The sequence below is a fragment of the Eublepharis macularius genome, chromosome 9 (genome assembly GCF_028583425.1).
Source record: "Eublepharis macularius isolate TG4126 chromosome 9, MPM_Emac_v1.0, whole genome shotgun sequence".
Classification (NCBI taxonomy): Eukaryota; Metazoa; Chordata; class Lepidosauria; order Squamata; family Eublepharidae; genus Eublepharis; species Eublepharis macularius.
The window spans coordinates 13331728-13454920 of record NC_072798.1 but is presented as its reverse complement, the minus strand read 5'-3'; the positions used below and the strand labels follow the sequence as shown (position 1 = coordinate 13454920).

The 123193-nt window shown below is 42.5% G+C and overlaps 1 protein-coding gene across 9 annotated transcripts; it reads left to right on the top strand.

Annotated features, from left to right (window-relative positions):
* The first annotated feature begins 14890 nt into the window (after positions 1-14890).
* C2CD5 (C2 calcium dependent domain containing 5) lies at positions 14891-122690 on the top strand. 9 transcript variants are annotated; one of them, XM_054988051.1, is made up of 27 exons: positions 14891-15144; positions 26255-26341; positions 28100-28271; positions 30031-30126; positions 31623-31778; positions 35101-35299; positions 38936-39087; positions 42270-42446; positions 45998-46083; positions 51483-51591; positions 71640-71754; positions 73422-73517; positions 75716-75907; positions 77004-77190; positions 78672-78836; positions 79587-79727; positions 80526-80589; positions 86250-86311; positions 87898-87996; positions 88871-88960; positions 90970-91057; positions 94485-94571; positions 113885-113935; positions 115819-115920; positions 116818-117008; positions 119891-120037; positions 121241-122690. In XM_054988051.1, the coding sequence occupies exons 1-27, from the start codon at positions 15055-15057 to the stop codon at positions 121367-121369; spliced, it is 3330 nt and encodes a 1109-aa protein (XP_054844026.1). In that variant the 5' UTR covers positions 14891-15054; the 3' UTR covers positions 121370-122690. The 9 variants fall into 9 exon arrangements, with proteins under 9 accessions (XP_054844026.1, XP_054844025.1, XP_054844028.1 ...); XM_054988050.1 differs by having other exon boundaries at positions 73422-73610; XM_054988053.1 differs by lacking the exon at positions 42270-42446.
* Positions 122691-123193: the final 503 nt, after the last annotated feature.

Sequence of the window (123193 nt, the reverse complement as noted above, 5' to 3'; positions counted from 1 at the left end):
TGAGTGACGGGGAGGCAGGCATTGCTACCTGCTCTGTGCCTGATTCCAGCGGGTTGAAGAGGGAGTGGGCATTGCCACCTGCTTCTCTCCTGATCCAGGCTGGGTGCTTCGCACCTGCTTCGCACCTGATCCCAGTCAGGTGAAGGTGGAGGTTGGGGGGTGGGCATTGACACCTGCTCAGCTCCTGATTCCAGTTGGGTGAAGGTGGGAGGCGGGCAATGTCACCTGCTCCACTCCTGATCCCAGCTGGGTAAAGGCGGGGGGCAGGCATTGTCACCTGTTCTGCTCCTGATCACAATTGGGTGAAGGAGGCTGGCATTACTGGTTGCTCCGCACCTGATCCCAGTCGGGTGAAGGTAGGGGGTGGGCATTGCCACCTGCTCCACTCCTGATCCCAGCTGTATGAAGGCAGGGGGCAGTCATTGCCAACTGCTCCGTGCCTGATCCCAGCCTGGGCTTTCCGCCATGGCGCTCTCTCTGGAGGGACAGGCTGCCTCTTCTGGTTTTCCCTCCCTGGCAGCACCCTCTGGTGGTGCACCAGGGCAGGAAGTGAGTTGTCTGGAACACACTTAGCCTTTTATATAGTAGGATTGGTATATTAAGTTCCTAGAGGAAGTTGCAAAAAAATGTATAATTTGATATAGAGTATATAGAGTGCCCTGACCTGGATAGCCAAGGTGAGCCTGATCTCATCAGATCTCAGAAGATTAGAAGGGTTGGCCTTGGTTAGTAACTGGTTGGGAGACCTCCAATGAAGACAAGGGTTGCAGAGGCAGGCAATAGCAAACCACCTTTGTTAGTCTCTTGCCTTGAAAACCCAAGCAGAGATCACCACAAGTCAGTTATTACATGATGGCAGTTTCTACCACCAACTATACAGATTACTAGACAATGGATCCAAAGGAGTTAGCCGTATTAGTCTGTAGTAGCAAAATAAAAAAGAGTCCAGTAGCACCTTAAAGATTAACCAACTTTACTGTAGCATAAGCTTTCGAGAATCACAGTTCTCTTCTTCAGATTTGTCTTTTCTAGACAACGGACATACCTTTAAAGATGTACATGTTAACGACATGAGATATAAATTGTGTATTAACAAGTGCTGTACATGGAGTCTTCCTTCAGTCCCCGTGGCTAGGAGCCACCGATGGGCCTCTCCTCCATGAATCTGTCCCAAACCCTTTTAAAACCCTCCATAGAATCATAGGGTTGGAAGGTACCTCTAGGGTCATCTCGTCCAACCCCCATGTTCATGACCATTGCTACCCCAACCGGCAGCGAATTCCACATTTTAATTATTCATTGAGTAAAGAAGTATTTTCTTTCGTCTGTCCTCTTTCTCACAAATAAAGTATAATCCATTCACAAAGGTGGTCAAGCCAGCTCCTCATCGGGCCAAGTTGTGGTTTTCATCTCCTCCACCACCTGCAATGAAATAATCAACACTTCAGTCACTTTATTAAATTTTGCCCCCAATGGACTGCTCTCAGGTCCCACTGGATATTTCCCATTTTATCAAAATACCGTCTTCCACTGGAGATGGGGACAATTTCTTATTTATTGGCGGATACTATTCCGGAAATAACAGTCTCAGGGGTAAAATTTCTGGCAATAATAGTTTCACTGAAACACAAAGCCAGTTTTAAATTAATCTTAGGTAAAACTTAGCACTCTCATCTGCATTTAGGTATAGCCAACTTATTTTTTCTTTTTTATATTTAAATGCTGGATTTCAATGATATGCTCTGTTTTTATCTATTTTGTGAAATATTCTATTTGTCATATATTTTTTATCTTATAGATCTTGTACTTTTAACCCATTGTTATTTAATAATTGCATAGCTGTACCTGATTTAACTGTATCAAATTATGCTCAAGGCCTATGGCCATATAAGCAGAATAAATGATGATGAATTAATGGACTCTTAATGGACTATCCTTGTGTTACAGGTTTTGTGAATTGATTATACTTTATTTGTGAATTATTGGTGAATTGCTGATCTGTGTAACCTTTTTGATATAAATGAAGATATAAGTCTATTATACATAGTTGGAATACAACACGCGTTTCAATAATAATAGTTGTTAGTTACGGTTCCTTTTTGTCTGCTGCAGACACCGTAAGTCTCTCCTTTGCTTTTTGCTGAACCTCTTTCTCAGCAACTTCATAGCTGTAGAATATGCGAGAACTGTAGAATATGTGAGAGGAAAAAGCTCCCTCTAGCCACTTTCTCCAGCTCGTGCATAACACTCATATGCATAGGGGAGAGCAATTTCTTCTCCAAAGACACCGAACAGAGAAATAAAGAGCAGGAATAAGGGATTTCTTTGTACATATCAATCCTATTTCGTTTTGAAAGTTCAGATGTGTACATACACCGAGAGTGTACTCCAAAATAGGTGTGCATAGGACCAGGGCTTTTTTTCAGCTGGAACGTGGTGGAACGGAGTTCCGGAACCTCTTGAAAATGGTCACATGGATGGTGGCCCCGCCCCCCTGATCTCCAGACAGAGCGAGTTTAAACTCCCCTCTGTCTGGAGATCAGGGGGTGCGGCTATCAGCCATGTGACCATTTTCTCCGACGGCAACCCACTGAGTTCCACCACCTCTTTTCCCAGAAAAAAAGCCCTGCATAGGACTGAAGTCCTAGTATGATAATGAGTCAGACAAACGTAGGAGCTGCACACCAGGGTGTGTGCGTGCACATGCTATGCACTGCCAAAGACTATTAACATCAAACATTGTACAATCTCACCCACCCACAATACTCTATTCAAGGCTGCAAACCTTGGTGGTTTTACTTATTTATAGAAAATATTTATATGCTGCTTTTCAGGCAGGCAGCAGGCCTCCTAAGCAGAGAAGCTTTAGGATTACATCGTAATTCTATGTCTGTTAACATCTACCTAAAAATACGAATAGTGCATTCCTTAGCAGAGTTACACCTTTCTAAGCTTATTGATCTCAGTAGACGTGGAAGGGCGTGGACTCTGTACTGTCAAATGCTTTCAATTGAAAAATTCAGCATACTCATAAATGAAGCTTAAGAGCAAGAGAGGTGTAGTGGTTAGAGTGTCAGACTACGATCTGGGAGTCCCGGGTTCGAATCCCACTCAGCATGACTTTGGGCCAGTCGCACACACTCCGCCCAATCTACAATGGAGGAGAGGAAAATTATGCAAGCCGCTAGTTGGAGAGATGTGGTATAAATGAAGCATAAAAATAAATCAGGGCTCCCCAATGTGGTGCTCGTGGCCACCACGAATGGAATCCACCAACACCTTTCATGGTACCTGCCAAGTGTTTCTTGAAAGTAGATGACGCTGAGTCTTTTGGCCAGCAAGGGTTCTCGTTGGCCTTTGGAGATCTGATTGTCTGTGTAGATGTTTTTTTAAAAAATGGTTTGGCAGCTGCTGCCACCACAGCACAAGAATCTTCACTGTGTGACTGAAGTTAAGCTGTGTGGAAGCTTACCTGGCTGGGGGGGGGGACGCACCTCCCAGGTGTGTTCCTGGGCTGTGCAGCATGCTCCTGTGCCATACGGCACGCTCCCAAGCTGCTCGGCATGTTCCTGGGTGCGGATCAGGGCTGAATTATCCCAGATCAGGCCGTGCTCTGCAGTGGACCAATCTAGGCCAAATCTGCTCAAATCGGGCCCGATTCGGCCCAGATCGGGCCAATGCAGAGCGCTGCAGCACTCCATTTCTCCACAGCAGCCCGATCCATCCTGAAACGGCCCAATTCAGGCCCCTGAGGATTGCAGGAGCTCCCAGGGTGGCCCATAGCCACCCTGGAGACAGTTTGTTGTTGGTCCCATGTCATGTGGCAGCCATTTTGTGGTTGGCTCCATCTCCTGTGGCAACCATGTTGTGGTCACGCCCACCATCCTGCGTCAGTACTCCAAAGGTGCCCAGAGGTTCAAAAAGGTTAGGGAACCCCTGAAATAAATAAATACATAGTCTATTCATTTTCCTCTATACTTGTTTAACAGAAATACACATAAATGAAGGTGTTCTAACTCTAACAGGAAGGGCTTGAAGCAGTTTCAGGTGCTGGTTGCTGGGTCCATTCTCACAGGTTGTAAGGAAGCAAGCTAACCGTACAAACCGGTTAAATCAGCAAGGCTCTCTGCTTAGCCCAAGGCTTAAGTACGGGGTTGCCAGATCCCTCTAGCCTCCTGCCAGGAGGGTTCGGAACTGGAACTTACCTTTCTCTGCCCTGGTTTAAATCTGGGCAATCGGTGGACAAGGGGACAAATCCCCAGGAGTCTGCCTGCCACCATCTGGCCAGGGCTTGACTGAGCCCTGATCTTGTGAAACCCTATGTGCACTTATGCAGTGCTCTGGGTCAGTCAGGGTTGCCAGCAACAGGTTAGGAAATTCCTGTAGAGTCTGGGGGTGGAGCTAGGGTTGCCAGTCCAACTACATGGTGTGGGGGATCCCCCACTCTCAGCCTCCGCCCCTGTCATGACTCACCTGGCCAGTGGGGGTGGGGAAAGGTGGGGGAATGGGCCTCCCAGGTAGGGTTGCCAGGTCCACGTTGGGAAATTCCTGGAAGTTTGGGGGTGGAGCCTGTGGAGAGCGGAGTTTGATGAAGGAAGGGGCCACAGTGAGTTATAACGCCATAGAGTTCACCCTTCAGAGCAGCCATTTTCTCCAGAGGAACCGATCTCTGTTGCCTGAAGATAAGTTGTAATTCCTGGAGATCTCCAGCTACCACCTGGATGCTGGCAACCATACTCCCAGGCCACACTTCCGATTCAGCATAGGAGTGACATCATTGCGCAGGCCGCAGGAGCACTCTTGCCCTTTGCACCTTAGAGGAGGGAAGGGACCTGTTTCTGTTGGCATCGGAGGATAGGACTCGAAACAATGGACTTAAAATACAGCAGGGAAGGTTCCATCTGGATATTAGGAAAAACTTCTTCATGTTGTTAGCCCAAAAGGCTAGCCCACCCACTCCTGGCCCAATTAAGGAGAAGGCAGGTGGAGTAGAAGGAGTACAGAAAGTCTTTATTGCAATAAAGGGAGGAACACGTTCTTAACGCAAAGAAAGTTACCTCAGATTCCTCACAGAAAACAAAGCCGCTGCCCCTTTTATACTAAGGGCAGTGTATTTCATATATTGTAATCCAAGCTAATTGGCCTATTTCAGTGGTGCAGTATGAAGTTCAAGGCACAAGTGTGTCTAAAGAGTTAAACAAGTTAAGTTGATGACATGACCTCTAGTGCCGCCTGTGATCAGTATATTCCTTTAGGAGCACTAGGCCAGACTAGGCCCAACATCAGGTATGTGCCATCAATGTTAAAAGTAATTCAGCAGTGGAATTGGCTGCTTAGGGATGTGGTGGGTTCCCCCTCATTGGCAGTCTTCAAGGAGTGGCTGCACGAATCCTTGTCGGGGATGCTTTAGGCTGTTCCTACAAGGCTCCTTTGATCTCTAGGATTCTAGGATTCTATGAAAATAATAAATGATTCTGGAACTCTGTCCCCAGGGAGATTTGCCTGCCTCCTGCTGCTGTCCTCTGCCAGCAAGCGAAGATGATTCAACTCAGTGATCCCTCCTCCGCCTTCAATGTTTTGTTTTCATCTTCTGTGTTTATTTTAAGCTCTAATTTTAATTTCTTTGAACAATGCTTTTGTGTGCTGCTTTTAATGTTTTTAATAATGAAATGTTAATATGTATATTTTAATTTGTTAGTCACCTCGGTGACCCTATTGGGGCAGAAAGGTGGGGTAAAAATCTGAACAACAACAATAATAAAAATAACATTCGATTTATATACCGCCTTTCAGGACAACTTAATGCCCACTCAGAGTGGTTTATAAAGTGTGTTGTTATTAGCCTCACGACAATTACCCTGTGAGGTGGGGGGGGGGGCTGAGTGAGCTCCAGGCAGCTGTGATTGACCCATGGTCACCCATCTGGCTCCAAGCAGAGGACTGGGGAATTTAACCTGGCTGTCCAGATTAGAGTCCTGCCGCTCTTAACCACTGCACTACTGCCTACCGTAGTAATTTGCATCCTAATTGGGAAAAATGGCTGCAGTCGCAAGAACACTTTCCAAAGAGTAAGCCTCCTTGAATACTTCTAAGCAGACCCGCTTCAGCTTGCACTCTATGTTCCACTGTATTCCACGGGACTTATCAGATCTCAGAAGCTAAGCACAGACAGCCCTGATTAGTACTTGGACGGGAGACCACCAGACTGCTACACAGACGCAGGCAATGGCAAACCACCTCTGAAGTCTCTTGCCGTGGAAACCCTACAGGGATCACCACAAGTCATCTGTGACTTGATGGCACTGTCCTCTCCTCCTACTTCTGAGTAAATGAGCACAGGCTTGCCCTACAGGGTTCCTGCTTTTCTTCTGCACTTCCAACTACCTTCCCTCTCTTCAGCAGTTTTGACAATACTGTTCAGTCTCTCTGCCACTGGATTCTATTTTGATCTTTGCTGTTGAGCTGGAGCAAAAGAAAAAACAAGAAAAAAGAAAAGAAAAAAGAGGGACCCAAGGGAATGATTAATGAAAGCAGATCATTATCTGGTGGAAAAAATGTGCCATTCAAATGCAAAAGATTAACCCTGCAGCATAACTCATGTAAACTCTCGTCAATTCATAGTTCAGCTGTTACTGGTTTCAAAGTAATTTACAACCATTGATGCACCTTCCTTTAATGTCAGACTTCATGCTTAGCATTAATGCGTTCTTATGTCAGTTTGGCTCCTTTTCATATCTTTCCAATGCTACACAATTATCTGCTAATGTACCATCTTTCGCACAGGGCCGGATCAACTGGGGGGGGGGGTACAGGGGGGTAGTCTGCCCCCAGTGCCGCCAAAGAGGGGCGCCGGGCACAGCTGCCAGCCCCGGGAGCATGCTGCCAGCCCCGGGAGCATGCCTGGGGAAAGGCGAACGGCGCAGGTGGCCTCCCAGCCACCCGCACTGCCTTTTTCCTTTCCCGCAGGACAAGGGGCAGCCGGCTTGCTGCACGCCCCTTGTTCTGGGGAAAGGTGAACGGCGTGGGCGGCCTCCCAGCCACCCGTACCGTTCGCCTTCCCCCCTGCCCCTGTGGCAAGCCGGCTGTCCCGGCGCGCTGTGGAGCTGGCGGTGGCAGCATGAGTGGCTGGGAGGCTGCTCCCACCGTTTGCCTTTCCCAAGGACAAGGGGCACGCGGCAAGCCGGCCGCCCCTTGTCCTGCGAGGCAGGTGAACGGCACGGGCAGCCTCCGAGCCACATGGGCTGCCACCGCTGCCAGCTCCACAGCGCGCCGGGACAGCCGGCTTGCCGCGGGGGTGGGGGGGCACCCCAGCGTGATGATGTCATGGGAGTGATGTCTTCATGCAGCACCAGGCGAGCGCACTATGTGTGCGCGACTAGCCTGACTACAGTTGCCCTGGGCACTGGCAACCGTAGATCCGGCCCTGCTTTTGCAATCTTATGAAGTTACTCCAGTCCAAGTCCACTGATTTCAGTGGAGTAACTCTGGCATAGGATTGCTCCGATAGGGGGCAATCCAAAGAAGGTCTATGCAGACCTAAGTCCCATGTTATCCAGTGGGGCTAACTTCTAGGAAATTGCCCTTATGATCGTAGCCTTAGTCTAGCAACTTTTCCTTCTACCACACTGATCTGTACCAGCCGCCCACTGCTGTAATTCTTTTAGTTTGCCGTTGTTTCCCTTATTCTGCTTTGGGTATGTTGCTTATGATTTTAGGGAGTTACAAAGCTGTTCTTTGGATTGTGTTAGGGGTTTGTTTTAATGGGAGTAGTCAGGGGTCATTTCGTAGAAAAAGAGCCGGAGGAACTCATTAGCATAACTCATTAGCATATGCCACATCCCTTGCCATCACTGGACGTGTGTCATTAGCATAACTGATCTGCATATGCCACACCCCCTGACATCACCTATCCTGGTTGTTTTGGACACAATCCTGGCCATTCAGGGCTGAAATTGGGCCCAAAATGGCAAAAAGGGGCTGAAAACGGCTGAAAAGGGGCCCAAAATGGTCAGGATCAGGCCGCTGCTGAGCAGGAGAGTAATCCACCACCCGTCACAGGCCCAATCCAGGCCGTTTCAGCCCCAATCCAGGCCGAAATGGGCCCAAAATGGCTGAGAGTCAGGTGGGTGGGGCCACCTGTCATGTGGCCTCTTTGGGGAACTGCTGGAACTGCGTTCCTGCGCATTCCCCCTCGAAATGAGCCCTGGGAGTAGTACACATTAGGTAGTTCTGGGTATTTACAGATACATTTGGGGCCCAATTTCGGCCCAATTGGGTCCAAAACAGCCAGTATAGGTGATTTCAGGGGTGTGTGGCATATGCAAATCAGTTATACTAATGACACACCTGGTGATGGCAAGAGGCGTGGCATAAGCTAATGAGTTATGCTAATGAGTCCCTCCAGCTCTTTTTCTACGAAATGACCCCTGCTATAGCCTCTTGACTGCCTAGTTCTCTCCTTACAGCCTCTTCTCAGTGATCCACCTCTGTTCCTGAGTCCATTACCAGCTAGCACCGGCCGTTGCTTCCAGCCTTCCTTCCTCTTGTTTCTAGCCAGCTCTCAGAGGACTTCACCCAGCACTAATGGGGCCTGACCCACCAGAATGGGATATGCGTTGCTATGCAATCACTATTACCTTGTTTCTGGAATTTCTAACCACGTAATAACTTGATGTTAATTAGGGCAATAAAAGACTTCACTTCTCTAGGATTTGCATTGCCTTGTTGGTCTTTAAGTTGCTGCTCTTGTGCTTTGCTTTCCCTCTTGAGGAAAAGAAAGGTAGCCACTACAGCACAACTCCTTGCATAAAGAAGCATGAAAGATACGTCATTGTAAGCGCTGAAGCTATGGGGGGAAGCATTGCAGAATCAAAAATAAGGAGAAACAGGCTTAAACTGAGAGTGGTGGGTGGGGGCAAGGCAAGGAAAAGACTGGGTGGGAGAATGAGGGCAGGGCTGGCAAAAGAACCTGAAAGGTTTTAGGCAAAGATAAGGAGTTCTAACCAGGAGCTTACCGAGCTCGATTTGTCAAATTTTTCCTGCTTCTCTTTATCGAAGGCAAACCTTGTGACTCATCAAGCCAAAAGCAGTCTAAAGTAGGGTGGCTCACCCGCGGATTGATAGACTTCATTTTTGCTCTCAACATGAGCCTGTGAAAGCGCGACGTCTGTCAAACACCTGGCAGGCTGCCATTTGTGGTTGGGAAGTTCTGTTCGGTTCAAATTGTGCCGGTCTGTTGCACTCTCCATATGAAATTGCTCCAGCTAAGGAGATCTTTGGGTGACCGTCACCTTTATTTATTCATTTAGAATCTTTAAATGCCACCTTTCCAAGAACCTGCCCCAGGCGGCTTACAAAATAAAAGCCCCTTCTTGATTCGTTGAGGCTGAACACAGCCATTTAAAAACCTAATAACTGGAGACAGCCAAGAGGATTTCAGCATAAATCCCAGGAAAGATAACCAGCTGCGACATCGACCAGCAAAAAAAGCTTTATGTATGTACATCATTCACTACCTGCCTTTCCCACAGAGAGGCAAGGCGGCTCACACAGTTAAAGCCAATGTATTCAAACAATGCAATAAAACAAGATTACTAAATTAAGAGAGCAGCAAAGACGATATACTACATATAATAAAACCGGATAATAATTCAACAAAACAAAACTGGATTACAAACTTAAAGAAACAGTGCAACAGTATAAGGTATACAATGACTAAAGCAACAAGAACTACCTAAAATTTAACAGCCATTATGTAAGTAGATGCTCCAAAGCCAGCAACCTGTTGTTACATAAGCTACTGTTTGCTTTGGGATAGAGTTGGAGGGACCAAAGCTGGACCAACCTACAAACCCAGCAGCCAAATTAAATAACATACTATGTAATTGCCAGCTAGCTTTGTTAGAGGAGACAATGCGGGGCCAAATTCCTTTCTAACCCCTTCGGTCTGAAAAGAAGGAACTGTAAACAGAAGAAACAATTCATTGGCAACAGCTCTGCATAGGGTTGTCAACTCTGGGTTGGAAAATTCCTGGAGGTTAGGAGGTGGAGCTTGAGGTGGGTGGGGTTTAGGGAGGGGAGGGACCTAAGCACCTTACAGTGCCCCACCCCCCAAGCAGCAGTTTTCTCTAGGGCAACTGACCTCTGCTGCCTGGAGATCAGTTGTAATTTCTGGGAGATTTCCAGGTGCTATCAGGAGGTTGGCAACCTTAGATCTATGGCAGCTTCTATTCTAGGGGGACTCGTTTTTGGTAGCAAGTCAGATGGTGGCAGTCTCTCCAGCCCATTGTGTTTTCTTTCTTCCTATTTCCTGGTGGGCTGGCTGGCTCCTCTGCATGAGGCTGGATTTGCCCTCGTAGGTGGTATCTTAGGCAATGTTCTGTGGCAGTTAGGATATTGGACTAGAATTTGGGAGAACTTGGTTCGAATCCTTGCTCTGCCAGGGTAACTCAATGGGGGACTTTGGGCCAATCAGTTTCACCTGGTGGTTGTGAGAATAAAACGGAGATCAGTGTTGTAAGCTGCTGAGGATCTCCACTGGGGAGAAAAGCAGGGCATGAATAAATCAAACCTTACTGCATTCCTACAAACCAGGGCTTTTATTCAGCTGGAACACGGTGGAACGGAGTTCCGGCACCTCTTGAAAATGGTCACATGGCCAGTGGCCCCACCCCCTGATCTCCAGGGGCCAGTGGTGCGGAGGGTGATCTAAACTCCCCTCTGGAGATCAGGGGGTGGAGCCACCAGCCATGTGACCATTTTTGCAGAGGTCGATTTAAACTTTAACTCTCCCCTTGTTCCAGCTGACCCAAAGTGACGTCATTGTGTGTTCCTGAGTTCGACCACTGAGTTCCACCATCTCTTTTCCCAGAAAAAATGCCCTGCTACAAACTAATCTTGTTCTCATCTTAAAGTGCATGCAACCAGGCCACAGATGCTTGCAAGGATTTGGCATTCCCGCCTGCCTTATCCAGGGTAACAAGGAAAAAATGGCCTCAGTAGAGAGTGCTGAAGTTGCCTCCTGTGGCCCATATAGCCGGAACTTTCCCTGCTGTGGGACAAAGACTGATACTTATATATCCTCTGTTCAGAGTCCTGATTTAAAATGAGAGGCTGGAGAAGAGGCCCAGTGAAGCAAAGAATGACCTTGACCCCTCTCTGAACGAGCAAGCTTAAAAACAAAAACACGGTGTTTGCCAGAAGCAGTTTGGCTTGTTTGGGAATCGCTAGCACAGTGTCATCACATGCGATTTAAGAGCTGCATTTGCTCAAGTTTTAGGAATACAAAAGCTTATTGTTCAGTGCGCTTGCTAGCTTAATCTCTTTAAACGCACTAAGAAATACCTGGCACAACTCTGCAAAAGGTCACATAGATAAATGCCGTACATCTCATCCCTCTGCTGAAAATATCCTCCTCGGTTAAAAAAGAAACGAGGATTGGAAGGGGGAGATGTGCAATGACAATTTTTGTATACCTCCTGCTCATGTTGTGCTTTGCCATGGTGTTTGGAGCAGGACCTCAGCATTGCAGCGTCCGCCTGAAAACTAGTGCCTGCATTTCATCATATTTGAAAAGTATTAGTAGCTAATATTGGTGGATCAAAGAGAAGCAATTCAAGAACCTCTGATCTTTCCCTACGGCTTCGTTCCCCTTTTGGTTTACTTTGATTTCTTATTCAAATTTCAAGACCAAAATAAATCAGACCTTGGAGTTGCAATGCTTATCGCCCAAAGATTATTCAGTAAATACCAACTACACACTTCTTTAGTCTAGTTGTAAATTTCATCGTTTCAACGGGCAACACAGTAAAGCTACACAGTAATGTTCAAGAGAGCTTTTTAAAAGAGACTAAACTGTACTGGAATGGAACAAACCAGAAGGGCACCTTTATGACGGAACAAGACGATAGTTTATGGCAATGATTACTGTAGATATCACCTGTTTTTACTGTATTATCTTTACCTTGTGATTCGCTCTTTGTTTTGCTTAAACTTTATAGTATACCTCTCCTTTGATAGCTTGTGGTTTATATTGTTCTCTACTTCTGTAATTCCTAGTCCTATTGCATTGTTCATTGGTTATCTTATGCTGTCTGATTGCACTGTTTTATCCTATAATCTGCTTTGAGTCTTTACGAGAAAGGCAGACTAAAAATAAATTATAACTCACCCAAGACATTTTTCAGTATTAAATTCTAGAAAGTAAAAGTAAAAAAAAAAATCTTCAAAATGCAGGTTAAAGACAAAAGATTCGTAGTGGCATGTTTTTGTGAAAAATCCAGTTCATCAAAGGCAATACATCTATTTAACAGTTAAATATGTGAAAATGGGGGCGGGGGGAATCTCTAAAAATTAGTGCTGATGATATTTTTCTTCCTGTAAAGCACTTCACTACAGAAGTATAGATCTATGAGCCAATGCTGTTTGCAGTGTCTGGAATGCTGGATTTGAAGCTGTAAATAAGCATAGAGTTGCCATCTTTTAAACTGGTTTCTTTGCATATAAAATGTTGTCAAGTCGCAGCCAATTTATAGGGCTCCACAGGATTTTCAAGGCAAGAGACGACCACGGGTGGTTTGCCATTGCCTGCATCTGCAGAGCACCCTGGTCTTCCTTGGTGGTCTCTAGAGATGGGCACAAACCAGGAAAATGGTGGTTTGTTATAGTTCATGGTTTGTCATATTTCATGAACCACGAGCAGTCATAAAATTGCCTGGTTCGTGAACCAATTCATTTAGTTCGTGAATATGTCACTTCCAGGGCAGCATCAGGTCTGCAGAACGCCCATCTCCCACCCCGCTGTCCTCACCCTCATTGCCTAGAATTGGCACTAGGCTGTCTGCAGTGACGAACCAAATAATGAACCAAACAAACCACTCTAAAAATCGTCACGGTTCATCAAAAATGCCTTCTGATAAAACACTGTTTTGCGAACCACAAATCAGCTTGGTTCGTGACGAACTCTGGTTCTTATTCCAGTTCGTGCCCACCTCTAGTGGTCTCCCATCCAAGTACAAACCATGGCTGATTCAGATTAACTTCCAAGAGCTGACTAGACAGGGCTAGTATGGTTCCTTTAACTCTCTCTTTAATATCAGTTTGATCTGCAGCAGAGGTGACATTATTTAGCTGCACTCCGTGAAAAGTTTAGCAGCCCATTTCTGCAGATTAAACCTTACTAAAGTGAGTGACAGGACATTTTTTCGCCGGGCCAGTTGTTGTTAGGGAAATTCCCTCTGTAAAGCCAATGGCAGAGGGAGCCCTCCCCCTTAGGGTTCAGATCACATAGTGCAAAGAAACCCTCAAGGCAAAGCAATTGTCAAAGTAGAACAAGGTTTATTAGGATGGCCGCCTCCTACAAACCCGACAGGCTAGAATGCTATATAAGTGATGCCATTTCATCTTCAGTTTTTATGCAGCACATGTCACAATGTCGTAAGTCTGAGGTCACTAAAGATATCAGGCCTAACAATGTTACAGCTGCAGGTTACCTAATACATATCAACTTTGGTCAAGCAAAAGAACAGAACATGTGTAGGCAACTTAGATAAGAGATACGGTACGGCTAGATAAGTCCAGGGATGAACTGTCCCTTCTAAGAAGAGACTATCTGGTATTGTACTAGTTATCGCACCCTAAACAGAAGTTTGGTCAGAAGCACGTAGCAAGGGACAAAACATGGGCAGTGAGTTTCCACGGGGCAATAATAAATATCATAAAGGGGATATTTAATATTCTCTAACAGCTACTCTGGTATTTCTGACTCTATGCTCATTCCCACATTCTGCATTCAAACCCTGTCTGGAATCTCAAAGAAGCGAGTTATCAGGGACAATGGACACCAATACCTCTTCTTGAGGACCCCCAACCACATTTTTTTTGCTCCTGAGACATAATGCAGCAAAAAGCATTTTGGTGCACCAAAACTGTTTTATTTTCTGAAAGATAACGATCATAAGAGATTGGCAGTAGCAAAATGTGTCTTAGTCCTTCTACCCTCTACATCTAAAAAATGATGAAAAAGAACTTTTTGCTGCTCGAGACTTGTTAATCGATGCGCTTCTAAGGAAATAAAAGGAAGGCTTTGGGCCCACCAAAGCAGTTATGCCACGCCCAGTGAAAGTCTCTTAACAGCTACTCTGGTAGCTCAGACTCAGCTTAATGTACCTTGCAGGACTGTTGTAAGGCTAAAATGGGTGAATGGGGAAAAGCCTGAACTCCTAGGAGGAAAGGCAGAACAAAAATATAAGGAGTCTCTGTATGATACCATAAAATCTCCCAGCATTAGAGAAGTGAGGGGTCTTATTTGGCCCCAGAATAGAGCTCCGAACCACTTTAATGTATAAACAGCGCTAGTTCGTTGCAACGCACGTCTCTGGCGAAAAAAAAAACTAAAGCAACCGACGTTTCGATGCTCGTCCACACAGCCTTGCAAAGGAACCAGGACAACCGAAGCAATCGATGAATCTGTGTTCGACCACCACTGTCTTAGCGGGCCCATTCCGGCCTGTTTTTGCAACTACTCGGGACAACCTCACAATTACTGTCGGTTGCTCACCGCACCGATATACTCGACTGCCGATCGTAGAGAACGTTACAATTAAAAACAAAACCCTAATCCGAGCGATGCTGAAGCGGAGCCGAGCACCTTTTTTGCCTTATGTCGCCATGCGCATGTGCAGAACCGAGCAGAACAGGTGCCGTCTCGTCATCATGCGCGTGCGCAGACGCAGAGACGAAGGCGTGCAGAGCCGAAGCGCACGCGTGGGCGAATCTTTCCGTTCTGTTCTTGTGCGCGTGCGTGAATTAGCGGAGACGAAAGCGAGCGGTGTTTTCAGCGCATGCGCTCTACTGCGTAAAAAAAAAATGAGCTGTGTCTAGAAACCGAAAAGCGGGGAGCGCGCACAAACATCCCTACCGGTCGCTGGACTCCGCGCGGCGCATGCGCCTTGGCGGTCTTCGGCGACGTCCTTGTCTCCCTCCTTTCTATGGGGCGCGCGCTCCGGCCGTTACCTCAGCCGCTGAGGGGAAGGGCAGGGGCGGAGCGCCAGGAAGATGCCGGGGAAGCTGAAGGTCAAGATTGTGGCGGGGCGGCACCTGCCCGTCATGGACCGAGCCAGCGACCTGACGGACGCCTTCGTGGAGGTTTGGCGGGGAGGGGCTGCCTCGGGCCGGGGCTAGGACGGAAGCACCTGCCGCAGTTGCTAGGGGCGCCCTGCCTCGGCGGCAGGTGCCAGGGCGAGTTGCCAACCTCCAGGCGGGGGCTGGAGATCTCCCGGAATTGCCGCTGAAGTCCAGGCGATAGGCTGCGTAGAGTTGCCAGCTCCGAGCTAGGAAATCTCTGGGAATTTAAGAGAGGGGGGTGGGATTTGGGGAGGGAATGGAACTCCGCGGGGAATAATGCCTTGGAGCCCACCTTCCAAAGCAGCCAAATGATCAATGTGGCTTGGAATTTTAGGAGCGCTCCAGCTCCCACCTGGAGGTTGGCAACCCCACTACAGAGATCGGTCCCCTGGGGGCGAAATGGCTGTTTTGGAGGGGGACTCTATGGCATACTCATTGAGCCCCTCCCCCAACCCTCCCTCTCTAGGCTCTCCCCCTGCCCAAATCTCCAGGAATTTCCCAAGCTGAAGCTGGCAACCCTGCCTGAGAAAGGGTGTTGTGAGCTGTTACATCTGCATATATGTGCATATTGCTGAAATGGAGTTCATTCACACATTCAGAACAATTGACCCCCTCCCCCAGGGATGGACAGAGTAATCTTATCTCACTACAGATGCTAATTTCTGCTCTAATCAAGTTGCATTGTATCTTTACATCATGACATCTTCCTTCCTACATCCCTCCCATCTCATCAAGATGCATTCTACTTTTATGTCTTGATACCTTCACTTGTAACACCTCATCCACCTTTCGCTGAGATATAAAGGTTCAGGGATCTCCATTCCTACTCTTGTCTGAAGAAGCGAGCTCTGAAAATCTTGTTTGTTTCTGAAGTTCCATTGGACTCAAATCCTGCTGTTCTATGGCAGACCAGCATGGCTATGCACCTAAGACTATTACCATACACTGATATGAATGATAAATGTTACCAATTGAAAAGAAGAAGAATTATAAGGCTTTTCTGTCCTGATATGCCCCCAGGGAGCTGGTGTTTGCCCACTGGGAAGAACTTATGTGTACACACATAAGCTTTGTTAAAAGGGAAAAAAACTCCCTGAAGTTGTTATAGGTTGGGAGAATGGCATGGGGGCAATGCTTAAGCCCCTCTTTTTTCTTATGTGACTTATCCTGATTTGAATTGGGCCTGCATGTACCTGAAGATTAAGTTCTGAGCACACAACTCCTCTCAAAGCTTGCCTGGTCAACAAGACACATAGCAGACAGCTTGAAAAGAGGAAGAATTTGTAAGTTGTGAATTGATCCTGAGATCCTGACAGATTGAACCGGGGGCCTTTTAACTGCAAAGCATTGTAATATCTCCATGATATACCAAAATGATACCAGCCTGATCCTAGCCATGTTGAATCAGAAGGAAATCACATTGTGGCTCTGACAGGTGCAATCTGGCCCTTGTGTACTCAGAAATAAGTGCAACTTTTGGCAGTGGAGTATACTACCATGAAAGTGTACATAGGATTGCACCCTTGGGTGCCAAAGTAGGGATGTTGACTTAGTGGTTTGTTCTGAGATTTGCTGGTTAAGAAAGGGGGTGGTGCTAAAATTCCTTTGAATTGGCTGAAATCTGTTTAACTTTTTGTTTGTTATCTGCCTCAAATCTTTGGCAGGAGGCAGGCTCTAAACCTAAATGAATAAGTAATGTGAGGCTCATATGGTTCAGGTTTGCATAAATGGTGGCCTGCCAAGCCAAATGCACCCCACTCTGCCCTGTGAGATCGTTTATATTTTATAAACAGAGTGTTTGGAGATCAGTGCATAATAGTTCCAAAAACATTCTGGAATACTTATGCTTCTACTCTTCTCTGGAGACCACGCTGTGATGATGGGGCATATGTAACGTAATGTAATGTAACATTACGTGACATAATATAACAACATACAAAATGTGTTATTATTATCTTCACAACAATTACCCTGTGAGGTGGATGGGGCTGAGAGCTCTGGAAGAGCTGTGACTGACCCAAGGTCACCCAGCTGACTTCAAGCAGAGGAGTGGAGAATCAAACCCGGTTCTCCAGATTAGAGTCTTGCCACTCTTAACCACAACACCAAACTGGCTCTCAGTTATTCCATAATTGTGGCTCCAAACTGAGAAGGATCTACCTTGCACTGCCAGTTCTTGTACCTCAGATGGTGGGGAGAGGAGTATGTGGCACAAAGGGGGGAGGGCTTGTCTTTGAATTTCTTGCTTCAAGACTAGAGAGCTTTAAAAGGCTAAAGTCAACATTTTCAACTGGACTTGAGAACAAATAGGCAACAAGTGAAGTGAGATTAATGTTGGACATATATGCTCCATTTGACAAGCTTCAGTGAATAAACCAAACTAGTAGTTGTATCTCAGACAAGTAGTTTCCAGTAACTCTTCATTGTCAGTCTGGTGGACTGTTATACAGCTTGGTGGGTCACAAGGTAGACAGGCCTAGCGTAGACTGTTGTGTGGTTTCCAACTTCTGGACACTCAACATGATTGTACTTGCATGATGCATGTAATCACAAATGTGTGTTTCCAGTGTGTGCCTGTTACAGATTTACAGAAATGTGTAAAACATGTTTACTTGGTTTTTTTTAAAAAAGTGAAGTATGACATTCTCATTTTTGTGTGATGATCTCTTTGCTTGTAGATTTCTATCTGTTTTGAAGTTCCTACAGATTCTGAATTATTTGATAATCCTTACACAGAAGTGATTTAGCTGAATGAACGGTCTAGCCTGAGAAACAGTTAATAGGTGAACTTGCTTCCTCAGTACCTAATTTTTATATGTTGTTCCATGTAACTGAGGAGGGCATGCCCTCTGACGTGTTCATTAGTTCTTGATATATACGGGTGTTGGTTGTGGTTCTTCAGCACTGACTGAAAGGCTTTTGGCACATTCCCAAACAATTTTTATTATTTCCCTTGTTTTAGGTTAGAACTGAATACTAGTTGGATGGTACTGGCAACTTGGATCTACCAGGTGATCCATTCATGGCTGAACAAGGATGTGAATCCACATTTCTGACATCCAGACATGTAGTCATAGACCAACCAGCGTTTCCACTACTGGAAAAGGGAGGAGGGGGTCCCCTTTGACTACCAAAAAGGCTATGTTGGGGATCATGGGAGCTTTGTGGTCAAAAGTCACGTGGGACAGGGACTGTAGTAAGGAGGTGAATTAGGTGAGACTGACTGAAAAAGATGGCTGGATCCGCCCTGATTTCCACTGCAGCTACCTGGCATTGTCATTTCTTGATTTAGAGGACTTGATTTAGAGGACTCTTTAATAATTGATTTGCAGTCTGCTATTCCTAATAAATGTCTCTTTGCCTTGGTGTATGCTATTAAAGATGATATGGTTGTCATATTGTTCCTCTTATAAGAGCTTCTCTTATAAGAGCTGCAAAATAGGCTGAAATTTTAATAGGTTGAACATTCCTTATCAGAGCATCTCCATGGTAGGAAGCGCTGCATCTGTTGAAGTTCATGCAACTGTTCAGCATAGTGTCAAAAAAGAGACAACTGTATACGAGCTAAAGCTACTTAGTATTTGAATTTTCTGTATAAATACCATTTTGTTATAATCCTTATAACAGTTTTCTAAAGTAGATCAGTATTATTTTTCTATATTGCATGTAGAGGGCTGAGGCTAAGAGAAAAGTGGCTTTCCTAAGGCCATCTGCTGAGTTCATGCTAGAGACAAAATGTAAACCAAGGATCCCCTGATCTGTAATTCAGTTTGCTGACCATCTAAGTGTTCTGACTCCCTTATATTGCATGAGTTAGTTATGTTATGTATTGTTTATGTGCTTATACTGATCTTTAAAATCTTTAGTAAGAAATAAGTCCCGCTAACAATTGTGCTTAAAATGTTAATTTAATCTGTGTTGTACACCTTTGGCATATGGATGGCTATTTCTGATGCTACTGTTCTATATCCAAAAGCACTTTGAAGACTAATTAGATTTCCAAGGTATGAGCTTTTTGAGAGTCAAAGTTCCCTTTGTCTTTGACTCTTGAAAGCTCATACTGTGGAAATCTAGTGGGTCTTTAAGGTGCTATTGGACCCAGATCTTACTCTTTAATTGCAAGCCGATATGGCTATCCACCTGACACTGTTTTATACATTAAGGACTTGGTGTTATTATGAAGGAAATGAGAATCTTTGCAATGTTTGGATAGTCATTTGTGAGTCTGAAACTGGAAGAAGTGCAGAACATCTGAAGGAGGTGTGCAAAATCTGTATCGAATTTGCACACTGTGTTTCCAACATTAGGAAGACTTGCCTTCTGCCAATTTCCCTCTCTTTCCTGATCAGTGATGCAAGTAGGCATACAAATATTTTATTTATTCATTCATTCATTTATTTTATTTAATTTACTTCATTTATACCCCAGCTTCACCCCAATGGGGACTTAAAATAGCTTACGTTGTTCTCCTCTCCTCCATTTCATCCTCACAACAACCCCTCTAAGGTAGCTTAGGTTGGGAGAATGTGATTGGCCCAAGGTTACCCAGCAAGTTTCAATAGCACAGTGGGGATTTGAACCTGAGTCTCCCAAATCCCAGTCTGACACTAACCACTGCACTGCACTAGCTGTCAATATCAGAAACATCCCTCAGTTTCTCTGTTTTACTGTTAATGTAAATATTTATTTCTGCTGGTAAGATGTTTTAAATTAGCTGCAATCATTTTATAGATTAAACATCAGCATTTTTGGCAACTTTGCAGCTAACTATTATAGTAGTACTAGTTGACCAGTTTGGGGAATATTTCAGTCTGTCCAAATAAATTCATGAAAACGTCCATGTGTATACTGTAGCCAGGCTGCTCTTGCGATGTCCTAGGAAACAAAAATACATAATTAAAACCAAGCTAAAACACATATACAGAAAACATAAAAATGACAATTAAAACATAGTCAGAAAGTAGGGATCACTGAAGGAACGCCAGACAAAAAAAAAAAAGTGTCTTCACCTGCTGCTGGCAGAAGACAGCAACGGAAGGGGGCAGGCAAGTCTCTGGGGTTAGAGTTCTGGTGCCATGACCAAGAAGGCCCTCTCATGGATTGCCACCCACCTAATCTCAGAAGATAATGGCACCTGGCCTCAGAAGATGACCATATTAGTCGAATAGGTTTGTAAAGGAGTACATGGGCCCAAACTGGAGTGATCGGGTCCATACAACCCAGTCTAGTCAGCATCCTGGATGCAACAGTCTGCTCCAATGGAAGTTTCTGAATAATTTTCAAAGGCAGCCCCACAAAGAGTGCATTGCAATAATTTAATTTTGATGTAATCAGGGCATGTGCCGTAGTGGCCAGATCTTTTCTGCCCAGGAAAGGTCCCAGCTGGCTAACCAGTCAAAGCTGGTAAAAGGTGCTCCTTGCCACAGATGCTTCCTGCTTATCCAGCGGTAGGTCTGGGTCCAAGAGCTCCCTCAACCTTTTGACCTGCTCCTGCAACGGAAGTGCAACCCCATCCGGAATGGGTGACATCATAAGTTCCTGCTCAGACCTTCCACTCATCTGTCTTATCTAAATTTATTAGCCCACTTCCACTCCTGAACTACCTTCAGATACTTTCATTTCTCTCCATGTGCATGCTTTCTGGAAGGACAAACTTCCTGCTGCATATCCATTCAGTACAGTATACAGGTGGAGCTGTTTCAGATGTGCATTGTCTATCTATGTGTGAAGCATCTAGTAATGACACAGACAGAAAGAATTATTTGAAAACTCAGAATCTTGAAATGGGAAGCTTGATTTTGGATCAAAACCAGCGTTCAGGCCATTGGATTCTAGGAGATTGGCACAGAAACAAACAAGGAATGGATTGCAGAAATACAGAAGTAGAATTACAGAACAGGTGAAAATAAATCAGGTAGACTAAAGAGTGGGAGGTATGATTTATTGTTAAAAGAGTTGAAGGATTTTTGTTCTGCATAAACCCACTAGCAACATTAACTAGGTTACTGGAATGTCATGGAATGTTTGTGAACATTCTGTCTCCTGCTGTTAGCAATAGGACATTGGGATCAGTGGGGAAAGTAAAGTCAATTTGGGTAGGAAAGCCTCAGAAAGAGTAGGAATTATGTGGGCAAAATAGGTAGCTCCTTGATCTGAAACCAGTTTGTTTCCTCACTGTTTGATCAGAGAATCCCAAAGTGTTTCAGCCAGACCTGTTTCCTCAGGTAACTAATCAGAATGCTTATTTTGAATCCATCAGTTTTGGCTAATTCCACAGACAAGCAGCTTCCATATTTCATTATAGTGAGCTGCCTTGAATTACTATGATTTAAATCTCCAGCCTTTTAATAGACTTCAGGGTTGCATCTGTTATGTAATCAGAAATAAGCCCGAAAGCTGAACTCTCAGTAAAGGAAACACACTTCTTCTAATCAGTTTATCTATGTGTTGAGGGGACTGTAGATAAGAGGTTAATATTAAAAGGATCCCGAAGATGATTGTGATATGTTTGTGCTGTCCTAAACAACGTCTTTATTTTCTTTCTATGCTATGATGCCTTTTGCTTTTCTTTCTTGCTTTGCAGTCTTCAAGTAAGTCTGTGCAAGTCCTGTCCACGTTCATGAATTCAGCAAGCATGCATACATTGGGAAGCTTGCATTCATGCACGCCCACAAGCACTACACAGTGTGCACATTCTCTCTATGATCTAATTCACTTTTATTGCTCTAATAAACACAGCCATCTTCTGAAGCATTTCACACATTCTTGCTGCTGCCATCTATAGCGCTCTGTTTTTTCCCCCTCATTCCCGGCCACACTCTTCCATTTTCAGTCTCCCGCTCCTTCACTCTGCTGCTGCAGGTTCTTCTTAGTGTGCTGTGCCTTTCTCCTGGGAACCAAAGGAGCAGAGGTTGTTTGGTTCAGAAGGCTCTGGGGCGTGCTGAGTGCATCCAAGATCTTTTTTGAACAAATCATGGATGAGTCCTCAGTTCATCTAGTGCAGTGTTTCCCAAGCTTTTTTCAGGCCAACTGTACCCTTGGTTCCATAAACTCATGCCCAGTGCTGTAAAAAGCATTATTCAAAATTGCTGTTTGCACAACCCATAAACGAAGATGATAACAATAAAATTCTAAACGGTAACAATTAATTGCACATTTATTCAAAATCCAGTTAAATTTGTTTGTGGTTTAGTTATTTTCAAGTTATGTTGCTTAGATGTTTTCTTTGATTTTTCTGCTTCTGCCATATCTGTTCTGAAACAAAAAAATGCTAATAATTAAATACTATTATTTTAAGGACTTACCAGCAGAAATTTGAAAAATGACAGAGACAAAAACACATGGAGATGACAGTTTCTCGAAACATTGTGTACTGATCTGACTAGTGCTCTGGTAGTGTGTTTGCTAAAAATTCTGGAGATTTCCACCGGATTTCAGAACCACCATGCAGAGGCAGAAACTTGAAGAGAAGAAAGTATTTTGCTCTGGGCTGTATCCTGGTCAGTTGTAAGCAAGTGAACAGTGCACTTGGAGGGATCCGTCTCCAGCACCCCCTAGGTAATCCCACCACACCCCAGGGATAGCATGGCCCACTTTGGGAACCACAGATACAGTGCTTTTAGTACAGACAGAGCAAAGGTGCATAGATTGGGCATCCCTGTCTCTTTGGAGGAATATATAGAAAACTGGCAGAGGACAGGAGTATTAGCTTGTCTCTGCTTTGGAAGTATGAGCCAGTCTAGATTTTACACTTTGGCTGATTGGGGTGGGGGTGGGGCTGGCTCTTTCAATATATCACTTAGATATGTTGGGGAAAGAAAAAGAAGGGTGAACCAACAAAGCAAAAAGTGAAGACACAAAATAATAATTACAAAAGAGAGAGATAAAACACTGAAACCACAACTGCCAATTATGCTTTCACATAGCTAGAAATATCAAAAATCATAATCTGGCACAGGTGGAAAGTTGTTCAAATGTTTGTCAGTGCAGGCGAGAGGTCCCTTAATATTCTGAATAAATTATTTTTGAATAAATCTTAATGGATGGCACCAATTCAAGGTGTTGGTGTTGACTTTATGGCACCAATTCAAGGTGCTGGTGTTGACTTTAAAAGATCTATTTCTAAGTACATCCATGTTAGATGCAGATTTTGTTTTTCTAATAATATCTTGGTTATATATCCAGAGGAGTTAGCCATGTTAGTCTGTAGCAGCAAAATCAAAAAGAGTCCAGTAGCACCTTTAAGACTAACTAATTTTATTGTAGCATAAGCTTTCGAGAATCAAGTTCTCTTCGTCAGATGCCTGATCTTAGTTTTGATCAGGCATCTGACGAAGAGAACTTGATTCTCGAAAGCTTATGCTACAATAAAATTGGTTAGTCTTAAAGGTGCTACTGGACTCTTTTTGATCTTGGTTATATGTTTGGCATTTGTACTTTGGGGGCTTTTCTCTGTCTTATGTATTTGTTCATATGTTAACAGTATAGGTTTCACTCACCCCACCCACCTTCCCAAATTATGTGAAGATAATGTTGCTTTTTATTATATGGACTTGGATCTTGCCTAGATTTCTGTGGGCACAAGGAGAGGTGGTAATTTTTGCTGATTCCTTCCTCTCCTGGTAGCCCAAAGCACATCCTAAAATGCTGCTCGCGGGACGAGACCCACAGCTTGGGATAGGAGATCTCCCACAGGAGACAGTTGAGAACCATCCTTCCTCCTTGAGCCCATAGAAATCTAGGCAGGATCCAAACCATTGATTAGTTAGGTTAGATTATTGCAGAATACTCTACAGGGGCTGCCCTTGAAAAGTCTTTGGCTACTTCAGTTGGCGCAGAATGCTGCAGTCAGGGTGTTATTATTATTGACGACAACAACAACAACAGCTGCTCTTATATACTGTTTCTAGACAGATCAGTGCATCACTCAGAGGGCTGAACAAAGTCAGTGTATTATTATCCCCACAATACAGTTGTGTGGCTAGGGCTGAGAGGAGTTGTTTATCCAAGGCCACCTACTAAACTCATGGCAGTAGTGGGATTTGAACAGATTCACAGCTCAACCACTTGGGGCGTATGGACCATATCACTCCCATGTTGGCCTCTCTACACTGGCTCCCAGTTTGCTTCTGAGCCCAATTCAAGGTGCTGGTGTTGACTTTAAAAGACCTGTATGGTTTGGGATTAGCATACTTGAAGGACCGTCCTCTTCCATAAGACCTACCTGACTTCTAAGGACATCTTCTGTGGCCCTTCTTTGGGTGCCTTTGTCTTCTGAAATTTGCTAGGTGGCAACCCATAAGAGGGCCTTCTTTGCTGTAGCACCACAGCTATGGAAAAATGTGGCATACACATTTTGTAAATAAAATAATTAGTATTACTATCTTACTCTTTCATTTTACAGTAGATGCAGATAGATTTTCTGTTACGGATTGGACAGAGTTTGAGACAGGAGGGTTTTATTGCTCTGGCACAGTATGTAATAATGATAGCAGTCCTGATGGTTTCCCCTATTGTGCAGTGCGGCTGTATGGAGGCTTTACAGTGGATACTAAACTTTTCAGAGTTCCAGCTTAGCTAGCACACTGTTGTTCTTAGAATTTTAATGTCAGCCCACTTTTAGGCAGCTGTCCCTGTCCTCTGTACAATGTCTTTAACTTACCATCATGTAGTATTACTGATACAGCCTGAGAAAGTGATCTTTAATCGTGTGTAACTCCCATCAAGATGTAAGACACATTTATTACACCCTGTTTCTTCCACCCTCTCTCTCTTAAAGGGACAAGCTACTCTTCTTAAAAATCCTCTTAGCCACAATAATGTACTCACAAAGAATCTCTTTAAGTAATGACTACAGAAAACAAGACAGTATTAGTACATTATTCAACCTTAATGGTTTTAAAGTGCCCAGTGAATGAACCAATCAGGTTTCTTACGCAGTAGATCTTTGTGGACATCCTGCATGGGACCCTTTCTAGCTAGGGTGGTAAGGCTGTAATGAAGCATAATTTGGATGTTAATAACAGAATAATTTCAGTTACTGATGAATAGATACACTGGTTAGAAGAGATCTTTGCATATCCTGAGCTTTACCATTGCTGTGAGCTAAACTACACATGAGACTAGGAGACTCAAACAGGCAAAAAATGATGTGTCCCAGTCATGTGTAAAAGAGGGAGTGGGGTCAAGTGTTGCTGAATGTTCTCTGCCCAACCGCCTTTCTCCTTGTTGGGCTCACTTCCAATATTGGGGCCTGGCTGGGTGAAAATGATCTTCAAATAGACTGTGGGGGAGGAGGAATTTAGCACCATCTTCTGTGTTATAAAATGCTCACCCTACTTTACCTATCATTGGGCAAACTCAGATTTAAAGACTTGAGTCTTCCACAGTCATGGGTTGTTTGTCCTGTGATGATATCAGAGAGACATCTAGAATGCTTTGCACTTTAGTATGTGAACAGTGCTAAAGAACTTGGGCTTGCCAACATTACAGCAAATCATCTAAGCACTGCCAAACTGGTGGTTCATGTTCACCAGCAATGTTCTCTCAGCAGACTTGTTCTGCATTTGAAATTATGAGGCTGGCATTTCTAAATGCAGCGTCCATTGTGTGCAGAGAATTTAAACTCAATGAAACAGGAATGAAAGAGGAGGAGGAAGAAGAGCAAGCAGGCTCAAATAGTTAATAAGAGTCCAGTAGCACCTTTATGACTAACCAACTTTATTGTAGCATAAGCTTTCGAGAATCACAGTTCTCTTCATCAGATGCATCTGACGAAGAGAACTGTGGCTCTCGAAAGCTTATGCTACAATAAAGTTGGTTAGTCTTAAAGGTGCTACTGGACTCTCTTTGATTTTGCTACTACAGACTAACACGGCTAACTCCTCTGTGTCAAATAGTTAATGAAGTTGATGGAACAGAATAACAGATCACATCGAAGGGTTGGCTTATTTGACAGAAGTGTAGAAATGTCTAGTCCTGTTCAAATAAAAATGAAAGTGTCATGCACTCCATCAAATTACATGCTTGAGGCCACCTGTGCAGTGTTTCTGTTATTAAATATTGTAACTTCAATACTTAGGAATAAAATGCAGAGTAGAGATTATGCTTTAATTTGTAATATGTATTTTAGGTAAAGTTTGGAAACACTACATTTAAGACAGATGTGTACCCCAAATCTCTCAACCCTCAGTGGAACTCGGAATGGTTTAAATTTGAGGTAAGTACAGCAAAAGTGGAGAGACATAACATATTTAAGGTAGTTGACAGTACACACACACAAAAAGAACAATGTAAAATCACATTGAACAACAATACAATAAAAGCATCAGTATTAAGGCAGTAACAATAAAAAGCTAAACTAATAAAGGACTCCAGCTCCCCAAATGAACATCAGCAGAGGTTTGGGTACACTAGCTAGATTTTGTCCAGAACCTATAGAGATTACTAAAATGGTACTGGGCCAACATCCCTTCAGGGAGGGGAGTTCCTTAAGTGGAGTGCAGCCCATAGAAAAAGGCCCTGTCTCCAGTAAATACCTGCCTTACTTCCAATGGAAATGGTATCCAAACAAGGAAGAGATTCTGATGGTATCTGCTTGGGGTCAGATTTATATGGGAGAGGCTTACTTCGAATACCTGACCTATGAACCTCAAGCAGAAGGCACTCCTGGATCTTTCCTGACTCCCCCCAGCATCTCCCTGTGACTCTGAGGTTGGAGAAGTTTTACAAATATAACACAGCGTGGCATTGGTGGGCTGCAGTGAGGAGGGGAAGCTGTGTGAAATTGTTCCTCCTCCCTTTTATGTAAATAGAACCTTTGCTCTGTTGTGCTTCTCTACAAGCAGCAAAGGAAAGTGGGGCAATTTATCCAGCTTCACCTCTTTACGGCAGTCCACTGTGCTTTACGCCATTTCCCCCCCACCAAGGTTCCCCCAACCCCCAGCATCATCTTTTCAGGGGGTTGCCGCATGGGAATGGAAGCAGGAAAGATCTGTAAGCCTTGTCTCACTCATTTGCAGGATCCAGACTGCTGGTCTCAGAATGTTTAAGGCATCAAGAGATCAATGCCAGCACTTTGAATTGTGCTTGTAAACAACTGGAAATCTTTGAAGGTCTTTGAATACCAGACAGAGCTACTTACTGCCTCAAGTCTCTGTTATTAACCTTGGTCATCATTTCTGGACCACATGGCTTTTAAATTGATTTTTTACAACCAGAATATTTTCTAGTGATAGCTATAGAATACATTTATTAGTATTGCTTCCTTTTTCCAAATGACAAAAGGCCTTTTATAATAGGATAGTTTACTGTTTTTAATAGGGGTGTCTGGAATGCCCAGTTTGCACAATCAAGAGGCTTCCTGAAGAATACAGATGAAATAGAATGGCTTATCTTTAGTTCTCTATATATGTGGTTTTTAAAACTGCAGTGCCTTGGAAATGTTGTAGAATTTAGTTGTGGCAAGGGTGTGGGCACAGTCTGTGCTGTGTGGCACAGCTTCAATACAAACTAAGCCTGTATTCATATGTTGCCTCAAAGCAACGTTAAGGTAGGATGTGCACAAATCTGGCATTGCTGGTTTTGTGTGGGCCCCTTGCTCCTCCCTCCTCGATCATCCCTTCTCACACACACAGCCCCAGTCAGAAACTAGTTCCAGTTACCTGAGATGTACAAATACAGATGTGAAGATTAACTAGAATTAGTTTCTCCAGCACAAAATCGGATTCTAGACCTATCTGGAGGAAAAATAACCTCTGGTTAATCTGTGCGCTTGTATTCATGTGCCATGGGTAACAAGAGTTAGTTTCTAACCATGATTCTCTGTGTGAGAAGGGGAACATGAGACATTCACATGATACTAGAACAAGCCACCATAACATCTGAATACAGCCTAAGGTTAGGACTGAATGAAGGTTTTTAAAAGATTCTGCTTAGTTATATATTGAAGCACCACAGGACTTTCATAATTTTCTAGGTGGATGATGAAGATCTTCAAGATGAGCCTCTGCAAATAACTGTCCTGGATCATGATACCTACAGTGCTAATGATGCCATTGGAAAAGTTTACATTGATATCGATCCTTTACTGTACAGTGAAGCAGCTACAGTCATCTCTGGATGGTTTCCAATTTATGATACCATACATGGTAAGATTTTTTTTAAAATTGTTTTTAAAGCATGTTCTTTTTTTCTCAGGCAGCTGTGCTGCTGAAATATGTAACTCATATTAATACAGAGGCATAGCTACTTTTAGTCTAATATTAGTGATTATAAAGGAAAAATAAATTAAAGTTCTGTTCCTAGCTGTATAGATTTTTCATTTGACCGTTGGTTATATCACTCCGGTAGTATTCCAGGAAGAGTAAGAGTTTAAGAAGAACTTTGATAGAATAACGCAAATGAAACTTCACGCACAATGAAAGAGTTTTGTGCAAAAAGTTTTGTGTGATCCCTCTCCAAGGTGGTCCTTAAAATGATCTTTAAAGTGGTGGTATTGAAAAGGATCTCTTTTTATTATCCTCCTTTCCAAAGCACTTGCTTAAAAAAACACACACACACAGAGTTATGCACTATTTGTCTGTAGCAAAACAGACTTAAATTCCAGGATGACCTGTACTTTTTCCAGTGAATACAGCACACAGCATAGGGTCATGAAGGCTGTTGTCCCACAGCTAGTTTCCTGATGAACCTATTAACCCTTGACTCATGTTTCATGAACTGGTGAGAAAATGTAAGTGGAGTAGTGGGTTTATATGTCATTAGACCTTATGCCTGTAGTTATAGAACAATTATAGAGACATTCCCTGTAGCTGCAGACAGATTTAGTTCTGTTCTTAATATGCTATCCAGCTCCTCCCCTGTTCCAGATTAGGCGGTGTGCCCCTCTCCCCCCCCCAGACAGTAATTTTCAAGATGTATTAATTCATCACTTTTCGGAGCACTGATTCAGTAAAACTATAGTGTGTGCAGCATGTTCACAGTCAGCAACTTAGTGTTTAAAAAGGGTTAGATAGATTGTCAGCAGCTATTAACTGTGCAAGATTTTCAAATGGAGAGCTTCTCGTTGCTTAATCACTCTTACGGTTAGTAACATGTTTCAAATCTATTTCTTCTTTAGACCTTAATATTCATTTCCCCATAATTGCTCGCTAAGTCCTGTGGTGATTGATGTGCCATTCTTTGATCTCATTTGGGTTGAAATAATTGCCTTGCTGGAACAGGTCATTCAGTTCAGCATTCTGTCCCCAAAAGTGGTCAGGCTGATGATGGCCCTTGGAAGTGCACACTTTTTTTCTTTTGTCAGTAATATTTTCATAGCCTTTCATTATTTTTCTTGTGCTTTTTGTTGTTTTTTATCCTATCCTCACTTTGAGGACATGAAAATATGGCACCTACAGTGCCATCCTAAGTGGAATTACACCGTTCTAGGCCTGTTAACTTCCGCAGGAGTTTAATTCTGAAAAGAGGTGTCCTGTACTAGATACTTTTCAGACCCAGTTGTATCCATAAAAGTTCAAGATGAACCTGAGTAATGTCATAGGATTGTTGTTGCATGGAAAGAATTTGTCTAAAACAACTGAAATCCATTTAATTGATCTTTAGTACTTGGCCTGGTGACAGTATAAATCAGGGTTATGAAAGTAGATAACAGGTTAGTCAGGATGATTTGTAAATAAAGCGGGGAGCTGATTAGAATATTTGATCCAGCTCTACAAGTACCTTTTGACTAAAATAATTCTTTTAATATAATTATTTCTTTGTGTTTAGCTGTCATGACAAGCCCAACAAAGTGTTCTGATTGACAAGTTCTAAAAGAACAAACCATTACATAGGAAGTTTTATGTTCCCTTTTTTTTTTTTTACGTAAATTGTCACGCTCATCCATTTTTCCTTTTCCATTCACAGGCATACGCGGAGAGATCAATGTGGTAGTCAAAGTGGACCTCTTTAATGATTTAAACCGTTTTAGACAATCATCGTGTGGAGTGAAATTTTTTTGCAGTGAGTCTCAAAATAGTTTGGGGAATCTTTTTAAATAATTTATTACATGAAAATGAAAAAGTAATGTATTAAATACCTACAAAACACAAAGAAAAATGTCTCATGTGACTTAGTTTCAAATTTGATATACTGCTGGATTCTCTAAGAGGCTTATTTAGATTAGGGGGTTGGTTTGTGTGTAATGGTGAACTGATTTGTCCGTTAGTGCTTGCACATTGGTTTTGTAAGCTCCTCCTCCATTTTCCTTCTCTTATGCATGGATTCTCTCCCTCATATCCTTGTTTATGGTAAACCATAGTTTACTGTTATGTCTGTTCTAGATGCAGAGATCATGCTTTGCCTGCAAACTATTATTGGAAATCATGGTTTGCGCAAGCCTGTGACGGTATTCAGATAATATTAGAAAACCATGGTTTGTCATGAGTCTTGGAAGTGGTTGGGCTTCTATGCACGTTCAAGTTTCTTTTCCATATCAGCTGTTTGAACTAGTATACTCCCACCACCTCTCTCCTTTCTTGTGTACTATACTGAGATTTCCTTGTTTAAACTACCCAGGCTTTGTTGTGACTCCTAATTTGGGAAGGTTAAAACATTGTAACTTGTTTCTTGCCTATGCACAAAGGTTCTAAGCTGCCTGATAAAATAACACAACCCATTATGGCTAGTTCAGTGCCAGTAAGTCCTCAGTCTTGGTGTGAAGGGGAAGGGTGGTGGTGGTGGGAAGTTTATGAGCCAAAGGACTTCACGGCTTATGTGATTTGTTTGTGGTGCCTGAATGTGGCCATTGTTTGCCTAATTTGAATGTAAAAGCAAACTGATTTCCCAGGAAACAGAAACGTGGGAGGGAATCTGAGTGATCAGGCTTGTTCATGTATTCACAAACTGTGGTTTAATGTTGCCTCTGAACTGATCTGCTGTTCTTTAACCAGCTTTTTGGGAAGTTTCAGGTGAGTAGCTGTGTTGATCTGAAATAGAAGAGCAAGATTTAAGGTGCAGTAGCACCTGAAATACCAACAAGATTTCCAGGGAACAAGTTTCAAGAGTGAAAACTCCCTTCATCAAATACCGTCTGACTAAGGGCGTTTTCACTCTTGAAAGCTTATACTTGGCCTTGTATCATACTCAGCTTATTGTGCAGTGGGGATTATTGTACTTTTCAACTTGGTGCTACTTTTTGACATGTATCATCATCACTGTTTACAATCCAAAAGGAGTTTTGGATGTTATAGGCACTGTTATAGGCGCTAAGGCAACTTTCAAAAACAATTTGTAATCTCAAATAGGAGGTCTTTTGTTTTAAAGGAAGTAAATCAAAAATCCTCCAAGGTACGTCTAAGTTAGCCCTTTGGATCCTGGCTACTGACCCACTTGGGTTTTTAAGAGGCAAGCCATCTGAAATGTCTGTTTGGGTAAAATATTTGATTGTAACTTTACAAGTATTGTCTCTAAAATGTATTGTCTCTGGACTTCTCTTTCATACTCTTGTGTTTTAACAGCTACATCTATTCCAAAGTGCTACAGAGCTGTAGTAATTCAAGGTTTTGTAGAAGAGCTTGTGGTGAATGAAGATCCAGAATATCAATGGATAGACCGAATTCGCACACCAAGGGCATCAAATGAGGCCAGACAGAGGCTTATTTCATTAATGTCAGGTAGTCATAAATCAGTTACTGCTGTAAAGAAGTTCCTTTAGGATTGAGTGTATGTGTGTGAGAGTGTGTGCAAGATAGAACATGTGCACACTAATAGACTTTGCATTTGAAATATGTTATTTCTACTTAAATTAGTTTTCCCGATTTGTAATATATATGGTTTCTTTAAGGTGATTGAACTTACTACAAAGCCTCCCTGGAGTCTTGAGCCCTAGTAAAATGTGTCTATCTTTCTCCCTCATGGTTATATTATTAGTTACATCATGTGAATGAATGGGAAATATAGTAAAAAACCAGTATAGTATGGGGTACTTGGTTGCATTAATAATGAAATAGTCGAATAATGGGAAGAAGTCTTATTCAGAGCCGAGAATTTGCCAGTGGAGAATCCATATTAATAGAAACAGATAAGCATTTTTAGTTGTTAACATGTAACTCAAATCTAACAATAATTTGCAAGCAAATGTAATAACTACTGCTTGCTGTGGTGATTTCTAGGCTGTTCTGAAACTGCAGGTCACACCAAAAAAAAAAAAAAAAAAACAGCCACGTATCCTTTAGTATGTTGGAATTTCAAAGGTCATTTTGGATTGTTGAACTGTGTGAAAGTCCTTTTACAGAATAATACATTTAGATACTAGAATATGTGAAGAATCAGACTCTCCTCTTGGGAGCTAATTCAGCCTATGATCATATATTGTGAATAATTGTGCTGTTATTGAAGTTAGGTTTAGCATTTAGCAAAGTACAGTGAAATTTTATTTCTGTGCTTTATGAGAGTGCGCTTCTGATGGAATTTTAAAAATTCATTGATACATATGGGGGTGATAATTTTCTCATCCTATCGTTTGTCTAAAGATATAAGAAGTGCTCAAGAGAAAAATGAGCTTCCTCTCCATTGTTCTTCTTTTCTTTCCTGCCAATATGTTTGAAGAGTGTTTTATTTTTGTTCTGTTTTCTTAATACACTTTGTGGGCCCATGTGATCTTGGCTGTGGAATACAGAGATGGTCCTTCCATTATTGTGACGACTATTTCCTCCCCAGAAGTTGCAGTTATGGGAATCGCTGTTGTTTTGCCAGTCATGGAATCTAAAAATAATTCATTTATTTTTATTTTGAAATTTGTAATCTGTTCTTAATTTTAAGTAATATCAGAGCAGAGCATTAGCATAAATAATAGAATTGAAAACAAAACATGACAACGACTAAGCCAATGTATTTGCTTGGTCAACTGGTGAGAAAAATTCTTCTGCATTCTGCAGCATCGCTAATCAGACCATGGACATGAACTTGGCAAATTTCTGTTGGTAATGCATTTTGTAGATGTGGGCTTCCATAGCAAAAGCAGGTATATTATAATGATGCCTGCCAGTTTTTTACATTAACTTTTATTCCAGTGTGTATTTTAAAAATGTCCTGTTCAATCTGATATAGCTGGGATGATCCTAGTGATTCTAGGACCCTGGGCAAAATTTGTGGGTGGAGCCCAGAATCCCTGGGTGGGAGGGGCAGGGCCTGGCTCCCATCCACTACCCCCCAACTCATGGCTGCTGCTGGCACTATTTGACAATTGGGCAGTGGGTGGCAGGCGTGAGCTGGGTGGTGGTGGGAGCCCTCTCTCTACCCTACAGCTGATCGAATCATCTATGGGAGGGGGCTGCTTACCCACACTGCCTGACAGGCAGCAAATGGCCGGCTTTGTTGGCAACGTGAACCTTTCACCATCCTTACCTACTTCAAGAAATCAGCAGTGGAATGGGGCCAGGATAGCTCAGCAGCTGCGGTCCTCTACCCCCAGCATGGTTATCCTGTGGCTAAGGCTGTCCCTGGATATAGCTTTTTGATGTAATGCTGTAGGAGCCATGTGCTTCTGTTTTTAAATGTGTTTATGTAATCCGTCCTCCAGTGCAAATCTGCAAGACTAACAAAATCCAGTCTTCCATAAAAATCATCAGCAGATGCCTTTACAAGCCTCTAGATGCTATGATTTCAGCAGAGCAGTTTCTGCCTGGTGTTCAGTGCCTTTATCTTTATAGTCCCGCTGCGCTGGTCTATTGTTGGAATAGTTCCCTAGAGATTTCTTATTATTGTTTCATTTTGAACACATACCTTTAAGAAACCTGGCAGTGACGGTATCATTTTTATATCTCTGTTACCTACAGAGAGCGTCCCCCCCCTCTTCTAGTTGCTTAGCTGTTTTAGTGCTGTACAAAGTGTGATTTCTGGTAATAGCTTAAACATAAAAAGGAAGTTTATATTTAATAGCATTAAAAGTTTGACCTCTTATTTTAGAGAATCTTTGTGTAATGCAAAAGTAGCAGTGCAGAGACAATGAGATGCTTCAAAGATCACATAGTGTTCCAAGTGTCTGTTTGCAACCATGGGACAGGTTTGTGTGGTTCCTCATTGCTACTGCACCTGCATATGCTGATAGAGTACAGCAGCAATGAGGCTTCCTCAAGGCAGATTTCTTTGCATTTTCCCTGTCCTAGTTCCCGTGGCAGCCACCCCTCCTCCTTCCCACTAGGGTTCTTTAGTTTTTAAAAAACTAACAATTGACATATTGTTATAGCATAACAATCTGTCTGCCAAGGCCTCTGAATTCCCGGCTTTGACTTTTTAAAAGTCTCTAGCCCCTTTCATTGTGGAGGTATTAGGGGAAAGGCATATATCTGCAATGGAAGGGGCTAGAGATTTGCTTATTTTAATGAAAGCGAAGAAATCAGAAGACAGTTAATAGATCATTGCAACATTTTAATGATATGTCAGTTACTGATTTTTCAAAAATCTCTCAGGTGGCTAGAGTGTGTGTATGTGTGGGGGAGGGGAAGGGATGGCCACAATGGTGGACTGGAGCAGGGAAAAAGGCCGGAGTAGGAAGTTCTGGTTTTTCCCTCTTCATGAGTGCCACCCAAAATGTTGCAGCAAAGCTGGTTTGGGAAAGATGGTAAAGACCCAGGAAGTATAGAGAAGTATCATGATATTGGGGGTGGGGGAACTGCTTCTAAATACTATCCAATTTTGGCAAGCAGCCTGTGCAGAAGTAACCCATGTGCTACATTGCAAACATGCATTTGACTGTAGCCTATATTGCATTTTTTGAGATTCCTATAAAAGACTTAATGTGTACCCATTAAATTGTCATGAGCAAAATGAACCTTAAAGCTCATGTTTCTAGAAAATGGAATGAAAAGAAGAATAAATTATTTCACCCATGATATTTTAATATTTTTCCCCTTGCCTGCAGGTTTGTCATCTTACAAGCCTTGCGAAATCATTTAAGCCGATCTTTTGACTAATTGATTTGTGATTCCTTTGCAGGCGAATTGCAAAGGAAGATTGGCTTGAAGGTACTTGAAATGAGAGGGAATGCAGTGGTTGGCTACTTGCAGTGTTTTGATCTGGAGGGAGAATCTGGACTAGTAGTACGAGCCATAGGAACAGCCTGTACCTTGGATAAATTAAGTAACACACCAGCATTCTTACCCGCATGTAATTCCCCATCCAAAGACATGAAGGAGTAAGTATGACACCGCATTCGCTGGAAAGATTTTTCACATTTTCTCTTCAGACTCATTCAATTTTACATAAATATTCATTCATTCCCTCCCCCATTTCAGTTCATGTTTTGATTTATTTCCCCCCTTCCTTAGTGGTATTCTTTTGGAGATTTGATTTGGACTGCAAAATTAGGGGGACTCGTAATGAACTGTTTAACTAGATGCTACAGAAATAAACCTTGGTATGACAAATGCTCTGTTGTAATACCATCTGTAACCCTTACAGCATTGCACAATGTACTGATGATGGGATCTGCCTCTTCTAACTTGCAGTTCAAGATGCCTTTTTTGCGGGTGGCCTTGCACAAATAGAATGTTATCTCTTCTCATGGTGATAGTGTTTTTAATCTGCATATGCCATGCTTTTAAAACTTTATGTAAATGTGTTTAGTTTTGATAAAGTTCTACTGTAGTATAAGCTAATATTGTGTGTTCTGCCAATACTCTTCTTTCAGCTGAAATTTCATACTTGCTTCTTGTGAAGAACAAGCTACGTTATGTTGCCCCTTGACTTGAAATAGAAGGCAATCAGCCAGCGTTCAGTTCAGGAGTAGTTCACTAAGTTCAAATTCAATTTTTAGCTTGAGCAAGGAAAATAAAAATAGTAGCGTGCCAGTCTGAAAGCACCTTGTTTGGGAAAGCTGAATTGCCAGTGAAAATGCATCAAGTTACTCTTTACATATTGATGCAGCCTGTCTCATGTAACTCCTGATATATAGAGGGCCTTGCATATGCCCTTTTTTGAATAATAGGGGATTACCTAGTAATACCAGGTGGATTTTTCAAAAACATCTAATTTAGGAACTTCTCTGCCAACAAAAATCGTTGTGTTCTTAATTCTCATCTATATGTTTGGAAGGAATCTTCTCCCTGACATGAACAGTATGCTGTCCCTGTTTTTTGCATGTTGTGGCCACCAACATTGCTGGATCTGAGAGTCCTTACACACATTATGCAGCTTAACATATGCCGACCAGCTATGGGTACGATCCCTCCTGCTTACACGCGCAGCTAAGCTTTATCATGCCCTCCTTTCACACCACAGTAAAGACGGCATGATTTTTATGAGTTCTTGCAGGAAGCATGGGGAAGAGTTGTCCCTACTTGCAGGCCCTACTTGCTTGATAGCTAAATATGGAATGCCTAACCGAGGCTAGATGTTGCATGATTCTCAGGTTACAGTGGTAAAATAATCTCCTTTCTAAGTTTGCATTATTTGTCTCCACAAAGGCCAAGTGGTAGCAATGGGAACCAGAAAGAGGGAGTGAAAGCCTTTTTGAGTTTTAGGAGGAAGCAGGTGGGTGATACATGCCAGGCAGAGACTTGGGTTGCCACTGGTTAATTCCCAGATGCCTCAGAAGGCAAGATGGGGCAGTACTCGTGGGCCAGTGGGGCTGACCTGCTACATCTTATCTTAACTATAAATAAATTAATAAGAGATGATTTTTATGTCTATGGGTAACACTGGTTATTTTTATTTATTTTGATTTCCATCTAGTAGCAGCTCGAGCACATCTGGATATAACTGTATCAGTGGTTTCATACAATCTAACAATGCCATCCACAATCATTGGCTTCACTTACTAGTCAGCTTCTGTTTATGCGCACCACTAACTGCCTCCTCTCCTCAGTTTTTGTGGCATAACTAGAGGGCTGTTACATGCCTGATAAACCTGCAACTTTGGATGCTGTTCTTACATTTGCTGTCATTCCACCTTGAAAAGAAAGTGGAAACATACCTTCTTGCTTGCATCTTGCATGCTAGAATTTTTATGTGTGTTTAAAACAAAATCAGACCACCAAATTCAGTTATCCTGAGCGCTCACAATACTAGCAGACACCTTCTTTTTCCCTCTAGTTAATTAACCCATTGCCAACAATACTATTACATTTTAACACTTAGCTGCTGTTCTTATCTTTATTTGTTAGAGCAGGGGTGTAAAACTCTCGTGAATTGAAGGGACAGCTTCCTCACTTAGCAAACTGTCAAAGATTTGTCCAGAACTCTTCATTTAAAAAAAAAAGTCAATTTCATCTCAATCTGATAATTAATTCCTCAAAAATCACTTTGTGACGATCATCCATTGCAAGTGTTTCAGTTCCTGATAGAAGATTATGAAATAGGATCTGTTCTCAAAGGCTACTTTCAAGACTTGCCTACCTCACTAACTCTGTGGGGGAGTGCTGACTTTCCCCCTTAAACCCAAGCTGGTTTACCTGGCAATTTCAACTGTGGATCTGCTTGTCAGTAGACATGCCAGCCTGCCATTTTGTGACCTTGGAAATGATTGAACGGTGTGGTGTGTGTTGGAAGTGCCATGGCCTATGCTGGGGACCCAAAGAGGGCAATAAGAATCGAGCTTTATGTTTGACACCCCTGCTTTAGATCCTGCTTCTTTAAAAAGTCATTTTCTCCAATAACTAAAACAACCCTGAAATAATTTTAAAATGTGACTTTGCAATCTCTTGTATGTATTTTTTTTTCTTTCCTTCCGCCTTGACTGAAAATTCTCTCAGGTCTCCGCTGGTTCATCCACCAAGCCATGGATGTCGCTCGACTCACAACAGCCCAATTCACACTGCTACTGGCTCACGGCTAACTCAGAACTTCTCTGTGTCAGTTCCCACACTCATCTACACTGGTACGAGACTGCTCAGACTCAGAAGCTGGGGAGAGGCAGGTCACAGGCGCAGAGGCCACAGAGAGCAGGCAGGCAGGCAGTGTAGGCAGGTACCACTAAGCTTTTCTCACTGGGAGTCTCCCTCCTAGGAATTACTATCTATGGCTTCATTTGATAACAGAGAGACTCGGGAGATGATGTGTATCTTTGGAGTCTCTCTTTTTTGCGTGCTAGTTTTCTTTTTCAGTAACAGAATGAAAAACCTAAGATGCAACGTTGTCTTGTTTGTGTGTGTCTTTATTGAGGGTGGGCGAGGGGAAAGTCACCCCTCGATTGTTTCCATGGAAGAAGCATGAAAATGGATAACAGGTAAGGCAGCGTTGAACATAATTCAAAGGTTTGTTAATATAACGGCACCAATATAGTTTTCTTCTTTTTATTCTCTCTTTGTTTTTAGCTGTGGCACAGTGCAGATGCTAAAGGATAAGGAAACATTTTTTTTTCTCGGATATATATGTGTGTGTGTGTGTGTGTGTGTGTGTATAAACACACAGATACATAATTGCAATCATTGCTGTTTTCCTTTTTGATGATCTGGTTCAAAAGAATTTTATATTCTGACAGGTTTACTCCCTTGCCTTCCAGCAATGGATGTTTTACAGGGTTTTTTTTGCTTTCTTTGCTAGTTTTTCTTGATTCTGATGCTTCATGCCTTAGCTGTTTTTTTGGTTGTTGTTGCTTTGTTTTGCTAACAAATAATTTCCATCTCTCTGTCCAGTGTTGAGTTGATGAACATCAGAGTTGGTTTATTTTATTTTTTTACTTTGGCCTTATATCCAGCTTCATTCGCCCTTCAGGACAATTGTTGCCCCTCTCCCCAGCCCCTCCCCCACATCCTGTTGTTGGGATCATGCTGCTGTCAGCCCGGTCCTTTGGCACAGGATCACTGAATATGTTTCCACCTTCTTCTGGCAGGATTCCTTTCAATGAAGATCCCAATCCCAATCCTCATTCATCCGGACCCTCCACCCCTCTGAAAAATCAAATCTATTCCTTTTCACCTTCCAAGTCCTACAGTCGACAGTCCTCTTCTTCTGACACAGATTTGAGTTTGACACCCAAAACGGGTAAGGTGCTTCTTCCACCCACTTTATTTTGATTTGTTTCTTTCTTTGTGTTCTTTTAATTTGTGTTGTTTCTACTTTTGCTTTTCACTCCTCTGTGTTTTTTTTTGGCATGTAGATTAAAATAACACGTGAAACGGGGTTTCTTACGGTATAAACAGAGCTAGAAAACATCTGTTCATATAACTCTGACTTACACATTGTGCTGTATAGTATCTGAACAGTTTGTGCAACCTGACAACCTAACACACCAGAGTATAGCAATACAGACTCCCAAAGAATTATCTTTTAATTTCCTCCACGTCATATTGCAAATTATGGGGATAAAAGTCACCATAATATGTTGGGGAAATAGTTTTGCATGTCTTTTCTGATGCCTAACCTCCTAACATAAAAGTATTTCTCTGTTCCAGCCTTTCTTAGTAATGGATCATCTGTTAGCAAAGCCGAGATTTTTAGAAATATGGCTGGTTGGGGTTACCTGCTGCGCTGTTGTGAAGCTTTGCATAACTAGCATAGATAACCTTGCTTTAACATGGTATTCAGTTCTTATCATCATGTGTTCATTTTATAAATTGTCTCAATTGTTTAATTTGCATAATTCAATTGAATATGTGTTGCCTTTTTGCTGTAATGTATCTTAAGATATAACATATAAATACACAGAGTAGACGCATGCCATATTGGGAAAGCAAAATGCCATCATTTCTTTTCATGCTCTTCTGGCTTTGTTCTTGCTAATTCAGTTGTTCTCAAACTGGGGTATGCTCCTTTTGGTGGGGGCCACTTGAATGATGGTTGTGTGCATGAAGTTTTGGGCAAGGGTGGTTGGCACTTTCCTGCTCTTTCAGGCAAGTCTTGGATGGGGCGAATGCCCCCTAACAGAGAGAGCCTCAGTAATGGGTGTCTTTATTCCAGTATGGTTTGGGAAGACAAGGACTCGGTAAAAAGCTGCAGTTTTATTCTTAAGATGGTTTCACGTGTGTATTTTTTCAAAGAGGGTTAGCAGTGTCTCATTCCCCATTCTAATACCATTACTGCAGGGGTCCCCAACCTTTTTGACACTGTGGGCACCTTTGGAATTCTGATACAGGGTGGTGGGTGCAACCACAAAATGACTGCTGCAGGAAGCAGAGCCAACTACAAAATTGCTACTGCAGGAAGAGGAGCCACACACACAGAAGGAACCCAGTTGCAAGGAGAAGATAGGTAATTTTAAAAAATACACTGGGAAAGAGACCTGAGAGAGGATAAAACCAACACTGTGGTGGCAGCCAGGAGCTATGCCGGGCAAGAGCCCCACTTGGCCCCATTCACTTTCTGAAATCACTTAGTGGGCACCAGGAAAGGTGTTGGCAGGTGCCATGCTACCCACAGGTACCATATTGGGGACCCCTGCATCACTGGATTAGTATCCAATCCGCAGATCATTCTGCATAGCAACAAGCAGCATGCACATGTTTGGGGACAAGAATATGCATGCAACCATCTATGAAAAAATGACTGAGGAGGGAGTGGGTCATAGAACTTTAAAATGTGTAAAGTTTGAGAAACACTGTGCAGATTGCATGGCTGTGCCTGTGAGTCTTCATGTAGTGTGCATTTCCTGCTTTGTTCCTTTTTATTCTACAAGAGACTAAAATGTTGCACGATGCCTAAGAACTTTAGCTGTGGCCAAGTAGTTATATACAATATCCCCCCTGCACGTCTTCTGTTTACTGACCTTTATAAGTTGGGGAAAGTATCTTAACCATCTGCCTTTTATTTCCTAGAGGCTATGTTTGTTTAAAAGGGTATGTCTTTATCTTGCATTAATTTTTTTTGCCAGGTAAAGGGATGCCTGTTCTTTGATCTGTTCATATTGATTGCTTTATAAGACAATATTTAATATGTTTGTATACAAATAAATTGTATTCTTGACTTACTAATATAGAGAAATGAGAAACAGGTTTTGAAAAAGCATTCTCTCTTTTAAAGACTGTGTGAATATGGACACATGGAAAGTGTGGTGATGTTTGTGTACAATTACTTTAAATATTAGGGGCCCACGATCTGAACTCCATGACAGCACTACTGCCCATATTCTGCCAGCTTTATGTCCCACTGAAATATTAAGATTTAAGAGTTATACTTGTGCACAAATTTGGGGCCCATGGACAGAAGAACTGAGAAACCTAGTCTGGTGAGCTCAGGGGAGCTTGCCCCCTTTCAAACTGCTGACCCTCATGCTTCACAAAAAATGCTTCTGAAACTCCCCTTGTTTCAATTTTTTTTTTGCTGTGGTTCCTCAAATTTTAAAAAAACCCAGAAACCAAGATTCTTCTGAACTAGCACAAGCTTAATCCTAATCAGCAATGTGGATCTAGCCCATGTCCTTACAGAATAAAACACAAGGATGAGGGAGGGCCGATACGTTGTCCTTCTAAATTTATCTCCAGTAAAGAAGGCAATCAAAATAACTTTGCAATTTGCTTTCAACGTCCAGTTTAACAATTAGAAGTCTAGCATTAAAGGCTCAGTATGGGGTCTTTCAGAAGTGCTCTGCTGATGCAAGTGCGATGTCTTAAGTGGCGTATTGTGCTGTTTTGGGAAGACTGACCAAATAACTAATAAAAACTGTTGTTAGCTTTGTTTCTAAGCTAATGCTTTGGTGATCACCCAAATATATATGTGGAGGAAATTGAGAAGATGGGAATCCATCCCTTTTTAAAATTGGGAGCGTCCCCTCTTAAAATTTATCTATTGGGAAGAAGAATGGAGTAATAAATGTTTAGATCATTTTTTTAAAAAAAAAATTAAGGGTACTCTCAAAATATGTATCTAATCTGAGTAAAGCCAAGTATATTTCTGGAAAAGAAAATTTAGATCCCTGATAAGTTGCCTGCAAATATATTCAAATTTTGAACCACGGTTGGAATGTACAATAACTTAAAAGCCCCTTGAAATCCCATTCCTTTTGTTTTTAAAAGTGATAATGTTAAATGCTAGTTTAATAGTATGTTCCTATCCATTGCTGTATTATCATCTCATTTACTGTATGTCAGTAATCACTCATTCATATATTGCTAGGTTGTCTGTCCATTCCCCCCGCCCCCCACAACTCAAGGTTTTGCTTGATTTGTTTTACTTTCCTCCTTTTGAGTTCTTTTTAGCCATCTTCTGAAGTCTGCATCTTTTCTCCACAGCACTTTCCCCACAGGGACCTAGGATTTTCCTGTTTCCCAGCTCCCCTACACTCTCTCTTAAACAGCCCTATCTCCTTCACTCTGGCTCTAGCCTTAGTCCTCTTCACTCTAGCCATGCCAGCCCAATTCTGAGGAAAAGTCTTTCTTTCACTGAAGAGCTGCTTCTGGCTGCTTCTGGTAGGATGAATCTTAAATAGCCTTTTAATATACATTAGTAGTCTCTGCAGTGGCACAGCACAGCCTAAAAGCTTTCCATGGTTTCCCTACTCTCCTTTTTTTGCTCTAAAAACTGCTGGCTACATGATGATTGCAAAACTATTGCTAAACTAGGGTTGTCAACCTCCAGATGGGGTCTAGAGATCTCCTGGAATTATAACTGATCTCCCAGTCTACAGAGATCAGTTTCCCTGCTTTGGAGAGTGGACTCTATAGCATTATACCCTCCCCTGCCCTCCCCAGGCTCTGCCCCCAAAAGCTCCAGGAATTTCCAAACATGGAATTAGCAACCTCATGCTTCAACTTACCTTAAATGTTTTGTTTTAAGAAAAAAAGTTTGGTTAACATTTAAAGGAAATTTTGTATTTGATACTTTTTTTACAATACTGATTTTTTTTTCTTCCTGAACAATTTAACATGTTAGTAATTGGCCTTTTAAAAATCATTTCCTTTCCCCTGTTTCATTTGGAACAAGGCCCTCTTCCTCACCAGATTATTTGTGTTATTCTGTTGATCTCATGTCGCCATCAGCCATATTGGTTAGCTTTACTGTATCTGCTGTTTCAAACACCGCTGTGATTTGTTCCCAAACTGAACATTTGCTTTGCTTGTTTTTTTTCACTCAGTTCACTAGATTGCCTTGCTAAATGCACATCTTGTTTCTGTTTGCTTTGTATAGACAGTGCTTTGGTTGGTCTCTTGTTCCATATTATTTTTGAGGGATATGTTTTATCTCCACTAACAGCATCCATTTCACTTCTTTTCCTCTTTTTAGTATTGTATAGACCCTTGGAAGTTAGCTTTAATTGCAAGAAGTCTAATTTGATTGGTTGAGTAATGCAGAATGGGACTATACAGATGCTAATATTTTGTTTCCTTATCCAGAAGCAGCTAAAAATATTTCCTTAAATAAGGGTTTTACAGTGCAATCCTAAGCAGAGTTACTCCAGTCTAAGCCAATTGTTACTCCTTAGTTGGCAGTCATAATAATTTTGGAATGACTAGTGTTTTATAGGTTTGGACCACTTTTGTTAGAAATTTTGTTAAGCCTGTAGGTGCTTCTGGAAATGTTGAGAAAGGGTAGTGGGCACCAGCAAAAATCACTTTTAGGGGGGGTTGTGTTGGGCGGTTCTTGTCATGTTTTTCTGTGGCAGAGGCAACTACTTCTAAATAAGTGCTCCCTGCGTATGCAAAAGTGCAGTGTCTTTAGGGCTTTTGTGAAGCACCTACTGCACCGAAAAGGCAAAGCCTTTGCTTTGGGGAAGAGATGTTGTTTGGTTTAAGTTTCCAAGGAAAGAAGAGGTTGTGTTCCCTCGTGCTCACATGAAAATGGTTCTAAGTCCAGAGACGTTAGCAAGTTTGTGTCTGTGACCAGTCCAAGAGCTCATTGCTGTGTCACACTTGCCTGGGCTGACCTTAATGCTTTCCTAGTAAGTCAGCTGATAAGGAGCATCCTGAAAGTCCCTGTTTTTCCCCCCTATTCTGTTCAAGACCCTTTGGATTTTATCCTCAAGACTGAAGAAGTAAGCAAGTGCCAGGAAAACACATCACCTGGAGTCTCGCTAGGAATGATTAGCTAACATACATTGAACCACTTTTAAATCCACAATCCCATTTATGTTGGTTGGGTTTGTGAACTTTTAGGTGGTTCTCTTTCAGCCAGTATTTAGGTGTTTGCACAAGATTAGTGCAAACTTTCTGAAATTCATGGATAGGAAAACTCAGTACCTTAATATTTTAAAGTAGATAAGTTATTAGAGTTGTGAGCCTTCTTGTATTTACAGTACAATCCTAAGCAGAGTTCCTCCAGTCTAAGCCCATTGAAATCAATGGGTTTAGACTGGAGTAACTCTGTTTAGGATTGCATTGTTAGTGGTTTTTTTTTAAATAGACAATTGCTGGGATGCTTATTAGTGTCTTCATTAATACTTTTGTAATCAAAGACTATCCATAGTTTGACATGTTCGTTGCCCTGGTGTTCTATCTCAAGCACTCTTGTGCGGATATTCAAGTTCCATTTATTTTAGTGAGACCCAGAAGCATTCTAGTGAACTGCATCTTGTGGGAGTTAATATATATACTTAATCACTGATTTGTTGAAATCGAGATTATTTGGGGGTAATTCTGTGCCATGCAGGTGAAAGGAAGACTAGGCAGCATTGAAACAGTCTCCTTGAACAAGTATTTTTATTTTGATGAATGACTAAAAAACATTAATGTATAGTGTCTGTAATGTTTTGTTACCTTGAAAATTATAGTTTAAATACGAAATATGCATGTTAACAGGTTTGGGGAAATTTCCCTAGGTTTACATAGTTAGAATACAATTGTTTAGGGGCCAGTTCCTAATATATGACATACTCTACAAGATTTGGATCACCATGGTGGGACAAAAATATTTTGAGTACTCTGAAACAGATTACTGGCTTTTGAAAAGGAAGAGGAAAGAACAGTGGGTTGGATCTGTTGTTCTGTCAGTAGAAGGAGCTGGTAGTCCCTGATGTTTCCTGGAAGCAGTCCCTTCCAGTCACAGAGCCTGTGTGGACTGAAGTCATACAGATTGGGGGGCTACAGGCAGAAGGGGGAGGTGAAATCACTCTCCTGCCGCTTGTGGAAAAGGGAGGAGGTACGATTTTTAGTCCCTTCCCCATTCTCACGGCAACCCTCTTACCTGTAGTGGTGGTCACTCCATGTGAGTTCCACGACCTCATGAATCAACTTTCCCATTGTCAGAAGGAACTGTTGTGGAGGAGGGGAATGCAGGAAAGATCTGTGATCCTTGTATGCAAGGACTGCTGGATCCAGCCCACTATCCCAGTATCATGATTATCATCCCAGTATGATGAATATTTTTATGTGATACCCAAAATTCATGAATATTTTACTATAATTGATATAAATGTGAAAGAGAGAAGCCTGCCTATAGAACTCTGGCAAAGGTACCAGTATTATCAGTGAGTGACAGAATGATCAAATATTTAAACTTTTGACCCTTGATGCTTTATTCCTGTCCATACTAAATCCCCTTTATCTTGCTTAATTTGTACTCGTATGCATGTAGTTTAATGTCAGGTTAGAGGTCTTTTTACAGTGTTGGTTAAATACATTGGCTCCAACCAGTTTTTCCACTGATCAAAAAGAGAGGAGGGGGTTCCCTTGGACCACCCTAAAGATTGTGTTGGAGATCATAGGACTGAAGTCATGTGAGACTGAGGCTGTACTAAAGAGGGCAGTTGGGTGAGATTGAGTGGAAAAGCTGGATGGATTCAACCCATAGATTTTAGAACTTCTTACAATTAGAATAAAGGCTGAAGTATTACCTTAGCAAATACATGACTTTTGTATAAATATAAATAACTTCAGCTTTCTGACTTTGTAAATGTAACTCTTTGTAATTATGAGCAGGTTTGTTCACAGTGCCAACAGTTGCCAACCCCCCCCCCCCCAAAGTTAGAATAATGCATCATTGAACTTTTGTACTTGGCTATTACTTACATGTGAATGTTCTTTAGGAATGGGCAGTGGGAGTGCTGGAAAAGAAGGGGGGCCATTAAAAGCTCTATTAAGACAACAAACTCAGTCGGCTCTGGAGCAAAGGGTAAGAAAAGCACAATAAACCTACTTTGTACTTCAAAGTCTTCAATGTCTAAGCCAGTCATAATAGAAACTTTTCTGTAGCAACTGCTTAATGTTCCCTTTTCCATTGCTTAATGTTCCCTTTTGCACCAAACAGCAGTTATTGACCATGACCAGCCTTGATTCGGCACGTGAATTAAAGGCATATCCAATTCAAGAACACACCTAAGAGTGTACAGACCTCTGTCGTGTACACATACGCTTTATTGTTTCTTGAGAATTTGATAACCGCTGTTTAATAACTTTTTGCTTAAGCAAACTCTTGCGAACATAATATTGAACTAAGCGAATTTGAAAAGCAGAAACCTCAACAAATTGGGGAGTCTTCTGGATCTGAACCTAATTAAAACTGTTCATAAAATCACAGGTTTCTTCATTAATTATCTATTTTTACTTGGATTTAAAGGACTGTGCCCAATGTTACATACTTGAAACTATATATACATGCTCCATGATAAATGTGGACTAATACAAATATGAATCGCAACATTTAGTTTGTACAAATGGATGATTCTCTTTTCGTTTCTTGTGTTACCCATTGCTAAGGGAGGATCGCCTCATAGGTTCTGTAGAAGTCGGGTATGTTCTAAACTGTTGTGTGACATTTTCTTTAAGCCTTCTTTTGTGTTAATTTTATTTTGAGACCCGTTCTCTAGCTTGGATTTTTTATTTTAGAAATTTGGGGTTGTTTTAGCAACATTTTCTCCAGATCCCCTTAAAAATTCTTTGTGCGCAAAATTAAAAGTAATTCTTTTGAGACCATGTAGCGAACCCCAAATCCTGCTCAATCAGCAATCTGCATGAGTGTGCATTTCACTTAACTCTTCATTTCATTCTCAGTACAGCACATAGCTTTATTTTGTAATCTTTAATTTTAAAATAAACTAACACCAAGCTTTACATCATCCCCTTGTCCCAATAATTTAAATGTTTTGTGGGGATTGATTGTCCATGTTGTTTCAATTGGTATGCAGTGTAATGTTTTGAATATTTGTTTTTAAACGTTTTAAGGAGAAATCTTGTATTAGTTTAATTGATAAAGCTGTCTAAGGCATGAACAATCTCCAGAAAACGAGGTACATCTTTTAAAAGACAAGTTTAACGTGTATATCTTCAGACATAAAAACAAGCATATCCAACCTATGTGCTGGTATGTGTGTCACTTTGATGTGTTTTAGATATAATTAGATGTGTTTCCCTCCCCCCCCCATTGTCAAACCCATTCTTAGTTTATCTGTAGTGTGGCAGACCAAGGACAACTGCTGTGTTTCCACCATTGGTTTCCATGGGTGATACAGCAGTGTTTAACTGCGTTCAGGTGGTACCTATTCAGCTGACCATGGTATGAGGAAGTAATAGAGCTAAGATCAAGAGGCAAAAAGAATGAATGAGGTGGGCAGAAGTCCTTGCAAACTGGTTGTGGTGCTATTTCTCTTACTTGCACTTGTGAAAGCAGTGCGAGGAGATGACTGAACATAGGAAAATAGAAAGTCTATCCCAAACTCTAGCACCTTAAATGGTGCCCTGTATGCTATTCTGAAACTCTGAAATAAGGGGCATGAAGTAATCTAACTTTATTAGCACATGTATATTAATTAACTAAAGGGGGTTGCAGTAATACTACTTTTGCAGTAATTTTTTTGCAGTAAAATTGCAGTAATATTACTACCTCCGAGTTGTCTTGAGCTTTACAGCATGTATATTAATTGGCATACTACTATGTGATTGCACAACTAGCTAGCTTTGTCAAAAAATTTAATTTCCTGGCAATCATGATAGGAAACAGAGTTGGTGGAAATGGGCTGAACTGAGACATTAGGTGATGGTTAAGCTGTGTGTTGATTTTTGCTGTACAAATGTAGTGACATTTTGCGCAAGGGAGGTTTTGCCTTTTTAATCAAAATTTGCAAAAGCCACTAGCCATGAACTCCCCTTGGGCAGAAGCAGTATAAATCTGAGTACCAGATCCAAATAAGTTGGGAATGTTTCATGAGATGAAAAACGGTGTTGTGTGTGTGTGTGTGTACGTGCACGCGCACGGGCACATACATGCACTGTCAAGTCGTAGCTGGCTTATGGATATCCCATGGGGTTTTCAAGGTAAGAGACGTTCAGAGGTGGTTTTCCTTTGCCTGCCTCTATATACTGACCCTGGCCTTCATAGGTGGTCTCCCATCCAAATTTTGATCAGAGCTGACCCTGCTTAGCTTCCAAGATCTGATGAGATGGGGCTATCTGGACTGTCTAGGTGGGTAGCAGGGTTTGAAAAAAGCATTGTTCAACTAGTGAGCAATGTTGAGATGGCCCTTGAAAAGTCATGATAATGTAGTCTTAAAAGGAGTAAAAATTGGAGCAAAGTGGAAATAGTAGTCTGTTTTTTTACTTACATTTTTGGTTTCGATCTCTTACCCTTTTTCTGTCACATTTTAAAATTGTGGGGGGACATATTTTTACCATTTTTGTTTAACGTGACCTTTCTGCAAAATGTGTGCTCTGAAATGTTAACCAAGTGCAGTTTCACAAACCTTCTTTTGATGCTTTTTGAGATGTTTTTTAAAGTTTGCAGTTGTTAAACAGTCTACCCCCTCCCACCCTCGTACAGTTTTTCTCATTTACGGAAGAATTTTGACATTATTGAACTAAACTCATAGGTTATCCAGAATGTAGGCTTTATGGTATTTGATTAGGGGCATCTTTCACTTGCCTCATGAATCACAGGAATCATCACAGGTGGTGATTTTTTTTCTCCTTCTCTAAACACAGCATAGGAACATTATTAAATAAACCACTGCTGCATGATATCCTTTTTTTTTTTTTTTTTGCATCAGTGCTGCAGAAATGGCTGATGGAAGTCAAACTCCTTCCCCCCCATAAATATGCTGTATATTTCTGTAGGTCCACGGGGCAGTTGGATCCTGTTTCAGTTGCCTTATTATTCTCTGCCTCCCTCTAGCATCAGTCCCTTTCTCCTTCTTTGGCCCTTTGTGTTTGAGAAGCTGATGTTTACAAATGAAATCTAAAGTGACATTGAGAAGAAATACCCTTGATTTTTTCAATGCAGCTAACAGACCAGTAGTCATCTTGTGGAGAGGCGAGAGCCAGTGTAGTGTGGTAGTTAGCGGATTTTACTAAGATCTGGAAAACTCAGATTCAAATCCGTGCTCTGCCATGAAACTTGCTGAGTGACCTTGGATCCATCACACCTTCTCAGCCTAATCTGCCTCACAGGGTTGTTGTGAGGATAAAATTGAAGAGAGAAGAACAATGGTATAAGCTGCTTTGAGTCCCCTTTGGGGAGAAAGGCAGAATATAAATGTAGTAAAATAAAAATAAACATGAGTGAACCTATTTAAATAGCATTGTGTAAACCTTGATTTATTCCAGTGTTAGGAATGTAACAGACCTTTGGAAAGAGAGCTCTATGTTCAATAAAAATAATATTACATATCTCTGTTATGAGTAATGGCGTTAAATTAATTTGCTGCGTTATGTTCTGTGAACTGTTTTGAAGACCATATATACTGGAAAGTGGTCTTTTAAAATAATTAATTTTTGCCTTCCTCAAGGAAGTCTTAGTTGATGGGGTAACTTTGAGCCAGTCTCTGTCTCAGCCTAAAGTTTAGGATAAAATGGAAGAGAAACTTCTGCACTATCCTGAGATCCTGAGATTAAAATGTAATAAATAAATCCATAGATTCAATAGTATCTCTAGTCACCACTGCGGTCTTTTCCTACAAATATATGTCTGAATGGGAGGCAATGGATGCTGTACTTGCAAGAGATTGTGCTGACAAAATAGATCCAAATTAATTTACCTTGGCAGGTCATTTTAATCAACATTTGTGGATATTCGTAATGAAACTCACTGCTCTTGCAGCCCGGTGTTAAGGCTTGCTAGGCCTGCCATAATACCTATGACAGACACACACACTCACATACACAAAGACACAGCTGCATTATACTGAATCAGACCACTGGTCCATTACAGTCAGTATTGTCTGCATAGGCAGGTAGTTGCTGTCCAGGGTTTTAACTAGAGGTATTTCTCATCATCTACTGCCAGATCTTTTATCTGGAGATGCTGGGGAGTGAACTTGGGAGATCTTATGCATGCCAAGCAGATGTTCTTCCACTGAGCCATGACTTATGCCTGTAGCTATAAGGTGGCGCCAATGGAAATATTGGCACTGATGTGGAGTATCATAATTCCATTGTGCTGTGACCTGACTGACGTCAAAGAAAAGCTTGACACTGGCCTTGCTATGTTAGATATGGGTATGCAATTTGATTTGGAATTTGGATTAAAATACCGAATTGTGGTTGATTTGGTAAAATCAAAAACCAAGTATTCTGAATTTTTACTGAATTTTCAGTAAAAATTCAGTAAAATTCATCCCCTCCCAGCCAACCAGCTAGCCCACAGAGTGATTTCCCCATAGAATACAATGACTGAATTGTTTGGAAATAGCCAAAATGAATTAGAGAATCAATTTGGAATTCAGGGAATTCCGTTTTTTCCCCTCAGATTCGTTAAAAAAATTCAGATTTACCAATTCCTCCCCCCTGCCCCCGAACACCCCTAATGTTAGAGATTAAGTATGTCCTCTTGCTGGGAGAAAAAAGCCTTTTAGCAGCCCTTAGCACTAGCCGATCCCATCTGTCGATATCTCTGGCATGGTGACTCGTGTAGATTCTGTTTCTGCAGAATAATTTCAAGTTACAGCACAGCTGTGGCATAAGAACTACAGAACTATATTGTAACAGCAAAGCCCTTTGAAAGCATACTCAGAAGGAAGTTCTGCTAGTTTCACTGGGACTTGGTTGTAAGAGTGTGTCAGAGTACAGCCTAATTATTAAAATAAAAAATTAATGACCACTTAACTTGAGCTCTGTATAGGAGAGGTGAAGTATAAATGTAGTAAGACGCTCTTCCAGGTAAATGTGCTTAAGATCGGGCTCCAGTTCTCCTAATTCCCTCCACCATTCTTTAAAATGTGGCCCCCCCCACACACACTTAATATACTTTATTAGTAAATTCTATTGCATTCAGTTGACTCTGCCCACAATGATTTTAGGTTTCTGTATGTCAGCAAGAACACTTACTCTGTCCCTATCTAGGAGCAATATTATGAGGGGGAAAGTAGCTTTTTAAGTGCTTTTGATACGTCTGCTAACCCCACAATGTGGGTCCATGGATGGCATACGTTTTGCTTGTATTTTAAGCCTTAGCGAAGCATTTTGCCCAACTCTTCTGCTTTGCTTGTGTTTCAAAAAATGATTGCATGTTCTATGGTGATGAACAGATCAAGCATACAAGGTCATCTGTAATTTCTTTCCCTCCCTCCTCTCTTTTTGGAACAGGAATTTCCTTTTTTTACTCTGACGGCCTTTCCTCCAGGCTTCCTCCTCCACATAGGCGGTGTTGTCAGTGCTCGTTCTGTGAAGCTCTTAGATCGCATCCACAATCCTGGTATGTTACAAGAATAAATCTTAGGATCTCTTATGTTATCTTGAGTCTCTATGTCTATTATGTATCGGAGGTAAGAGGTTGCAAAGCATTTATCGGTTAAATTGTTGGGCACTCCCCCCCCATCTCTTTATAATGTTTTTAGTGAGGTATTAAATTGTGTGATTCTAGCATTATAGCTGTGGTACCAATTGCAAAGCTGTAGATTGATTCATTTTGTCTTTCGACAAGATTCTGAAATTTTAAATCTTACTAAGACTTTTTTAAAGGACTTTCAAATGTAAACTTGTAAAGTTTTCCAGCTTTCCTTGAGGAATGTTGGCTATTGGCAGATTCTTCCATAACCTTAACCAGCGTTAAAAGCACATCTTTCTTATTTTGGCTTTGAAGAGTAAAATTTCATAAATCAGTTTAAGATATTCCTAAGATACTTTCTGGACAGTAGCAGAGAGACACTTCGGAAGTGGGAAGTCTCCTTTTGGGGGGAGCTGATGGCACGACGGCTGAAATCCCATTATCCAAAGGGCAGGGTTCCTGCCAGGGCTAAGAAGCAGACGTTTGGTGCTGTTCTTCTAGATAGCACAGTTTCTTTCTTCTTACCCTTACTAATTTCTCATTCATCCTTATTTCTCTCAATTTTCTTTCTAGGTTTTAGTTATGGCAGGAAAGGGAGTAGTTAAGTCTAGGAGATGGCATTCCCACTGCTCTAGGAGAGGAGTCTTGCTTCCCTTTCTGGAAAGTTCTTCCAGAAGCAGCTTGAATTTCGACTCTCGTGGGATGGAATGATCGAGCACTCTCTCCATTTAGCAGTGGCCAGCAAGGTAGCAAGGGAAAGCACAATAGCCGTCTTGTGCTTTCCAAAAACTCTAGACGCTTCTGACATACATGGTGTCAGAATTATTTGCTGTCTTGTTCTTTCTCACCTTCTAAAAAGATCCCAAATTTGTTACAGTAGAAGTCCAGAGATGTCATTAGAGATATGCGTAAATCTGAGTGTCAACTTACTTAGTCTTACTGTTCTGGATGAAGACTTCCATTCATACCTTGGAACCTTCCCAGAGGAGGCTGGAAAAGGGATCGGAAGAAATAAAGGATTAGCAAAAGCACAGGTTATCCCCCACAGTGGGAAGTAGAAGGAGCTGGAGCCTTCTAACTGTCAGGAGCTGATAGACCCAAGGAGTCTGCCACTTTACCAAGAAAGTCCTGTTGGGAAAAATTAAACTCTTATATCCAGAAGTGTTAGAATTAGAAAGATTATCCCCAGTGCTCTTTGCAACTAGCATAAGGACAGCTGAACCCTGATTAATCCCTGCCTCAACAGAGCTGTCCCACGAAAAGACTCTCTGTTTTGGGTGGGGGTGCTATGTTTATGTGCTTTGGTAACTAAGAGGCTGAATCAGCTTATGATCATAACCATTAAAATGTATAATATATAGAAAAAAAACAATATATGTTAAAAATGAGCAACAAAATAAAAAAAAACTACCACCACAGTTATGTCCAGCTCATATTTTATTTTCTTCTGCTTTTTTCTTGCTGAAATCCTGCATTTCTAGGCTGCTCCAAAGTAAGCAGGGAGAGGCTCCTCCCATGGGTAGTTTCTCACTTCCTGTCTCTCACTTCCTGAGGAAGGGGACTTCCTGCTTCCAGAACATCCTCCTCCTCCTGTTCAGAATGGATATTTACCTAAAAAGTCAGAATCTTCTCTTGGTCTTTCCAGCAAGGACGTGCCCCTGCCCAAGTACAATAATGGGTTTTTGTGTGTGGATCATACCCCGTCCACTTGCAAGAGGCTGCTAACAGAGAGGAGTCCCCCTATATTCCGGATTTCAGGGTGCGCACATGCTTGTGGCCCTGATCCACTGGTTGTGTCCTTTGTAGCTAATATGGTACTCATGCAGACCCCCATCCGATGTAGTGTAAGCCTCCCCCCCCCCAACATATGGTCAGTATTCTCAGCATCTCCCCCCCCCCACCAGTTCGATGTTTAAAATCTTGACATTCACGACAAGAGTGGTAATACCATGCTGTGTAGCAATCAAAATAGCATTCTTTTTTCATGTCACGTGAATCCTGCAGCACACAAAAAGAAATCCACTGTGTAGCATGAAAGAGAGGCGATTCTGCTGGAACATTTTCTGATCTAATTCCCTGCAGTATCCATGTTCTTTTTACTCCAAAGCATGTGATAATAAAATGAGGGGGAAGGCGATGACAGATGAGGGGGCTTATGCAGATAATACATTAATACACATTATTCAGAAAGGTGGTGCTGTTGTCTTCTCTTTTTTTCAAATATAAAGCAAAACCTCTCTTGCCGTCTTCTATGTATCTCTACAAATAAATACATTATGATGGCATTTCAAGTAATTTTAAACTCAAGTGTTACTCATGTGGGGAAATCCATAAACCACTAGGTGAATAAACAGAGAAGTGTAGAAAAGAACGTCTGGTGCATGGTATTGGTAATTGCTTTAATTCTTTTTTTAAATTTGATGACTAGAGCTAGATTAATACAGCATGCTCCTTCCTTCCTTCCTTTTTTTCTATTTCAACCTCTTATTAACTTTGCTGTCTGTGTCTTTCCAGTTCCTGTGGAATGGTGTGTTCGGTTGTGTTATCGTTGGTAGTGTGTGTGTGCGTTTTGTTTTTTTCTTTCACTGTTCTGCTGCCGTAACTGATCTACTAATTTGCTGTTTTGAACTCAGCCTTTGTCGGAATTATGGGTAACACAAGATCATACAAACTGCTAGACTGGAATAGTTTCAATTCAGGTATTTTATTAGTCATTCAGTACTACATACGCTGACAAAAATTATGGCAGCTCAGTGAAGTCTTTTTAGAAATGTCTTAGCTCATGTAGGAGTTTACTATTTCAAATTTAATTATTCTTAATCCTCAAAAATTAAAGATGCTTTGTTTTCATAACAGTAAATAATGTTCTTAAATCAAATCTATTTAAACCCCTTGAGAGTGTCTCTTCTTACTGCCCCCCCTCCCCCAGAGAATCAGTTCAGCTCGAGTTCCATCTTTTAGATTGTCATCTAGCAAGAGCGGGGTATCTTCTGTGGTGGCATCCCTGTGAGACAAACAGTGAAATCCTAAGCAGAGTTACTGCAGTCTAAGCCCATTGATTTCAATGGGCTTAGACTGGAGTAACACTGCTTAGGATTTCATTGAAAAAGAGCTTTTTGTTTCACAAGGCAGGAACTTGGGGACCAAGGGAGTTTTGAATGGCACCTGATTCTCATTTTAACTTTTTATGAGAATATTTAATGTGTATTTGTTACTTGAATGTGCTTTTAAATGATTTTTATATTGTTAACTGTCATCAAGGCTGTTTATACTGCAGTGTAAATTATATAACCTCAATTGTAGCGGTGTATTGCTTTTTTAAAAGTACTATTTTGTAATGAAAATCTCTGCAGGCGAAATATTTTCTAGTAGTACCTCAGTAAGGACCAGGAATATTGAGGTGGGCGAAGACCATCATTTGTGAGATGCAATATCTGAGTTTTACCTCAAACAACATGGCACTTCTGGGGCCAGGTCCCTGAAAATTTGTGTCAAAATAAAGGAAAACAAGCAACTATTGACTTTACCTGCACCTCCAATGTTACATTAAGTAGCTCACTCCCACCTGTGCAGAAATGCTGTGGAAGCTTCTGCATGGTGGATTTATTTCATAATACCTCTAAATCAGTTGCAGGTACCAGAAAGGTCTGTGAAAATATAGCTGAACATTCTTTTACTGCTTTCACTTCTTCATTCGGTTTTCCTGCGTTGACATCAGAGAAGCAGAATTCTCTTAGAGTAACAGATTGTCTGGCATGTAGTACAGAGTAATGCTTTCTTCTTCTGTTGCCATGTGCGATGAATGAAAATAATTGAAAATGAAGCATTGGAGTCATATGCAACAGTAAACTTATCTTGATAGTGCTGGAAAATATAAGTTCCTAGATGTGTCATATGCAACAAGAACCTGTCTGAAAAAGCAACATTGTTCAGCTGGAGAGGGGGTGAGAAACATACAGTTTGGATCCAGAATTTTCTGTCACTGGAATGGATCTTCCCTGCCTTCCCACTGCAGCCCTCTGATTTCCACAAAATGCTGCTCCTGGATGGTAGGGAAACCTGAGGAATGACATATGAGGGGGTCTGCAGTGGGAAGATAAAATGTGTGGGAACTGCAAATTTAATCAGGACCCAACCCACTGTGAATGTCAAAAAACTCCCTGTATGTATCGCAAGATCTGAAAAAGATCTCCATCTCGCCATGTATCTCTCCTAAGCTTTGCCCCAAAAGTCTGAACTTGCAGTTCAAAGTTAAAAACACATTCTCATCTTCTCCACTGTTTCCTTTGAGCTCACTATAGCATTCTTGAAGTAAGTCACAGCAGTGGTTCTGAATGCTGCAGATTTATTCAGTCTGGCCCAGTATGTTATCATCAAAGTGGTCTTTAACTTTCTGTTTCATGTACTGATCTGAATATGGTTGCTTATCAGACTTAATAACCCTCAGATCTTACCTTTTTCACTCTATCTGTTCTCTACCATTCTCTACAAAATATTACTCTCTGTCCTGTCCAGCCCTCTGGTAAAGGAATTCAGGGATGGTCCTGAACCAATATGGAGTGATTTTTTCCCTCCATTCCTGAAGTGCATGCTGTTAGTACATTGGCTTAGCTGCAGTTAGATCCTTGGCAGGTGCCAGTCTACCCATTTCTTCCTGACACAATTGTTTCCAGCATTCCATCTGTCATGAAAGCCTAAAGGATGCACGGGAGTTCTAAGTGGAATAACTTCCACTTCTCTCTCCTCTTTGAACCTACTTTTTCAACCACCAAAAAAACAGCAGGCTGGATCAATCCTGACTAAATTTTTCTGCTAAGAGAGGATCAGTGTCTGTCAATTCCTCCTTCCTCTGTTAGACCCTTCCCATGTTATTCCTCAAGGTCTCTTGTAGGAACAATATGTCATAGAGCTCACTGGGCTGCACTGGGGGAGAGGCAGGAAAGTTCTGTTCTGCTCGTAAGAAATTATGTCTGGATCCTTCTCAGTCTGTTTTAATTTGAATGTCCATGCTTTGGAGCTGAAGCTTAGAGGGAATACACATGATCTCTCTTTTAATTGTTGCTGTATATTAGAGATGGGCACAAACTGGGAAAAAACAGAATCGTGCGGTTCGTGGTTCATCTCATTTCACGAATCACAAACTTTCATGAACCTGTCCCGGTTCGCGAACCAGTTCGTTTGGTTCATGAAAACATCACATCTGGGTCAGCATATCGTCACTTCCAGGTCAGCAGAAGGTCACTTCCGGGCCAGCAGAAGGTCACTTCCGTGTCAGCAGAAGGTCTGCTGGAAGTCCATCCCCTGTTGCCTAGGTATCTGATTGATCGGTGCCAGGCTGTCTGCAGTGACAAACCAAAAAACAAACCAAGTGAACCAGCCTAAAGTTTGTGACGGTTTGTCAGAAATGGGCTCTGACAAACCGCATGTTCGCGAACCGTGAACCGGCCCAGTTCGTGCTGAACTTTGGTTCGTATTTCGGTTCGTGTCCATCTCTACTGTATATACCACTGGTACCTGTACCACTGATGGAACACAGAAGTAGTCTAGGTGAGCCTCAGGTTTTTCACAACAATTACTAAGAATTCACTCCCTCAATCGTCATATGTACCTGCAAGTGTGATGTTTTCTCTTGCCAACCCTTCTTGCGATGGACTATCCATTTGTGACTTTTTGGCATGTTAGAAATGATACCAGAATGCTAGTAAACATATAAATGTCCTCCTTGGGGAAGAGAAGGCTTTTTGTTTCTATCATGGTGGGATCTATGTTATTTGATAGAATCAAAGGATGAAAGGTATGAAACTGTACATCACGATTTTCTGCAGTTGTGTGCACGTTTTTTGTTTTTAGTTATACAGTTAAATTTTTCACATCCTTTTTTCCCCCAGTGTCACAACTGGATGACTTGTGTTGCATATGACAAATCTCTGCACCCCAAAAGTCTACTGTCATAGTAATGAGTTTACAAATCGCATATGACTTGCCAATGCTTCCTTTTTTAAACCATCTTCATGCATCACAAACTGCAACATGAAAAAAACCACTTTACTCCAGTTATATGCAAGATGCTGTTATATTTATAAGATGCCGTTATATTTATACTTAGGTACGCAAAATTGCTTCTGTGGGACCAATTCACTTGAATTTATATAGAATTTAAAGTCTAATTGCAAGTGAATCAGTTTAATTTGTGTTTAGGAAACTTTCTGCTATCTGCAGCTGATGTAGAAAAACAGGATCATTTCCATAGCATTGCTGTGTTTCTAGAGTTAACTATTTAAAATAAGTTCAGGATTCGGGTATTTAAACTGCTTCGGTTTGATTAGGTATTTGCCTATTGTTTCCAATGAGAAATGCTGTTCCTGGGGGTCTGGGGGGGCATTTTCTTACCAAATCACACCAAAGTTGCTGGGGACCATCTTCTAACTCTCCTCTAATGACTACCCAAGTTTCAGAAAGATTGGACCTCGGGGGGGGGGCTATGTTATGGCCCCCAAAGAAGATGCCTCTAGCCACCTCCAATCTCCGTTATTCCCTATGGGGAAAACCAAGGTGGCTGGGGGTGGCATTTTGAAAGCAAAATGCACCAAACTTTCAGGGGACCTACTCCTACCTGAATATTCTAATGTAATTTCTTCACACAAGTGGACCTTGCTTTGCTTCTGTCTATTGTGTTTCACTCTTCTGCTCTTAAAAGCAATTGGATTTAGTTTTATTTCATAAAGATGGAATATTTATTTTAAATCTGTTTCTTTATATCAACTATTGCTTGCTTTCCAGTCAAGGGTACTCAGTTGCGCCATTCTGCGCTGACTGTCAGGATCGTGGTTCTCTGATAATACTGATTTGATAGCTGACAAGTCTATCATTCTAACCCTTTTCATAGTTTCACTCGAATGTAATTAGAGAGCGATTAGAAGGAATCCCATTTACTGGTTTCAGCTCCTTTCTAATGTTTAGCTGTCCCCTATAAATTCTATAAACTGCTTTAAACTCTCAGCAAGCCTCCCAGGGGGAAGAAACTGGAGTGGGTTAGTTGAGTATTTGAAAGCAAACTTAGAAAGCTTACTTAGAAGCGTAATTTAGATGGTAGATAGCCCAAGGTCTAATTGACCTTGGCAGCATTACAGAAATAGCTTGGTGTAAACATTAACGGTCCTTGAACCATTTTTTCGCCAGTCTATTAGACACCGCAGTTACTTTCACCACGGCAATATCTGTTCTGTCTCTACAGTCTTCTGTAACAAGTATGTGATTTAAGGAACAGCTGTGCCAGATATGTGTAGGAGTTCTATATGTCACACCTTTGTATTTCGAGCCTATACTACAACCCATTACAAGTTTTTTGCATCATGAAACTACAGTGAACTTCCCCTTAAATTAAGAAAGCATGATTCTTATTTTCAACAGTTAACAATATTTTCCCCTTTATGTATGTTATATTCCTTTGTTAATGAAATTAACATGGCTTGTAAACATCTGTCACTAGCTTGCAACAACACAGTATTCTCTGTACTTTTGGCAGAATGGCAGATATTAAAGTCTGACTCACTTAATTCCGTAGAATGCTTGCCTAGTTGTGAGGACGTTTATTCAGTAGCCAGAGAAATATCAGAAGGCACCTTCAAGAACGTTATGATCTGCAGTTGGACTAGGATTCAGTATTATAATAGTTATCTAAATGAGAGAATGTGGAAACATGAATGAAGCAGAATCTAGTTTTGAATCCTGAATTATGTTGTGATATAAATTCTATTAAAATTTATTGGATATATATTTTTTTAAAAAGTAGACTATTGGTTTGCACACGCACCCCCCCCCCCCCGCCATCCCCAATCCAGCATGTAGGGGCTATAGATTAGGACAAGTGTCCCCAACCCTTTTGACCCTGTGGGCTCATTTGGAATTCTGACTCAACGAGGTGGGCGCATCTACAAAAAGGCTTCTTCAGGAGGTGGAGCCAGCCACAAAATGGCTGCCCCAGCTTACCTTCAGTCACACAGTGATGATCCTCGTGCCATGGAAGGAGCTTCTGTCGAAACATTTTTAAAAACTTGCACAGCTAATCAAATCTCCAGTTGCCAATCAGAAGTCATGCTTGGCAAAGACCACACCTGGCTCCACACACTTTCTGAAAACACTTTGCGGGCACCAGGAAAGGAGTTGACAGGTGCAGTGGTGCCCATGGGCACTACGTCGGGGACCCCTGGATTAGGATATTCAGGTTGAGACAATGTGGATTATATATTCTAATCAATTTTCCTTTTTATTGTACAAGTTGTTGTACACTCCAAAGAACTACCTGTGCAAGTAGAAAGTAATTTCACATGTGCACATCAACAGGGAGGAAAATTACTTACTTTCTACGTCTAGTATGTGAATTCCTTGTGAGTCGTGAAGTTCACTGTCCTCTGAACCTTACAGTGCAACCCTAAGAAGAGTTAAACCAGTCTAAACGCATTGATTTCTATGGGCTTAGACTGGAGTAACTCTTCTTAAGATTGCACTGTTAGTTTCCTAAATGTACAATGAGATAATAGAGATATACAATGAGAATAGTAGAGATTTGTGTCATAAGGTTGTAAAGCCAAATAAGAGAGATGTTGCAAAGTCCTTTAAAATGGTATATATTCTCAACTTCCTTGATAAAGAGTTGGATCCAGCCAGTGTCATCTAATTACCCCTGCTTATCACAGCCCCTATTCCACTTGGCCTTCATCCACGAGAGTCCCATGTTCTCCAGCATAGCCTCTTAGATGGTCAACAGATACCTCCTCCTCCATCCCAGTATCTCTCTTATAATAGTTTGTTAAGATTGTTACATTTGTTACTCCTATTTTAAAAATTTTAAAAATATTTTCATATCTTCTTTGGAGTGTGTGTGGTTGGAGTTGTCTGACAGGTAGTTATATACATACAGGATAAATGATTTTAGAATGCAGATGTCTAAAACTGCTACGAACTCAAAAGTTTCAGTGGTGGTTTTCTTAATTTATTACAGAAACAATAGCTTTATTGCTGGGAAGAGACAGCCCAGGTGGTATTCTATGCCATGTATGAAAGAGATCCAGCAGGCAGCACTTTTTATTAAGGAATAAGTCGCAAGCCATGGTTGCAAAAATTGCTATTGGGCACTCATTGTGCTTGCCATAAACTGCAAACCAGCTAACAGCTGAGTCCCTTGGTAATGAATTGTTTTTGAAATGTTTATAATATGCTGGTAAAGATTAGTTTTAAAAAGTACGCATGGCAAAACTGCATAACATTTTTTTTTACACACCACAATTTCAGAAATAAAATTATTATAACAAAGGCCTGGGTATAATATCCTTTTAGAGAAGCATTAGGCATACTTTATTTTAAAGCCTGTCTCTGTGACATAATGGCTCAATCTCACATCAGCATTTTTGAATGCTAAATCACCTAAATATCCCTGTTCATCTCTGCATTGTTGGCAATGCTACAGGTAGATTGTTTTAAGATTGCTTACAGTAGCTTGCTTTTTCCAGCTGATACTGGTGGTGGCAAGCCAGTAATATCTGATATAATGTTGTAGAACGTGCTGCTGGCAGACTGCTTGACTGTTAGTTGGGATTAATAACTTCATAATAGAGCAATTCATACTTGGTTCTCATCCAGATGAACACCTGCTTAGCCTGGTTTATCAGACATCTCTCTCTTAACTCGGAATGCATGACTGATAGGTATCAATCAGTCATCAACCTCCTTTGCATTATGTAGATTTGAAACATAAATGTTTGAAACATAAAAAGCATTGACAAGGATCATAAATATCTTTGGGTCAGAATGCTGTCTGTGTATACCTATCAAGCCCATAGCTCTCTTAGATGCTATTGATTAATAGGATATTTACAGGGTGCACCTCCTATTAGAAAAGCTCAGAGGCTTATTTACTTAGATCACTGTAACTACGGGACACAAGGACTTTAGTGAGGGTATTGATGAAGTTGAGTGTCTGTGAGACATAGATACCAGAACAGTATGGAGATATTAAGGAGGTGCTGTCAAGCACTCCCCACAAAAGATGGATCCAAGGTGATTATCCTTTTCCTCCTTAATATCTCCAAACAAATGAGGGGATGCAACAAGGAATTCTCCCTTTTCCTTTCAATCTCTTTCTAATCCTACAGACCCAGTGAACGTGCGGAGGTAGTATGTTGGTAGGCTTTCCCTGAAATCAGATACTGTTTGGTCAGACTGTGCATTATACCTCCTGATTGACTTATGGCAGCTCCTGGTGGGGTTTTCATGGCAATAGACTAACAGAGGTGGTTTGCCATTGCCTGCCTATGCAACCCTGGTTTTCGTTGGAATTCTCCCATCCAATTACTAACCAAAGCTGACCCTGCTTAGGACCCTGCTTCTGAGAACTGACGAGATCAGGCTTACCTGGGGTATCCAGGTTAGGGCACTAGAACAGTATATGATTCCTTAAATGATGTAATAGAGACGTTTCCATTCTAGTCCTCATAACATAACTGCTTTAGAAGCTGATTATTTTCCCTTAATGTAAGAGAGAGAGGACAATTTTTTTTCTGATTTTTTCTGTTTTTTCTCTCGGCCTTGATATGTCTACCCCTGGCTGGAGCAAACCTTATATTCTCCATACTTTCCCCTACTTCACTTTCCAAATTTAATGAAAATGTACATGTCTATACAAGTAATGGCCCATGTGCAAGTACTGTACAAATTATAAATAGCAGTAGTAATGTCAGGTTTATCTCAGTATCACTTCCAAATAGCTGCCAGAAGGCTATGATAGAATGGTGGTGAAGAGTGCCATCAAGTCATAGCTGACTTATGGCAACCTCTGCTGGGGTTTTCAAAGCAAGAGACAAACAGAGGGGGCTTACCTGCCTCTGCAACCCTGGTCTTTGTTGGAAGTCTCTCATCAAATTACTAGCCAAGGCCAATCATGCCACTTAACTTCTAAGATCTGATGAGATCAGGCTTGCCTGGGCTATCCAAGTCCTGGCATGATAGACTATGCAGTGTCTTTTACAAAGGATAGGGAAATAGTTCTACAATTTTATATTTGGATACATTTTTGAGATATATTTGAGCCAGTTACGTGTAGTGGTTAAGAGCTGCAGGACTAATCTAGAGAGCTGGGTTTGATTTCCCACTCCTCTGCTTGAAGCCAACTGGGTGACCTTTGTCAGTCTTGGCTCTTTCAGAGCTCTCTCAGCCCCAGCCACCTCACAGGGTGATTGTTGTGAGATAATAATAATACACTTTGTAAACCACTCTGAGTGGACATTAAGTTGTCCTGAAGGATGGTATATAAATCGAGTGTTGTTGTTATTGTTACATTTTTGAGAATTAGTAAAGTTTAAGTGGCATAGAACCTATTGTGTCTGAGTATGATTCTGTTTAGGTCATGCCATGAGTGATGTGTCTAATAATTGTGTTGTGTCTACATTGCAACTTAACTATAGTGTCTAAATGACCCTTTGTATTAAGATCTTTATAAATGCCCCAGTGTTATGGCAAGCCATTCTCCCAGTAGATGGGGAAGACCAGATGTGTACAATTTGCACCTCCTACCCCACTCTGGAATGTTTTTGATAAACATCAAAACTGATGGAATGCTATTCTACATAGACAATATAAATTTATACTTACTAGAGATGTGTTTAATGTATTAACTTCATTACACACCTCCTTTCTCTCCACTGGGAAACCATAGTGGCTTACATTATCTTCCTCTCTTCTGTTTTGTTCTCATAATAATATGGTGAGGTGGGTGAGACTGTGTGTGACTGGCCCAAGGTCACCCAGCAAGCTTCCATAGCAGAGTGGGGATTCGAACCTGGGTCTCCCAGATCATAATCTGACAGTCTAATCACTGCACTGGATTTCTTGTGTTGTGGTTCTGAACAATGCAGTGTATGCTTTGTGTCCAGTGAATGGTAAGGCAACAGGCTACTGGGTGATTGCTTCATATATATAATTTTAGTCAATGCTGTAGGTCATTTGAATAGAGTAACCGATTAGTAAGGCTGAAAATGCCAGAAGTGTGTAAATTTCTAGAATTGGTTTATATATAGCACAGATGGAATAACTGTTTCCAAAGCTATGTAAAAGCTCCATTTGCTCCAAAGTGACTTTTGAAATTTTCTTGAAGAGACGGAGGGGTCTGTCTGGTGTAGAAGGGATTTGTTATGGTTTTTATTACAGTGAAAATTCTAGTAGTGGATATAGGTGTGTTTGAAAGCTTCATTTGGAGGACTAATGAAGAGTTTAGGATCCGACAGTCATACTTTAGTCTAGCAGTCCAGATCTCAGATTACAAAAGTATATCCCTGTACTCCCAAGTCCACAATCTTGTATTTGACGTGTAAAGATAGGCCCCCATGAAAGTCAGTTATAATTTTCCCATTATTGAGCCTGCATGCCTGGGAAACAAAACGATGCCAGATACTCTAGGTAGGCCCAGTGGGACCTCCTGATCACATGAGCTGTCCAGTCACAGCAGTATCCCCATATAATGGCAGCTTGACAGGAGAATTTCAACAGACTGCTAAGTTTGGAAGCCTCTCTGGATGCCAGACATAGGATTGTATCCCAGAGCTCCATTTTCAGTTAGTAAATGGGATGCTATTTTATTAGATGGATGCAGAAAATTATGAACACTTTACATAAAATATTATTTAGGCAACTACGGCTAAGGCTTGGCAATAGGACTTCTTTGCCATGCACTGATTAAAATTCAGTCTTCATGGGGTGTAAAGGTGTGTTGAGTCAGCTAGGCATTTGTTCAAAATTATATTTTGTTTGTTGAAAGATTCTCTTTGCAGCTTAAATAGTATAAGGCACAACCTGAATTTTTTTCAATAGAAACTTGTCACAAGAACTGTCAGTCTCACCACAGAAAGCCAGTCCAATAAGCTCACTTTTAAGGTCTGTGGGGTGTGGCTGAGATTCTGTATGTGTATTTGCTCTTCAAAATAAGATCTTCAGAAAAACAAACATGTAAGGAAGGAAAGAATATTTTTTAAAATTATTCGGTCATATCTTCATTGTCGAGAACAAGAGCGGAAGGCACAACTGAGTCTTGCTGACTCAGCGGCACTTGGAGTTTGTGTTAGCAAGTGTCCCCCCCCTTTTTTTTTTTTGCATTTTTGAGGGTGCTCACTGGTGGATCCAGATTACCAGATATTTTGGTTACAAGATACACTTATTAAGAAAAACCACTGAATCTGACAGGATTTATTTCTGAGCATCAAGGAGCCAGTATACATTCCTTAAACTACTTTAGTAGAAGCCCTGTTGATGCTGCTGCTGAAGTCCATCTTGACTAAGCTGATGTTAGAATTGCAAACTAATCAATAACTTCTCTGCTACAGCGTCTCTTTGTAGCTCTAGAACCCATTTTCCAATACCGTGCCAATTCTTAAGAATTAAAATATCGATGAAGACTCTTGCAAAGTTCTCGAAATTTAGGTGAAAATTAAGTGCGAAAGAATTCTTTGCAAGCACATAGTTAGGATATCCCTTTGCTAAACATCCTGGAATAGATTTTGCTAGAAAAGCTTGTGATTGAGTGCTCTGTATGCTTGCCTTCCGCTTTCACCTAGACTCCAGGGCCATTACTTTCTGTAACCATTTCAGTGAGCTGCCATAGTTTTCAGTCTGTACTGTCACCTGATCCAAGCATGCGCCAAAATACCCACTGTTTCTGGCTCCTGTCCGCTGAATCTGCTTTGCAAATCCTTAGTTCTTTAAGCTTTTGCTTTAGCCCGGAACAAAAGAGGCAGCACCTTTCTGGACTGTGCTGGGCACATGCCATCCTGCTTCCCTCCTAATTCCTCTATTGTTTATGTAAATCCTTAGCTTTATTTAAATGTGTAAATGCTGTGATGGCATCCCCATGTGAAATTGTGTGGCTCATGTGTCAAAAAAGGCTGCTTGTGAATATACATGTCAGAAAAAAAATCAGAATGCTACACATTGCACTGCATTCCGGTGTTTTGTATCAATTATTGTTGCCACATTGTGCTGTTTTTAATTAAAGTCATTTTTTATATTTTAATATATAAAGGTAAGTTTGTGTATTGTGTGTGAACATGCATTGCATTCTGTTTATATGCAAAATCCTTTGATCTTTGAGCGGGGAGGGAAAAAACCCAGTACAACCTACAGTGTTACAGATAAGAAAATGTACATTCATTAGAGATGATACGATGCTCTCGTTTTGTACATTGGCTTGTAGTTTTCTGAATACACTGATGCTGACCCTACTTCCAAGATACTTAAGTGTTCAGCATAAGAAATGTATTTTTGTACTTCTCCTAGCACATTGGTTAGATCCTGGATTAAATTTTGTATTGACCATTTATTGTATTGTCGAAGGCTTTCATGGCCGGAGAGCGATGGTTGTTGTGGATATTCCGGGCTGTATAGCCATGGTCTTGGCATTGTAGTTCCCTGACGTTTCACCAGCAGTTGTGACTGGCATCTTCAGAGGTGTAGCACCACTGAGAGATCTCTGTCTTTTGGTGCTACACCTCTGAAGATGCCAGTCACAGCTGCTGGCAAAACGTCAGGAACTACAATGCCAAGACCACGGCTATATAGGCCGGAAAATCCACAACAACCATCATTTATTGTTGGATTCTACGGGGCATTATACCATATATTATCAACCCATGATCTCAAATTGTTTTTGTGGCTTATGTTTGTTTAGTATCTGTGATTCAGTGACCTTTTAGTACGGGTTGTGCTATTTACAAGCATTGTGAGAGTGGCTCAAAATAGCGCTCTGTAGTTGAAGAGTATTGGGATCAACCAGTGTCGGGATAGCAAGCAGATACAGAAAATTTCTTGTTCCTCAGAGTAAGGGACAAATCAGTTCCTTTTGTTTGGAAGAACTACGTTAAATGCCCATGCTCAGTACTATTTGTGCCTCATATTCTTTTGAATACGTTCTTTTTACCATCCTAACTTTTCCTGGTGCTCATATGTGATTTCCATTTTCTTGTTTTGATTTTTATTGCACTTTGTTCTTCCCCTCCCTGTCCCCCTGGTTATCTTTCTGTTTACAGCCCATCATATACTACTTAGCTTGCTTTTCTGAACTCTTATTCCCATTTTTGATGTAGATGGGTGGACAGAACTTTCAGCAACCCCATAGCAACTAAAAGGCCAATACTCTCATTTTAAGAGCAATTATTTTAGAGTTTCCTTAGAGGGGGAAGTCAAGCTGTAACTTGCAGTGAAGCTAGTGGATGACCTGAGCCAAGAGATAAGCAGAGGGAACGTGACTGTTGATTCTCCTGGAACTCTCAACAGCTTGCAATACTATCAGTCATTGTATTTTTCTAGACTACCTTTCTGGGGTGTGATGAGGATGCAACATTCTGCAGTGGTTCTGATCCTACCTAGGCAAGTTTCAAAAGGTGGTGCTGGAAGACTGCTGCTCAGCCCTTTGGCCTGTGGGGTCTGACAGGGTTTCATCCTGCCCCCCCCCCATGCTTTTTAACATCTACATGAAACCTCTGGGTGTGGTCATCTGAAGATTTGGACTGGTTTGTCACAAATATGCAGATGACACTCAGCTGTATTTTGAACTTCCAGCTAATCCCAGGGAGGCTGTAGAAAACAGGAACCAGTGTCTGGAGGCAGTTTAGGAGCAGATGTAGGTTAATAAACTGAAGCTTAATCCTGACAAGATGGAAATACTACTGGTAAGTGCAAGGTCTGATTCAGGACATAAATTGTCCCCTTGAAGAAACAGATGTGTAGTTTGGTGGGAGGTTCTTGGATCCAGGCCAGGGATGCCTTTACCAGTTTTAACTGGCTAGCCATCTTCAGCCTTGCCTTGGCAAAACTGGCCAAGTAGTGCATGCCCTGGTTACACCTAGATTAGATTACTGCAATGCACTCTTCATGGGTCTGCCTTTGAAAAGTGTTTGGAAATTTCAGTTAATGCAGAATGCTACAGCCAGGATGTTGATTGGAGCAGATTGTAGGAAACATATCAGTCCAGTCTTGGCCCATCTCTGCAGACTTCTAGTCTGTTTCTAAGCACGATTCAGGTGCTGATGTGGTGCCCTTTAAAGCCATGTATGTCTTGGGACCAGCACTGGAAGGACTGCCTACTAGGGGCATCCACAGGGAAGAAATTCGGGTTTCCAGCTGGAAAACAATTCGGAATACCCCTAAACCCTGGAAACTGGAAAACAATCCGGAATACCCCTAAACCCTAAGCGGCAAACCGCTTCGGGATTAGGGCATTTCAGCTGCTTCAGTATGTTCTGTAAAAAATTGGAGCATACAGAAGATCACAGCAGGAGTTCTTGGCTTTTTCACCTGATGGGAGGGGGGGAAGAGGGAGCTCCCTCTTCTCTCATCCCATTGGGTGAAAAAGCTAACCTGAAAACTTTCAAAGCTCAAAGCAGCGCTGAAAAGGCCTGCTCTGAGCTTTGAAAAACTCCAAGCTGGAAATTTCATCCAATGGGAGGGAGCTCCCTCTGCCTCCCTCCCATTGGATGAAATAGCCAGCCTGGATACTTTCAAAGCTCGGAGCCCTCCCATTGGGTGAAACAGCCGACTTGGAGTTTTTCAAAGCTCAGAGCCTGGATACTTTCAAAGCTCAGAGCAGTGCTGAAAAGCCCTGCTCTGAGCTTTGAAAAACTCCAAGTCGGCTGTTTCACCCAATGGGAGGGCTCCGAGCTTTGAAAGTATCCAGGCTGGCTATTTTCCTCCCATTGGGGGAAATAGCTGGCTTGGAGTTTTTCAAAGCTCAGAGCAGGGCTTTTCAGCACTGCTCTGAGCTTTGAAAGTATCCAAGCTGACTATTTCATCCAATGGGAGGGAGGCAGAGGGAGCTCCCTCTTCCTTCCTCCTTGGGTGAAAAAGCCAAGGGCATTTCCCTCCCCCCTTGGATCAGCTGTTTGGCGGTGATTTCTCCACCAAACAGCTGATCTGGGTTTAAATGCCCCTTTCCCTGCTGCTTTGCAGGGGCAAGGAAAGGGGCATTTTAAACCCTTGATCCGAAGCTTCCCGAAGCAGTACCAATTGCTCCGGGAAGCTTTGATTTGGGGTTTCCGAATGGAGTCCAGCATGCTGGGCCCGATTCAGAAGTCCTGAATCTTTGCAAATCAGGTTCGGGTATTCTACCTGAATTGGAAACCCGAATTGCACACCCCTGCTGCCTACTCTCTTATGAACCTACCCAAACACTACAATCATCTTCCGAGGTCGTGCTTCGGGTGCTCTTGTCTTTTGAGATTAGGCAGGTGACAACTCAAGAGACAGCCTTCTTGCTCATTGCACCAGAACTCTGCAACTTTCTCCCCAGGGAGACATACCTGTCTCCTTTTGTTGCTGTCTTCCTTTAGCAGATGGAGATTTTTTAGTTCCCTCTGGTGTTCCCTCAGTAATCCCTCTCTCATGTCTTGTGTTTTAATTGTTAAGTTTTTGCATATATATTTTAACTTTGGTTTTAATTGTTTTAATGTTGTGCTTTTGTTTGGTTTTAATGTTTTTAATATGTGTTTTGGTTATGTGTGCATTTAATCTGTTAGCTGCCTTGGTGGTCCTGATGAGGGCAGAAGGTTGGGTATACATTTTGTAAATAAATAAATAACCTCAGGGAACTTCCACCCAGGCCTCTGAATTGTTGATTTGATGTTCAACAATCAGAATTAGAAGCTCACTGCATTTTCCATGACACAATGTGATCTTTTCTCATCAGACTTCAAAATGATGCATTCTTCTTAGGTTTTCATTACATCCTGTTACTTTTTAATTACAGATGGCTAAATATGCGAAGTGATAATGTACTGATATTCTTTTATGTAGCTTGAATTGTGGCTGGGTAGTATCTGTGCTGTTTAAAATCCAGAATTGCCAAGTTTTTGTTCTTATGAGCAACACATCATATGTTCATATTGTTGAGAGTTCCATAGGACTTTCATATAGCTTTTTTCACTCTACTTCACTCCACTCAGACATCCATTGTGACTTCTATCTTGTCACACACCAAGAATGCATCCCCTCCAGATGTAAAATTTCTGGGGAGTATATGTGATTGGACTGGTTCAAAAGCAAATTTTGGGAAAAGCAGAAATATATTCAGTACTTACTTTTTAAGGTCCAAACTTACTTTTGCTACTTTCAGAATGTAAATTGGATGATGAAAAACATAGCATACCCATTGTTGTAGCACGAATCTGATTTCAATTATGGACAATATCAAATTTTTCATCCCTGCAGTTTTAATTTGTAAATCTGTGATGGGAACTACATAGCCTGAAGGCCCTGCTCCTCCAGACCCAGTGCCCTCAGAGAAGGAGGAAATGGGGAGTTTCATGCACCCTTATCCTCCTCTTTCCTCTGACCTCTTGTGTGTGTGCATATGCGCATGCACGCGCACCTACATGTTCGCTATCAGGTCCCAGTTGACTTGTAGTGACCCTGTAGGGTTTTCAAGGCAAGGGCCATTCAGAGGTGGTTTGCCATTGCCTGCCTCTGTGCAGCAACCTGGGACTTCCTTGATGGTCTCCCATCCAAGTACTAAGCAGGCTGATCCTGCTTAACATCTGCGAGATCAGGTGAGCTTTGTCCATCCAGACCTGGCCATCCTCTGTGACCCTTATATTTCATCCACGTCAGTGTTGCCTACTCAGACTGACGGGAGCTCTCCAGGTTCTCAAACAGAGCTCGTTCTCAACACCTTCTATCTGGTCTTTTCAACTGAAGAAACTGGAGATTGAGCCTGGGGCTTTCTGTGTGACAAGCAGGTGCTCTATCGCTGGACCACAGCCCCTCCCGAGATTTATGATGCCAGCAAATGCAGTTATTTGCTTTGCTGACACAATTCTACAGAACAAGAGTGTTCCCCCCCCCCCCCCGCCAAGGAATTAAGCAGTACAATTCTTCAACCCCTAACTCCGTACTTTCTACAATGAATATGACAAAAACTGTGTGCAAAAAGTGTCCAAGCATTTTGTTGTTTATGATGGCTGTCAGATCAATATTCTTACGAGATCTAAAAAACATACTTAAACTAAAGTTAAGTATTTGTGCTAGACCAGTGGAATTCTTCATATCCCCCCCCCCCTTTGAGCATCTGCTGTATCTCAAATGGTTTTTCAAATTCCTCTCAATTTCAAAAGAAACTTGCCACTAGCAGTGCTTGCTGCTTTTTAAAAAAAGTAAGTCTAAAACTACTCGGATCCCTCTGCTTCTAAATGAGATGACGAGTTTTTACTGTGAGAGGTATTTTTTACCAGATTCCATTGAGAATTTAACAGCTGTTAATTTTGGGGTACAGAGAAGTATTTAACAACAGTGGCTTAAAAGTGATGTCCCTCCCCCTACATCTGCATCTGTAGGCCTTTTGTTATAAATCTAAAAATGCTATCTGAACATTCTCACTTGGGGGTAAGGTCTGTTGCATTTATTGGGATCTACTTTCAAATAAATTGTTCAGGGATCAAGTTGGAAATTCTGACACCATGTTTTTATAGCACGGCTGGCCTTTAGCTCAACCATTCACAAATGAGTCATTTTAGATTTAACAAAATACTGTTTGAATGGATTTTGGTAGCCTTCATTAATGTGTTTTATTTGCTAGTTTAAGAAGAGTTTTTCAAGAAACTAAGCAGTAAATTTCTTCAACAGCTAACTCAGTAGAAAGCACAATACGCATGTATGAATTTTATATTTTAAAGAAGGCCAAGGATGTTGGTATGGTAACGCTGTTGTCCACCTTTGGGCAAAGTCAATAATTTGGGGGAAAACAACATTCTCTAAATCTCTGTATGACACAGGAAAATGCATGGTTTGCTATTCAGCACAAAGATAGATAAGTGGGAAGAAAAATTGTGAGGATGCCACATGGAAAAATCTAAGAGCTGTTTTTGAATGCTGTCTTCTCTTTAGCCACAAACTTGTAGCGTTTGTTTAATGCAGAATAGTGAACTGATTTATGCTTTGTCTTTCAGATGATCCGGAGACTCGAGATGCATGGTGGGCAGAAATCAGACAAGAAATAAAATCCCATGCCAGGGCATTGGGCTGTCATGCTGTAGTGGGCTACAGTGAATCAACTAGCATTTGGTAAATCACTATGACAGCTTGATTTTCCTTAGGCTTTAGAAAATAATGCTGTATCATGCTCACCACCAAAGCAAGTGAGTAGAAGAAGAATCCTCAGCTAATTATTACAGTGAGCAGGGGCTCAGCAGGCTGAACCAGTGTGACTGCCTTGATACTAAGAAGGGGAAACTGACAGATCTGCTGAGCTGCAGAGCCTGGGTAGAGAGGAAGGTGCATTTTGTAGCTCTGTGGGGAAGAGTTAATTCTTACATTGCCTCTTGTTGATGTTGGCTGATATTCATTGAGAGGAAGTAGAACAAATCAGTCCAGATCAATAGATTGATCTTGTGTGTCTGCTGTGCATCCTTGCCTGGGTTTCATAACCTACAGAAGCTTCCCCCCGCCCCTCCATTCAAGATCTTTCCCCCCATTCGCTGTTTCCCCCAATCATATTTCGGTCAAGACATCTGGTAAGATGCTGAGTGGGAGGGGTCCCCCAGCTTTTGGACAGATCAGTAAGAAACGCCTCCTACAAATCATGCCCCAACTAGTTTTTCCCCATTGCGGGTCTCTCTACAAATCTTTCTCAGTGGTATATTCTGTTCCCAGAATACAGGGTTTACTGATTGGGGGAAAATGCTGTGCTTGACTCTGCATCAATTTAACAACTTCCAAAATGGAGAAGTGAAACTGACAAGACATTTATTTGCAGGGAAGATGTGCAAGGTAGTGCTGTAAGGCAGGGGAGTGTGCAAGATTCTGGGGGGGGGGGAACCCCTTTTAAAGTTCTTTGAAATGGTGGGGAGGAGGCACTGAAGGCAGGTGCAGCCTCTTTGCGTCTGCATTGGCACAGCATTTAGTCTGTACAGATTGGAGTGGGCGCGGGGATGAAAGTTAAAATAAGGTGTAATATATAAAGTGTCTGCACAGCATAATAGAGGAATAATTTCTAGTTTGTTTGGAATATTTCTATACCAAGTCTTTTAACTAATTAACTAAATAGAATCTGGAAAACCTTCACTAAACCTCTGTCTTGTGCACATTTTTTATCCCACCTTTCCTTCAGAGAGCTCAAGGTAGCATACATGGTTTTTAATGCCTCCATTTCCCCCCTCACAACAGCCCTGTTCGGTTATCCAGAAAGAGAGCAGGTGTTTAGCGGTGGGTGACCTTTATGGCAGAGGAGGGATTTGAACCCAGGTGACCTAGTCCTAGTCCTAACTACCACACCACATTTATTTTTCCAGCAATATAGTATAAAATTAGCAATAGAAAATAATCAAACAAAACACAAAACCATTTTTAGAACAGCTTGCTTAATTGTCATTGAATAACATGGGTTTGAACTTGGCTCGTTATTAGTCTGGGTGGCCGCTCTGAAACCTACTTTCTTCCTCATATTTTCAGTTACTACTTAAGACATAGGTCAGAAGAGTAGAGAAAGAAAGAAACCTACCCAAGAGCAAAACAAATCACTTACTTGTTTAGTTTAGGGAAACTTTGCTAGCTACTGTACTGATACGGAGACTTTTGTGCTTCGTATGGGGTTACTTTAGTGACAACATGGTTCTATAACAGTTCACTCTGAATTCATTTCTTACTTTTTTCATTTTTATTGAACAAGATACCTGAAAATGTATACCGTCAATAATGTGACTTCATCTCTCTACCATTCTTCTCTTTTATAGTGAAGAAGTCTGTATTTTGTCCGCATCCGGCACAGCAGCGGTACTGAACCCTAGGTTCCTCCAGGATGGCACCATGGAAGTCTGTTTGGAACAAAGGTTGTCATGGCAGCCTGGCTTCTTTTCCATAGGGTCAGAGAAGGGAGAGGTTGATTTTTTTCCTCAAAACCAGGATAGTTCTTCTCTATTAGGGTAGGTTACCAGTGTTACAGTACAGGATGCGGGGCCAACCACTTTACTCCTTTTTCACTAACAACAACAGAAGTTGTGGAGCTCTGCACCAAATCACTAGTCTCTTACTGTTTTTAAGTTTCTAACAGCCTGAATAAGGTAATACGTCTGACTACTAACCACATAATGCAGTTCTCTCTTCTTTCCTCTTCGCCTCTCCGTATTTTACTCTCGTACACGCATACAGGCGACATTTCCAGTTTCTCACGTAACTGTTGAAGCCCAAACTTGATGCTCAGTTGTAGCGTGTGGCAACTGTCTGTTTTGAAATATATATATATATATATATATATATATAATATATCTCTTTTGAATGAAGATGGGTATGTTGAGCACTCTTGAACAAAACGAAAAAGCAACTGCTTGAAACCTTCCGGGCTAATCAAGCTGTGCGGCTCATCAGTGCCCCTAGTGGCACAATTTAAATTATTCTGTGTATGTGTCTTGCTTCATTGCTGCATCTCCAGTACCTTTCTGCTGCTTTTTTTCCTCTCCAATAGCAACTTTTCTTCTTAATTTGCAAATGCTCTTTGCGTCGACTTAGTTAATATGAGATGCACTTTGGCCTAAGATCAGTAGTGTTACGGTAGTTCTATTTTTCTTTTTGTGCCCTTAAGAAAAAGTATATTGTTGTTCAGTTCTTCCTGTTGGTAAAAATTCAAATATTGAGAAGATTATTTATTTATATATGCTGTTCTTTTCAGTGGGCATGCCTGTAGGAATAGTTCCCAAAAGATGGGAATGTTTATGTATTCAGCCTGTCTTAATACATTAGACCAAATGAATTGTACCAGTGCTTATAATGTGAGAGGGCCACTTGGGTTGGTCAGAGAGAGCCACATGACAAACCATTTTTGATGACGAAATATTGACATGTGAACTGTTTTTTGAGATTCTAAATGTTTATACACAAATCCTTAAATTGGTCCACTTGCTGGGTTTAATAATGCTTGAACCAAAAGTTCACTTTTAGAATTGGCCTGCTGACAAAAGGTTTTCTTTTTGAGCAGGGCAAAGTACATAAAGCATGTGACAGTTTACAAATAAAGGTGTCGGATAATATATGACTTGTATGAGAAGCAATTTTTACCTTGTGATTCTGAGATATTTTGAACAGTAGTCCTGTGGTACTAATGATGTGTGGCAGATAGGGTTGCCAGTCCCCCACTCCCACCTTCCACTTCCCACCCACACTTACCTGGTTGGCAGGAGCGGGGAGAACGTGCCTCCCGGGGCACATTACGAGGTGGTGCGGCGCAGTCCTGGGTGGTGCGGTGCAATCTCAGGCAGCATGGTATGATCCCGTGTGCTGCAGCAGCCTGATTCAGGGTGGATTCGGCCAGAATCGGGCCACTGTGGAGCGTGGGAGGGCTCCCTGGGCAGCACATGACCTGCGCGATGATGTCACTTCCCAGAAGTGACATCATCACACTGGCCAGGAGCACACAGGCTTTGCGCACACGCAAGAGGGAATCTAAAAGGTAGGTGCCAGGATGCCGACCTCCTGCCTGGGGGGAACCTGGCAGCTCTAGTGGCAGATCATATGCCACTGTCATAAATAGGCAACAGCTATGGGTTGGATGTCATGGATCTTTCTGCTAGCAGTGCTGCCTTCTTCCACTGTAAGCAGTCTTTCCCTCCTCCTTGTGCTGGAGAAAAGAGCCACCACTAGGGGAGCAGATCTGTGGGGTATAACCCTGTATACTGTTGGGCCAAAGTAGATGTGTGTTGGGAGGCCAGTGTCCAGAGCTCCTAGAGATTCTGTTTTAAAACTTAATTTTCAGGCATATGGGGTGCTCAATTAAGATCCGGACCACAGCCCATCAGAGTGGTAAACCTCCTCTCCCCCTGCTGTTCTCCTGACCTAAAACAGCCTTGGGGAGCCACAATTCAGAGCAAGCCTAACTTATGCTAGCAGCATTGATCAATTTCAGCAAAAGCAAAATGGCAGAATTTGATGTTTGATATGTACAGCTTCCATAGCCAGGGTTGTGTTTTATATATATGATTCTTCACAGGGCGATGCATGAATGGTAATACTAGACTTCTTACGATGTCTTGTTTAGGTTAGAAGAAACCTCACCTCCAGGTTGTGGCTTTTGCCACATACCTTATGATGAGCTGAACATGCCATTTCCTGCTCACCTCGCATACTGCTGCAGCTGCAGGAAGCAAAAAGTTCCAGATGTTCTTTTCACAACAGTAGACTTGCCTGCAGATGCAATGGTGGTTGGGAAAGGATGTCTCATCCAAGCCAGGTATACCTTTGCCATACTGCTTTGAATTGCTCTGTTGGCTAACTCTGCCCGACTTGTTAGTTCAGCATTGATGTATGTGGCCTGGTTAGTGACATCTAAAAGTAGCCTTTACCAATAGCAGACGATCTTGATAGTTTTAGCTGTGATACTTTCTGCCCAGACAAGCTGCTTCTCCTTTTGGACACATTCTTAAGGAACAGTTCTAAGCGCATTTTCCAGGTTGTAGGTCCCATTGAACTTAAAGCTGGGCTAGGGGCGGGGGGGGGGGGGGTTGGCCATCAAGTCACAGCCAACTTCTGGTAATTCCATAGGGTTTTCAAGGCAAGAGATGAACAGGGGTGGCTCGTCATGGCCCGCCACTGTCTAGCAACCCTAGACTTCCCTGGCGGTATCCCATTCAAGTATTAACCAGGGTTGACCCTGCTTATCTTCTGAGATCTGATGAGATCAGGCTAACGTGGTCAAGCAGTGCCTAGAAAGACATTATCCAGGCTATCCAGGTCAAGCAACGCCTAGAAAGACATTATTCTGCAGAATCTGGTTGCATGCTTTGCATTCATTACTGCTTATGTATTTGAAATACCAAACAGGAAAAATGAGGGGAAGCCAAAATATTGCTAAGTGTTTATTCAGAGAATGTGGGGTGAGGAATCAACTGAATCCTGAGCAAGTCCCACTGAGTTAGATGGGGCTTGCTGACAGTAATTGAGAAGCAGTCACATTGCAAGCTTGTCCTTTTTGTAGCTTAAAATGCACATAACTTTGAGCAAAGGTCTTTTGGTACCACTTAGAGTTGCCCATTTTATAGAGCTGAGTATGTAATAAATACATGCAAGATTATTCCCTATTGTTTCTTGAGTGATCTGTTAAATTGGGATACTCATTTGTTGAACTTAGTCTAAAACCTTCAGCTTGGCCCATCGTCAGTAGGGGGAAAACCCTGAAGAGGCTTTATTTTAGAGTGTGGCATTCTGTGGGAAAAACATGTCCAAAGCGATAGTTTTCTTCTATGTTTATCTTCCTAACCACTGGTAAATTGTACAAGAAATTTGCTGTTTTAAGGCAGGCTAACCACCGTTCTTGTCCGCCTCAACAGGCTCTGTCGCTTGAAAAAGAAAGCTCAAGCAGAGGCAAATGCAACCGCCATCAGTAACCTGCTGCCATTTATGGAATATGAAGTACACACTCAACTAATGAATAAGCTGAAGTTGAAGGGAATGAACGCGCTGTTTGGGTTAAGGATTCAGATCACGGTGGGAGAAACAATGTTAATGGGCCTGGCAGTAAGTCTTTCACATATTTGGAGTGTCTTTAGCTTGTTATTCCTCCATTTTCCTGACCACATCGCTCACCTTAGAATTGTATTAGGCCACTGAACAAAAGGAGGTGTTTCAGAATGGCAAGACTGCCACGGTATTTGGTTAGACCGGATAACACCGGTTTGACCTCTTTGCTACCAGGCAGCATAGAGTTAAACTTTGAATCCAAGTTAAGATTCCGATGCCTGAAATAGCTATGTATAAGGGGAATTTTGGCAAGTACACTTTTTCAAACCATGCAAAATGATAACCCTGCACCTGCTGAGCTTTGCTTTTCTGTACAACTTTTAAGAGAGCAGAAGTCTGAATACAGAAAATGTGGCTGTTGATTAAATGTAATATATTGAGTTGCTTGTATCCCCATCCAGTTTGGTGTAATAGTTAAGACAGCCAGTTTGGTCTAGTGGTTAAGAGCAGCAGGACTCTAATCTGAAGAACTGGGTTTGATTCCCTACTTCTCTGCATTAAGCAAGCTGGGTGAGTCAGCTTCTAGGAGCTCTCTCAGCCCTCCCCACCTCACAGGGTGATTGTTGTTGTGGGGATAATAATAATAATATACTTTGTAAACCACTCTGAGTAGATGTTAGGTTGTCCTGAAGAGCTGTATATAAATCAATTATCATCATCATCATCCATTCCCAAATTCTGTAAGTGGGATATCGTTTCAGACAAAACTTATACCAAAAACCAAGTACCCAATTATATTTTAAGTTTCCCCGTACCTACTTATACCTAGCTGTTGAACACCGGCCCAAAGAGAAAAGATTTATAGATCTTGTGGAAAGTATGCAGTATCAGACTTCGACCAGCATCCAAATTTTGGATGTCCCCCTTCTATATTTTTAGAAGTCACTGTGTATCCCTTAGAAAGTGATCTAAGAATGATGAATAAGCAACCAGATTGTGTGCTGCAGTTGTATGTCGAGGGAAGGAGTTCCCTGTCTGGAGAAGCCAATAGAAATGCCTCAGTACATATCCTTGCTTGTTATGGAGATGGCACTGTCAAGAAGGCATTCTTAGCAGATCTTGATGGCCACGATGGTACAGCATTTCCTGCATTTCCCACGCATTTCACAGATGTCAGTCTCTGGTGCAGAACACTAGTTTTCTCTGTTCTTTCTTTCTTTCTTTTGCCCTGTGGCCAATTCTACATTAACAGCTTTCCAAGTCTCAGAGCCAAGAATTAAGCAATCCTGGTTGTGTATATCATTTACTAGACTATAATCTGCTAATGGAAACAGAGATTTAGGTTTGAAAACTAGCGTGGGCGGGGTTTAGCTGCTGTTTCCACAAATAAATACTGACATTCCTTACGATTGTTCTGTTCAAGTTTAAAATAGTATAACACATCAACAATAGTGTGTGACATTTTTGCATCACAATATAAGTTCAATTACATCATATATATTCCAGAGTTTTATTTCTTACTGGCTTTTTCTTTAAAGTCTGCCACAGGTGTGTATCTCAGTGCGCTTCCAACCCCGGGTGGTATTCAGATTGCTGGAAAGACTCCGAATGACGCCTCTTACGAACAACACATATCTCACATGCAGAAGAAAATCAATGACACAATAGCCAAAAATAAGGAGATGTATGAAGTTAACCCCCCTGTAAGTGAAGAGGTTAGGTCCTTGACAAAGAGTTTTTAATCTGTTGACACCCAGGTCGATGTGCTGTGTGAACTAGCAGGGAATAAACCATGTAGATAGGCAAAGAGGGCAGTTAGAAAGAAGTAAGGTAAATGCATGAAGCGCTGTTTTAAAGTTGGCAATATGTAGGTTTACAGAGCATGTCATCTGTATAGTGGGAACAGAGAAGCTCCCCTCACCCACAGCCTTCCCCAGAACAGACTCCAGGAGACTGGGGAGTCATTCTGGGCTCATCCAGCCACTAATACCTTCCAATCTCCCATAACCTGCCTCATCTGAAGCTTGGATTTATTCCTTCTATAGAGAGGTTATATCCAAAGAACTCATCTGCACAGCCTAGGACTCATGCAGTGTTTGCTAATAGCAAAAGAGACGGTGAAGACAGAATAAGGGGTATGCAGAAGCAAAGAATGGCTGGAGTTCCTGTTTGCTTTCTCACAGGGCTTTGCCACTTCCTAGGACTGCTTGACTTAGAATGACTCTCTTTTGTTATCCTCTTGAGTTTGTGCTCCAAGTGGAAGTGATTTTGGGATGAGGTTGTGGAATTAAATGTACAATAAACCAAAGTCACCATTTTTGGTGAGTTTTCATATTTCTATGTGTGGAATTATTTCTGGGCTGTAATTGAAAGGTTGGTGCTTTTAAAACCATTTATGTGAAAATTAAGGAATAGCAGGTGCGTGCTTGATTTTATACTATTGTTCTGTTTAGGAAGTGTCAGAAGAAATTATAGGTTCTCCTATTCCAGAACCGAGACAACGTACCAGACTGCTAAGATCACAGTCTGAAAGTTCTGATGAAATTACAGAACTGGATCTCTCTCATGGAAAGAAAGATGCTTTTGTCTTGGAGGTATGTTTTGCTTAACACTCAAGATTTGGGTCTAGTAGCTCAACTTCCTTCTCTCATAATCCTGGCTTTTTGTGAGCTGAAAGAATTCCAGAGTGTTCATGATATGAAATATATTGAATTTTGAACAATCCTGGGTCATTACTAGGGGTGTGCTATTTGGGATTCTGATTCAGGATAAATACCCGAATCAGACCCAATTCGTAAAAATTCAGGATTTCTGAATCGGGATTCGGGAATCTCGAATCAAAGCTTTCCGAAGCAATTCGGGTCACTTCAGAAAGCTTCGGGCTCATTTAAACCCTGTGCCCTTGCTCCAGCTGACTGGCGGGCAGCCTCTGAAGCCTCCTCCTCCGCCCAGCTGGTTGTTGCAGCAGCGGCGGGCTCTCACCACCCAGCTGGTTGTTGTGGCGGCGATGCCTGTGGCAGCCCCCTCCACCACTCAGCTGGTCATTGCAGGGCTCTCGGCTGCCTCCCAGCCTGCCGGCCAGTTATGTCAACAAGGTGTGGGGTGAGCCAAGACAAAGCTTCCCCCAGCTTTTTCACTTCGGTGTGCTCCGAATCTTTATGGAGCATACTGAAGCAGTTTAAATACCTGAATCCCGAAGTGGCTTGCCCCTAGTCATTACTGTAACAGTGTGCTACTCTGTTCAACACAAAATCCCTAAAATACACAATCAACCAAAATAATATGTGACGATCTTATCATATCCCTATTAGGATTTTGTACCGAAGCTTTGTAGTACTCATCTCGATATTTGGAATTTCAAAAAGAGAAATGGTTTATGTACCTTTTTTCAGATTGATGATACAGATGCAATGGAAGATGTTCATTCTTTATTGACAGATGTCCCTCCACCTTCAGGTATAGTTGTTTTTGATTCTCTTGTCTTTATAAATTGCTCCCTGATAGTCTGGCAATGCCATGTGATAATTCTCTTAGTTGTATGGAAAATCTGTGCATCTATATTTTTCTGTTGCTTGAGGTCATAGTTGCAAAAATACTGAATGGGATCCAGCCAAGTTTTGATCGGGCTGTTACTGAATATTGTGATTTCTATTTCTTCTAAACTTTTCCAGACTCTAAGGCTCTCACATTTATTAATAGCAATAATGATAATTTCTACTCTGACTTTTGAGCACTATTAGTGTTTTTTACCTAGCTGAGTAATACTTACTACAACCCTATAACGTTGGTCAGAATTATCCCAACAATATTACAAATAACATGCTCAGGATGAGAAGTAACAGGTTGGATCCAGTGCAGAATTTCTCTTGCACTAGAGGTCTTGTCACAGCCCTCATTTCTCGACATTTCCCCCAAATATTAGCAGCAGCTTTTCAGTGGGTAAAGGTTGCTGTACTGCAAAAGGGGAAGGCAGCAAAAATCCATGAACTCATCCCATGTACAAAAAGTTTATATCCAGCACTCTTTTTACCCTCTCCCTTTTTCTTTCCAAACTACCATTCCTACCTCCCTCTTGGAGTGTATGGTCCATAGACAACTTCCAGTGTTGGAGATATGTTCAATATTTGCATTAAACACAATTGTGTAGAAATGTGTATATATGTATATATATTTAGAAATAATTATTTACATAAGCATTCATAAATGCAGACTTTGCCACCTGTTTAGAGGAACTATATTATCCCTTGGAGTGTTATGATAATAGATATTTTCAGTGTACATACAAAACCTTACTAATTTTCATGTTCGTGTGCGGTTCCATAATAAACATTTGTTATTGCAGTATTCTATTTTAAAACTTCAAATTTTAATAATAGAGAAACAAAGATGTTGCAGTTACTCTTCAGAACATACCTAGCGTTATTTTAAGTTCATAAAAGTACAACAAAATCCACTTGGGTATCCACATCCATTATATCCTGCTTGATGTGTATTTCATAACTTTCTGTAAATTTCGTTTAAATGTTGTCTTAAAAATTTCAGTTTCCCTCTTGAGAGAAAGAAAACTGTTGGCTGTTGCATCATTCTGTGACCACACTGATATATAACAGAAAGTCTTACAACAAAGAACTCCCTTGTGAAAAGTTATTAAACAGTCTTCTGTGGAATTAGTATTTGTTCTAATTGAGAATTATGTGTGTACTAGCAGCTAAAGCCTGTTGTCTGAAAAAATACAGCAGACTGTAGCAGTGGTGCCTTGGGAGGGCTGCACTGCAGCTTCTGTGGAAGTGGCGATGAGCCTTCCCTCCTTGTGTGGCCTTCCTGCTGCCTCCACGGTGCGTTCGGAGGGACACAGCATAGCAATTATGGAGGTGGCGGCAGAAAGCCTCACCCCCTTTGCGCAGCCTTCCTGCCACCTCCGCGGTGCGTTGAGACGGACATACCGCAGCAGTTGTGGCGGCGGCAGTGAGACTCGCCCTCCCTCCCATGCAGCCTTTGCGCCACTCTGCAGTGCGTTGGGAGGAATGCACCACAGCAGCTGTGGAGGCAGTGGCGGCAAGCCTTGCTCCCCCTCCCATACGGCCTTCCCGCTGCCTCCGTGGTGCGTTGGGAGGGACACGCCACAGCAGCTGTGGAGGCAGCAGCGAGCCTCAGCCCCTTGCCTCAGTGGTGGTCTGCCTTGCCCTTCCCCCACTGCAGTGGCGATGGTGCCATGCCAACATCTCAGTTTTATCCTAGCGCAGGCATACCCTCAGGACCCTCGGTGCACCTGTGCCAGGATAAAAAGTGAGTTGTCACCAATAAGGCTCGCCTTTTACGTAGTAAGGTTATGCAAACTGATAAACAGATTATTTTTCTGTGATAAGATTTCAGACTACATAGTTTTTTACTTTATTGGCTGAAATTATATTTGCTTGATTTTTGAGGAAAATTATTCCCATTCTTGGCAAGATAAGTAAGTGGTTAGCAGGATCTTTGTTAAATTTACACGCTGTTGAAAACAGTCTGCTGCAGAAGTCATTTGCAGAGTTTTGGAAAACGTCATCCAAAGATGCAGATAATTTTTGAGTCTGTGAATCTGCCAGTCTTAATATTACCAACAGGTATATACAGTGTTCATCCACATGTCCCTTCCTCTGTCTGATATGGACGATGGATTAGTAATCTATTCCTAGTTATGTGGGACCATACCACAGGATTTATCACACCCCTTTTTATGTACGCACTTGTGTGCTAAGTATCTCTTACAGAATTATCAGCTATGTGGGATGACTCATTCTCTAAATATTTTCATTTGCACATAGCATGGGAGTTGCCACAAGAATCATTTTGTGGATTCAATGTTCTCTCTCTCTGCTTCTCTGTTTACCTTCTAAATGTATCCATCTTTACTTTTCTTTGAAACCCTGACTCCACTCATGTGCTTCTTCTGTCCTAGTTTATTTGTTCTCAGGCAGGCCAGTTGACTCCAATTCTGAATTACTCTTTGGTATGAATATAACCTCACTTTCAGTCTTTTAATTCCACAGTACACAACCTTGTTAAGCATGTTCCTAACCTTAGGCTCTGTTACTCTTGCCCTAACCCAAACCACACTGGGTTATAGGTCAGATTCATTAATCACGTCTCTCCATGATGCCCCTTTTTTCCATCCCTGAAAGTCAGACTTGTGCTGGCTTAAAAGTAATTGCTTGAACTCTTTTAGCTTCCCTGCATGTTGCTCAGTGCTGAAGCTCAGTCGGTCAGCAAGAGTTGTGTGGGTGGTTTGTTACCGCAGTGTTTGGTTGCTCATAATGGGCATGCCTTGTTTAAACGCTTGCACTTAATTCACTGAGATGAGGTCAAGGTTGACTCTTGTCTGATAAGTGTGCAGTCTGATCTTCAGTATCCTATACATGCTATTAATGGGGCTGGACTCCTCAGTGTAGGGTCCTTTGTAATTGGTGACTGCATTCGGTCACTTTTCTCCTCCACTATTTATAACTTCTTGAGATTTATAAAATCAAAGAGATAAGCCTCTTTTTATGCACACACTATAATTGAGGAACTCTCCAGTTTGCTGAGGATAAAGGCCTACAGAGTGCTGAAACTACACCCTGCTGTCATGAAGTAATTAATATTTTATATGCATTTACTTGATGTGCATAAAGGCAGTCTTGTTCATATTTTTCATCCTGGTTTTAGAAAAATTCGATTATTAGGTGCACACATATTTCGCATTGTGAACTCCACCCGCCCCCCCTTTGATAGAGAGTAGAGACCTGGAGAATGCCTTCTCCGGCACTGGGTCCCTGAGGTGCAGAAGGAACTGCTCTGCTAATGCATGTGCGTTATCGGGAATCCTGCTTCATTGCAGAATCGCAACAGTGCCCATTCACATCAGCAACAAAAATTCTCCGGTATCTCTACTTGGTGGACACTGGATAAGCTAGTTATGTTTATGTTTTGCTTTAATTCCTGAATCCAGGAATCCCTGCACATAGATTATTGAATACTTTTCCTTCTAGAGTAGTAACGAGCTTTTGCCCGTGTTTGAAACTAAGCTTCTACTTAACCAAAAGAAAGATGTATCTTTTCTCTTGGAAAGCTTTCAGCAATTAGTTCTCAGACCTGTCAAACAGGTAAGTTCTTTGAACCACCTGTTTATCAGTACATTTATTTATATATAGGGTTCAATATTGCTTTGCAGCTCTTTATCAAACACACAGACACCTGTCTAGAGTTTATTTCACTTTATTGAAAATACACCCTAGTTTTTTAATGAAGCAACTAATCAAAATACAAATGGTTATTAATATAAATCCTATAAAAACAGAACACAGAAAGGCAATAAGAAATAAGTTTGCTAACATTTCTTAATAAATTCCAAGTTTAACATAATCAAGGTTTCTGTGAAATGCATAGGTAAAAGTAAGTTCTCACTTAAATTCTCTCAAGAGATTTCTTCCATCAGAGCTCTGCCATTCTATCTGAGTTTGCAATTTTATACATCATCATATGCAAATATCTAAGGTCTATTCACATGATCGCACAAACAAACAATAAATGGTCTGATGCTTCATTGAATATTCATAGTTTCTATTGTATAACCTTCCAATTAGTAAAAAATTACGTTATACTCAAACTTGCAAAACAAAACTATAAATCTCTGAGAAGTGTCAGAAAAAGTTAAGTTGAGAGATCACCGTTGGTTGAATCTCTGATAGAGGAACATTAATCTCGATAGAGTCCACTATTTTAATTAACTGTCAAAAGATTAAAGCACACCTGTTAGAATTACCTAACAGAGAAAAAAACACACAGACAGTTCATGCAAAGTTTGAAAGTTCATCTAGAATACAAGTACATGGCCTAGTATTGCTCAGTATTGATTATTGTCATGTGCTTTTATCTATACTGATGCAACAGAGTCCATGGTGTCTACCGGTACCAGAGGGAGGGGGAGGCGTTTCTCAGGTGTGTGCGGGATTGTGTCTCTCTTTACTCATTGCTTCTTCTCTGTGAAGTTCCTGGAAATATGATAAAATATCATCGGAGCAAATCCATAGGAGTAAAGAGAGATCAAATCCCTAACAGTTGGGGGAATCTGTTCATCCCTAATTGTAACATTAAATGCACATCGAGGGTGGTTCATTTCTTGGCCCCTATTTAGTATATTGTTTGAGAGCCCTTGTGTACCTATGGTCTTTGAACCATGTTAGGCCAAATACTGTGGATGGCATGAAACACCTATGAACAGTCTACTCCTCCTCCTGCTGGCTGTAGCTCTTCCCCAGTTTTCCAGTTTGTTATACACTCTGAATTTCTCCACATTGGTTTTTTTTTAGTTTCTTCTTTTTTCATCAGCTGCCCAAACTTCTGCACTCCAATAGCCATTTACTCCTTCTGCTGTACTCATTTGCATCTCCTTCCCCAAATGCCCTACTTCCTTGAATCATTTCAGTAACTTCCTGTAATCAGCTTTCCAAACATAGCCTCAACTTGGTATACTTCTCCCCTTTTTTGCTACCTTTCTTGTATTTCATAACAGGATTTTTAAATGAAGGGGCTGTGGCTGCGGCTGCAGCTAGATGGCTTGAGGGGTTCCCTCGCTTGCCAGCGTAGTAAGCTGCGTTTGGGAAATCATATTACAGTCGTGTTGTGGAGATTTTCTCTGCAACGATGAGGACTACATGTTGTTAATAAAGATACGAAATGTCAAAATGCTATAAATACCTTCTTACTTAGGGAGTGGGTTTCAGTCAAGCACGGTGAATGGATGACTAGGTGACTGTCTTCCAGCCTCCAGAGTCAAGAAGTTGGTGATGTGTCATGCCATACTTTTACAATTTACTTGCTTAAAATATGTTCTTTGCCACTGTTGTAGAAAGAATCTTAGGCACAAAGACTGCTTACTTGACATTTATGACAGAAATAAATGAATAAACACTTATTCTTCTACCCATTTGTTTTCATGTCTGATACATTTGTGCTGTTTTCTAGATTATTTTTTTTTCTCAAGTGTTACACTAATGGAAATATATCTGATTGCAGCACTCTCTCATGCCTGAAGGCACAGCATATTGCAGACAGTGTGCTTTCTAATTTTTTTTAACTGATAGTGTTTTCTTTGGCAGGCTTTTATAGCTGCAACACAGAAGTCATGCCTGGGATAAATAACTGGACTTCTGATATACAGGTAAAGTAGCCTCAATATGTACAAATACATATTTTACATAAAGCATGTAGAACAACAAAATGCTTTTGTTCGTGCATCCTGAAATTTATTTTGTTCTTCCTCTAATGAGAATTGTGGCATGCAACAAAGTAGCTTTCCTCCTAACCTTTAGAAAAGAGCAAGAGTCCAGTAGCACATATAAGATTAACAAAATTTGTGGTAGGGTATTTTGTTAGTCTTATAGTGCTACTGGACTCTTGCTCTTTTCCACTGCTACAGACAGACTAATACAGCTACCCATCTTGATCTACCTCATAACCTTTGTGTGTGTGTGTGTGAGAGAGAGAGAGGTCTTGCAAATTCCCATCAGGTCTGTGCCAAACAATATGGCAAGGTGCTAACATAATATTTCTCCATCTCCAAATCCTCTCTCGCTTGTGTCTCTCCCCCCCCCCGCCCCCCAATTTCGGAGATAGCCGTGGACCAATGTTGTAAGCTTCAAAACAAAGTTTGTGGCCAAGGGTAGGAATTGGACTTTAAAGTCTCGTTGAATATTTACTATGATTAGCATCAACACTTGTGCAGACATAGTATTTACCATGATTAGCTCTTAAAAGACATTCACATGCAAAAAGGGCGAAGAAAGCAAGACACGCAAGCCCATTGCATGCCCATGTTTAGGAGATGTGGCATCCGCACCAGGCCTGTTTAGAATGAACCCTTTGGCCAGGTGAATCTGAACACGCAGTACACCTGTACAAATGTCTGCATTGCCAGCGCAGCTTCTCTTGACACCTGTGTATTAACAAGTTGGTTGGCAGTGACCAGGCATTGTCATAGGTATGCTCCAATCTGAGCCATAATTGATGGGCGTAGCATATTTTAGGATGAAGCCTAGAGCTGAAATCAGAACATCTTACTAAAAAAAAGGTGCTTTTTTAACATACTCTAATTGACTGAAAGACAATTTCACAAGAACATGATTTCATTTTTGGTGCAAGGTACCATAAGCTAAGAATTGTTTTAACAGATGTCACTCTTAGTTACATCTTGATAATTTTGTTTTTCAAGGAAAGAGGATTGTTGGAGTGAAACAGAGTGGGGTTTGTGTTTTGTTTTTCATTTTACTGTTTTCTGATTGTATGACTAAGGTTATAGAAACTGAACTGGCTCCCAGAGTTGAGTGAACATCTAGGTGCAATGAGGACTCATCTCTTGGTCCAAGGAAAAATGAAATAAATGCTCAAGTGTACTAGCTATTTCACACATTATGACAAATCGAAGTTTGCTGCCAAAGGGATAGCAGTAGGAACTGCAGCCAGTCACATTTTCATCATGACTGTATCTAGTACAATAAATGAGTTCACAAATAAGCACTTGTTGCATACACATAGGTAAAAATATAATGTGTGAAATCGCCTTGTGACGCCATACTCCACATGTCTATTTGTTTTGTGATGTTTGTGCTGAATGCAGAGGATCACAGCCCTTGATTGTAAAGTGCAACACTACAAGTAGTATTTTACGCTGTGCCATCCTCTTTCTTTCCAGTGTTTGCATTGTAATAAAAATGCACAGTGAGTCTTAAACTCTTGTTTCCGCTTCAGATGTTCACGTCAGTAAGAGTGTCCAGGCTCAGCAACGTGACTCTAACAAACCAAACACTCAACAAGACCTTTAATGACCTCTGTGAGAACCTGCTGAAGGTAAGAGGGTAGTTGCTGGAACTGTGTTTAAATCGGAGTAACTTGTTTGCTTGAGGTATCGGGGGCTATTTCTCTTCAGTCTTTCTGCAGCATGACCAGGTAGGGCACACTGTGGTCTGGATTGCATAAGCCAGTATGAGAAAGGGTTAAGAATGGGGATGTAGGGTGAATGGATACAGTCTTGGAGCAGGGAGTTAGTTGGAAGGGATAGAGGCCATCTAGTCTGTTACTTCTTGGCCTTGGAACATGTTGAATGTGCTATCTCTAGATTTAAATTTCAGAAATTGTTGGACATTTCACTTGCAGACTCCAAATTATGTTCTTATTGGGAGACTGGAGTATATGTCAGTATCTGTTAATGGTCCCTTAAAACTGTGGTAGCTTTGAATCTGGTAAAAGGTGCTGTGACTCAACTCTTTGTTATATCTAAAAACATGCAGTCTGTTTCTCCAAAATTATATTCCTCCAAAGCAGCTGACCGTGTATAAATCAAAGAGCAGATTGTGCGGCTCACCCAAGGATGTCATTCAGGAAACTCTGGACTTAAGACGAAGTCACTTAATCAGTAATCTTAGCCACAATATCTGGCAAGCTTGTAATTATGACCTCATTTGGTAGTAATGCCTTTTGAAAGAAGTCTTACTACCTTTTTTAAAGAGGATTACACTTGCCCCTATCATCTAGATATGTGTGTCAGAGATAGCAAAGTGAAAACGAACGATGCAACCTGGACTCAGGTTGCCAAGGTTTGCTTGCGCTGATGGACCTGAAGCAAGGGGGCAGGATTGGGCAGTAAACAAGAAATCCCAACTCATCCCACTTTAGATCATACTAGGCCGATATCTGATACAAAATGATGTTTTGTGTTCAACAGAGCCTGTATTTTAAACTTCGATCTATGATTCCTTGCTGCCTGTGTCATGTGAACTTTACAGTTGCTCTTCCAGAGGATGAATTAATTCAGGTAACCCAGATTGTCTCTTTGAGTTCTGTAGCTTTTTACATTGTCCATTGATTTCACCGGGCCTTTGGAAGCAGTGCTTCCAGAACCATATAGGTCCATAATTTTGATGATGATTTATATAGTTGGCCCATTCAGTAAATATACTATAATGAGAAAAAGGAAAATTACAGTTAAAAGACCACCTTTTCGATGTAAAATCAAGACACATGCTATTGCAGCGCTGTTTTCTGGAGAATCCACCTGACATCCTCTTTTTTCCTGCTTCATATTTTGGGAACAATCACAGTCAAAGAACTTTTCTGTACCTTATGAAAGCGAAGCTAGGCATGCATTTTTGCAACTCCTGCTTACATCAGCGCTGCATGGCTACCACCACCACCACCACCCTTTTTGCCACCTGAGGACTAGTGGGGGCCTTTTCCCCCCTTTCACTTACTGATTTTTTAAAAAAGCCTTTCAGTGCTGGTAGGACGTGGCCACCACAGGGATTCTGAAGCAAAGTGAGTGTTGAGGAAACTGCCATATGGACGCTCTGTTGCTGCTGCAAATGCCTCTGCATTTGTAGTGGCAATGGAAGGAGCAGGGAAAACTGTAGCCGCATGGAGCAGACTTTCAGCGCCATCCTAAGCAGAGTTAACGTCCTTAAGAAAGCCAGTGTGGCTGTGTAGTGGTTAGAATGTCAGACTAAGATCTGGGAGACGCCAGTTCAAATCCCCACTCCCCTGGACGCTTGCTGGGTGGCCTTGGGCCTAACCTATCTCACAGCACTGTTGTGAGATATACCACTTTGGGTCCCCATTGAGGAGAAAGCTGAGATATATATGAAGTAAATAAATGAATAATAACAAACAAGCCAAGTGATGTCACTGGGCTTAGAAGGGTGTAACTACTTACGATGGCACATTTATGCTAAGCTGGTGAAGGACTAGTAATCCAGGCTCGTGGCTGTGTGCTACGAGGGCCTTAACATAGTATGTTTTGCCCATAAAGTTGTTACTGTGGTTCCCAGTAATTACAGTGTTCTGTGCTGTTTCCTTTTTTAATATAATGTGTGTAATCTTGCTGTGAAGCTTTTAAAGTGATCACTGTAGTTAAACTTCAGTTAAAGCTTTATTCTCATCTTACTTGCCTGCTTCGCTGAGTATGGAAAAACCTTTCTAGATTGTGGCTTTAATTCAAATAATATATTAATAATACATAAGAATATAAAAATACAGTGTAAAATAATGTAATAATAACACATATAAGAAGCAGCTCTTGCATGTGTTTCCTCCCCCCCCCCGCCCCATCATATATCAGCGAATGAAGCATCACAACCCTGAAAAGGCGGTCATGCGTTATTTGTTCCTTTCACTGTATCCCCATTCATATGACAGTCCCATGTATTCAGTGAATGTGCAGGAAGAGAGAGCAGGACTGAGCACGTTGGCCCTGCCCCGTGCCTTCATGCAATCGCCTCTTAGTCTGCAAGGGGTGAACATGCAGAGGAAGTGGTTAATCGAGCTCTCCCTCCCTGTGATCACTGATGCTGGTTTGGGAATGTTGCTGATCACAGGGGGTGAGAGTTCATGTGGCTGCTTCCTCAGTGCATTCACCTCTGCAGATGGCCAGGTGATCATGAGAAGGCAGGGGACAGGGGCGGCACACTCCCTCCTGCTCTCCCATCCCATGTGCTCAGTGAACACGTGGGGCTGTTGTCTGCACTGGGCTCTGATAACAGGCTTATCTTTTCCTGATCACCCAAAGAAAGTTCTTTGTACTGAAAGTTCATGGTGAATAGGTCTGAACGCTTCACAGAAGACTTTACTTGCTAACCTGAATTTTGGTTAGTTTAAATACTTGCCAAGGTCAAGTTCAAAAATCAGAAGCAAATGTTTACTGTGCACGGACAGTTTGTATGTCTCCCCCCCCCGCCCCCCCATTCGCCTCCAAGGATAGATTAGATTAATAATCAACTTTGGAAAAGGAGTATCTGGAACAAAAACTGATGGCTTTATGCTTGATTGCAGGTCACTGTCACAGCGGTTGCGATAACATTTGACAAACACCAAGCTCTGCAGACAACTAAGACTCCAGCAGAAAAAACATTACAAAGAGGTAAATATGGGGAAATTAGTCAATCGTTACTTATTATGAGTGCTGTAATTTCTCTGTGCCTATCACTCCAGTGTGCTTGACCACTCATTTCAGTGGAACTAAGTAAATATGACTGGTTGCAGTCCTGTGTCATGGATTGATTTTCATCATGACTGGTAGACGTCACATCTTTAGAATAATTCCAGTCAAGTAGTGTTTATTCAGTCCGGTATATCTATAATTATTTCTTACAGGAAGTGGCAAACTTATCCCTTAGCATAACCAAGGTGCATGGATATTTTACTACCACCCGTATGTGTGGGGAAATCCCATGTTTATATACTCCCACATGTATGGGAGTCGTTGCTGAGAAAAGTTGGAACTTAGTTATGAATACACAGTACAAACATTTTAAATAAAATATAAGGGAGCTCTGGCTCTCAGAGGCTTCCACTCTGAAAATCTTATTGGTCTCTAAGGTGTCACTGAACTCAAATCCAGCTGTAATGCAGTGTCCTCATTAAGCGAGAAGTGAGCTCAAAACTCTGAGAAATGGGAAATTGGGAAAACCGTTTACAGTCTTCTGCAACTCCGTATGTCAGATATTCTTTGACATGAAGTCAATGGCCCTGAGGTGGTCCATGCACCCCCCCCCCCCCACATCGTTTGTAAAATACTCAGTACTGTAAATTACTCAATACTTAGTATTGTAAAATACTGTGTTGGCCTCATTTTCATCCCAGAATGCATTGAAAGGGAAACATATAGGATGAAACTGATAAGATTACCTTTTCTCTCCAGTGTCTTCGCGGTGCCATTCCATTAATAATAAAGAGCAATAGTAGTATTGTTCTTCTTTTCTTGGCAGCTGATGGTGTTTGATTCCTGCACTGGTTTAGTAAAGTACACGTTGTTTGAACAAGCATTAAATACTGAGTCTAATAGTCTAGTACTTGTCCATTTTGGCTAGCAGTGGCTCTCCAAGACCTCTCTAGCATTAATTTTGCCACCTCCAACCCTTTAATGGAAGATATCAGGAATGATCTTGAGAATACATTCCACCATGGTTCCTCTGTTCTTTGCCTACATCTTTGTACCTCCTATAGTAGTAATCAGGGGTCATTTTGTAGAAAAAGAACTGCAGGAACTCATTAGCATATGCCACACCCCCGACATCACCAGAAGTGTGTCAGAAGGTAACATCCACCCCTCAGGCCCCTTTCCGCAAAAGGCTCCAGGTGTTTCCTTAAAGCAGAATGAACTCAAAGCAGCTTACCCAGCCAGCCCTGCTTGTACCCACTCACTCACTCTCTCAAGTCACAAATGAAAATAAAGCAGCATGAATTCCAAGCAGCTTGCGTTCCTTTGGAGCTCAGCACCACTCGGCTTGCGCTCATTCACTCATTTTCTCCCCCCCCCCCCCAGTCGCAAATGAAAGTAAATGAGCAGAGCAGAATTAATCCAAGCAGCTTGCGTTCCTTTGGAGCTCAGCACCACTTGGCTTGTGCTCATTCACTCATTTTCTCTCCCCCCCCAGTCACAAATGAAGTAAAGGAGCAGAGCAGAATTAATCCAAGCAGCTTGCGTTCCTTTGGAGCTCAGCACCACTCATTTGCACTCATTTACTTATTTTCTCTCTCTCCCCCCCCCCCTCATAAATGAAAGTAAAGGAGCAGAGCAGAATGAATCCAAGCAGCTTGCATTCCTTTGGAGCTCAGCACCACTCGGCATTCACTCGGAGGAAAAGGAATCACGTGGGCGAGGCCAAAACCCATGTGACCTCTTTTTAGACCTACTGGAACGCCGTTCCTGTGCGTTCCGGCTCCAAATGAGCCCTGGTAGTAATAATAATAACATTCGATTTATATACTGCCCTTCAGGATGACATAACACCTACTCAGAGTGGTTTACAAAGTATGTTATTATTATCCCCACAACAAAACACCCTGTGAGATGGGTGGGACTGAGAGAGCTAGAAGCTGTGACTGTGCAAGGTCACCCATCTGGCTTCAAACCTTTTATACCAGGTCAGAAATAATTGAATCACAAACTATGATTAGGGCAAGGGTGTGAAGTGTCTGCTAGGCCTCAATCTTGGACATATCTTTCTTTGAAAACTATGCGTTCATGCAGTCTAAATTGGTGGTTTCCACTGATTCCTCCTTCCTGCTGGAGACCTCCCCTCTTGTTCTTAATTAGGGTATTTTATCCCTGAGGAGCTGGGCTGGGATACGGGAGGTAGGAAATTTCTTCTCTGCAAATGAAAAATTTAGTCTGGATCCAGCCCAATGTACTTTCCAAGTGTTTGGGTTCTAATTATGTCCAGAATATAAAGTCACATCAATATCAGTATTCTTTGTATATGCTTATTTTGGCATCTGCCCAGTTAGAACAGTTTGAGTCAAATTAAGAGCTCCATCCCTAAGCCGCAATATTTATCTGATGATTAAAGTATCCCTAGCAAATGTCTGTCTAGCTTTCTCTTTACAAACTACAAGCTAGGAGATTCTGCAACAGATAGTAGATGTACAGATTCTGAAAGAAGATCTTATTTGTGATCCCTGTGCATCATGCTGATGGGACCTTGAGCACGCTCAGAGCTGCATTCGAACCTATAAAAGCTAACAGGCTTCTTCTGATAGTGAGTTTCCTGCTCCCTACTATAGATGGGCACGAACCAGAATACGAACTAAAGTTTGTCACGAACCGGGCTAGTTCGTGCTTTGAGAACCAGTGGTTTGTGGAAGCCCGTTTTCCACAAACTTCCACGAACTGATCTCCCGGTTCGTGTTAAGCCCCAATGCAAAGGGGTATTTAAACCCACGGATCAGCTGCTTGTCGGAGCATTTAAACCCCCAAATCAGCTGCTTGTTGGGGATCTCCCCAACAAGCAACTGATCATTTAAACAGCGGGGCTTGGCTGGCCGGCCAGGAGTTCCCGACCGGCCAGCTAAGCTCCACCCGCTGTTTAAATGGACATTTCTCCACCACTCTGAGTGACGGGGAAGTGTCCATTTAAACTGAGACTGGGCTTGGTTGGCCGGCCAGGAATTCCCAGCCAGCCAAGCTCATCCTGGTTTAAATGGCCATTTCCCTGTCCAAGCGACTGGGAAATGGCCATTTAAACCAGGACGGGCTTGGCTGGCTGGCCGGGAGCTCCTGGCCGGCCAGCCAAGCCTGGTCCTGATGTAAATGGACATTTTCCTCCCGCTCGGAGCAGCGGGGAAATGCCCATTTAAACAGCAGGGCTTGGCTGCCCGGCCAGGAGTTCCATCTTCCAGCCCCATCTGCAGCTCCAAGTGGTGAACTTTATTTTTAGCCACCACACCAGTGCTTTCTACCATATTATAATTATAGTGTGCATATGTTTAAAAAGTATTAGATTGCAGAGCTTCCCCGAACTCTTTCTTATAGAAATTAACACACACCACCTTTTTTTCATGTTAAGCTTCGACAGATAATGAAGAACAGCTGCAATTCCCTCTGGAGCTTTCATCAGATCCTCTTGGCTCACAGCCATTCTCTTCAGCTAAAGGTTGGTGGAAGGAAGTCAAAGAGCGTCTGTCTAGCCTTCTGTCTTCCATTCACTTGCTCCCTTACTGTTGGTTGACTGTCTCAACAAACATGGAAGAAGCCTTGCTACCAAATGTGAGTTGTTTGTTGGCAAGAAGTGCAATATTTAAGGAAGGCCAAACAACATGTTTATACTCTTTTCCCTTGATTTTTTAAACAAAATATTGAGATAGGATGGCCAGTACTTGAGGGAGCAAATGAAAAGGAACCATTAATGCTTGTTTTACTGCTCTTCCAGTGCTGCTTTGAGCTACCAAACAGCTGTTGCATTCTAACCTAGAGGCAGTTGCATTTCAGGAAAGGACAGCATTGTTCTTTGAAATGCAAAATGTGCCGAAATGACTGGTCTAACTCAATTTGAGCACGGCTGAATTTGAATGAAAGCTCTTCAGAATTGTGTGGAAAAGGTGGATTAATCTTTTTGGGGATGGAATGTTAGCCGTTTTCATAGCTAAAGATCTTTGTCTAGGGGTTGTGCTATGCCAGGTGTTTTCCAAACAACGTGGGTGTCTTCCACCCTCATTCTAATTATTGAGAAAGAGGCAGTGATCTTCTTTTTGAAGAGCTGCAAATGTTTTCTCCTGATTAGGTGACTGAGCAAAAGAATGGAAAAATGAGTTTCCAAGGAGGGAAGTGCAGAGAGATACAGACTGGGATATATAATTGTAATTTTCCAGTCAGTGGGAGATTTACGTTGATATGAGGCCCTCACTGGCAGTGCTACTTTCAGCATTCTCTTGAAGTTGCATCATTGCATAGTGGTGACACTCTAGCATTCACCCAAAACTCAATGGTTTAATCTCAGGGTTTGGGGTGAATATTAGAGTGTTACCCACCACAATGGCATCACTTTCAGGTCATGCTGGAATGGACATCATGGCATCAGCACAACTCCAATTCTCCCCCCGCCCCTTTCCCCCAGAATTTTCCTCTGCCACCCAGTTGAATAGTAGTAGGCTATGTTGGCAAGGGACCTGGCTTTCCTAAGTCCAAATATCTATGATCTCCAGCTGCCAAAACCTAAATCTTTATTTTGTACAATAGATTTCCTTCTCTGTATATGAAGAATTACCAAAGTAATAAAACATGCTGTGTCCAAAGTCCTGAACATTGCTAAGATCACTTAAGACCATTGATCTCAGTGGCCTTCAGTACACTTCAGTTTGCATTGGATTATGGTTAATGATCATAGGCAACCTGTTTATCTAATAGTAACCTGAGTGTCTTGTGTCCGGGGTCTGAGGCGCAGCTCCTGGACTTGCCAGGAGAAGGGGACAGGAGACAGCTGGGAGACAGCCACCCAGTCGCCCCAGCAGGCTCCCAGGGCCAGAACCTACCTGCACAGGAGGGAGGGAAGGAAGCACCCAAGCCTCAGAGGGTTAGAAGGGGCAGGTGGAGGCAAGCTAGTCCCACCCTCCAGTGAGAGTTTAGGAGGCCAGGCAGGGAGAGTGGGGTCAGCCCAGAGGGGGCCAGAGCAGAGGGAGAGGGAAAAGGCAGTGGGGACAGACAGACAGCAGCTGACCAAACAGAAACCTTACCAGCCAGGGAGGAGAAGCAGCCACAGCAGCTCAGAGCCACGCCCCAGCCTGCAGCCTAGCTAGAAGGCAATAACCTGGCCCAGGGGATGCCAGGAACAAAGCAACTCCAGGTGGAGCTGCCTGAGGCACTCTGTTGGAGAAGCTTGACAGCCAGCCAACGAGATACAGCTGTAGCTGGCCAACACAGTCAAATTAGCTACCCCAGCTGCAGCTGCTTGAGGCAGCCCAGGACAATGCTGGAAGGCAAAAGAGGGGTGTGGCCTGGCAGGTGGAGCCTGGGATGAGGGGTAGGATATAAGGAAAGTCCACCCACAGGGTGTGGTGGGTTGTATAGGAGGAGTGGAGAAGGAGTTGTTGGAGGTTGGATAGAGGAACAGAACATGCAATGAAAGAAGGCGGTGAAGGAGGAAGGTGGACACAGGAGCAGGGCTAGGTTGAGCGGGCTTGCTGGTGGCTTGAGAGGGTGCATGGGTGAGGTATACCTCCCCTCCTTCCACAAAGCAGGACCCTGCAACATCCCTAGCAGCACTTGGGTGCCAAAGCAAGGTACCCTGGTGCCCAATGCAGCAGCGCCAGGGAGAAAACCTGACATTTGTGCCAGTCACAGAAGCAGTACAATAGGGCCACCCTCAGATAAGCTGGGGACTTCTGCATACTTGAGGGACTCTTCTGGTATGTTGAAAAATATTATTGTAACATTAGCCAAATGAAAAAGAAAAAAATGTACAAAACTGGAAGCACGCCGAGGTATATTGACAGCAGTTGAGCTTGTTACAAGGAGAAGCAGAGGAGGTGGGGAGAGAAATTGGCCTACTCAGACCTCTAAATCTTACAGAATCTGGGAGCGGAAAGGTATTAAGGGTGGGGAGGGATTTTCAAATTGTCTCTCCCCCCCCAATTTCCTCAGGGCCCTCCAAATGTTATGCTTATGTTTACCAGATGCTAGTACAGTCAGTAAGAATTGCTCTCCCTTCCTCATGCTATACTAGTGAGCTTCCTTGGGTTATCTACCTGTGTGTCAAGGGAGTGGCTACCAACCAACTTTGGCTCAGAGTAATGAAGAGGGGAAAAGTGATTTGGTGAGCCTGGAGCTCATGAGTTCCGTGTGTCCTCCCTCTTGCTAGTTTTTTTCTATATCTGACCTGCTGCCAGTGTTAGAAACCCAGATTGCTGGTCCAGATATGACACCAAATTATGGTTTGCTGCAAATCAGGAAGGTTGGATTGAGATTGGAGCACATGAGAGGAGGGGGCACACAAGACTTTGCATGCTATACAATTCCAGTGCATCTCATCTAATTAATGAATCAAAAGTGGTGTGCTGGGCATGGGGAAAAGCCCAAATCTAATAGAACACCTGGACGCAGGTTTCTCAGTGCTGTACATTCAGAACAGTAGTCCAGTTCATCTATAGTTGCAAGAGTTTTGCTACTCAGCCCATCCTAAGTACATCTCTTTCTCTAGTGGTCCGGAGTGGGGCAGTCAGAACTAATGGGTAGCTCCTCCTCCATCTCTTTAGCAGGGTCGAACGAACACGCGATCCTGAGGGGGAGGGGCTCCCAGGCTGCTCCAGTTTTTTCGGCCCTGCTCTGCAGGAAGGAACGGAATTCTTTGCTCCGTGGGAGCAGCGATCCTACAAAAAAAAAAAGACTTCTGGACGAGGCGTGCGCTCGCTGGGGGAAGGAAGGTTTTTCCTCCACCCCCCTCCCCCTCCCGCTTCCCCCACTTATTTCCAAGCAAGATCTGAGGGCAGCTAGAAAGCCGCGGAGGCGAGCAGCAGCGCCGACGATCCTAGTTAGCTAGGGCCCGGCATCTGCAGAGGCAAGGCAGCAAGGAACACCGGCAGAAGCCACAGGAGTGCGAAAAAAGCCCGGTGCGTTTTTTTCATTGCGGAAGCCTCTTATTCGCGCCAAAACGGTAAGTAGCTGCTTGGACCCCGCGGAGAGGCCTGGGGGCTTCGAGGAGGCAAGGAGGAGGGGGGGAATCTTCCCTTAGGCCCTGGCAGGGCTAGGAAGCAAGCAGCCTTAAGTCTTAGTAAAGGCGGGAAGAGGCCAAAAAGGGGCCCCTTGTTCTGGCCAGAGTGCTTGCCAGACCCCTTCCCCTGAAATAAAACGGGGAGTGCCTGGGTGTTCTGAAGGCTATGGCATTAGTAGTTCCTGCAGCAGACCCCAAACGCAGGACTTCTGCCTATTGCCTTGTCTCATAAGCCTTGCTATTTCTATGGGGGGAACTGAGATTTATATGCAGGCTGCATAGTAATTCCTGCCTACGCATTTCTTCACCCCAGGCGGGAAGATTTTGGCGGGAATGACGTCACAGGCTGGGGCAGCTGAACAGAACGTATCTGAGACTGCCTTTTCTGGTATGGAGTCCCCAAAGTTACCTAGACAAAATTACCCATCCCAAGGGGAAGGGCTAAGGAGGTGGGGACCCTGACCTCACAGGCCCAGAAGCAAAGGCATCTTAGCCTGGCTGCAGGCAGAAATCAAAAAGGATTGACAATGCCGTCAAGAACCTTAGTGGGCAGTCTGCCTCCCTTAAGAAGGTTAAGCAGCCATCCACTTCCAAAGGCAAAAGGAAGGCAGAACCCATTGTTCACACCAAAGCAAAAAAGAGTAGAGCAAGGGAGTGGCAGGATGAAGATTCTAGTGACTCAGATGGTTCCCAAGAGGACTCAGAAATGTCCCCTAGATCTTCAGGGACTGAGGAAGGAGAACTATCGGAGGAGGAGGAAGTGAACACTAGCCAGTTTCAATCTAGGCTTTTCCCCTCTGAAATGTTTTCTAAATTGCTCACCAAGGTATTAAGAACCTTGGAGATTTCCCCTTCGGTTGCAGGGAAAGGAGAAATGGAATCCTCCCACCCACAGGGATTGGAAAGAGCACTGCCTAAGATGGGACCGAAGCACTCAGGCGTGCCACTGCCGGCCATCTTCCACAAGGTTCTGAAGTCTGAATGGGATAATCCAGCAAAGTCGAAGCTGTATCAATCCATATTTCACAAGTTCTACGCCTTGAGCCCAGAGGACGCCAAGAAGCTCAAACTGCCAATCGTGGATGACCCGGTGACCAGCCTGGCCACAACCTTGGTCTTACCCATGGACGCAGAAGGGATGCCTAAGGATCCATCAGACAAAAAGATCGAGCAGGCATTGCACAGAGACTTTGAGGCTTCTGCTGCGTCCCTAAGGTCATCGGCTAATGCATCGTTGTTTGCCAGGGCAGCATACACCTGGGCTTCAGATTTGGCAGCCACAGGCAGAGAGGTGCCAAAGGAGATCAAAAACGAGGTGAAGAAAATAGCCTTAGCAGCAGCCTTCGCAGCAGACGCTACCCTGGATTCATTCCAAATGTCTTCCAGGGCCATGGGCTTTAACGTGGTGGCACGCAGAAATACATGGTTAAGAAACTGGGATGTGGACCAACAAGCCCGCAGCAGAGTAGCAGCGATTCCGTATTCGGGATCCAAGCTCTTTGGGGAGGCTCTGGACAAATATCTAGTCAAAAATGCTGAGAAGAAGAAGTTGCTTCCATCTAAGAAAAGGGAACCCCGATTCAAGGGAAGACATTCCTTTCATGATTTCAGGAGACCTACCAGGCACAATACCGACAGACCATTCAAGAGCAAATGGCAAGCCAAGTCGAGATCTGATACCGGACCCTTTGGCTTTAGGAAGGCGGCCACCCAGTCCAAGGGACACAAGAAAAACACCTCAGCGTGACTATCCGCTCAGAGGGGAGCCAGAGCACCTCGGGGGTCGCCTCCAGTTTTTTGCTCACAGGGTGGAGGCAAACAATTTCAGACCACTGGGTACTGGAAACGGTATCCAAGGGCTACTCCTTGGAATTCGAGAAGGTGCCAAACAGGAGGTTCATCCAAGTGTCTCAGAACCAGTCCCAGCAAAAGCACCGGCAAATAAAGGAAGCTATTCATCACCTATTGCAGATCAAGGCGATAGAGCAGGTGCCTTCGCAGTTCAAGAGACAAGGGGTTTACCCAGTGTTTTTCATTGTCCCGAAGAAGAACGGGGAGATCAGAGCAATCTTGGACTTAAAGTGGCTGAACCTCCATGTGAGATCCAGACGGTTCAAAATGGAGACGATGAGATCCACTACTGCGGCCATTCAGCAGGGGGATTATCTGGCGTCCATAGATCTATCGGAGGTCTACTTGCACATACCAATACGCCCCTCTCACAGAAGGTACTTGTGCTTTGCCTACGACGGGGAGCACTACCAATACACGGCTCTCCCCTTCGGCCTGAAATCTGCGCCGAGGGTGTTTACCAAAGTACTGGTGACCTTGGTGGCCTTCCTACGTCCACAAGGAGTAGCCCTGTCACCTTACCTCGACGACATACTGATAAAGGCGCCATCCCTCCCAGAAGCGCACGCGGCAGTGGCACGGACTATAGCCTGCCTGGAGGACCACGGGTTCATCGTGAACCGAAGGAAGAGCATATTGTCTCCATCACAGAGGATAGTTCACCTGGGAGTGAATGTAGACACGATACTGGACAAGGCATTCGTTTCTCTGGAAAGGCAACAGAAGATCCACACCCTGATCAAGTCGATTCAGTCGGGCAGGCCGGTGGAGATAATGCGACTGGCCAAACTGCAGGGTATGATGGTGTCCTGCCAGGATACGCTCCAGTGGGCCAGATTTCACACCAGACCCCTTCAAAGGTCCCTACGTCCTTATCAAAGGGTCACATGTCACAAATGGCACAGACTTGTGGAGATTCCCCCTTCTCTGTCCAGGGAGTTGGACTGGTGGCTGGAACCAAGCAGATTCATGAAAGGAACACCACTCAAGGAGCCAGTCAGGAAACAGATGACGACAGACGCCAGCCTGACAGGTTGGGGAGCCTATACGAAGGACAAGATGACACAAGGGGAGTGGCTTCCCAAAGAAAGAGAAGCAAACATAAACCTCCTGGAACTCAAGGCCATAAAAAACGGGCTATTGGAATTCGAAAGCGACCTCAAGGACAGTCACGTGATGATTCAAACGGACAACATGACAGCGAAGGCCTATTTAAACAGACAAGGAGGCACCAGGTCCAAGCTCCTGGCGAGGGAGGCGGAGCAGATCTTCCTGTGGGCAGAGAAGAGCGTGGAATCGCTGAAGGCAGCCCACATTGCCGGACAACAGAACACCCTGGCGGACTGGCTGAGCCAGAACAGGGTGGATCAATCCGAGTGGACTCTGAACAGACAGGTGTTTCTGCAAATATGTCAAAAGTTTGGCACTCCAGAGGTGGATGTCTTCGCCTCTACGCAAAACAGACAAGTACCACTATTCTACTCAAGGTACAGCGAACCGGAGGCGATGGGAGTAGATGTGCTGACTCAGGAATGGCCACGATGTCTTCTTTATGCCTTCCCTCCACCGAAGATCATCCACAGAGTGCTTCAGAAAATCGTCGACCAAAGGGCGAACGTCATCCTAATCGCACCTTTCTGGCCTCGGAGGCCCTGGTTCCAGGACCTCAGAAGGATGTCCGGCAGGGATCCATGGACTTTGCCGAACAGGGAAGACCTCCTGACACAGGCGGACATTTGGCACCCAGACCCGGCGTCCCTGAGGCTGTCGGCGTGGAAGTTGAACATGTCCAACTCCGAGACCTAGGATATTTGGAGAAGGTTATCTCCACGCTTCTGGCTTCCAGAAAGGGTTCCACCAACAAAAGCTACAATAAAAACTGGAAAGTTTTCAACAATTGGTGCATCCAGACCTGCCTAGATCCAATGTCGGCGCACGTGGACCAAATTCTTCGGTTCTTGCAAGACGGTCTGGACAAGGGACTTAGTACCAGCACTTTGAGACGGCAGGTGGCAGCGATTTCAGCCATTAGAGGCACCAAGACCGGCTCATCTCTCACATCACACCCCCACGTCAAGAGGTTCTTGAGAGGAACAACCTTGCTGAATCCACCCGAAGTTCAACGCTTCCCAACCTGGAACCTGAACTTGGTGCTGAAGGCGCTCACAAGGGAACCCTTTGAACCTATGGCTACATGTTCCTTAAAGAATCTGACCCTCAAGACAGTCTTCCTAGTGGGTCTGACATCTGCCAGGAGGGTGTCGGAATTAGGGGCACTCTCGGTGAATAGGGACTTGTGCATTTTCCATCAAGATAGAGTAGTACTGAGGACGGACCCTGCCTTTATCCCAAGGGTCAACTCGTCCTTCCGTAGGGGCGAAGACATTGTCCTACCCTCATTTTGCACCAACCCTAAACATGACAAGGAAAGGGAGTGGCATAGGTTAGATGTTAGAAGGGCCCTAAGCTTCTACATTGACAGAACCAGCCAGATTCGCAAGGGGGAGTTCATGTTTGTCTCATTTAAGCAAAGCGCCATGGGGGGAAAGGTGTCCCCGTCCACGCTGAGAAGATGGATCAGGGAATGCATTGGGTTGGCCTACAAGGCTAGGAATCTATCGCCCCCAGATGGCATTACTGCCCACTCCCTTAGGGGGACAGCCACCTCAGCGGCTTACAGGTCCTTTCCATCCCTGGAAAAAATATGTAAGGCCGTAACGTGGAAATCAGTCCACACCTTCACTAAACATTACAGGATAGACCAGATGGCCTCGGCCGATGCGGCGTTTGGCCGGAGGGTACTCCAACATGTTCTAGATCCATAGAAAGCCCGCCTTTGGGTTCACTGCTATGCATACATCCCATTAGTTCTTACTGCCCCACTCCAGACCACTAGAGAATGGAAGATTTTTCACTCACCGTGAAGCTTCCTTTCTTGGTGGTCCAGGAGTGGGGCAGTCACAATCCCACCCAATTAAGACATGTTTTCATGCGACAGGGACGTAGATGCAAGGGAGTGAGGCAGGAGTGCATAGCCCTCTTTGGTTCATTGAACTGTGGCGTAGTTATAACGTTATAAATTTGACAAGTTTTCAAGTTGCCGTTGTAGTTATTTCGAACAGGGCAGTTACAGTCTTGGAAAGAACTCCGGGGGAAATCGTCGAGGGCTTGAAAAGGAACTGGAGCAGCCTGGGAGCCCCTCCCCATCAGGATCGCGTGTTCGTTCGACCCTGCTAAAGAGACGGAGGAGGAGCTACCCATTAGTTCTGACTGCCCCACTCCTGAACCGCCAAGAAAGGAAGCTTCACGGTGAGTGAAAAATCTTCCATTCTCTCCACACCTACCCCGGAGATTTTTTTCCGATAGAGTATGCCTGTATGAAGATCTAGCCCCCCATGCTATGCTGTGGCCCAGTGAAGTAGCTGGATACTTATTTATTTAAAACACTTTCATGCTCTGTTTCCACCCACCTTAAGGTCTTTAAAGAGGCCAATAATGAAAATCATTAAAACCACATCAACACAAGCGGAGGGCTAATGAGGGAATGCCAAATGAAACTGATGTCTTCATCTGCAGGCAGAAGACAGCAATTAAGGGGGAGGGAATTCCATAATTTTGGTGTCGCAACTGAGAAGGCCCTCAGCTGGTGAGGGCACCCACAGAAGAGCCCCTGAAAATGACCTCTGTGGTCAGGTAGCTTCACATGGAAGTAGGTGGCCCTTAATGCCAACAGCAGTATTTGTGCTATCAGGGCAGTTGCTCAGCCATTGCCCTCTATGCCACTACTGGGACATGTATATCGTCAGAATGACAAATTCCTGTTCACCAAAGACAGCACTCTAGCCACTTTTCGAATAGGTTACCACTTAGTCCTCCTACCAGTCCCAATGAAAGTTTCATGAAGTGTCCTATCAAGCAGAGGCCTTCTTGAGTTCTGTTTGTTTTGTGGTGCAAATTGACTGTCTTTTGAGAAGAAATTTATTGTTAAAAAATGTTGGGGGGGGGGGAATTGCAAAAAGAGATGCAGGCCAGTAGAGGGCAGTCTGCTCACATGTTAGCAGATACTACAACATCTGGCATTGTTTTTGAGTATTCTGTGGTGTCCAGGGAGCTTTTAAGTTAAACAGTTACTTGATTTGGTATAGGTATTCATTTCTAGATGTCAAAGCTCTCATTTTTTTAAAAAAAGAAAGTACTTCTTTTAAAAGTATGTTTGATTCATACTTTAATTGTGCTCCTATGAGAACTTCATTGATCATTTGAAATGAACTTTAGACGTGGTAATTATTGTTGAACAAACCATGGTTGATTATGCTTTGATGAAATGCCTTCCATGTGTCAGTTGCTAAGGTACTGGCTTGTGGGTTTTCCTGTTTGTTTTCAAGCTTTCAAAACAATCTAATGAGACAAATAGATATACTTGTTACCATGATTTTCTTCAAAATGATTTCTCTTGACAACTTGTTAGATAGCAAGCAATAATACTAACAGCAAAGGGGCATACTCAGCTTGCAGAAACAATTCTTGCCTGATTACGTTCTTGTTTGTAACGTAACCATTGTTTGGGTAATTTATTTATTTACAAAATTTATAACTTATCTTTCTGCCCTCGTTAGGGCTACCAAGGCAGCTGACAGATTAAAAACATGCATCATAAGAACAATTAAAAGCAGAAAAATACGTATCTAAAAGCGCAGGAAACAGCAGTTTAAATATAGGGCAGGAAGGAGGAATCACTGAGAAATAACAACAACAACAACAACATTGTGCTTGTATACTGCCCTTCTGGACAGATTAGTGCCACACTCAGAATGGTGAACAAAGTCAGTGTTATTATCCCCACAGTGCAGCTGGGGTTGAGAGGAATGGCTTATCCAAGGCTACCTGCAGAGTTCATGGTAGTAGTGGGAGTCGAACTAGCAGAGTGCTGCTTTGTAGGCTAGCCACTTAACCACTATGCTACTGCAGCTCTGGGAAGTACCAGACAAAACAAAAAGTCTTCACCCACTGACAAAACACAGCATCTGAAGGGAGCAGACAGATCTCCCTGGGGAGAGAGTTCCATAGTTTTGGTGCCATGACCTAGAAGGCCCTGTCCTGAGTTGCTGCCCTCCTAATCTCAGAAGGTGGGAGTACCCAAAGAAAGGCCTCAGAAGATGACCATAGTGGTGTGGGTAGGTTCTTATGGGAGTAAGCAGTCCAATTGCTTCCCTCCTATCAGAATTTGCAAAATTAGTGGTACCATAGTGGCTACAGTGGTGTTCTGAGAATACAATGAAGCATTACGTCATGAAACAGATCCTACGTAAAGAAAAACGTGAACAGCCCAGTTCAGGAATGAGGTTTGATATGCAATAAAGAACAGGGGGTGGTGTCATGATCCCCTCCAACTGACTCAGAGTCACTGGTGCAAAGGAGGCAAAGTGCCAGGCTAGCAGCACACCACCTCCTGTAGATCCAGAACAGAGTTGTACTTCCTTGCAGGATCCTAGCCAGAGCACAGCGCAGCCTCAAGAGCTTCAGCGCTTGCAGCAAGGGCAGCTGGGTTGGATCAACACCCAGCCTATTTAAACTGAAGCTTGAAAAGGCTGCCTTGCTGGATCAAGCGGTGCACTAGGTACAAACCTTGTGCTCCATGCCCCAGGCTCCAAGCTCCAGTCTACATTATTAAGACTAGCCAGCCAAGCCAAAGGCCTTACTCCAGAGGATCCTAAATACAGCCCGCTCGCAGAGGGCAGGACAGTGGGCATGACAGGCCAATAGGGCATCCCTTACTGTCGCCATATTGCTTGTCCTCTTGGTAAAGCAGCATGCAGAGAGTCCCTTTATCTTAGCATTTGGGAGATAACCTGAAAAATCCATTTGAATGCAAGAGGTACCCTGCCAGATCTGAACAGTGATCCACCTAAGGCAGCATCTGTTTCACAAAGTAGCCCACTAGTTGCTCCAGAGAACCAACAGACAGGACATGGAGGCCAGGGCTTCCTGCTGATGCTTCCTCCTCATACCGGGATGCAGAAATTTACTGCTTCTGGATATGGAGGTTCTTCTTTGAAGATGTCTTGTGTGTATAGGAAGCTCAATGAATTGTATGATCTGGACTTACTAACTCTTGTGGCTTCACTCAGAGAGGCAGCAGTTTTGCACTCTAGTAGCCCGGCCAGTGGATTTTTCCTGCAGTTACATGCATATGCCATTTGTTCTCACACAGGCACATGCACCCCTTTTTAAATACATACATGCACACACACATAAAAATACGAACATGTTGTCATTCTTTTGCACATTAGCAAAAAAGACCCATCTGCAGGTAGCAAAGAACTAGGACAGCCTTTTTTCACTGTAAGCTTGCTAGTTGCAGGCATACAGCTGCATGCATTTATCAGTAGAGAAGGTTGCTTGGAAAATAAGCCACCGAAGCGTTGATGTGAGCTCTAGGGGTTGGTGACACCACCTCAGCAGCAGCACCTGCCTGGGAACATGGGGGGCCCCAGCTGAACTGTGTTCCTTTCCCTCAACATTTTCCTCTCCCAAGAAACACCCTCAGGCTGTCTCTGCCCGTGTTCCTTCAAAACACTGCATTTAAAGGCTGTGTTTTAAATGCCTAACTTGACTAAGACAAATAAACCCAATAATGAGAGAGCCAGGATTGGCTACAGCTCCCTGTTGAGCATATGCTCGATGACAAATTGGTGTTCACTGCTCTGAAATGAGCCCTGGTTGTCATGGCCCGTTGATGTTGTCTCAGAGTTAGTGTAGCTGTATGAGTGCAGGCTGTGGTGAAATTGCAAGGGTGTGTGCGGGAAAGAGGAGAGGCTCTGTTGGTCTCCTGGTTTAAAAGTTTGTTAGCCTTCTCTGAACCACAGCCATTGATTTTATCCGATAATTATTTCATTTCCCTCCTCCTTTTTCTCCAAGGAGTTCATGGCAAAATACATCCCTTTTCCTACTTCCATTTTATCTTCACAGTAGCCCTGTGAACTAGATTAGGCTGAAGAGAGAGTGGCTCGCTCAAGGTTACCTGATAGCTGTATCACCAGATGGGAACTTGGAAGTGGGTCTCTCCTTTTGTAGTCTAGCTCCCAAACCACTGCACCATGCTATATCAGTGGTTGTCAGAAATGTAGCTGAACTAGATCAAAGTCAGGTTATATTCTTCCATGACCCAGAAGATATATTTAAACCTGCAGTCTAGCCATGTTAGTTGACAACAGTGAGTAATCTAGATTGTGTTCTAATGATCGTATGATGTAATTAACACCATGTTTTCTTTAGCCAGGTGATATTGAAAGAGGGAGGGGGTCAGATAACTAGCATCCAAAAATAAACATTTACATAAAGATTGAGCACATTTTAATAGTTATCTTTACATGAAAGATCGAGGAGACTAAAAAGAAATAGAGATGTTGTAATAGAGAAGTTCATCTAATCATATGAAATCTGTCAGATTAAAACACAGTCTATTGTAGCATAACATATGAATAGGTGTGCTGCTGTTATTCTGCAAGGGACTCCACTTAGATGCAGCCTGGTCTCCTTTTGAGCTTTGAGACTCGCTTTTATGCAAGATCAGCACCTTGGAGAGCAGAATGCGGAAGACAGGGCCAAATTAAACAAGACGTTAGAGATCCATAGTTGAATCGCCTGTCTCTATAGTTCTGTTAATGATGGCTTTATTAATAGTGTCTCGTGGGGGTGGGGGAGAGAGGCTATATTGATCATGACCACAGTTCCAGAGGAGGCAAGATTAACCCTTTTCCCTTCCCGGTGTGAATCCCTGTATGAGGTTTCACTTAAAACATGTAGCTGCTTTGGTGAGGCAGTTGCCAAGAGGAAGAGAATGCAGATCCTTCTCTCCCAGCTTCATGGTCCCAGTCCATGGCTGCTTTTAATAGAAATTTTCCAGGACATATAAGCAAGAATTATGCAGTGCAAGTCAATATAATCAACCCCTAGGATATTCAGTGAACAAATACAATAGGGTATGGGTTACTGAAATCCGAAAACAAGCATAAATCTGAAACTCTGAGATGCCTTTGTACCTTTATAGCTTAGTTTGCAGGCAATAACTATGCAAAAGGGCCTTGCTTATGACAGAGGCTTCAGATGTGAGCTCCTTTTGGATTCCTGCTAGCCTTATGGGTCTTTGAACTTCGCAGGAATGAAGTTATGCATATCAGTGGTAAGGTGAAAAAATTTGGAAAATGACTGAGATCAAGTAATAAGCAAAAAACTGAACACTGTTACTTTATTTAATTTACTTTTTATTAATTTACTTTTATTTCATTTATACCCAAAGCAGAACCTGGATGTCCCAGGTCCTTGTCTGATTCTCTGACTGCTATACTACACTGCCTCTCCTTAAATCTGAGCTGCTGAGCTCAGTTTAGTGGATTTTTCTTGAACTGCATTTTAGAATAAAACTAAAAAACACTACAACAGTCACAGTGCCAACATATGACCTAAATAACATTTTTAGGACCGTGTAAAGAACAGATTTGCAGTTTGTGACTGGACAGTTGAGCTCTCCCTAGTGTGCGATTCTATTCACCTATGAGAATCACCTCCCTCCTTTTGCCTGGGAAAGCTGCACAAATGGTAAAAGAAAAGCTGCTACAACTGGTTGCCAAAACAGAGTATTTTTTGGACTGTGTGCCTTCTGCTGCTAGGTTGGCTCTGCTGGGATTATCTAGTTTGGGATTGGTTCTGTTGAGCTTTATTGGTTCTGCTTAGTTTGCTTGTTTGGCTAAGGCATCTGTGCCCTGTAGAGAGCATTGGATCCCCTCCCCCGCAGGAAACAATGTAGAATGGCTGAGAGCACATTGTTCAGCGACCCATAGAATCGGACTCCTTGACTCAGTTTGAAACTTGAAGAGTCTTTAGAGGACTGACAGCCCTCACTCTGCAGCAGTCTTGGTGCCATTTGCTCAAAAAACAGCCCATCCAGCCCTCCAGTGATACTCCCCTGTAGGGAATAATGGGCCTGGTTAACATTGGAATCCTGAAAAAAAAACCCAAATCTGAATACAAAACCAATATTTTTTGACCTGAATATCAGGAATACCAATATTTATGGCCTTCCCGATAATCAAATTTTTAAAAAATCATTTTTTTAGTGCACACCCCTAATCAGAACTCTGAATGCAGCTTTTCAGTGACTTGCAAGTAGAGACAAACAGAACCTGTGCAAAGATATAGAAGACATAAAAAGGAAGAACAATCTGGCTGTTTCATAAGATTCAAGAAATCAAAGGGAAATTCAGCTTCTGGCTAGGCATGCTGAAAGAGCAACGTTATCTGATCAGTATAAAATAAAGAAAAGGTGGAAACAATACACTGAAGACCTGTGCATAAAAGATGAAAAGATGATAGATTCCTTCAAAGAAGAATCTTTTGATGAAGACTTAATTTTAGAAAGTGAAGTGAAAGCTTCACCCAACGCAATTAGACGAAACAAATCACAACGAATAGATGGGATATCTGTAGAACTAAGCTACAAAAACTGAGCCATCAAACTCTTAATGGTCACAGACTGGAAATGTTCAGTCTACATTCCAGTTCTGAAAAAAGGAGATGTTGAAGATTGCAACAATTATTGGACCTTTGCATTAATTTTCCATGCAAGCAAAGTAATGCTCAGCATTTTGCAAAAAAAAAAACCCTCTCCCCATATATGGAACAAGAAATGCCAGATATTCATGCTGGATTCAGAAAGGGAAAAGGCAATAGAGATCATACTGCAAAATTTACATTGGTTAGTGCAGCATACAAGAAAATTTCAGAAGGAAATCAATTTTTGTTTTATAGATTACAGCACAGCTGTCAAATGTATGGATCATGAAAAACTGTAGACGGTGTTAAGAGAAATGGGTGTGCCACAACATCTGATCATTTTGATGTATGACCTGTATTCTGGACAAGGTCAGAATATGGGGAAACAGAATGGTTTCTAGTTGACAAAGGTGTCAGACAAGGATATATTTTATCTCCCAGTCTGTTCAATCTGTATGCAGAGCATATCATATGGAAAGTTGGATTAGGTTTAGGTGAAGGTGAAGTGAAAATTTGTGGAAGGAACATTAACAGTTTGAGATACGCAGATGACATCACGTTACTGCCAGAAAATAGTAAAGACTTGAAACAAGTACAGGTGACAACTGATGACAACTGAAGAATTAAAGCTGATAATGAAGAAATTTAAATTGCTGGAAATTTTCTATTCCTTGGTTCAGTCTTCAACCAAGAAGGAGACTGAACCAAGAAGTCAAGAGATTGAGACTTGAAAGGACGGCCATGAGTGAACTACAAAAGATCCTCAAGTGTAAGGAGGTGTCCCTGGAGACCAAGATCAAGGTAATTCATACTGTGGTATTCCCCATTACTATGTATCAATGAGAGAGTAGGTTTATGAAGAAACCTGACAGGAAGAAAATTGATTCATTTGATGCCGGAGGAGAGTTTTATGGATACCATGGAGCACCAAAAAGACAAAATAAGTGGGTTCCAGATCAAACCAAGCCTAAATTTTCTCTGGAAACTAAAATGACTAAGGCTATCATAATTTGGTCACATCATAAGAAGACAGGACTCTCTGGAAAAGTTGAAGGCAGTAGATAAAAAGGAAGACCCAAAATGAGATGGCTTGACTAAAAAAAAGGAAGCCACATCCTCCAGTTTGCAAGATCGGAGCCAAGTCCATTAATAATAGGATGTTCATCTTTATGGCTTTGTGCAGTCTCACATTGAGACTGTGCGCATGCAGGCCAGCCATGAAGATTTCCAGAGCTTTCTAGACTATGAACACCCCTCCTCCCTCTGGCTCTTTCCCACCAAAAACATCCATGACCAGGAGGAGGGGCGGTATTCCTTAAGTTCTCTTTTTGCAGCCACAGAGAGACAATCTCCAGTTACATGTAAGTGCAACCTATTTGAGGGGACTTGTTAATTCATAGGGCTACCATAAGTCAAAAGCAACTTGACAGCACATAACACATGCAATTTTTCTTCAATTTGAACAAAACATAAAACACATTGTCTGTTGGCTGTAGCAAAAAAAGTACATGGTAGGAAAATAATAACATTGTATTTATGCCAGCTTTTCTTTTTGGTGTGAGAAATTCAGTGCGGATATCACTGATGCTAGAAACTTTTTTTTTAGTGTGCTATTGTTAGCTTGTGATTCTTCCACAAGGGTTTGAGTAATAAATTACTTGGCTAAAATTGACTATGCCTCACACTAGGTTTCTAAGAACAAGACTTAATCATAGAGGAAAAGAAGCTTGACTGGGGATAAAAACAGAAATTAACATTGAACATCCTGTTTGAAAGAAGAGAGGAAATGTGTAGGAAAGAAACAGTTCAACAAATGTGAACCATGGAATGAAACTGCAGTGCCCAAAACCACAGTGACAGTGATATGGGTTTAGTCATGTGTGCTGAGAGCGACCCTGAAAAGCATGTGATACAATCCAGCATTGTGCCACTGCAGTCTACTGGGATGTTGGGATTTTCTTGCCATTTTATTTAGGGACCTCCCTGCCCATAAAGCACTTGCACTCCAGAAAGAAGGCAGATCGAAACCCCTCCTCCCTGGCAATACTACCTTTCTGTGCGTGTGAACTTTCTTTTAAATGTTCAGACATGCCATTACCCATCCGCAAACTGAAATAGTGGGGTTTAGTGGACGGCCATGGCTGCGTGCTGAGTAAGGGATTTTCATGTGGGTAGGCGAACATGGCTAGATTTTCTCTAAATGCAAGCTTGGATATTGGTCAGTGTGTTTCTTTCACACAATAAATTAGCCTTTTCGGCTTTAGAATCAATTGTGGGCAGCCTATTTGAAATGCTAGCAAATCCTTACCTTCCACAGACCTTAATTTTTTTGAGAGGTGCAGGGATCGGGATCATGCCAACCCTCCCTTTCCATGGACCTTGCCATCTTCTCCACATTGAACCTCATGTGTGCATGAGGCCCAGAATGTGGTGACTTGCGCAGCAAGAACTGCACATTCTGATTTTGTGGTACACAGATTGCACATAAACCCACATGGAGCTGTTCAAGTTTGATGCACAGATGTCAGGTAGGCCTTGTGGGTAAGGAACTTAGTCTGATCTTGAGCCTCCACTCCACTTAGCAATGAATGTGTGGATAGGGTTAAAGAGTAGAGATGCTGGGCTTCTGTTCCTGGTTCCACTGATCCCATACAGCAGTGATCTTCAACCTTTCCAGACACAGTACTCACTGACATGGGACCCAGTGAGCTGTAAGTGCATGACAGGAAGTCATGTGATAAGAGAAGGGGACACAGAGTTATGACCTCACTGAGTTGAGATCCTGACCAGGAGCACAGATCAAGAGAATCAAGAATAGGAAACACATGCCTAGCATCAGAAGGTATACCAAAGTGTGGAAGAAGCAAAGAGTCAAAGCTATGGAAGGAATCCTTTCTGCCGCTAAGTGACCTTACCCTCACCATTCTGCTTTCCCTCTGAGCATGTGTGCAAAGAGAAACAAGCTGCCTGTCAATGTAACGTTCTACACCTGCGCATTAGAAGCATGAGCCTTCGTAAAAAGCAGCACAAAAGCAGCTTGGCAGATGGTGGCTGCTAAGCAGGGTTTGGCCCTGGTTAGTACTTGAATGGAAGACCACCAAGGAAGTCCAGGGTGGGGAAATCACTATATGTAAGCTGCGAATTTACACACACACACACAAATCACAAATTGGCCAGTTTTCCTTTTTTTGGTATAACGTACAGCTTTGATAGTACAGAAACGTAAGATTGTATCTTACCTGCTTGGATTGCTCAGCAGAGAAACAGAGAATTCTAATATTGGCTAACCTCTTTTAGGAACAGCAAAGTAAGGATCATCGTCTTCCAGTACTAGCAAACGTATGTTTTAGCATTCATCTCTGCATTTCAGATGAGGGATAGGCAGCTAGCAGCACTAGGACTCAGCGGGAACCCTAATCCCAAAACCTCAATTTTTGCACCGTGGTGTCTCAGGCAGGGGAGTGAGCAGCTGGGTTGCCTTATAAAGCAGCCGTCAGAGCCTTTTTTGCTCTGCCTATTGGGGAGGAGGTGACCGAAGAGTTTTTTGCTAGCCATTTTTAAAAAACTGCTCAGATCGAAATATGATCCAAGTTGTGGACCAGGGAGCTAGATCAGCAACCAGTCCTCAGCCAGCCACAGGTATTCCTGCAAGCATCTTTAAGAACTTTAATTGGACTCTGACCTATGTTTTGTAGTGTGTGCATTCTTCAATTAAGTGTATAATTTCTTCGGTGCTCTCTCTCTTCTATATTTAATTATTCTTCTTTAAGTCTTTTACAGTGCAATCCTAAGTAGAGTTACTCCAGTCTAAACCTGACTGGAGTAACTCTGCTTAGGATTGCAGTGTTAGTCTTCCAGTTCAGCTGCCAGTTCTACTAGCTTCAATTTTACACTAGGTTATCCATTAGCTCCTCATACTGCATAGGTAGCTTGAGCCTTTATGTGCTGTTTAATAATCTCCAGTCCGCAGAGGTGGCTGCTTCATAGAGACCACCCCATCCCCATGTGCTTCTCCTTTTAACAACTTATCTTTAGGTCTGCAAATTTCTTATTACATATTTTTAAAGCAGAGTGCCCGAAGCAAACTTTCTAGCGAGGGAAGGCCTTGTTAGAGGTGACGTTTAAAATGTGATAGTCTAAGACACTTTACCGAGTCAGCCAATAATGCATTACAATGTTTACTTACATTATATTGTGATTAGTATATTGTGCATGGTGAATGTTTGAAATGAAGTGAGAAAAGCATGACTGAAGATTTTTCTACCCGTTTCTTCTCTAAAAATGACATGTAAAAAAAACCCTGTGTTATTGTAGTTACCATTGCTTATGTCACATCAGTGGAATTCGTTTTGTCTTATTAGAGGACCTGGAGAATGCAAGTTCCCACACAGGTATACCAGCTGCCCAGAGAGGTGAGTCTACTTGATTTAGCTATAAGCCAGAACAGGGAATGCATTCCTGGCTGTGTTGGGGTACTCTTAGGATGTGCCTTTAAGCATTCAGGATTTATGTACCAGTTGCCTTGGGACGCATGCTCTGATGTGGCTTATTGATATCTGAGTATGTTCACCCAAATATATTTCCTTACGCTTAGGATGGAATTGGAAATGGCAGAGTGTCCTACTTTACCACTATGTTTTTTGGAAGGATGTTCAAAAATAGAACTGATTCTTCAGTTCTTGGACAAGCTTCAGTTTTGCATTCCTCTGGGTTTTTTTTACTGGCAAGGGGGAGCTAACACAGTCAAGTTAATATGTGGACATTGCATGTTGCCATGATTATTCTTGATACCAGTTTCGATACCTGTCTGAGAACATTCAGTAATCTAACTTCACCGTCAGGGTAACTTTCATAGCATAAACAGTGGCCAGTGTTTATGAACAGCTCGTCCTATTAGTGGAAATGCTGGAGTTGTCTGCTGAATCTCAACAAAGCTGAACCCAACTGCTGAACCTATGGTAACGTGGTGCAGCAACTCATAAGATCAGGTTTAACTATTTGAATGGCAGCATGAGGGCATGCCTGGTGCAGGGACCCAATACAAGTCCTGGAGCTACAAATCCCTTAGGCTTCATCATTGGCACCAGAGCATGGCACCAGGGCCTGGCCACAACCTTGATCTTTTAAGGCCATTTGTTCCCTCCATCCACTGGTGCAGCCGTGTGCCAGTTGTTTTGACACACAAATGATATTTTTACTATATGTGGCACTGAACTGAATGCTTGCATATGCCAAGCTGCAATAACATAGCTTCCCCCATACATACCATTGTTTTGCTCTACATTGGTAGGTTCCTTAGATGCTTTCACATGTCTGTTAGTCTGTAGGTAAACACGTGGCAACTTGAGTGGATATGGGGACACTTCATTCAGTGGCCTGGTCAGCGGAGGCCCCAAATGATTTTCTGTAGTATTTGAGAGGCCACCAGCAGCCTCTGGCTTTTCATGGATCGCATGGAGGTGTATGAAGTGACACCTTCCCATGGGGGTGGTGCATACAGCTGACATGACTTGCAGTAGCTCTTCTTTGAGTTTTCTGAAATGCCAGTCATAGCAACCAAATGTAGGGAGGAGCTGGGGCTCAGTGGAAAATCCTCTGCTTTGCATGCAGAAGGTTCCAAGTTCAATCCCCTGCAATCCCATGATGGGAAAGACCTCCACCTGAGACCCTGGAGAGCCACTGCCAGTCTGAGTAAACAGTACTGATGGTGATGGACCAAAGGTCTGATGCAATATAAGGCAGTTCTATGTGTACGTGTAATGTGTGCATCCCAAGCAGGCCAACGCTCCTATAGCTAATTAGTGAGGGACTCATTTGTGTGCTGGAACTAGGGCAATGCCTAAAAATCCAGTGTGTGAGTTTGTCAGGAGGGACAGTTTAAACAACTGTGCAAGGCGCTCTTGCAACTCTCCATTTATTCCAAATATTGCTCATAGGGTTTGCCAGAATTCACAGAATCACTGGATTTGCCAGAGAGTCTCTCTGAAAGCATCGCCAAGCCCAAAGCATTGCTGAATGTTGATAAGAGTCCATTGGGCTTTTCCAGTGGTGAGTTTTCAGGCAAGCATCCTTCCAAGGTGTTCCTCAGCTGTGACCTGCTGATCAGGGCCCACCAGCAAGCCAAAACACTGCATTAAATCTGAGCTCCAGTTTTCTTTGAAAGCCACAGGAGAGTCGTTTACTCTTGGATACAGAAAATTGGTTCATCAGAACGATCACTTCAGTGGGCAAAGGGACGTCATCCATATATTTTCCTTTGTTTTTTCTTTTGTTTTTTTTCTGTCTGTGTTTCCAGCAACGTCAGTTGATTACAGTTCCTTTGCAGACAGATGCAACAGCTGGATAGAATTCATTAAACTGAAAGCTCAGACCATAAGGCGTGGATCAATTAAGACAAGTAGGCGGCCATTTCTACCACATTCTGATCATTGGAGGCATAGTTCTGATATCTCAGTGGCAAAGGGCGGAGCTTCCTACCCAGTAGTGGCGTTGCAAAATCAATGTCCGAGTGTGAAAGCTGCAGGCACCGAGCATCTGTTTTTTTGGGGGGGGGGGGGAAACACCAGGCTAATTTTGGGGTACATTGCACTGTGCTCCAAAAGCAAATTGCCAGTAAAGACAAAGGTGCTAAATAGGCTCATGAATTGTACAATAAAAAGATATACATACACTGTCAGGTGGAAAGCGTATGTATATGTCCATGAAATTCTTCTTAACATGCAGAGATCGCCTGCATGGCATTTGAGGTAGCAATCACTGAATGAGAAAGTGGTGAGGGTTTTTTTTTTTTTTTTTAAAGCAAGTTCAATGGCGGCAGGTCTGACTTTCGTTTTAGTCATTCAAGATGATGTTTTATCTGGAAGCGGACAGCATTGAAGAATTTGTCTAAAATTTGAAAAATACTGGTCTGAAGAAACATGTCAACTTTCACACTCTTTCCTGTAGACTCTTGTTGTTTCCTCTAGCAGAAATATATATCAAATCGTGACACCTTTCCTCCCCGCCTCCTTCCCTTGTCTTTACTTTATAACTGATCATTGTATGTGCAGCTGCTGGGCTCAGTGTTTTCTTTTGCAGGAATGCCACTCTTCTTCCAAAACAAATCCCATTCAAGCTTCTTGCCTCTCGGTTGCATGCGCTGCATGATCCTTTCCTTTCTTTGGCTGAGCATCACAGGCAGCTGAATGTTGTCACCGAGCTATGTGGAAACCACGCTGAAAGGCTATTCTGTTGACGCGGACCACATTTCCCTGTGTCTAGTGCAGTTACTCTCTTCTCTTCTGCCATTTTATAGCTGTTTCGCTTGACAAACCGAGTCCGCTGACTGAGGGGCAGTTGCGTCACCGTTCTGGTGCAGCAGGCTTGAATTCCACCGTGCCCGTTGTCAAGATGACACCTCTGTCTTTTATCCCTGGTGCCAAAATAACCAAATATCTCGGAATAATCAACATGTTTTTTATACGAGAAACCACTTCTTTGAGGGAGGTGAGCAGCACTACTTGTGTTTGTGTAATTGATAACACTGCGGATTTGGGGAGGCCTGGGACTCAGATAAAGAAGTTCAGAATTAACAGGGAAGATCAGGGCGGTACATCTTTCTTGAATAAGAGCCGTTTGAAGTCTAGCAACGGCACATGCCTTTATCGTGAGTGCGGTCAAAAATACGGCTAAGTTTTGTGTTGATTCAGCTTATATAATTGTTCAGTTCACTTTGAGCCAGTGCCGGTACAATGATGGCAGGAAAATCCCATCTGGAGTCAGTGAGGAGCAATTGAATCTTGGAACACTTGGACTGGTTCAAAGTTTTCTAGCAGCAGCTTTTAGGCTGGGGAAAAACTGTTCCCTCCCCGCCACCCCAATAACTGTTTGGATTTCACATGCCCAATGGGGAGGAGTAACAAAACAGGCCATTTTATGTTTCAACTCCCTTGCTTGGGACAATTTATTTGGCTTCATTGCTGTTGTTCTCTGGAGGCAGTTAAAATACTTCCTTTTTTATTTACTTTTGAGTCAGGCTTTTAAAAAAGAAAATTGTTTTACGGTACTGCTGCACATAAGGTGGTGGTTTGAAATTTTACGCAGTTGGTTTTGTTTTAGTTCTTATCTACTGTGTGTGTTTTTATTGAACAGCAATATAATATAGTTTAAATACATATATAAAATGTTTTAAAAGAGTAAATTGGAGTTTATTTGACCTCAATATCTAATTTACTAAAGTGTTTTTTGTATGTGTGGGAAGGATGAGAAAGCCGGGAGCAGGCTTCACAATTGTGTGCTTCTTCCTCATAGTCCTTCCTTATTGTAATTAAATTTCCCCCTACCCTTCCCACATCAGTTTGAAGAGTGACATTAGTATCAGTTGCAAATAGAACTAACCATATTTTTCCCTATCCAGGATTGGAAAGGAGGATTAGAAACTTCCTTTCAGCTAGCTGCCGGTCCTTCACTACAGAAACTCACAGTGCAGTTCTACTTAATTTTTTCTTTTCAAATCCAGTTCTTCACAACTATGCCAAAAGCCCTCGGAAAGCCCCCTGTTCCTTGCTTTTTGCACTAGCTCCAGCTGTCTGGCACAACATCCCTCCAGCATAACAGATCTTTCCATTATTGCTGGCTAGATATTCCTACATAGTCCTTAAAAGACGTTGCAGCGCCAAAAGACTCTTAACTATACTCCCATAGAAGAAGAAGGGCTTACGTCCAGCCCCTGAAACTTGGATGGTAGAATCCTATGTAGAGTTAATCCCGTGTAAGCCAGTTGATTTCTGAACTTAGACTGGAGTGATGCTGCATAGGGTTCCACTGTGAGTTGCCTGCACGTCCAATAAACTCTGGTATGCCCTGGAACCAAGGAAAGGAGGAAAGCTTAACTGGCTGCTGAATTTTAGAAATAAGGAAACAGCTCATTCTGAGAATATTGATTAGTAAGTCCTCAATTTGCATAGTTATTTTGCTGGTGGTAAAAATGCTGTAGCTGACTTGTGGCAACCTTTCCTGGGGTTTTCAAGGCAAAAGACCAGTGGAGGTGGTTTGCCTCTGAGAAGAGATCCTGGTCTTCTTTGGAGGTCTCCCATCCAGTTACTAACCAAAGCCAACACTGCTTTGCTTCTGAGTTCTGACGAGATTGGGCTTGCCTGGCCTGAATAGGTCAGGGTAGTTATCTAATTAGGTTCAGTATAAGCAGTTCTGCTAGCTGTTTTATACTTGTTTCATATTCATGTTATTTATCATATTGTAGAGAGTTACTTGTGAGTTAGACCTTGTTTATCATCCAGCTATTATACAGATCAACTGGACAGTGCAATTTAAAAAAAAAAAAGCAGAAAAAGAAAAGATCAAGCAATTCTGGGCTTCTTTCTCTTCAGCTAAGCAACTGAGCCTTGGCCCTGCATCTTTCAAACTCTAGCAAAGCTGGGATACAGATGGTTCTAAAAACAAATCTGAAAGTACACTAATATACTGGGACAAGCATACCTGAGGGACCGTCTTTTCCCATATACTCCCCGGAGGGTGCTGAGATCAGCTGGTAAGCACCTACTGGTGGTCCCTGACCCCTGGGAGGCTCGATTGGCCTCAACCAGGGCCAGGCCTTTTCGGTCCTGGCCCCGACCTGGTGGAACTCTCTGTCTGAGGATACCTGGGCCCGCCAAGATCTTGTCTCCTTCAGGTGGGCCTGTAAGATGGAGATGTTCTGCCAGGGGTATGGTTGAGGCCATCATGGTTTCCACCAAATGAGCCTCTCTCCCGGGCTCCTCTATGTCTGTAAGGGGTATTGACCATCTACCCCCCATATATGAGCGACCACGCATGGTTAAGCAGCACCTCCACCTCCATCAGATGTTATATGGTTTTTATACGGTGAGCAGGTGTTTTATTAGAAAGCTGTGTTGATTGTGATTTTATCTTGTATATTTTATCTTCTGTTGTGACCTGCCCTGAGCCCGCTTGCGGGGAGGGTGGGATATTATTATTATTATTATTATTATTATTATTATTATTATTATTATTATTATTATTATTATTATTATAAATGGTAGCATTCATGTGGCCATAACAACAAGGGTGTTGTGTGGCCTGTGCATTTTGAATGCTCCCTGTGGTTTTTAAGTGTTTACGTTGCCAGTAAATCAGGCTACTTATTTGGAGGCTGAATTAGCAGCACTCAGACAATAGGTAATTCTTCATACAATGCTTAGAAAGGGCTGTTTGTAAGAGAGGAGAGGTGAGGCAACTCTTTTGCAGCAATTGCTGCTTAGCCAACACTTCATTAGAATTTCCTCTGAAAACAAGAAGAGGAGTAAATAAGAGATCAGTGGCTTTTATGGAACATTTTTACTAAATCCTTTTCTCTCTGTGTATTTTTATAGGAGGGTGGAGTGAGTGGCTTCTTGCACGCCTTCATCGCTGAAGTGTTTGCAATGGTTCGGGCTCATGTGGCAGCTCTGGGGGGGAATGCTGTTGTCTCATACATCATGAAACAATGTGTGTTTATGGAGAATCCAAACAAAAATCAGGTAAATGGTCCCTGCAAACATGTGAGTGATTTGTACAGAAATAAGTGAGGATGGTCGCCGTTTTGGTATCCGGGCAAAAGTTCACCTAGCTAATCCTCTCCTGACAGGCAGTAACTGTGCTTTAAAAAAAACCGGCATTGCATATACAACAAATTATTACTTATCCAAAGAACGAAAAGTTTCCTCCTTTTAGGAGCTTACAGAAGACCAGTGAAAGCATAGAGGGCAGGCACGCAGGGACCCATCCCTGGATGTGTCAAACTCAGGTGGGCTGGAGCACTACATTTACTCATCCCACAGCAGCCCAAGGGCTGAAATCACACTACTCCCCCCCCAAAACACGTTCCATTTAAACATCACTCCAAGCCACCAATTGAGCTTGTTAGTGGGGGTGGGGGATTGGCCCAAAGCAGCTTATGTCATTCTCCTTTTCTCCATCTTTTATCCTCATAACAACCCTGTGAGGTAGGTTAGGCTGAGAAGGAATGGCTGGTCCAAGGTCAGCCAGCGAGCTTCCAGGGCACAGTGTGGATTTGAAACCACTATACCACTCTGATTCTCTTTGGACTTTATTTCTGCCTTTCTGGAAAGTTACCTGTTAAAACATTTCTGGTGTGAATAGAATAATAAAAAAAACAAAGAGGCCATGCCAGGCCCTGGAAGCGGCAACAACAGGGGGTGGGAACGTTGGTTTCCTACCCAAGGAATATTGCATCTTGTGTTTTAGAAACAACGATGGCTACATGACAAGAAAATTCCCTTCTCGATTCTATAGCGAGCAGCAGTTGTTCACTTCTATATTTCTTGCATTAATTTGGAAAAAACCTTTTGAATACTATGGTTTGGATTCAGACTAAATCATCCGGAATGGAACTTTCCTGCCCTGCACACTGAGCTCCATAAAATGCTTCCCAGGATGGGACCCTGAGGAATGGCATGTGGCAGGAAGGGGGAAACCGCAGAAATTGCCAGTTGAGTCTGGATCCAATACTATGTACACTTTTGGGCACCCCTGTGTACTTCCACTGGTCACCCACTCCTTCTCCACCAAGGTCGGGTTTCTTCTGGTAGCAAGCAGGCACAAGGAAGTTGCCAAGTAGCTTCAGCTACACACGAAATTGTGTGTAAATGACTAAACTAAATAGATCTGTTTTAAATAATTGACCAGTTATGTAACTGAGTGTCATATCTTTGTTCTTCCAGGCACAGTGCCTAATAAATGTAAGTGGGGATGCAGTCATCTTTGTACGGGAATCTGAATTAGAAGTACCAGTTCAGCTTCCCGCTGCCAGCGGTCAACCCACGAGTGCCAGAGGAGATGTTACAACATGAAGAAACAAAATGGCTTAATCACACCCAGAGAGATCTCTTCTAAGTATCCGGTGGCATGGCTTTGACTTGTTCCTTCTTGTCAGCAACACACCAAACATGAAGGACATCTACGCTTTGAGGCAATCAGTTAATATCATCCGTCAAAATAAAGGAAGGCCTAGGAACTCTCTGAGGAGTCCCCATGCAGCTGATAGAACATACGTGTGAAGGAGGCACTAAAAATCTCCTCCGAACTGAGGTCATTAGGCTGTCACCCTGTGGTCTGCCAGGCCAGGCCAGTACCTTGAAAACAGTATCCGAATCCTCAGATTGGGGAGGGAGGGGTCATAATGCAACTGGAATATAACCGAGAACTCCCTCGCTCTGCCGTCTGACAAAGGAGGAGTTTTATGATCTGATTTCACTCACACTGCCAAATACACAACGTGCGTGGTGAAAGGACCATTTCGACCTCTGCAGAATGAAAGGCAATGTAAACTGGACAATCTGAGTTTAGTTGCATGTTAAAACTAGGCTTTTCATATTTGGGGGCTTATTGACTATTTTTCTATTCTACCCTTTTTATTATGTGGTTGAATATAATGGTATAATAACTCTCTGTTGTTCAAGTGCTGTTCATGTTAAATGTTTTTGGAGCAGTGGCGTTAGGGGAAAAATCTGTCCAAAATCAGGGACATACAAACTATGATACGAAAAATAAAATCAGAGCTTTGTGTTTGTCAGGCCAACCATACTAGGAAACTGGAGAAGTGGTATAATAGAGAAGCCCATCACTCACAAGTGACTGCAGATATGGTACTTTGTAGGATAAAGGTTACCGTGACAGATGGAAATGATTTTTGACAACTCTGGAAGGATTTGATGGGAAAACAGAATAAAAGTCTGTGGATGTGAGAAAAAATGATAAGCCTAGGAAATGGCAGGGGAGCATACAGGCATATCGAGAGACATCTTGAATGTTTCCCTTTCAGCCATTCACTTGCTAAAATGAACACGCATCTTGTTCCATTTAAAACATGCTTCCCTGTTTACCCAAGTGATTGACTGAAATAAAAACTTTCAAAACTCCTCTGGCTGCGCACACATTCCTCTGCCATTTTGTGCATATGGTCATGTAAGAATACAGCCATAATATTTCAGCAGCGTCAGATATTGAACTTGAAGAAAATATGTAAACTTGAATGTAAATAGATTACATTGTGCTGGATCTAGGTACAGAAGTTATATATTATTTGTCCAGTTCAGAGATTCCATTGTAAATGAGCATGATGAAAATCACATTCCTATTTGCATAATAAAGATACTTTATTTTAAAAAAAAATCCCCTGCCTGTTTGGTGACTGGGTGACAAGTGCAGGTTGTCACAGCTCTCCAGTGGTTTCCAGATGGATCTCATAGCACCATGGTTTTGAAAATAAGCAGGAGACTCGGGTTTAAGTCCCACCCATCTTCCCACCCTTCACATCATTACTGGTGTACAGTCCAAGATAATTGAATGCACCATCCCAACCAGAAACAACAAACTTAATAATGGATTCCCTCTTAGTTCATAGCAGCAAAAATCAGTCTTTTGGGCCTATGTCTTGTGACCTATTAAATGTTAACAGATTTATTGTAGCATTAAATATTCATGGATTGAAGACCACTTCATTTGATACGTACAGTGAACCACGTTTACTGTCTTCATCATTTCCACTAACAAATCCATAGGGTTTGGCACCCTAAAGTTAAGATAGGAGGGTTTTAACACCCTCAAGGGGCTCTGTCCTTATGCATGTAAAGAACTAATAGTTTTACAAAAGGCAACAAAAGAAAAATGGGCTG

What these genes read in the sequence shown, in the direction of transcription:
- C2CD5 (XM_054988050.1), top strand. Translation starts at nt 15,055, where the DNA reads ATGCCGGGGAAGCTGAAGGTCAAGATTGTGGCGGGGCGGCACCTGCCC. An exon ending in CCATCCAAAGACATGAAGGA is followed by an intron (nt 35,300 to 38,935) that starts GTAAGTATGACA and finishes TTCTTCTGGCAG; the next exon opens with GATTCCTTTCAATGAAGATC. An exon ending in AGTCGGCTCTGGAGCAAAGG is followed by an intron (nt 46,084 to 51,482) that starts GTAAGAAAAGCA and finishes TTTTTGGAACAG; the next exon opens with GAATTTCCTTTTTTTACTCT.